Below are 139,018 nucleotides of genomic sequence, written 5' to 3'. Positions count from 1 at the left end.
AAAAAAAAAAAAGTTTGTTGGTGATGTTGATCGGTGCGGTGGTTCATGGTACTAGTGGGGATAAGGGGCAGGGAAAAAGAATGTGGTGGACTTGATACATAAGCAAAGCTAAATGTTTTTTTTTCTTAAAATAGCATTTATCGGTTGCATTTTACAGTTTCAGTCCAGACAGAGGGGTACTCTTGTCCGAGAAAATTTATGGGAGATTAATTTTTATATGATTCTTGAACTCACTCCATGAACCAGAAAGTATACACTGCCCATCATTGCTCACAAACGGATGAGTAGATGCGAGCACGCCACTAACATATGATTGGAAACTCCATAGCCACACAGGCTAATAATTCGCATCTATGTGGCAGTTTTGTCTTTTAAGCAACCGATCAAAACACAAATGATGGGGCAACACTCGCAGACAGACAATATGGCAATACACACGCATATATGCTTGACCTTCTGCAAAGGGTGACTAATATTACTGCTGTATTGAGAAGCCCAGTGAGGAGCTGAGTCATTATTAGAGACTGTATATCCGTATCTTATATTGCCGACTGGTGGCCAAGGTCAACGCTTCCGAATAAGCACCATGCTCACTGAAGAACTGTGCCAAAAAAAATTTAAATTATATTTTAATTATGTTATCCTTTTAGACGATATAATATCATTTCCAGTGGTGCCTCGGTTCTCAACCACAATCCGTTCCGGAAGGCGGTTCAAAAACCGATTTGTTCGAAAACCGAATCGACCGGTGCGCGAGTTCTGTTATTTCCGGGTTTTTTTTCGTCGGGGTGCGAATTCACACCAGACCGCGTCGTGGGTCATCTGGTCTGGTCACGCGTGTTTTGTTATTTCTGTTTTTTTTTTCCAGGGGTTCGTTCGGATTGACAATAACGAAGCGCGTTGTGGGTGCGTTAGCTGGTCAGGCCGCATGCGTTCTCTTATTTCCGTTTTTTTTTTTTTTGGCGGGTGGGAATTTACAACAAAACGCATCGTGGGTGGGTCAGCTGGTCTGGCCGCGCCTATCCTGTTATTTCCGGGTTTTGTTAGTGGCGTTCGAGTACTGATTTTCATTCGAAAACCGAAGCAAAAAAAAAAAAAATCTCCAAATTTTTGTTTGAAAACCGAGGTACCACTCACTGTAGTCCTATTTTTGTCATTAAAAACATTTTTTTTTTAATGGCCGGAACAAATTAATGACATTTCCACTGATTTCAAAGGCGAGCAATGATTTTAGATATGCATGCTCAAGCATGGCCACGGAACAAATTAGGCAGTGATGTATAACATTGCAATTTAAAAATGCTTAATCGCATCATCATACTATGAACCAGGAAGACACCTGCTCTCATATAGAATTATTATTTTTTTTTAAAGAGCTGTTTATTTCCTTTGTGACGAAACCGCCTCCTACAACCGCAACCCTTAACCCGACCAGTCGTCTTCCTGTCATCATCCAGGAAATCCGGTATCCGAGCGACCAACTTGCGCGTTCGCCAAAACAGACGACACACAAACACTGAATTCCACTCCCGAACCGAAAACGGTTCAAGCCGGTCTTACGTCGCGCGACATAAACCGGGAAGTTGGGCAAACGACTTTCTTCCCTCGCTTTTGTTGACAGCTCAACCTTGGAGAAGGGGTCTGCGCTTGACCAAGTGTTATTCTACTTCTTTGTCTCGCAAAAAAAAAAAAAAAAAAAAAAGAGCATGCCAGGCTGTCCGCTAATGATCCCACTTGAGCTCTTGCCTTTTTAATTACTCAACCAGGCCTGACTGAGACTCGCAAAGCTGGGACGGAGAGGTGCACACGGTAGGACAACAACAAAAAAAAAGGGGCAAATTCCTTGGGAAAAAAAAAAAAAAAAATCTCTAAAAGTGGAGCCCACCGAGTCCATTGAAGAGGTGCACCCTCAGCACATGTTAGCAAACATTTCAGCTCGGATGAACTAAACAAGACATTAATGGCCGCCTTCCTCGACGTGGATTGCACTGCGGGGCTGGCGTCGCCTTTCAGTGTAGACCCCCCCCCCCCCCCCGAGCCACCTTCAACACGGCCCCCCGGGGCCCCCCCGTCACTCAAGTTGCCCATCAGTCACCGTCATCTGCGCAATCTGACTTGATCTTAACGAGCTGCTGTTATGACGGTCAACGAATGGAGATGGCCTCCATTCACGGGGACAGGAAAGTCCAGCATTATTACGTTAACGAAGCCCCCCCCCCCCCAAAAAAAAAAGTCTCGCCCAAAAAGCTTATGCAGAGTCCAGTGACTTGATCCCATTCAGAACTCCGGACAAGACGATTGTCTTTGCTCTTCATTGCGTTTCCCATTGTTGCATTCTATTCCGGTGCGAGGAATGTGTACGTGTTAAAACTTCGAAGGGGTGGGAGTCAGTTTGGGGGGGGGGGGGGGGGGTTACTACGGTCCTTTATCCTCGACATCCTGTTCTTATTGTTGAGCGAGTGAGGTTGGTCGCAACCCGACATGTCAGACTGAAAGGGAACAAAATGGGCCCGTGCTCGCGTGACACAAACAGACCGAGGACTGCTTCAAGGAGGAAAATCAATTCATTCGCACATTTACAGTTAAACAACCCGTTAGGACGGGGGTGTCAAACTCATTTTTGTCACGGGCCACGTTGCACTTGCGGTTTACCTCGAGGGGCCGTTATGGCTGTGAAACGATTAAAAAAAATTTAACCGCCTTGTCATATTTACACATGGAATATATGAACTGGTTTTGGAATGGGAAATCGAGGGTAATGGGTTTTTCCAACTCAACACAAAAATGCTTGTAATTCATCAACGTTATCATTTATGATAGGAGAATTTGAAATTTTGGTACAGATTTGGACAGAAAAATCAGGGAAGTTGATACCCCTGATTTGCCTCTGCGGGCCACATAAAATGACGCGGCAGGCCAGATCTGGCCCCCGGGCCTTGAGTTTGACACCTGCGCGCAAGATCAAACATAACTGTCATATTTTGTCAATCACTGAAGGTGTAAAACATCTTTTGTTAACTTTACAGCAACTTCAGAATCCAAAATGAATGTACTGTATATATCATGTAAATATGAAACCGATGTCACTGGATACTCAATCCTTAAAAGATTAAAAGCAAAATGAATGTCAACTTTTAATTTATCAACATCATTTATGATAGAATTTGGAATTTTGGTACAGATATGAACAAAAATAAATAAAGTTGATACACATGATTTGCCTCCACGGGCCACATAAATTCACGCAGCGGGCCAGGTCTGGCCCTCGGGGCCTCGAGTTTGACACCGGTGCATTAGTATTGTACTTAGACTTCTCAATTTCTTCCAACAGGAAAATAAAGTGACATTACATGACAAAACTAGGCAAAACAGATGACCGGACGCTATAATACGTAGAAATATGGATTTTGAAGACTATATGAATGCTACATTTCTGCCTTTGTCTGATGGTCTAGTTGAAGGGCTCTCAAAGTTTTCACGTGTGTGTGTGTGTGTGTATAATAACCGCTTATTTTGCATTATTCACATAATAATGTGTGAGAGGTGCAGGTATCATTTTTGTTCATTTGAGCTCACCATCATCATGTTTTACTGTAGTATCTGTGAGTATCTTTGATGGTCTAGTTCATGGGTTCTAAAAATTTTCACAACAGTACCACATTTAAAAAAAAATAAAAATATATATATATAATAAGTGCTTATTTTGAATTATTCACATAATGTGTGTGTTTGTGTGTGGGAGGTGGAAGTATTATTTTTGTTCATTTGAGCTCACCATCCTCATCTTTCAATGTAGTACCTGTGACTTTAAGTGTGTATGGCTTTAAAGCCAGAATGGCGGGCTCAGCTGGTAAAGCGTTGGCCTCACAGTTCTGAGGACCCGGGTTTGATCCCGGTCCCGCCCGTGTGGAGTTTGCATGTTCTCCCCGTGGCCGCGTGGATTTTCTCCGAGTGGGCACTCCAGTTTCCTCCCACATCCCAAAAACATGCAACAATAATTGGACACACTAAATTGCCCGAAGGTGTGATTGTGAGTGCAACTGTTTGCCTCAATGTGTCCTGCAATTGGCTGGCAACCAGTTCAGGGACTACCCTGCCTCCTGCCTGTTGACAGCTGGGATGGGGTCCAGCACTCCCTTGTGAGGATAAGCGGCAAAGAAAATGGATGGATGGATAAAATAATACTTGGCTCTCCGAGTACCAACATACTAGGCAGTTTAAGTGTCCTCAACTCATCAAAACCAGACGGTTGTTTAATTCCTGAGAAGTCTATTTAATATTAATGCAAGTCACCGTAACATGCACGGTTTGAACATTAACAGCGCGCCTTTTACTTTTCGCAGGAGACGCCGACCGGGCCAGACGGCGAATAGCGGAAAGCCGTGGGTAAGTGATGCCAAAAACATATTTCTTGATTTCACATCCAAACATTTAAACATTAAGCAGGAATAAACCAGCTATACGCATCTACGAAAAAAAAATTATTTTTTTTTTATTGTGGGGGGGGGGGGGGACTTTAGTCTGTATGCAAAGCTCTAAGCCTCATTCTAAAACGATCAATTGTATTTCATCTTTTAAATTATTGTAAATAGCGTTTACATTGAGCGCGTCATGTACCACATTGAGAATCGCTCCTCTACGATGGGAGTGGAAACATGTACAACCCGTCTGACCTGGTGTATCCCGTCAAAGTCGACAAAGGGAGGCAAGCCGGGCGCTTATCCTCACAAGACAGAGCTCACAGTGTCTCATCCTGAAAAAAAAAGACGGAAAAATACAAGTTACACAGATGTTTGTAGCGTTCATACAAGTCAGAAATACACTCACCGGAAAACGGATTAGGTACGCCTGCAAATTTCCAAGCTCCCAAGTACGGTGCAAAGCAGTATCCAAATTTTGACCACACCTGAAAAGCAAATTTCTCATTGCGAACAATAACCTTTAAATATGTTTCACCTTGTTTGAATGACGAGCAAGTGTACACAGGAAAGAAAAAAAAAAAAAAAGATGTCCTGTTTTGAAGGTATAACATAAACATTTTAATTGGTGAAAAAATCATTGGTAGGGAAAAAGAAAATCAGTCCTTCATTGCATTTTTTTGACACTTTCAGTGAGTCTTTTTTGGCAGATATTTTTACACAAAAAAATTACAAAAATTATGTCTGATAGCAAAATGAATAGTTCAATGTATTTAAAAAAAGAACAAAATCTCCAGCACTGGACACATTGATAACATTACAGATGAACTCTTCATATGAACAAAGCTATGACAAAAATGACACTATGACTATTACACAGAAAAAAAATAGAGAACACATTATGAACAAAAAGTGCATTCATAACCACCTTCCGAACGTCTGCCTTAACTACAGCACCACCAAGTGGTCACAAACCAGTTAGGCCCATTTGAATTATTTCCACACAGCGTTTTAAGTCGATCAATCAGGTCCATGCATTTTTTGGTCGCTGAACAAACGAATACGGTTCTTTGAGTTTGGGAATCCCTGAGGTAAATTTTTGTCAAAGTGCACAAGATTTAAAAAAAAAAAAAAAAAAAAAAAATGGATACGAGTGGTCGGGTTTCAGTTTGTACCGGGAACAAACAATCGTCACGAGGCTTTCCGTCTTTCTGTCACGCGTCCTTATTCAAGCGAGGCGCGGTTCTCCGGTAAGTCCATCTTTCGGAGACGTTGCGTTTGATTTTGAGAGTGGACTGCGGCCCCATATCCAAGTCCAGGGAGGGGCTGGAGTGGGACTTTGTCAGGCGGCCTTCGTCCGCGTCTTCCTCTCCGTCCTCGGCCACCGGCGACGCGCACATGGCTTTGTCGAACAAGCCGAGGACGGCGGCGATCAGAGTGCCGTCGCCGGTCTTCTCCACGCTTTTCCAGGCCTCCAGGACTCGCGTGTAGCTCTCGTAGCGACATATCTGTGGGCGACAGATGAAATTTCGCTTAGAGTCCAAAGTCAGAACCGCCACTCACTTCTTAGTCGTGGCCTCCTGGTGGCGCTACCTCGTGCTGCAGGTACTCAGCCCTGGTGCGGTGCTCCTCCATCTCCTTCCCTCGGGCCTTTTTGCCCTCTGGTGGGTTCTGCTGAAGGTGCGATAGGTCCATCTTGAAGGACTCCAGCATTCCGGCGTGAGACTGTAGCTGGCGCTCCTGCACAGGAAGTCCAATGAGTGCTGGTGCCAGGTATGGTCATATATCATATGGCCGAAACGTTTTGTCACAAAAATCTGCTCTGCTTAGAAACAAACGGCAGTGCCATTAGTCCATATGAGTTCTTTTTTTCTCTGGGTTATACTTATAATTTCTCCCATTTCCAGCGAATTTCTTTTTTACAGCATTAACCCCAATCAACTTCCACAGGATTTTCAGAAATTAAATTGTTTTCATTGCGATATTGTGGAAAAACAAATTTTCCTTTTGGATTTTTTGCCCCTTTTGTCAAAAAAATGTAAAGTTGTGCTAATAGGTTTACATAACCTGGCAGAATTTGTGTGTTTACAATTCTTAAAAGAATAAATGATCAGTCAAAACAATAAAAAAAAAATTTTGACTCAAAGCCACAGGTGTCAAACTCAAGCCCCGGGGGGGCCAGATCCGGCCCGCTGCATCATTTTATGTGGACCGCGAAGGAAAATCATGTATATCAACTTCCATGATTTTTGTGATAATCTGTAACAGAATTTCAAATTGTCATATTATATATGATAAAGTTGAGCTATTGCAAGCATTTTTATGTTACTAAACACAAACGAAGCTTGGTTTCTGATTCCAAAACTAGTTCATAAATTTCATGCGTAAATATGACGAGGCGAAAGATTTTCATGGATTCGCAGTCATAACGGCCCTCTGAAAAAAAACGTAACTACAATGTGGTCCGCGACAAAAATGAGTTTGACACCCCTGCTCTAAAGTTTCTAACACATCAATAAATAGCTGCTTTTGGGTTACGAACACATGACTAAATATATGATTTTGCAACATTTAAAGGGCCACAATGTCTTTGTTTGCCTTGTATGTCTATTAAAGGTTATTTTTTTAAAACAAAATTGTTTTTTTTTTTTTTGGATATAGTTGCAAAATGATCATGGGATATGTGACCAATCAGTGGAGATGCGCTTTGAACTATGGAACCCAATGAAAATAAAAACATCCTGACAAAAAAACTTGAATTAATCAAAATGTATTAATCGACCAATCGTAGTTGATGTATGAAAACACTTTGATTGAGGTTTACAATAGCAAAACGAACCAGAGTGTGAGCGGACTGCGAGGCGGGCAGGATGGGTCGACAGAACCTCCGCTGGGAGCCGACGGCGGCGGGGAACGGAGGAGACGAATGGAGAGCCGACACCAAGTTAATGCGGCTGATCCACGAGGTCATCTCCATTTTGGATCTGCGGCAAAAAGGAAACAGCGCTGATGGCGTTCACAGAACTGAGGTGCGCCACGCTGAATTCCTGCCTGACTTACGACGCTTGGAACAGGAAAACTCTCCAGTCGGCGGTCTGCAAACGGAAGACGTGCGGCTTCTTGGTGTAGTCGGCCGCCGGCTCGGCCAGCGAGTGGTGGACGCTCACCACCTCCTCGTTGGTCTGCTGCTCCCTCCTGCTGTTATCCTGACAGACACAAACGTATGCGCAGGTGGTCCGATAAAAGCAGATAATACAGGTTGGACATTTTCTTCCATTCTGATGAAAGACAACAGGTCTGACTGTTGGATAACTGAAAAGATTATTTTGATGAATATGAAATATTTTTCCTGACTGATCGGTTTGAAAAGCTGTCGGGTTAAATATTGTACATGTTAAACATACCGTGTTCAATAGTTATGATGCCAAATGTTAGCTGTTAGCTCTCAGAAGAATGCAGTGACCATTCATCTATTATCTGTACGGCTTATCCTCACTAGGATCGCAGGTGCTGTAGCCTATCCCAGCGATCTTCGTACACCGTGAACTGGTCGCTAGCCAATTGCAGGGCATAAATATTTTTATCTTAATTCTACTCATGACCCACAATGGGCGGTTTAGGTTCTGGTATGATGATTGCCTACTTGGGGCTGCCATCATCAAATTCTACAAAATCAAATTTGAGTGTGTGTGGCTTTAAAAGGTGGGGCCTGGCCTGGTGAGTGACGTGGGAGTCGCCACTCGCACACCAACTTTTTTGTCCATAGAATGCTGCGTGGGTCAGCAGTACCATTATTAATCCATGTGGAAAAGTGATCCTTGCGAAGCTGTGAGGGAGAGACTTTCTTGATTTTTTGTTTTTGTAATCAAATTATTTGCGTTTGTAGGCTTTGTAGACCGAGAGAGAGCCTATGACAGAGTATCAAGAGAGGAACTGTGGTACTGCAATGGCAAGTCTGGTGTGGCGGAGAAATATGTTAGGATAGAACAGGACATGTATGATGGCGTGCCAGAAGAATTTAAGGTAGAGGTGGGAGTGCATCAGGGATCCGCGCTGAGCCCCTTCCTGTTTGCGGTATTAATTAATGGATAACCTGACAGATGAGGTTAGACTGGAATCCCCGAGGACTATGATATTCACAGATGATATTGTGTTATGCAGTGAAAGCATGGAACAGGCGGAGGAAAAATTAGAAAGATGGAGGCACGAACTGGAAAGGAGAAGAAGAGTGAAGCTCCAGGGAGAAGAGATAGCGAGGGTGGACGACTTCAAATACTTGGGGTCAACAATACAGAGAAACGGTGAGTGTGGTAAGGAAGTGAAGAAACGGGTCCAAGCGACAACATTACTAACCTTTTGTAGGTAAAAGACCATTCCCTTCAGCACACCAAAGAAGGTTTTCCAGCGCCTTTTCCCCCAAGGAGCTGACAAAGACATTCGCAACGAGTCACTAATAAAGCCACGCGAAAAGACGTATTCGTATTCAAATGGCGTTAAAGCGGCTCCTCAAAGTGGTTTAGTAGGCCATTTTGCGTCTCACATACTGCGCTTCCCGTCGATGTCGGCGTAGAGCTTCCTCTGGATGAAGCCCTGCTTGACCACGGGGGCCGCCTTGTCGTGGGGGACGTCCTGGAAGGGGTTGCTCTTGGAGCGCAGCGGCGCGTCCACCTCTTCCATCAGCGCCGAGGTCAGCTCCTCCTCGGCACTGTTTCATAAGCGTTAAGAGAGTCGCCGGTTGAAAATGTGACGCGGTGTTCATTTCGGTGAGGAAGCATTTTTGTAAAAGTTTTCAGCAATTTATCTTCCCAGACGCAAACAAGACAAAAACTCATAAAACAAAATGGAAACTTGAAGGGGGGGACGAGTTACAAATGTATCCCATCACAAGTGCTTTTGCCATGTGTGAAGGTGTGACGACTTCTGAGGCGATCCCGTCTGTTTATTGCTGTTTTATATGCAAAGTAAGCACATTTGTGTTATTTATTAATGTGCTTTCGAGTGTTTTTCAGGATTTCAGTTCAAATCATTAAAATTTGTAATTCACTTTTTAATGAAGGGCTACTTTTAAATTTTGTTGTTAATGTTGTGCTCTGTCACCAGATAACCAAAATTAATGTGATTGCATTCCAAACTATGCCAATTTTTCATAAATTGTCCGTAGATATATTATTATTGTATCTCATTATATGCAAGTGTAAAAAAATATACATATATACATCTGACGAGCAGTTTAATCCAGGCCTCAAAACATTTTTCTTAACGAGTCCTGTCATATTGTTAATTTAGCGATCCAGCCGTTTTCTAAACCACGTTTTTTCCCTAAAATTAGTATTTAAAATGTATTTACTGATTATTCATTCATTTATTATAATGTATTTAATTTAATTTATTTATTTATGTATTAGTCACATTAAATGTGTTCATTGATTGATTTTAAATGAGATAAAAATGTTAGTCGAATGAACAACTTCAATTCCAAACAATGTACTATATGTTATATAAATTAAATACAGTAGTAGCACTTGAAAAAAATAGAACTCCATCCGAAATGACCAACATTAAAATAGGTTAGGTTGTGTTAATAAATTTTTTAAAAATATTTTACGACTAAAAAGTATATTTACACAATTGTAAGTCACTGTAACACCATGCAGTGTAAACATTACTGCGCTTAAAAATAGGAAAATAAAAATAAAAACATGTACGGGGATATTGAGTCGTTTCAAATGTGTGGCGCCTTATAGTTAAATTTTAAGAAATGTACATAAATGCTTCAAAGTTCAATAAAATTAAATGCATACGTACTAAAATACAACTCATCTGTTGTTAAAAAAAAAATTAGGAGTAAAACAAAACATACGGCAAATAACTATGACAAAAACCAAATTAATATGTGCTGTCAAAATGAACACTGATATGATGGGAAGAATGATGGCAAGTACTCACACAGCCCATTGCAGTGGCTCACTCTTAATGGCGTTGTAAAGACACTATAAAGGTACATTTTAAAAACATTAACAATTTCCTATTTTTCAGTTCTAAAAGGGTTTAGAGAGAAGCTTCTTACTTTCAGCAGATCTTTGCTAAAATTGTCTCCGTCGTTCATGCCGTCCAGGTTGGACACAAACTTGGACGAGGACATGGCTTTCCCTACGTTCTGTGAAAACACGAGTACGGTTGATCGATATGCGAGGACAGTTCAGGAGCCGCTCAGCTCAAGCGTGCTGCCCACCTGTCCGTGCAGGTCCGTGTTGAGGAGCATCAGCGCGCACGTGATGGCCAGCACGGCCCCTGGACGAGGGTCAAAATTGTAACATTCGCCTTAGTCTCGCGAGTGGACGGAAACAAGATGGACGCACACCTGGTGAGGAGAAAAAATCCGGGTTGCACTGATGGAAGCGGCCGGCGAAATGCTGCAGCACCCGCTCGCGCTCCTGCGTCTCTCCCAGCAGGATGACCACTTTGAGAAAAGACCTGAGCGATGCAAACGGGGAAATATAATCATATTCAGCAGACCTTTGTGACACTTGCCGTGCCTTCCGAATGCTCACCTCAGGGCTTGATCCAGAGTCTGGCCGGTGAAGTCAAAGAACCTGAGGTACTCCTCCCCAACAGCACGGCTGAAGGCGTTGCTACAGAGATACACGAGCAATGACTTTGTTTGTGTTGTCAATAGAAAAAAAGGCTGGTATGCGGTGGGAATAGTTATCGATAAGGAAAAATGTCGTTGAGCAGACGACAGGGGGTCCTCGGTTACGGACTGTGCCAATCCAGCAGTGGAGACCTCCCCAAAATTTGTACACTAGACAGAATCCAACAAAAACTATCACAAAACTACACTAACGGAGCAGAAAGGTCATACAGACAATATACATCCCTATAATTTCGATACTGCTTATCCTCAAAAACACTTCTCATCCATAAAGCTAAGAAAACAATTATTCTTCCCGAGCTGGTCCATCAGTATTACAAACTGCCGAGTCTGCTAATCCAGGATCATCAAGACAGTAACAAAAATACTGTGCTTATTAAGAGCCAGTGTATTAATGAAAATACTACTCTACAAAATCACTGACCTGGACAAAAAAACATACAGAATTTAAATGTGGTTTTATAGCTTATTACGTATATTTATGCTACAGCAATGACAACGCAAATATTATATATATATGGAATTGAAATGTGATAAACATTCAATATGTACATAAAAAAATGACGTAAAAATAAGGAGTCTTAATTGTCTTAAGAGAAGAAGGATGGTGTCAACTTGAGAACTAACTATGGCGATGAACTTACATAACACAGCAATTTTCAATACTCGTGTAGTGTGTCTTCAAATATGCTTTGTTTACGTTTACCTATCGTTATTTCTGGCCTATAAGCAGCGACTTTTTTCACACATTTTCAACCCTGCGGCTTATACAGTGATGCGGCTAATTTGTGCATTTTTTTTAAACGTACGCAAGGGGGCACTCGAATGGAAAAGGTAAGCGTGAGACAAGTGGAATATATCTGCCAAAGAATTTACTTTTACCGGTGTTTTTTTTTTTTAACCGGCCGTTAGTGCTGTGCTACCGTGCTGCTACCGTGTTAAGCTAACCTAAGATATTAAAACTTTGAATTTTTTTTCTGTGTACTGTCCTTCTTTGTAAATATCTCATGTTTCAATGTGGGCACTTGCGGCTTTTTACACAGGTGCAGCTTATGTATGCACCAAATGGTATTTCCTTTACAAATGTACTGGGTGAGCCTTATAACCAGGTGCGCGCTGTAGGCCGGAATTATGGTATGTCACAGATTTTCACTTTTTCGAGGTGAAACTTCCTGCAATAAAACAGGTTCATTGTACTACATAATGCTAAGTTGATAATACCGTGGAACCCCTAAAGTGAGAATGTTCCAAAAATCTTCTTACTCTTTGTCGAGGTGCTTGACCACATCCACTCGCTGGATCCCATCCAACATGAAGAGCCGCTCAGCGAGTCGACACACCTTCTCCCGGTCCATATCGCCTCCGTTCATGTGAGTCGCCGCCGACTCTGCGTCTCTGCTCGCCTCTCCGTTTGCCACGAGTACCGGTCCAGATCCGTTGAGGGTGTTTGCAACTTCATGAACTTTGTTTGACGTTCGAGCCCGATTGGAAACTTCGAGTACCAAGGAAGTGCTGCGCTGGGACGTTTGGTTCTGGCGCGATGGCTCGGTTTCGACCTTCCGCTCTTCGACAGCAGAGTCCGCGTGCCGGATTGAAACGTGTGATCCTTCTGAACGTTGAGGCTGTCCCGACTGGACCGAGTCTTCACCGTGTTTCGAGGGCAGCCCATTGTCCTGGGAGAACTTTTGGGGTTCTCTTTCTGCATCATCAGCTGCTGCAACCTTTTGACTTGGGGTTGCTGCAGCAAGTACCATTAATGTTGGTCCATTACGGTCAGTTTGTTTTTGTGCAAGTGCCTTCCTAAAAAGTACAGATCACATGTAATCATAATCCAATTCATTGTGGTGTGACAAAAATATAAATTAAATCAATCAATAAATTAGGGCAAGGCAATTATTCAGTTTTATCGATCAAAATGGAAATTCAAATTTATTGGGTGGCTTCCAAAATTCAAAGCGCGAAGTCTCTGCCTCCACCCACAATGGCTGCGGATATCGAGAAAATATTTTGTTGCCAAGTTTGTAATTCAGTGGGGAGATGTTACGATTCTGTGACCCTTCGATTTTTGTTTTTCTAAAAGGGACTTTGATTTCCAATAAGAAAGAGAAAACATGAAGCCTTGTCTTAACATTGACAAAAGCATGATGTGCATTTGTACGGTACAAAAGCAATTATTTACAGTGAAGAAAATAAGTATTTGAACACCCTGCTATATTGTCCCATGTGCAGAAAAACAGCCCCAAAGCACGATGCTACCACCCCCATGCTTCACAGTAGGGATGGTGTTCTTGGGATGGAACTCATCATTCGCCTTCCTCCAAACACCGTTAGTGGAATTATGACCAAAAAGTTCCATTTTGGTCTCATCTGACCAGAAAACCTTCTCCCATGACTCCTCTGTATCATCCAAATGGTCATTGGCAAACTCAAGATGGGGCTTATGTGCTGTTTGCAGCTGTATCACACAAATAAAAAAAAAAAAAAGTCATACATTGTGATTTCTGGATTTTTCTTTTTTGATAAGCTCTCTCTCACAGTGGACATGCACCTACGATGAAAATTTCAGACCCCTCCATGTCTAAATGGGAGAACTTGGAATATAGCACGGTGTTCAAATACTTATTTTCTTCACTGCGAAACAATTTCAATGGGGGGTGGGGACTGCTTCAAAGCCTGTTTGCTATCAGGAGAACTAAAGAAAATCCAAGAAAGAAGGAACGCAAAACTTGTCTTAAATATTATCCTTGTCATTGTCGGGGTGGGAAAAAAAAAAAAAAAATTTCTTCCAAGGGAATACCACCCAGCACTACTACAAATACAGACAAAACTGAAGATAACGATCAAATACTCACGCAGGCTTAGAGACACATTCATTAAGATATGACATTGCTTTTCTACTCCCCACTTACCTCCCGTCCGCCATGTTTGGATTTTGAAATGAAGTTTGGGCTCCCGCCGACAAGCCGCGTCCCGTCACCGGCACGAGCTTCTCCCCCCGTGGTTCTTCTGGGCGTAAATCCACGCTGGCATTAACCGCATTGGACTTGACGTGGTCCTCTTCCTCTGAGTCTGACTCGAACGCGATTGCTGTGTCAAAGAGGAATGCAAATCACTCGTGTCCCACCCGACAGGTAATAGAGACGCACGATTCATACTTTCGCGAGTAAATGAGCCTTTGCATGATGCGTACCGTCTAAGAGCTGATGCGTTGAATGTTCCCTTTGTTGTGTCGTCAGCCCTTGTCCCTCGGCAGCGTCACATGGCTAAAAATTGCAACACGGGTCATCGATTATGCACAACGTGACTGCGGATGCAATATGAGACGTGGCGAAATGGGGCTCTTTCCGCTACGTTTGGCTCATCCGCAAAACCGCTACAATATCTGCATAGTGAATGGGGAAGAACCGAGGCGGTGATGCAAATAATCTCGCTCACGTTGCCGGACTTAATTTACACTCACGGTACATCTCCAGAGCTCGGTAATAATGCCGTTTTGACAGAGAGGAACTGAATACTGATTTAACAATATGAAGTGTAATGCGCTTATTGTAATTTTTTTTTTTTTTTTTTTTACACATTTTTGACTGATATTCCACCTATTACCATAGTAAATAAACGTAAAAAATTTGAGATTTCTTTGCAAGTGAGCAAACCTACAATTTTGGGCACAACTAATTCTCTCCAACAGGTTCTAAAACAGGGGTGCCCAGACTTTTTTACCCCAAGATCTACTTTCCAAGCAGCCAGCCTCTCGCGATTTACTGAGGTGGGGAGGAATGACCAATGATGAACTACAATGACCAAGTCACAAAGATCTATCCATTACTTGATTGCAAAACATTTATTTTAAAGTATTTTGAGGATTCTTTATGTGTAAATGGTATGTTTGTGTGCCTTGCATCACTGCATGAGCCAATATTGCACAACATGCTTAACTATGAACATTTTTTGTAACTGAGTTGGGAAACACAATTTCCGAAGTCCTTCCACATTTGCTGGGTTCAGTTCTCAGCCATGGCTTCACAGCGTCTTTACAGCTGCAGTGATTTTATTGAAGATAATATTCCCGCCTTATTTAGAAAAGATTGGAACAACGAGTTAGCTATGCCTCTTTTGCCATCTCTCCGTCTTGGAAGAATTTCTTGTTATTAACGACGATGTGACGAACCTGGAAACGACGCTTTGGTGGCGGCTTTCGCTGTCGAACTAGATTGTGTGAAAAGCGATTACTGTGCGGCCAATTGGGATTTTTATTGCGTTCACGTTTCTCATTCTCAGCTTGCTCTTCGGCGGAATGTCGGTGTATTTTCCATGAACAGTTCGACAGCGCTGCTACACATTTCACTACGCTGGCAGATGAGGTAAACGCATTTTGAAAATGACATCGTGAAAGTGATACGTTTTTGTCTTCTTCATTGCTCCAGCATTCATACTCATGTTTGATAAGATTTCTTTACTGTAAGAAAAAAGCGAGAGTTTAAAATAGGGGGGAACTCCCTGACTAGCGTAAATACGGCTGACATCTTTTTTTTTTTTCGGCAGGCTGTCGCGATCGACACATTGACCACCCCTGTTCTAACAAAAATGCTCCCCTCAAATAAGTCTTCAAATGTCTTTCAAATTAACCGTAGAGTTCGAGTTGCTCCCTGAGCAAATTTGTACCTCGATTTGGTCATATTTCAAATCAATTCTCCCCATTTAAAGCCTGCCTTGCAGCTCCCCCAAAATGAAATGAAAAATAGTACTCCGTTGTATCTAAACGTAATAAAAGGGAATGTCGTGAGATAAAGTGGCGTTCCCCAATTACCAGGCAGCGGCCCACGCATGTCGCTTTTAGCAGAACGGGAAATGGGCCGCAGCCACCCACCCCACCCTTATGTTTTGCTTCCAATCGGAACACTACGTTCCTGTGACCGCCAAAACGGAGCATTATCATCAACAAAAATCAAACCTTCCCTCCGACCTGTTTTTTTTTTTTTTTTTACATACAGCTCTCAGATTAAATTGTATGTATTACATTATACGGATTGAGTGAGCGTTAAACAACTACCTTAAAGTCATTTCCCGTCGAGTTCACTGATGAGTCAAAGCCATCTTGTTCCTCTCTGTGCCCCACTTCACCATGGAAAGGTTCGCGCACTGATGAAATGTCAACCACGCGGTCGCGGTTGGTTGTAAAGGACGGCCCTTCTGCGGCTGCGTCAGGAATGTCCCACTGCGCTGTGGCAAAGGAGAGCGCAGCGGCGACCGTGCTGCAGCCCGCCGGTCGCCTCACCCATATTGTCTCCTTCTCGCCCTCCGCCTCTCCGTTTAAGTGCTGATGATCGTGAGTCCGCCAAGAGCCCGGATCGGTCAAATCCAAGTGAGGAGATCCCAGATAGTCCTCCTCCATCGGCGTCTCTTCCTCTGCCCCCCCCCAGTTCACTTCTTCTTAGGCAGTAGAGAAATGCCCCTCACAGATCTGCCAAAAAGAACATGTGACACACGCTAAATGTTGCGTTCACCAATGATTACGTGAAAAAGGTTCATCGTGATAAAAATAGTCGTGACAATCTCCACTCGGGACATTTATACCGGACATAAAAAGTATTTTCACAATGTCGTTGATGAGGAAATAAACAGTGGTTTTGTATTGTTGCTATTCATGTGACCGGCGGGGGGGGTTGCATAAGTGAAGGAAGCGCACGTGAAGCAAAACTAACACTAAGTCACTTAACGCACACACAACTTTGTGGAACTCGGTTTTGGCATCATACGCCACTGTGGAATAAAACAAATCAAGATGCGATTGAACTCCATTTTCAGGGCTTCAAAAGCAACAAGTCTTGTAAATGTCTTCCGTACATGCACAGTGTAGTTAACTTGCATTTCCTGTTTGCGGGTGAATCTCGGTCGTTTTGGAGCAGGCTTGTTTAGTTAACGTTTATGAAATAAACACGTAAATTAATGTCAAGACTACACAAAATAAGCGACGTCTTTCAATATCTACTTTTTTTTTACTCGGGACAAATTTTACATGCGTGATTTTTCGTGCTCGACTGTGCAGATTTGCAGGCGCGGTCGTGCGCGTCAAATGTGAGCAACTGCTAAATGTCGTCATATTTTTAATATGGTGACTCCCAGACAGTGGTGGGAACTCACAAAGTACAAATGTTTTTTTTGTAGTTTTCAGCCATCTTTACCCATAAAGTTGCAATGAATGCTTATGTGATGTAATGCGATTAGCGACCAATTGATGTCACCCTCTAAATTTCAAATGTGTAGTAGTGAGGTCGACTACACTGTACGACTCTCAATACACAAAATATAGTGTACGAACTTCTGACACCACAAATTAAAATGTCTTTGTTACCTGATAAAAACACTTCACTTGTATCCACAAAATTAAATGTCTAATGTCTGGTTGAGCTGTTTTTGTTTCAAATCAGTTAGTTTTTAAAATTGCGGTGGATTTCGTAGCGCTGTCTGACCTCAGAGTGAGCAACGGAGATAAAAGTCGACGCGGTGGCACGCGTTGTGGATTTGGACCCGAACCGTCCTATCGCCACTGAGTGCGCTCACACGATAGCTCGCACGCGTCTCATCAACACAGAAGCGAGGGCATCTCACCAAGGTCGTCCGCAAACCGACAGCCGACGTTCAATTTCATTCCTTCTTCAGCTTCTCCTTATTACAAGCCTGAGAGCGTCACGCAACCGACATCCGGGATGAAACCTCGACCGTGTTTCCTGTGTGCGCTTACTTCTCACTTCCTGTCAGGGTGCGCTTAGTGATTTTGGTACATCAGGGTAATAACAGAAAAGAAATGTACTTTTACTCCATGTTTGTCTTTCTTAAGGTTATTTTACTGTAATTTTCCTCCTGGATATTTTTTGCTCCTATCGGAACACAGAGTGCACAGCACTTTGCCGGGAATGTCCACTTTTTGTACGTGTTCGGTTAGACATGTTGATACCGTTTTTCGGTCCTATCTGCACGGTTACACTTTTTTCAAGCCGTGCCCGTCTGAAACAGTTTTTGATTTCAGCATCCCTGTCAACTGCCCACGCTCGATCTTTGCCCTTTTTTTCTAACACTTTCGCCATCGTAAAACTTTGAACAGACCGTCGCTCAGTTCGCGCTATCTACATCCCACGTGCCATTACTTGGCTAACTAACAAGTTACGCTGCGATTTCTGAGAAACGAGAACACATGTACATGGCAACGGTGAAACTCGATGAACCACTAACACGATTGGATCGTTATACTGTATAACTCTGTTGTCCAATCGAGTAATCTGCCGCAAACAAGTTTTAATGTTTATGTCGCAAAATGCAAATATTCACACTACCGAGCAAACGGGATATGATAGTCGTGCTTGTGCTAGCACTAAGCTGAACTTGCAGCTCGGAGCCGACCCCCGAAATTTTCTCAACGTATTTGCGCTTATCTTGAAAATGGTCATTTTGGTCTGAAAAAGTCGGAAATCCGCCGGTCATCCCTGATAAGTACAGTTGATGTACTTCTACAGTACAGTAGCATAGTTCGTATTGTGATGTTTCTCCATGAGAACAAGTTTGGAAAGCTGCGGAAGTTACTACCACCCAAAAGAAGCGCGAGATGGCCGTTAACATAAATATTAATGAAGAAGTCTGACTAGTTTAACATATTGAATGAAACCAAATCGGAAACAAAAGAGGAAAAACGGCGAAAACGAAAGTGGTGTGCAACGTCTAATTTCTATTATTGCCTAAACTATGATTGCCTGTGTAGTAATCATATGAACAAAAGCCAAAAAACATCTCATTAGGATATAGATTTTTTTAAAGTAGATAAAGTGTGACTTACCACCCTGCGGGTGCGTAAAAGGAGCATCATATGATCAGCCGGCTTGTGAGCTTTTCGTCTGGTGGGAGGAGGGAAGACAAACAAGACGATGGCCTCTTAGACGCTTTGACAGAGCAAGAACACAAAATCACCATACAGTTTTTTTTTTTTGTTTTCGTTAAGTCTCGGTTACCTGCTGGGCGCCACAAACTAGCTGCACGGCCTCTCTCGTTGCGCCCGGCCGCATGTCAGCCGGTGTCGTCGCTCGCACGTGGATCCTGTGTGGGGTTTTCCTTTGCGGGTAGATTCAGAGCTGTGTGCGCGTGCGGTCGTTTCAATTCTGCAAATATGGCTGCGAGAGGGGCAGGCGCGTGGAAAAAAAAAATGAGGAAGGTGAAAGATGCAAAGAGAAAGAAAAGCGCTCATTGTGATTGGCAAATGACTCAGGCGAAAAAAAACACCAGAGGAGTCATGCCGACGCCCACAGGGCCTGAAGGCACGCACAGACACACATTATTTATACAAAACACACACCGGACAGGTAAGGGGAGCGGCTCAGCTTCATTCCTTCCATTAAACAACGCAATCATGATTAGGCAAAACCAGAAGGTGTCAGTCCAGATTCAGTGAACACAAAGAGGGGGGGGGAGGAAGTTGTCTCACTGGTCCTTTAGAACTGGTTCTACAAATTAAGTCTGGGGGGGCCCGTGAGACTTAGCTCCGGCTGTCCAAATAATAATTAAAAATAATTTGTGATGAATTGAATTATGTTTAGGGCTGCAGGGAGTGGATATTTTTGAAACTGAGTAATCTAACGATTATCGCATTGATTATTGGGGTAACTGTTTATTTTGCATTATTCACATAATAATGTGTGGTGAGAGGTGCAGGTATTATTTTTGTTCGTTTGAGCCAACCATCCTGATTTTTCACTGTAGTATATGTGACTTTAAGTGTGCATGGCTTTGAAGGTGGCACGGTGCCTCAGCTGGTAGAGCGTTGGCCTCGTAATTCTGAGGTCCCGCGTTTGATCCCGGACCCGCCTGTGTGGAGTTTGAATGTTCTCCCCGTGCCTGCGTGGGTTTCCTCCCACATCCCAAAAAAACATGCAACATTAATTGGACACTCTAAATTGCCGCTAGGTGTGATCGTGAATGCGACTGGTTGTCTCCATGTGCCCTGCGATTTGCTGGCAACCAGTTCAGGGTGTAACCCCGCTTCCTGCCCGTTGACAGTTGGGATAGGCTCCAGCACTCCTTGCAACCCTTGTGAGGATAAGCAGCAAGGAAAATGTTTGGATGGTCTGGTGAGTGATGCCAGCACCAACGACTGACAGTGTAGAATTGCCTGGCTGTGCTGCGTGAGTTATGGCCATCGGCAGTTCGCGTATAAATGCGGTTTTTACGTTTTTGTTTCCCCAGAGTATGTTCATTAAAGCAATCAAAAGCGCACTGCCAGCAGAGACTATTTTGGACGAATTACGGGTGCAATTCAATACGTTGCGACTAGCTCTGGCAGGCTACGTTAAATTCGCCATCATGGACACGCAACGTTGCGTTTACGTGCTTTTGTGTAACACGTAGCTCTTTATCTCCTCTTTTATGTGCTTGCCGCCTTCACGCCAATTTATTTTACACAATGAGCGGTCCGTGAGACTTCAGTAACGTTACTCTGTGTGGAATAATGATCCCGAAAAAATATAACGGATTGATTGTTGCAGCCTCAATATGCATCTCTACATATGGCAACCAGCATGACAATAAAACAGACATAATAAAGCTTTTTTTTTTTTTTCTTTTCTTCAATATTGTAGCATTGGGCCAGTTAAAAGCTTTGATATGTGGGTAAAGCATCATCACATACATCTGACATTGTTAGTCATTTTATATAAACTAAAATATTACATGACTACAATCTTTTTTTTTAATAAAGGCATATTTTTGGGTACAATATAGCCTTATCTTCTAAATAGTAAATGCGTCTTTTCTGACCTAATATTAATCAAGAATAACAAATTATCTTTGCTATTAGCTAAAATATGACTTTCTTTTTAAACTTTGACTTCAACAAAACATTTTAACTTCATCTTGGAAAAATACAAGTTTATTCTAAGACTATGACTTTTTATAACGACAAAATACTTTCTTCTTGAATTTGTTATCTCACTTTACAACTTTTTTCCTCAGATAGATATTCTCCGCTTTACATAAGCAATATTTCACTAGCCTAACTGGTCATTTATCGTAGTTAATTAGAATTTTTTTTTTGTTTATGTCAAAGATGACACCACTTTCGACCTTTCAGCTAACGTTTAACACGACGCCACCGTCGATATTTCACTTTCACTTTGACGTCATTACGATCATTTTCATGGACATTAGACAATTGACGCGACTGCTATACCAATAACGATGCAGTTGACAACACAGACACGTTCCAAAAGTGACTTTACTTCATCACTTAGCCTCACCATCATTAGCATGATTAGCATTGACATTAAAAAATATTAGCATTACCTAGCATTTATGTGGACGTCCTTGCTTAGCCGTCGACTTCCGTGGCTACGTTGTACTTTGCAGCCGGGCGACGTACAGGAGTGATACGATGAGGCGTAATTTTTGCTATTTTAACAACACCTACTTTTGAGCGTGTTTTTTCAATTTTGTCGTACGCACCATAAACATGTTAGCCTGTGCGACGTGGCTACGGTCGCGACGTTTGCCGCCGAGACCTGCAGGGGGCGCGCTAGAGCTTCGCACTGGATGTCGGCGAACGGGTTGAACCAACGTCGCGTGTTTGTGACGTCACTTTAACGCGACTGTAACTGAAATTTTCGCCATTTAAATTTGAACGATTAAAGCGAAAAGGACTGACTTTTTTTTTAAACAAAAAAAAAATTGTCAAGATGTTTTGAAGACGTGAATTTATTAAGACGTGAATTCATTATACAGTACAGTGGTTGGGATGAATTCAATCAATTGTTGCAATTTTGTTGAAGTTTCATCTCGTAAATCCAATACAGTGTGGACTTTCAAGTAAAGGTTGGGGTTTTTACACTCTCTTTGTGTTTCAAATTTGGGTTTCAAGGCCAAATGTGCTGACAGGCGGTGACCCTAAAAGTGACAGTTAACCCCATCCTTCCTATCTTGTTTGTCACTTCTATCATTTTACCTTCCTTTCAAACGTCCTTGTTGCCTTCCTTCCTCCTGTCCTTCATTTTATACAATCGTTTCCTTCCATCATTTATCCCTCCTTCCAAACACCCTCCCCTCAATCACCCATTTCTCTCCTTCCCATCATTCATAGATCCTTGTTTCTATCGTTTCCGTCCATCCTTCCTCCCCTATCACCCTTTCATACCGGCCTTGTATCCTTCCCTCCTCCTTTCAATCCTTTGATACAGCTTTGTTTACTTCCGTCCATCCCTGAAATAAATTTTAAGTTCACAGTGTGGCTAGATATGGCCCTCGCTTATAGGAAGTTACACTAGTATGTTATCACTTTTGTAGCTTTGACTTCTCAGCAAGATTGGAAAAAAACATTTCAATCATTCAATAGCTCCAACTATGCACAATACACTCAGCAACTGCAATATTTTGTGCATCATCTAATAAGGTCCAGAAATCCTATGACAGAGTACCAAGAGAGGAACTGTGGTACTGAATGCGCAAGTCCGACGTGGCGGAGAAATATGTCAGAATAGTACAGGACATGTAAGAGGGCAGCAGAACAGGTGTGTCAGTGTAGATGTGTCAGAAGAATTTAAGTTACAGGTGGGAGTGCATCAGGGATCCGCCCTGAGCCCCTTCCTGTTTGCCGTAGTAACGGATAGGCTGATAGATGAGGTTAGACTGGATTCCCCTTGACCTACGATGTTCGCAGATGATATTTTGATCTGAGTGAAAGCAGGGAGGAGGTGGAGGAACAATTAGAAAGATGGAGGGAGGCTTGCACTGGAAAGGAGAGGAATGTGAGGGGCGGATTTGCGATGTAGAAGCTACCGGAGATGCGTGGCTTTGGCCTGGCAGCAGCCTGCACATGCCACCTTCTCCTTAGACAAATAGAGCATGGGCTGGATGCTACTGCTGAAGTCCATCAGACCGAAGGCGACGTAGTGGATGTAACAACGGAAGACGTCGGGCGAGAAGTAGTCCTGGAAGGGGAAGAGCGCCACCGGCGGGAAGTAGTTGAAGACGATGATGGCGAGGATGATCAGCACCATCTTGAAGGCTCGCTTCTTCACAGGGTGCATTTCGTCTCGCCCGGGGCCGGACTGGCGCAGCACCCACAGGATGGCGATGTTGCAGAACACCATGAAGGCGAAGGCGGCCAGGATCATGGCGGTGAAGACCTTCTCGAAGTTGACGATGCGGCCCACGGACTTGGCGGCGGCGTAGCCCAGCGTGACGAGCCAGACCAGCGCGGCCAGGCCGGCCCGGTGTCGGCGGTCCTTGAGCTCGGTGAAGGCGATGGGGTGCACCACGGCCACGTAGCGGTCCAGGCAGATGCACGAGAGGAACAGCGGCGACGAGTCCTTCATGCCGTAGAAGAAGCGCAAAATGTACCAGGTGGTGCTGGTGGTGAGGAACACGATGTTAGCCAGCTCCAACGGTGGGATGAGGCAGAAGAGCACGTCCAGAACAGCCAAGTGCAGGATGAAGATGTCCGACGTGGACGAGTCCCCCTTGTTCTTGCGGATGAGCCACAGGACCAGGATGTTGGCCGGGATGCCCAGGAACATGTTGATGAACTGCAGGCCCAGGTACCAGATGAGCACGGCCGGCATGTCGCGGCAGCCCTCGTAGACCGTGCGCTCCCGCGCCGTGGCGTTGGCGGGCCGCTGAGAGATGATCAGCGCCGACGAGTTGAGGAAGAGGAAATCCATGGCGAACGGCGGCCACGGGAACTGCGTGATCGGTCACAGGGTTGAAGTTTCAGTCGTTTGTACAAATACAAAAGCATAGTCTCGTTTTAAAAATATGTACAGGTGGTGTGTCTAATGTGTACCAGAGACCTTTTCGAGATTTAAAACCCAAGACCAGAGCCCAATTCATTATGCTGCTCCTGGTGTGGCCAGCAGGAGGCAGTATACTGCACGACATTCATGCAGACACAAAAGAGGAAGAAGCGACTTCAGCGTCTACTGTAAAGGACGCAATGCAAAGTTTTATTAACAATTCAAGGCAATAAGCCTCCCGGTGTGCTCGGCAACACTCCGACAAGTTGGGGGCAATGTCGATGTGACATCCTGTCAATAGACAGGCCTTCAAAATAAAAGCGTCCCAGTGGATTCCATCAATCTTAGCCGCTTATCCTCACAAGGGCCGCGGGCAGCGCTGGAGCATATCTCAGCTGTCAGCGGGCAGGAGGCGGGGCACACTCTGAACTGGTCGCCAACCAATCGCAGGGCACTTAGAGACCAACAGTCGCACTCACAATCACACCTACGCGCAATTTAGAGTGTCCAATTAATGTTGTGGCGGCAAGGTGGAGCAGCTGGTAAAGCGTTGGCCTCACAGTTCTGAAGTCCCGAGTTGGATCCCGGACCCGCCTGTGTGGAGTTTGCGTGTTCTCCCCGTGCCTGCGTGGGTTTCCTCCGGGCACTCTGGTTTCCTCCCACATCCCCAAAACGTGCAACATTAATTGGATACCCTAAAATTGCCCCAAGGTGTGATCGTGACTGCGACTGTTGTCTGTCTCTATGTGCCCTGCCATTGGCTGGCAACCAGTTCAGGGTGTACCCCGCCTCCCGCGACCCCTTGTGAGGATAAGCGGCAAAGAAAATGGATGGATGTTTGCATGTAATATTTTTCTGACAAAACGCATGAAGTTGTCAAAAAATGTTATTAAATCATTTTACAGTCACTAATGGTGTCCTCGATGTGCCCTGCGATTGACTGGCAACCAGTTCAGGGTGTACCCCGCCTCCTGCCCGTTGACAGCTGGGATAGGCTCCAGCATGCCCCGCGACCCTCGTGAGGATAAGCGGCAAAGAAAAGTGGATAATTAATGTTGCATGTTTTTGGGATGTGGGAGGAAACAGGAGTACCCACCCGGAGAAAACCCACGCAGGCACGGGGAGAACACGCAAACTCCACACAGGCGGGTCCGGGATCGAACCCAGGACCTCGGAAGTGCGAGGCCAACACAGCTGCCCCAACGTGCCGCCCCCTTTTTAATTTATTATTTTTTCATTCTTGGAAAAAGCAATAGAACTAAGTTATAAGTCATTCTTCATTTTTTGAATATTTATGTACAATTTATAATTATTACAAAATGAAACTACAAGCAGTAATAATAATAGTGCCTTGCAAGTGACTCAAGGTTGCATTTTATTAATTATCCAATAAAAGCCACTTACCTATTCAATAAATCGGCCAATCAAGGTCAGATTTGCGGATCTTGAACCTTAAGAAAAATGATGAAAAGTCCTTCTCGGCAGTAACACCAACACTTGAGGGATTCTATTCCCGTCCCGTCGTCCAATCAGAGCGTCAGGAACCAGGGACCACGTCTCTTTGGGGCCCTTGTGCGCGCACCCTCGCAAAGAAGTAATAATTGAAAAAAAATAAAAAATAATACACGAGTTGATAACAATGACACTTGAGTGAACGTGTCAGAGGGAGTCTGGTGGGAACAAAGACTAACGCGAAGAAGAGCGCGCCGGTGGTCGGCGAGGCGCGAGTCCGCACGGCTGACGTGTCGTGGCAAGCCGTCGTCGGTTCAACGCCGATTGGCAATGATGCAACCGAGCAATTTGCGGGGCCTGACGGAAAATCGACGGCAGTAAACAACTGATGCAAGCGAATCGCTCATGATTCAATTCGCCGTAACACTTCGGCGAGGGTTACGCCAGGGCTGACGCGTTTCTTTTTACCCTCGCCGTTTACAACCTGGTGCTCGTGGAATGACCGCAATCTGGTAATTACCGGTGGTGGGTTCCAGGTTCTAAAAAAAAAAAATATCACAAAATATGTTAAATATCAGAAAACAGAGTAACAATTAATCACTAACTTTCAAAATTATGCAGCTTTTGACATTTCATTGCCTCCATTCAGTGGACATTGTGCAGCTCCTGGTAGCAGTATGTTACCATTCATCCATTTTCCAAGCCGCTTATCCTCACAAGGGTCACAAGAGTGCTGGAGCTCATCCCAGCTAGCTACGGACGAAAGGCGGACTACAGCCTGTACTTGTCACAAAGCACATATCAACAACATCACTGAGCGGGAACCGATTCCACGCTGCCCACACCAAAGTCAGGCGTGTGTACCACTACATCATCATCCATTTTCTTTGCCGCTGATCCTCACGACGGTCATGGGAGTGCTGGAGCCTATCCCAGCTGTCAACGGGCAGGAGGCGGGGCACACCCTGGAGTGTTTGCCAGCCAATTGCAGGGCACATGGAGGCAGACAACAGCCGCACTCACAATCACACCTAGGGTCAATTGAGAGCGTCCAATTAATGTTGCACGTTTTGGGGATGTAGGAGGAAACCGGAGTGCCTGGAGGAAAGCCAGGTCCTCAGAACTGTGAGGCCGACGCTTTAACAGCTGAACCAACGTGCCGCCACTCCCGGTATAATATCGTTATGTAGATATGCATGGAGGTGGAAACAAGCATTTATCAACCTGTATTTTTAAATGTTTACATGTATTGCACCACCGTTTGTGTTCAAAAATCCATCCCGAGTCCTCATCTTAAGTCACACGAATACAGCAGGTCAGCACATTTACGGGTGAAATATGAGCCGGGCTTGTTTACCTTTGGTGTCCGTCTTCAGTCATTGTTGTACATCCCCCTTGCGGTAGTTGCGCTGCCGACGGGTGTGGGTCCCAAATGCGCATTAGTTAAACGGTTAAAAGGGGACTGAAACAGAAATTTTCCTTCATATACGTTGTCCATTTCATTCAAGCGAATTTGCACTGGTGTCAAACACACAGCCCGGGGGCCAGGTCCGGCCCGCCAGATGATTTTATGTGGCCCGCAGAGGCGAATCATATGTGTCAACCTCCATGATTCTTAATCAAATCTGGACCAAAATTTCAAATTGCCATCTTATTAATGATAACAATGAGGTATTGTAAGCATTTTTTTTTGAGTCCCCCAACAACAATAGTTGAAAAACCCATTCCCTTTGATTTTGGATTCCAAAACCAGTTCATAAATTCCATGTGGAAATACGATGAGGCGGTCATAGATTTTTACGTTTTCACAGTCACAAAACCTGAACTCCAATGTGGCCCGCGATAAGAACGAGTGTGACATCCCCGGCATAGAGTTTGACGCCAAAACCAAGAACTCCAGTGATATTTATGGATAACCAGCACAGTACCGTATACTTTATAACTATATCCATATTTGCTTTCAACGTTGATTCTGATAAATATCCCAAGAGAGTGGATGCAAAAATCAGTCCTTCTTTCCAAACTTCCAAAGAGTGTTTTTCCCGACAAAAATCCTGGGAATCGACAACATTATTAATATTACAGTCAAGATATCAATATACAGCCCATTCCTCTTGAAGTACTGTACAGCAGCTGAGTTCCATAATCATACTAGTATGAATACTACATTTGTCTGCGTCTTTTTCCCGGGTGAAACACCTCCACACATTTTCTACATCTTGAAGGTTTACCAATAAAAAGCGATTATTATTGTTATTATTTCAAGCTGTTGCGTGTCACGATTTAGTAATAAACACCAAGAATAAAAGGACACCTTGTCACCCTGTTTGGTCGTATTTATTACTTTACATTTCATTTATAATTGAAGTACTTGTAATAGAAAGCAGGGGGGGGGAGTGTTTCGCTCACATTATGTACTTTTGAGCAGCAAAAAAAATAAAATAAAATAAAAATCTAAACATTCAACATTACATGTAGTAATTATGTTCTACGAAGACATCCCAGAAGTACCGTACAATTCCTCTACACACTTACAGCTTATTATTATCGTTTTACTGCCAGAAATAAAGTAAATAGCTACATAGTTTCTGTGTAAAAGTATTGGAGGGCTACATATTTAGCTAAACATCTTCAGAGGATCAATATTGTGACATGTGCAGTCACAAAGAGGACAAAACGGTAAATTTTGCATTTTTTTTTTTTAAAGGAGCCAAAAGGCGTTTTTGAACATCTTCCAAACGAGTGAATACTTTTTCCCACTTTCCTCCACGTGCAAACTTTCAAAATTCTCTCCTCCGCGTCTGGATCGACATCACGTTGGCTTGAGGGTGGATCTCCCCCTTCCCCCCCCCCCCCCCGCCCCACACCTCCAACCCCACCATCATCTCACAAACACAACATATTGAACATAGTACTTGAATATAAAAACCTTCGCGTTTGGATTTTTAAAAAAAAACAACAACACGCCAACCAGAGAGTCAGTGTAGGATTTTCTTAATAATGAGGGACTACTGTAAGGGAAAAGGGGTCAACTTTATGGTTTAGATTAAGAATCAAACTTTAAAAAAATAATAATAAAGTAAACAGAAGGTTTAGGTATTGAAAAATTTACCTATACCAGATATTTTGGGGTGGAAAATACCCCTAGCTAGTCGCTTAAAAAAAAAAAAACTCACCTATTCAAAATCACGGTTTTGTGCTCTACCTGAAACACACTAAATGCCACAAAATTGCACCAAAGCCCATCTAAATAGGACATAGTACGGTAATTGGTACAAAGGAAGTGCAGCGGTAAATTGAAGATAACGAGTTCATGCCGTGACTGCGCTTGTAACGCGACACTTCTGAAATTATTGAAATTGACGGAAATGCCATCGCTCCGTTCCGGCTACCACCCAGAAAAACACCAATTATTTTGTTTTTGTTTAGAAGACATCAAGCATTTAAAAAGTTATGATTATTATTCCTTCTGGTGTGCCTCCCTTGGCCACCGGGAGGCAGTATTGCATAATATAGCCGAGCAGACACATACGAAGAACAGCCCTCTTCTATCTACTACTAGTAGTACGACTTGAGTTGTTAAGTCATTTTTTGCAGAGGATAAAGAATATATGCCTCTGAGTTTTGTTATATTATCCCTTCCTGTGCCGTTCCATGGTTATTGTTCAAAAAATGTGTTTCTTAAAGAGTTGTAAAACCACAATTACTCATGCTAACCGTTAGCATGTCGGTAGTATTTTCCATTTATGTTAGCATCAAGCAAGTGGGGGCATTCTTTCGGCAACATAGCTCGCTTGTTTGAAATACAAACCGTGTTTTCCTCTTTTAGTTCAACTGGGCGTGAGTGGCGTTAAACGGCTTGAAGCCTCTTTTTCGACGGCATTTTTCACGATTTGCTTATTGTGAAGTGACTTCAATTGAGTTTACCTCTACGATAAAACGCTCGTATCGCACGTTTGCGCTCGCAAGTCAAATGACGGCTTGTGCCGTGCAAAACTCTGAAGGGTATCTCAAGGCACCACCGATGCATCTCACTTTGTACCGGCCGGCTTTGTATGTCGAGGACGAGCTAAGTTTAACCTGGGTTGTTAGTGAAAGTTACAGCGAGTCTTCTTTGCATGTACATGCGCACATCCGGTGCATTTCTCAAAATCTATAAATCTATTAACTATTTATTTTTCACGGTAGTGTCAGATAAGTGCGAAATGATACAGGATTTTAAGATCATAGTTTTATGGTACAGTTATAGTGTTAACTATAGATACGGGTTTCTATGAAGAGCGGGGATTATTGTAAACAAAATTCAAGCGGTTGGAGTCCAGCGACTCGGAAGTGTTTCTGCCTCTTGCGGCGCGCAATTAGCTCGCGGAGAGTCGAGGGGTGTTGAAAAAGGTGCGTCGACGCCAACAGAGGGTCAGTCGGGTAAACGGGTCGCGACAGTGTCAGTCTCAGAAATCCGACCTGCTGCGGAGAGGTCAGATGAAGGTGGAGTCCATGGTGCTGGTGTCTTGGACACTGCGGGAACGCGCCTCGAACAGCTGCTTTATCAGCGCGGACTTCTCCTGCTCCAGCTGGGCGATGCGCTCGCTCTTCTCCGTCACTTCCTGTTGCGAGGGGATGGAGGAGGACAAGGGTTGAAGCACAGGAAGCGCAAGACGGTCCAAAACGGCAATGTGGTATTAAAGAAAGGAACCTGTGTGAGGAGTCTGTTCTGGTCCTTCAGTCTCATGATGGCTTGTGGTGGAGCTGGAACTGGAGGCTGCGAGCTCGCGGAGAGCACCGCCGTCTGACCGCCGTTGGAAGGGAAGGATGACTGGCAAAACAAAACAAAAAGGAGTTCGGTCCGGTACATGGTGGAGGGCGGTGTGTTTACAAGTTCCGGAATTCCCGGGCTACGGAGCACGCCTGCTTACAAGCCTCACAGAGTACATTTGTAAAGCAAATACCATTTGGTACATGCATATGATGCAGCTGTGTAAAAGCCGCAAGTGCCCGCATTGAAACACGAGATATTTACAAAGACGGTACATAGAAAGAGTTTGACGCGAGCGCTAAAACTAGCGCTTACGCTGACAGGGCCAGTTAAAATAAAACTTACCGGTAAATATCACCGAGACACGCCAGTAACACAGCAGCAACACGCGAGCGCAGTGCTAACACTAGTGCAGCACTAACAGGGGTTGGTAAGTCACTTCCTCGGCACATATATTCCACCGCTCTCACTCTTACCTTTTCCGCTCGAGTGCCCCTTGCGGCCGTTAGAAAAAAATGCACAAATTAGCTGCATCACCACATAAACCCCAGGGTTGAAAGTGCGTGGAAAAAAGTCGCGGCTTGCAGGCCGGAAATTACGGTAAATGATAGATGTATTTAACTTTAAAGAAAACAAAATGTTTGCATGTTTGGCTTCAATCAATCATCTCACAATTCGTACCTGTGCTTGTTAGCATAGCATAAACCGGAAGTTAGCGAACTTGTTTTCAACATTGGTCACGTGATGTTCTGTAAATATTGGATTGAAGGAGAGATTGTGGGAAAAAATTGTTTCAAACTATTCTCAATGTTTTGGGTTCAATTTAAGCATGCTTTTATGGTGTCATTTTATAAAGTACAATATTAAAGAGTATTATTTTTTTCCATTTAAAAAAAAAAAAAGATTAAAAAAATGTCTTCTTCTTTTGGCGGGATGAACAGATTATCGGCATTTCCATTCATTTCAATGGGGAAAGATGATTTGGGATTCAAGCGTTTTGAGTTACAAGTATTCTAACTCAAGAATGAACCACAGGAATGAACTGTAATCATATCTCATGGTATGAAAGTATTAGTATTTCACAGGCTAGTATGAATATAATGCGTATGGTATTTGGACAGGAAACTACAGGTATGAAATACTGTATTATAAGAATGGCAGGTTGATTCTCACCATTCCAGTACAGCAAATGAGGTCATTGAGGCAGCGGTTGACTTCTTGTAATTTGGGGATGAGAATGTTGATACGACTCTGGTTGGCTTCTGTGAAAAAGTCCTAAAAATATGTATCGGGGGGGGTGGAACAAACATTTATACTCCCCGGGAGATGTGCAGTAGCAGTCTTGGATGAGCTTGGGTCTTTACTCACCGTGCATTGGGAGTTCTGCCCGACCTGCCGCTGTCTCTCGGTGACATTGTGGATCTGGCCCTGGTACCAGTCTCTGGCACGCTCCACCACCTCCAGGCCCGCCAGCAGGGAGTCCTTCTCCTGCTCCAGCTCCTTCATTTGCTTCAACTGGAAAAGAGGGGGAGGGAAAAGACCTTTTAGGGAACTCGCAATGTGCACAAACTCCACGTCGTCGACAACTTGAGAGCAATCTGACGAACGGTCCGACCGAAGCCCGAACAATGTCGAGAGGAGCCGTCCGGCCGGCGTCATGGCAACCGCGCAACAACCTAAGAATGGAGTAAATAGCCAGCCCCTCAATTATGACCAACCCTCTGTGACTATGAGAGTTGTGCTGACCTGGCTGTCCAGGCTGCACAGTCCGAGCCTCATCGCTGGCATTCAGCCACCCCCACGCCCCCCTTGCATGGTTCCATCCCATGTTTAAACAACTACATCATAGCAGGTTGGACTCATTGTTGGCCTGTGCCTAAATATGGCAGATAAGCGGGAGTCTGTTCGTGGTGAGATGAGTGAGATACTGTCAGTGCATCGAAAAGAGTGAGCGGCAGGAGGTTGGAAGAGACGTGTGTGCTCCAGCTGGCGGATAAATACACACACCCACACACAATAATAGCACAACAGTTGCTCGGGCTGACGGCCACAAAGGATGAAAGAGCGGCTATCCAACTGCGGGTCAAAGGCGATAAACAATTCCCAAATGCAACGGTGTGGGAAAATATCTTAAAACGTGCTTCAAGGTAAAAACTTTTTTTTTTTTTTTTGTTCCACTCAGCAGGACGCCCGAAATCCGCAACAAACTTCTCAGACTCATACCAAAAACCACTAAAAAGCTGGCACTCAACTCTTCTACCTTCACTGACTCAACCACAGACTCTGGGGGATGAACACTACTAGGATACTATAGATCAAATATATATATATATATATAGATTTTGTATTTCTTAAAAGTATATTCCATACTGGGAAAAAAATTGGCAATAACTGGCATGCCATGTAAGTAACACTGTGAAGTTTAAATAATAACACTGTGCCTAAATTAAGGAACATACCATCCAGCCATCCATTTTCTTTGCCGCTTATCCTCACTTATGTCGCGGGGGAGTGCTGGAGCCTATCCCAGCTGTCAACGGGCAGGAGGCGGGGTACACCCTGAACTGTCATGTCATGTCATTATCCAAGCCGCTTATCCTCACAAGGGTTGCGGGAAAGCTGGAGCCTATCCCAGCTAGCTTCGGGCGAAAGGCAGACTACCCCCTGAACTGGTCGCCGGTCAGTCGGTTGCCAGCCAATCGCAGGGCACGTAGAGACAAACAGCCACACTCACAATCACACCTTGGAGCAATTTAGGAGTGTCCGATTCATGTTGCATGTTTTTGGGATGTGGGAGGAAACCGGAGTGCCCGGAGAAAACCTCACGCAGGCACGGGGAGAAGATGTAAACACCACACAGACGGGGCAGAGATCGAACCCGGGTCCTCAGAACTGTGAGGCCAACACTTAACCAGCTAAACCGCCGTGCTGCCAGGAACAAACCATATCATAATAAAATAATGATTCCATTCAAATTTATTGCACACTAGTTCAATTAAAAAATTGTATCTCAATAAAATGTTTCCTGCAAATGTAATGCACTACAAAGTTAAATACAACTGAACTGTACAGACAGTGATTAGTTCACCTATAGAAGGAACTCGCATACCACTTAGTGGTACTAGTGCCACACTTTAAGAATAGTATTGGTATGACTAATTAATAATTAAGTATTACTTACTAAGTATTAGTATTAATAGTATTAGTCGTAAGTCTTGTCTCGTGCTGGTTAAAACTTTCATTCCATAAATTGTAGTATAGTATCAAGCTGTATAGCAGGGGTGTCAAACTCATTTTTCTCGCGGGCCGCACTGTAGTGGATTTTCTCCCGGCACTGCGGTTTCCTCCCACATCCCAAAAACATGCAACATTAATTGGACACTCTAAATTGCCCCTAGGTGTGATTGCGACTGCATCTGTTTGTCTCTATGTGCCCTGCGATTGGCTGGCGACCAGTTCAGGGTGTACCCCACCACCTGTCTCGCTGACAGCTGGGATAGGCACTCCCCCGTGACCCTCGTGAGGATAAGCGGCAAAAAGAAAATGGATGGATTGATGCATGTCATGTATGTATAAAACATCTGACAATAAAGTTACTTGAATAAGGATATTACAGTGTAACAGAGTACAGTACAGAGAAGGTTAAAAGAAAACTAGTAGCATAGTAATAATGTAGCATGATATTAACGCAGTATTCATATTACCATACTCTTCAAAGTCTTTTGTAGTGCGATCCACTACGTCTTTTCTGTCCAAAATTCCCTCGACTAAGCCCCTCACACACACACACACACATGCGCGCTGATCCCAAACACAGCCAAGAAGCTGCCGCTGGACTCTTTGGCCTCCGTCTACTCACCCACAGGAAAAAGTGCAGGGCCTTGCGGCTGTACAGGCCGCTGCTGAGGGGGACGAACACGGTGGTGTACGCGGCCCACACCGCCGTCCAGGCCCGGCCGGCTTCCCCCACGTCCGCCGGGCCGCTGGGCCCGACCCGGATCGCTACCATCGGGGCGGCGGAGTCGGCGCCGGTGGGAGGGACGCGGGAAAGTGGGGGCGGGGGAAGGGGGCGGAGGAGGGGAGGTGGGGGGTGGGTGGGAAGAGTCCGCCGGCCTCCTCTGACGCAGACGGACGAGACGCCGGCGAGGGGAAAGGAGGAGATCAGGCATGCGAGGGAAGGTGAAAAAATGGTGGCAGCGAGGGGGGAGACAGTTGTGAGTTCCAAAGGGGAGGGTGGGAGTTTCACCATGCAGGGGGGGGGGGGACGCATGGGGACAAGGGTGGGAGGGGAACGGGGTAGCCAATAGGAGGTCAAATGAGACTTTTTTTTTTTCTATCGCTTTTCTATTCTCCCCACTAGTGACACTTTGTGACTGACCAAAATGTACAATCCGCTCCATCCATTTTCTTTGCCGCTTATCCTCACGAGGGTGGCGGGGAGCGCCGGAGCCCATCTCAGCTGTCAACGGGCAGGAGGCGGGGTACACCCTGAGCCGGCCGGTTGTGTACAATCCATTCATCCGTCCGTTTTCCATACGTTGGAATAAACTCAGACGACTTTTGGCGAGAGAAGCGGGGGTACGTCCCGGGACTGGTCACCGGCGAATCGCAGACAAACAAGGATTTGGACTTCTACGTTCTCGAAAAGTGGCTCTTCAAAACTACCAAGTACAGTTTGTGGAGGTCACGCCGAGTGTACGAACGCGCCCGACACTTTTGAATCCCGTTGTGGACCCGCACACCCACCATTTCGTAGTCCACGCCGCTGGTGATGGTGTGGCGCCGCTGCTCCTCGCGACTGCGGCTGGGCCGCCTGGAGCCCCCCGCGAAGCCCGTCGCGGACTCGCTTTGGGATCTGGGCAGATTGGATTTGGCGACACCTGGACACAGGCAGAGACGTGGTGATTGGAGCGACAGCGGCGGTATCAAAGTGGCGGCCCGGGGGCCCATTTGCGGCCCACGGGATAATATGTTGTGGCCCCACACCTTAACGCGAAAGTTTAATGTTAGTGCACCTCTTGAGTTGTACTGTATATTTTTACACTTTTACAGTGTTGTTTACGGCGCTGATGAGCCTACCGATCAGGGTATTTGGCTCTCGGGCACGTGACGTCAACCGGTGTGATGGTCTGAGCGCTCCCGGTGCTGAAAAGTCTTCTTGTGATTAATGTACATGCCCGTATATTTTGTAAACCTCCGGCCAGTCTGAAACATCCCCATCCGTGCTTCAACATGGGACCGTGGGATTTCCCAGTAGGCCTCCGCTACGTACCCAGAATTCCCCTGTTAGTAACGGACGCGCATTCATCACAAGGAGACTTTTCAGCACGGGGGGGAGCGCTCAGACCGTCACACCGGGCTTTATACTGTATAGAGAAACATTTTTCATTGAGTGAAATTTACAGCAGCGTTGCCATGGTGGGTTTTATTAGTGGTTTTGCACACGACTTGTGTATACAACAAGGCTCTTGCTTATCTTATTTTGTGTTTTAAAAAAAAATTGGGAATATTGGATTTATTTATTTTTTATTTCTAATTGCATCTGCGGCCCAGCCTCAGCCAGATTTTGCCTCCAGCGGCCCCAACGTAAATTGAGTTTGAGACCCCTGCAGATTCTACAGTATATCCAATAACTAGCAAGGAGAGTGGAAAACAATACCAGGAGTCACCACTTGAGGGAGACATTCGAAATTAACCCATGAAAGAGTACTGAAGCAACAGCGTGAAAATTTTTAAAATCATACCAAGTGTGTATTTTCAAGAAAATTCATACACGCATTGTGTGCTGGCATTATTTTAAATGCACTTGTTGTTTTGTTTTTTTTTACTTTCTGAAATGTCTATATATATATAAAAAAAAAAACTTTTTACCCCAAAAATATACAATTTCTGTAACCCTAGTGAGAATAAGTGAAAGAGAAGATGAATAAATATGCAGCTTTTTTTTTTCATTTGAAAGTATGTAATCTTAAAACAATGTCAAAATTGAAGACTGCCACAAATATGGAGCTTTAATATTTGAATATTACAGAGGCCCAGACATCACAAAAAAAATTATTTGTTCATACAAACTACTACATGCGTATGAACTATTACTTTCTGTGAACACGCTACCCCTTTGAGTGCATGAAATAGTTATTTATTTTACTACAAAGTAGTTTATGTTAAAGAAATAGTAACAGCGGCTTCATACTGGACAGGACGGTAGATAAATCTAACGCACCGTCTTTCCGACGAAGTTCGAGGGGAGGCTAAGTCTCAAACTACGCATTGGACAGGGATATAGATTTGAGAACATGATAAATAAATAAACTTCCCGTGAAGTCGTCGTATGTGTCTTGCAGTTTCGGGTGTGTCATTTGTAGAAAATCCATAAAAGTGCGCTCGATTTGGTTAGCCTCCAATCTGGTACAGACCCGCGGCTTCTTCGTCCGCACGAAGTACCGTAATTTCCGGCCGACAAGCCGCGACTTTTTTCCACACGCTGTCAACCCTGCGATTTATGCGGCTCATTTGTGCATTTTTTTCTAACGGCCGCAAGGGGGCACTCGAGCGCAAAAGGTAAGAATGAGACCGGTGGAATATATGTGCCGAGGAAATGACTTTTACCGGCCCTGTTAGGGCTGTGCTAACGTATTGCTGCTGTGTTACTGTCGTGTCTCAGTGATATTTACCGGTAAGTTTTATTTTAACCGGCCCTGTTAGCGTTAGTGTTAGCTTTAGCGCGGCGCTACAGTTAGCACTAGCGTTAACGCAGCCAGCGCTAGCATTAGACTCTTTCTGTGTACCATCTATCTTTGTAAATATCTCGTGTTTCAATGTGGGCACTTGCGGCTTTTACACAGCTACGGCGCATGTATGTACCAAATAGTATTTCCTTTACAAATGTACTCGGTGCGGCTTGTAACCAGGTGCGCTCTGTCGGCCGGGAATTACGGTAGTAGTTTGTATGCAAATTAGTACACCGTGCATGCAAAGTAGTCAGGTCATTCACACCAACTACTACTTCATCCGCACGAACTACGGTAGTATGTTTTTTTTCCCACGTCATGTCTGCGGCTCCGCAGAATACTACCACTATTCTCAAAGGGAAAAACACATTTCTTATAAATATGCACTGCATTCTCAAATGATTATGACTTTAATCCCTGGGTGTAATTTTTTTTCCCCAAGTGTGGCCTTAATACGTCTTTGTAAAAAATACCTGGCAGAGAAAGAGGCTTAAATAGTTACCATTTCAAAAGTTTTTGAACCAATGCTCGTAGTACCAGTCAAGCAAAAGAGTACTATCAAAAAAAATAATAACAATAATCAAAAAATTTTGAAAACAAGACTAAATTGTATGTGCCATCACAAGAAAAAAATCCAATACAGATTAATATTGTGTTTTTGGAACAAAAATTAAAACAGAATTATGGGGGGAGGGGGGTGACCATGTTGGGCGAAGTCAAAATCAGTTGCGGACGGGAAGCGGCGAGGAAACATCAGTAGAGTTACCGGCTTCCTGTTACTGTATCTACATTTGAATCATTATCAACTGATGATTCAATAATACCCTTTGAATTATGAGCATGCGGCCACTATGTTCCGTGTCTAGATTCCAGGAGAAAGTGAACTTTTGGCAGGCCCCTTCGGTGGGAGATTTCACAGCTAGCACACTTTTGGCAAGGCCTGACCATGCATGCTGTAATCTGGACTAATACTACGAGGTTTGGCTCCACGTGAGAGATTACGGCATGGACAAGTGCCGCTCAGTCCGTCCATGATAATCAGCTACCAGTACGAGGAATAGAGGCCTGAAACGTGGGGATTTGACGACTGCGAACGCCTCAAAACTCAGGTGTCAAACTCAAGGGCCGGGGGCCAGATCTGGCCCACCACATAAATTTATGTGGCCCGCGAACGCAAATCATGTGTGCGAATTTCTGGGATTCTTGCTAAAATCTGCACCAAAATTTCTTGTATAAATATGATGAGGGGATTAAAGATTTTTACGGTTTCACAGTCATAACGAACGGCCCTAAGAGGGAAACCGTAACTACAATGTAGCCAGTGTCAAAAATGAGTTTGACACCCCTGCCTTAAAAAACAAAAATAAATGTGTACAAGTAGAGCGAGTTATGTTATTTCCAGGTTTTTTTCGGGGGGTTGTTCGAATTGTCAATAATAAAGCGCGTCGTGGGTGGGTCAGATGGTCGGGCCGCGCCAGTTCAGTTATTTCCGTGTTTTTCCGGCGGGGTGGTAATTCACAACAAAACGCGTCGTGGGTCAGCTGGTCTCGCCGCACGTTCTGTTAATTTCCGGGTTTTGTTAGGGGCGTTCGAGTCCCGATTTTTGTTCGAAAACAAAAGCAAGAAAAAATAATCTTTGAAAATTTTCGTTCAAAAACCGATTTGTTTGAGAATGGCGGGTTGGCGATTGTAATGTGATGCAAGTTGAATTGAAGTCAATGAATCAATGACATCATTTATGATTATGATTTATTATTTCTTTTTAGGAAAGCGCAATATCAATAGTGTGAAATGTGCAATTTAAAACCCGAATAATGGCTTTATCATACGATATGACTGTGTTTGGTACCCAAAAAATAGAATCTAAAGGTGCAGTCTAGTATGTGTGTTTGTACTGAAAAACTGAAACGTGTGCTGCTAGGTCACAGGTGTGAAACGCAAGGCCCGGGGGCCAAATCTGGCCCGCCGCACAATTTTATGTGGACCGCGAAGGCAAATCATGTGCTCAACTTCCATGATTTATGTTCAAATCTGTACCAACGTTTCAGTCATATCATAAATGATAATGTTGAGATATTCCAGGCATTTTTTCCTCACCAAATATGAACGATAATTGAAAACCCCGTTGCCCTTGATTTCTGACTCCAAAAGCGGTTCATAAAGTTCACGTGTAAATATGATGAGGCGATTTTAATGGTTTCACAGTCAAAACGGCCCTCTGAGGGAAAACGTAACTACAATGTGGCCCGCAACAAAAATGAGCTTGACACCCCTGTGCGAGGTGGAAAAAAATCTCTTGAAACTTTTCAAACGGGTGAAGTAAGTTAGCGGGGAGCGATGGAGTGTCACCCTCCAGGCATGCCGGCTGCGTGGGTGGCGGGGGGTGGGAATCACACTCAACCCAGAGAGACTCATCACAGGGTTGAGCCTGTGTGACAGCGACCCAGCGCGGTCGTGAGAGCGACCCAAAGAGACGTACGAGCGAGATAATGAGGTAGCGCGATTCCGACTTCCCTCACGCCGGGGGAGAATCGACCATCGTCAGTCACGCGGCGCCAAAGGAAGAGAGAGATACGCGTCTGACCAGATCGCTGATTTAGCCTCATTTTAACGGCAGCTAACAAGTTACGACGTGCTGAATGTGAGCTCCTTTAAGAGGATGTGGCACACTTGACAACGTTGTTGTCAAAACAATACACAAAAACTGCAACAATAACACCTAAAAGGACATTCATTTTTAAAAGATGTAAAACTGATTTGTTTGCATCCAAGAGAAAAAGTAACTTAATTCACCATTTTAATTTGTTCTGTGATTGTACTCATTCAGATCACTCGCAGCTCAAATCAACTTTCCGTATTGAAACCAATTGAAATGAACTTTATCTGTTCCGGCATCACCCCCCCCCCCAAAAAAAAAGGAAAAAAATCCCCCAAGCATGCCAATATCTTTGTATTCAATAAAAAAAAAAAACACCAGTCTACAGTTATTGCACTTTATAAAAACATACAGTTATGGCAATATTAAATAGAATGTAAAGAAGTAAACATTATAAGTCATGATTTCGAGCGGCACGGTGGATCAGCTGGTAAAGCGTTGACCTCACAGTTTTGAGGAACTGGATTCGATCCCGGCCCAGCCTGGGCGGAGTTTGCATGTTCTCCCCGTGCCTGCGCGGGTTTCCTCCCACATCCCCAAAACAGGCAACACTAAATTGCCCCGAGGTGTGATTGTGACTGCGACTGTTGTCTGTCTCTATGTGCCCTGCGATTGGCTGGCAACCAGTTTGAGGGAGTAACCCGCCTCCTGCCCGTTGACAGCTGGAATTGGCTCCAGCATTCCCCGCGACCCTTGTAAGGATAAGCGGGTAAGAAGATGGATGTATGAAAATCATGATTTTATGCATCAATTCAATGGCCATGTTTCTGATGCATGATTGCGAAGGCTCCCAAGGGAACGAAACTGGCCAGACGACGCGGTGAACATCATCAACTTGCTTTTGCTCAAAATGGTGCAGGCGCCCTACTTGTGATGTGACGCGCATCATCGACATGTACCGTTTTTGTTGGCCCAATTACACGTTTTGTGTCAATTTTTCATCGCATTGACAAAAGTTGTTTTATATTGCGAGAAGGCAGACGAGCCGGCACATTTTTTCTTTTTTCAAAATACTATATGATACCTTAAGCAGGGGAAATTCTGATATAGAATCACTGCACTAAAAAAAACAATATACTCATTTTCCAACCACTACCTCCCTGACTGTCAATCAAAACAATTCATTTTTGGTTCTTGGGATTGCCAAATTTGATTTCGTCTCCATCCATATCATAGTTGCAGTTGCCATAAGGGAGGTGGTTGTAATAGTGTAAACGGATAAATGTATAAATATTAGGTTTTGAAACAATACCGTAGAAATGTCACGTCGTCCGGGCCCAATCAATTCAAATTGTTTTTCTTCCAATGGACCGAGAAAATCAGTTTGTAGGAATGATGCTCCATTCGCGCTCACATTTTCAATATTTGCAGGTTGTACGGAGAGAAAATGTTAATATTGTCTGTTTTGTATGCAGTACAATACTGATGCAGTTTTTGCTTGAGTCAGTTATGATCAGAACCGGAGCAGCCTCAAGCTGGGTCAGGAAAACCTGTATGATCACCGCATCTTTTGATTAACACATGTATTTTTTTTAATCAACACCATCAAAATGATTGATCTTGCAAAATTGTAGGAAAGACCCCCATGCCCCCATTTTTTTTAAACTCATCAATTCATAATAGATGTAAACAGAAAGATCTTTGGGTTACACATACTTGATCCTTGGAGCTGTGGTAACTCCAGGGCCAGCGATTCGATGGACCTGACCCGGGTCTGCGGCTGGGGTGTTTTTGAGACGTGACCCGACTCCACCCGGTAAGACCCGGCGGCCTCCTGGGCGCCCGGGATCCGCTCCAAACTCCGACCTGGTCTCTCGTAGCCCGCACCGTACCGCGCCGGAGCGCACGCAGGGTGGCCACCTCCATCCTCGGGTCTGGACCGGCTCATGAGGGAGGACGCGCGGTGCGGCTGGATGTTGGTCACGTTGCTCGGCCCCAGCGGACGGACCTTGTTCTCCGCCCGGGTGCCCGCGGACCTCGGGGCGGGCTGCGGGGGCACGGCCGCCTGCGCCTTCAACTGGCATCGGTTCTCCGGGTTAAGCATGGAGTAGCGCAGCCCCGCCACGAAGCGCTCAAAAGTCAGGCAGCCGTGCGGTGGGGTGACCCGTCGGAGGCAACTCAACACCCCGCCGGGTAGTTCCCGAGTGTCGGCGCCCTGCCAGCGGCTCTCGATCTCCGATATGTGGACGTAGCCGCGACCGGCGTCGTCCAGGATGTCAAACAAGGTCCGCAGGCTGTGAAGAAACGCTTTGGGCAGTCCGTCCGTGGAATAGTCCGCCTCTTTCGGTTGGCCTTTCCCGTGAGCGGCGTCTTTCCTGGGCCCAACCCGGCCATAAACCGCCGACGTTCCGTTCATTTTGTTGCCCTGCTCCGTGGCTATCAAAGCCATGGCGACTTTCGAGCACTTCCAGTTAGCATAAAACTACCAAGCGCGGGAAAGACTAAATAAAAAACCCAAAACAAAAATTCGACTTAATTTAAACTCCCGCACACATTTCGCGATGTGTTTGTCAGGCTTCTCCGTCACATTTAATCCCGCGTTGGACGGTGAAACTTCACTTTTTAATCGCCGCGTGTGCGAACACTGAGCACGCTCCTCCTGTTTTGGCGTTCAGCACCGCCCTTCAAACGTATGTGCGCCAGCGCTCCGGGCCTGCCGATTGGTCGAGGCGCGCCGGGGTCGTGCGCTGATTGGCGGAGCGGAGAGGTTCAACTCCAGTTTGAGTTGTTGAGCTGCTTTGTGTTGAAATACTCGTAGTGGAACGTTTTTATTCATATCGAGTTTTTTTTTTTTCCTATATGATTTGGAAAATGCTGCTCGTACTAGAGACGAGTGAGAGAGGAATAAATATAGCCAAGCCCTATTAATCATTTTACTTTCACTTCAATTAGTAAAAATTACAAATGGTAATAATAATAATTTTGCACATTTACCACACTTAAATCATACTTATTGTGATCGGGAAATACTGTATTTAATAATAAAAAAAACATGCTTGGGGTATACTGTATTAGGAAAAAAAACAAGTACACAGATTGAATACAACCCAAGAAATAATAGACCACTGCATTTTATTCTTCTATGTACTGTATGGATATAGTATCATCATATGAATACCAGCACAGGTCTATTTTGATGATATATCCATCCATTTTCTTTGCCACTTATCCTCACAAGGGTGTGCTGGAGCCTATCCCAGCTGTCAACGGGCAGGAGGCGGGGTACAGCCTGAACCGGTTGCTAGCCAGTGTTTGCATTGTCCCCGTATAATAATAATAATCCAGTATCTGACACATGATGGCGGAATAACCTTCAGGCATGTGCGGTACAAGCTACGAACAAAAGTATTGAATCACACGCACCAAATATCCGATTATTAGTATCCATCCATCCATTTTCTTCACTGCTTATCCTCACAAAGGTGGCGGGGAGTGCTGGAGCCTATCACAGCTGTCGACGGGCAAGAGGTGGGGCACACCCTGAACCGATTGCCAGCCAATCGCAGGGCACATGGAGACAATTAAGAGTGTCCAATTAATGTTGCATGTTTTTTTGCAACGTGGGAGGAAACCGGAGTGCCCACCCGGAGGAAACACACGCAGGCACGGGGAGGACATGCAAACTCCACACGGGCGGGGCCGGGATTGAACCTGCCCAGGCGTGAATACTCACTCTGCTTCCACCTGTTGTGCAAACATCATAGCGACTCATGTTGTAACAACAGTGAATTCGCCATTACACAGCCAACAGTTCCCGACCCGATCGGACAAAATATTATCGGAACTGCCCTGCTGTGTCGATGTGATGCCCCCGGGATAGGATACAGAAGCAACAGTTGCCTTCACATAATCAATCATGCGCTTGTTTATCCCATGTCAACCACTGATCTAAAAAAACAAAAAGACATTAAAATCATGTTTTGCGGTGAAAAAACGCATGGGTCCATGTCGGCTGCCGTTTTTTCATTAATAACATACGAAAAATCATGCATTTCATGACAGTGGCACTTTAAGGTTTTTTGTGGTTTTTTTTGCATGATTAATTTTAAATGTGATTTTCACAGTGACCGTCAGTGTCCTGAAAGGCGCATGTAGATATATTTTATGATTGCTAATAATCAGATATTTGGTGCGTCTGATTCACTGATCTAAAAATAAAGACTGGATGGCTCATTGGGCACCAACACTAAAGTCGCCATCCGCCATCTTGATACTCCCAAAACAGCCATGCCGACCTGTGCGTTCATCGGCAGTTTCGTGGCTGTGAGAAAACATTCCACACGTAAGTTAGAAAGATTTATTTTGTTAAAGATTGTTTGTGAAGTTTTTTTTTAATTTACTGATGCGCTTAATTCACTTGAACAAAGTTTTGTTTACAGTTGTTGCTGTTCACTCTCTGCTTCCCCTTTTATAGGCTGACGGTTTTTCACGAAAAAGCAATGTCAACATTTTCCCAAACCTCATCAGTGGATAACAAGAAAACACATTTTCTGTTAATTTTTTGATGAATTTCATCATACAGAATTCTGCAAATTTCCAAATGCAAGGAAACAAGTTTAAATTTCTTTAAATTCTGAAATAGGACGTCGCAGGGACAACAAATGAACAATGCGTTTAGCATGTATTTTCCCATTGCGAGTCCTTATTTCCAAAAATATATCTAAATGATCGGCTTAAAATGTTATGTTTTTATGGGAAAAAATGCTTAGTTTTTTGCTAAGTTATGATGATAGTGCTTCACAACGTATTTTGGGAAAAGTTAACATGTCACGGAAATCAGGTTCTCGGTAATATGCAAGATTTCTTGCTAGTTACCGTGTTATATATGTCTTTCCTTTCCACTTAGCCTTTTTTTGGCCTACCAAGTCTAATTAAAAATCCTTCATGTTACCAGGACTGAAAAAATGTCAAGCTCACACGGCCAGTTTTAATTGTACATGCCAAACTTTGAGGAAAACCCCGCCATAATCTAACCTGTTAACCGTGTCCTCTACATGTTTTGGGAGTACCAAGATGGTGGCCAACTGGCTTCAATCAATTGACATACCGCTCGATGTGTATGCGCTATCCAGTCAGTGAAGTCAACAAATAAAATGGGTGGGCATTGATTGTAAACAGTCGAGATCAAATAGAGCGAGTGATCAAGTAGTTTCATCGTGTGTTTGGGGTGCATCCCATCTGATTTTAGGCAAAAGGCTCGATGGGAGGAACCCAGAGAAACTCCACACAAGCACAGGGTTTGCTAGCTTCACACAGGAAGGCTGCAGCCGAGCCTGGAACCTCCAAACCGCGAGGCAAACATGCCAACCGCCATTCCGTGCCACTTGTGGTAGTCTTGCAGCGCGAAAACGTCGTCGACAAGAGTTTGCATCGGCCCGGACGAGCGCGTGAGCTGCTGTTATATAACCCGAGAAAGTGAGTGACAGAAAGAGGAGAGGTCACAGCTCCTGCTCGGCGAGATCTCTCGACTCCCGACGCCCAGCCCAGCTCTCGCTCCTCTTCTGCTGTCATGCCCGCGCACACGCAGTCGCGCTCTAATAGTCCGATAGGATCATACGCATTTGAGAAAATGTCAAAGAAATAACAGTGGGTCGTCATTTTTTTTTTTTTTTTTTGCCCACAGCGAGAAGACAAAATCACAGTACACGGACCCATTTAACGTCTTAACTCCTTGGAAAGACAAGCCAGACGTTGTCACGCGTGCTCACTGCTCTTATCGTTAGAGGCGTACTCTGGATCGTCAACAGAGCACACCAAACATGTAACGGGGTTTGTTAAGAGGCCCGCGGGGCATCCGGACCGCCGGAAAATACAGAGAAAAACAATCGGAATTTGAAGAAGAAGCTATACTTGAAAAACTTGTAATTTGGTCACGTTAATCCTAAAGAGAGGCATTTGCTGTCTGATCGTAAGGTTTGAAAAATGCTCAAATTTGGCCAGATTATCAGTATGCGAGTACGTCACTAATCGGCTATCATTCCCTTTCACAGTACAATCACAGAGTACGCGTCTTGGCCGAACTCGATGTTGACCACATCCAAAAGGATCTTTGATCGTGGATATTGAACAGGTTTAACATTTACATTTGGCAACGCACCCAGTTTCCTTATGAGATTGAGGAAGGAAAAAAAAAAATCTTTCCTTCAACACAACATAATTATCACGAACCAACAGTGTGGGGTCGGACCAAAATGCAGGACTCCAAGACGAGGTCATGACGTTAGACATGGTTTTATTCCGGGAGCGGGTCGATACCAAAAAAAAAGTCCAAAACAAGGCAGAGGCACAAAAAAGCTAGGATAAAAGACAATCAGCAAGGTCCAATGATTATGGGGAAAATTAAAAATCTTAACAAGACGGGACTGACACAAGGCAACGAACTGGCAACGCCCGTGACAAAACTCCAAACTTAAATACATGGTCTAATTCAAGCAGCTGTGGCCGGTGACAGGTGTCAGAGGTGACACCGCCCAGAGACCCTGACCATTGCTCATGACAATAATCAGTCTTGTTAATCGGGGTTTTCCTTACTTTGATCAAACACTAGGGGGGGGAATAAAAATCTAAATTTCGGCCCGATTATTGATACGTATGAAGTTGCGACCCTCGCTTAATTGGCTATCATAATTCATTTGCTGTCACAATCACAAGAGTTTGTGCCCTAACCGAATTTGGTGTTGTCCACACACAAAAAGATTTTCTATCATAAGTTTAACGATTGTAATTGTTGACCAAGACCATTTTTCAGAGAGGATTGAGTATGGGGGGGGGGGGGATCAAGACAATCGGACCTTTGCTGACTTAAATCATAAGGAAGGGAAAATACTCGAACGTGGACGCCGCTTTAGTCCTGCCAGATTTTGCCAAGTGTTCTCCAGCTGCTTATATGAGTCATATTTCCACTCGTGTTAACAACACTCTTTGGTTCCCTCATTACTTCCGATTTGTCCCGTTTCTCTTTTCACGGCATCTCTGTGCATGCGACAAAGGATTTGTCGTTCAACTCTTGCAACCGAAAGACAGAGAGCCAACGCGAGAGATCGCGTTCAAAAAGCTTCCCGTCTTGGAGATGTTTAATCAGATTTGAGCGAGTGCAACGCGAGGATGAGCACGTGCAGAGCAGAACGTGAGAAGCCACGGCAAAACATTGCGTTTTTCCGATTTGCGCTCGGGAAGCGCGTGTTTGTCACGCTGCTGATTTTAAGCTTGCTTGCGGTGGTGGCCCTTGGCACCTCACTGAGTTAGCGACTTAGCATGGTTTCAAAAAGCAAGTGTGGCCAAAACAGATGAACACTTACACAATCTAAAAAAATCCAGTATTTCCCCTCCCAAAAAAAAAAAAAAAAACATTCCAAAGATGATAAAGTCCATGAATATTATCAAATATTTGCACCCAAACCCAGAAATAGTATTTGACCGTTAATCCCAGCAGTCTCATTGTTTAGCATCCATTGAGTGGTATTCCAGTATAAAATGTAGCCAACTATGGAAACGTATTGCTGCCACATCCCAACAACATATGTTTCACGTTATAATGTGGTTCATTTCACATTATAACATGAATCATTTCACGTGTAATTAACTACATTATAACGTGAATCATTTCACGTTATAACATAATTCATTTCACATGAAACGTTTCATGTTATAACGTGAAATGAACCACGTTGTAACATGTAATTCATAACATTATAACATGAAACACTTCACGGTAAAACCTAATAAGTGGAACATATCATGTTATAACATGAAACATCCACATTATAACATATCAATGTTATGTTAGCGATTTTTTGTCTTAATTTGACCAATTGACTTCTTGGTTAATTACACTTTATAACATGAATCATTTCATGTTATAACATAATTAATTTCACGTTATGACGTGAAACGTTTCATGTTATAATATGAAATGAACCACGCTGTAACATGTAATTTATCACATGATAACATGGAATATATCATGGTAAAACCTAATAAGTTCTAATAATAAGTTAATAATCTCTAAAGCTCTAATAAATTCAGTCACATCTCCCCAAGGTGACATACAGGAAGTGGTCTCTCATTGAGTGTTGCACCAAACATGGATTTGGTTAGCTTTTGAAGGAGTCATGGTGTACCCGAAGATTGCCACTTACGCATGGAACAAGAACATGTAGTAGAACATGCAGTGACTGCCTTTTGGAGGGCGGGGTGAAAAGGGGTGAAATGTATTTATTATTTTCTACGTTGTAATGAGAAACGAATCACGTTATAACATAGAATATATATTATAACGTGAAAGTTTCACATTGTAACATAAAATGAATTACGTTATAACGTGAAACTTTTCGCATTATAACATGAAATGATTCACATTATAACGTGTAATTAACTACATTATAACGTGAAACATATCACATTATAACGTGAGTTTTTTTCCCCCTTTTTTTTGGTGTGGCAGCAATACACTTCCGTAGCCAACAAACACATCCTGCAAAAAAAAAGAAAAAATAATCCCAGATCATAAGCTTAGCATCTGATCACAACAAAAAGCCATTGCGAACTCTGACCTTCAGTATATCTGTTTATCCTCATGTTAATTCTGCTATGGAGACTGAAAGCACATTTTGTTGAATAAAGCAGTTTCTATGTCACACTAAGTTCCTGGTTTTGTGGTTTTCCTCTGTACCACGTTAGGTACTTTGGTACTTCTATGCTAATTGATCAATTGCTTAAATGCTAACATTCTAACCGCAGGTATGCTAACAGATAGCAAAGTGGCAGTCCAAGTACTGATAGGTAAATGTCTTGAATGAGTTGAACAATTTGGCCTTCCAAATGGTATCAATCTGTTGAGGTGTGAAAGAATAAGGTCAATTTTTCACAGATCGGCGTCCATCTGGGAATTTTGGAAATGTGGGAATTTATGCAATGTAAAAAAAAAAAATTAAAAATCCCACCACCTTGTGAAAGAACTCAACGTGTCTTAGAAATGTGTAAAAATTGGGACCATTTGAAAAATGTCTGTATTAATTAGGGAAATTCGGAAAACTGTGGATGTAATTGTGATTTTTATTTTTACGTGAATATTTTGTTATATAAAAAGTAGTTTTGAAGATTTCATGTGTCAGCTCACACGATGGTTTTAATCAGAAGGCAAATTTGAAAAATATCTATTTGGGTTTTTTCATGCAAATGTGGAACACTGAAAAATATGTGAGTTCAGGGAACATGAACAGGAGTAGTTTGCATTATTTTATGAATGAAGAAAATATATTTCAGTTGGAATGTTTTCAGTCGGGAAAACGGGGGAAGGAAGAATTATTGGGAAAATATCGAAATTGTATAAAAAGGGAAAGACGCTTCCACACTGAGCCAAAACTTTTGTTTGACATTACAGAAATATATCTAAAAAAAAATGTTGGTTGTCCTGAAAATCAAATGAAATTTGTGAGCACCTTTACAAATTCCACTCGGATTTTATTGTCCATATTTTACATTACACACTTGCATTAAGATTAAGAATGTTTAAATGTGGCTTTAAACATTGGATGTACATTTAAGAAAGAGTTTCTGTGTCTGCAGTTTGTCTACGGGACATCTTATTTGTTTATGTATGATATATTCTATTGAAAAAAAAAATGTATTTGGAGGTAGTCCAGCAACAGACGTGTTCCACTGTCCTTTTTAAAAGCTTTCAATCCATCACGTCGCCATATTTTGTCTTGCCGGGCCCGGACGGTTCCTCCGTTCTGGGCACTAGAAGACGAGCGTAAACGGTCATCATTTTAAAAGTAATTTTATAAAGATTTTATTGATCTCGCTCATATTGTACACCCCCATACAGAAACTCACCCGGTGGCGGCGACCTGTCTGGGATTTTGCCGGTTTCGAGTAGCAACCACAAGTCAGAGCATTTCTGCGTTTCCCACCGCGTCACCGCATAGCTGCCCACCGATGACATCACTGACAGGCACATAAAATGGCAGACTTATAATATCGAGAAGGAGCAGGGGGAGAATCACGCTTTCATTCCTCACCGATGGAAACGAGCAAGTTCCACTGCAGAGGATAAGCGAGTCGCTTCTGGAGAACCTTCTGGAGCGCGAAAAGGCCGGCGGCACCTGTGAAGGAAGGTTGACCATCTAACAAGATTTAGAAACGTGTTTGTGGGAATTTTTTAGTCCAGAACCAACAGTGTGGCCAAGGGTTCAACAGCCCCCTCCATACTTTATTCATCCATCAATGAATTTTCTTAGCTGCTCATCCTCATTAGGGTCGCGGGGAGCGCGGGAGCCGATCCCAGCTGTCAACGGGCAGGAGGCGGGTTACACCCTGGACTGGTCGCCAGCCCATCACAGGGCACATAAAGACATTCACAGTCACACCTACGGGAGGTTTAGAGCGTCCAATTAATGTTGCATGTTTTTGGGATGCGGGAGGTGCCCGGAGAAAACCCACGCAGGCGCGGGGAAAACGTGCAAACTCCACACAGGTGGGGTCGGGATTGAACCCGGGTCCTCAGAACTGTGAGGCCAACGCTTTACCAGCTGAGGCACCGTGCCACACTTCATATTTTTCCCAATTATTTGACATTTTAATTCACGTTTTAAGTTGCTTTTTTTTTTTTTTTTTTTTTGCTTGATTCATATTAAATGTGATTTTCACGGTGACCTTGAGTGCCCTGAAAGGCGCACATAAATATAATGTATTATTAGTAATAATCAGAGCGGCAGGGTGGGATCAGCTGGTAAAGCATTGGCCTCACAGTTCTGAGGTCCCAGATTCAATCCCGGACCCGCCTGTGTGGAGTTTGCATGTTCACCCCGTGCCTGTCTGGGTCTCCTCCCACATCCCAAAAACATGCGACATTAATTGGACACGCTAAATTGCCCCTAGGTGTGATTGTGAGTGCGGCGGTTTGTCTTGATGTGCCCTGCGATTGGCTGGCGACCAGTTCAGGGTGTACCCCGCCTCCTACTTGTTGACAGCTGGGATAGGCTCCGGCACTCCCCGTGACCCTTGTGAGGATTAGCGTCAAAAGAAAATGTATGGATGGATACTAATAATTGGATATTTGGTGCGTGTGATTCAATACTTTTGTTCGTGAATTGTACCGCACATCCTTGAAGGTTATTCCGCCATCATGTGGCAGATACTGGATTATTATTATTATTATCATACATACATACATACAATGCAAATTAGAATTTTTTTTTTTTTTTTTGGGGGGGGGGTGGTGCAAGTTAGTAAAATAAGTGGTTAAAAATAAAAGAAAAACATTTTACGTACCAAGCACAAAGCTTCCAGTCCCCTTCATGAAGGCGTGAGACTGACAAGCGGCATAATTTTCTAAACCCTGACAAACAAAACTTCATTGAAAAAAAAAGCACATTTTCATTTATATTTTGAATCATACTTAAGTGTCGTCAGTGTACACCTGATCATAAGGGAAGCACGACGAAATTGTAAAAACTCACCGGATGTTTTGCTAACAGCTCGTCGTCCACACGAGTGAGACCGAGGTTGACCATTTTCGTTAGTCAAAACCTTAAGTTGAAAGTTATTTCTTAGATATTATTGATAGTATTTTGCTAACATGATTGTTCAGCGCCAGTTCGCCCCAACCGAACGCTTACAAAACAAACGCTTGGCATGATAAACAACTAGGGTGACGCCAACAGACGGGCGGTGGTAACTGCATCTCGGAACAATTCTAAACAGTTATCCATTTTATGAGCCGCTTATTCTCACAAGGGTCACGGAAGTGTGCTGGAGCCTCGTTTGGATAAAATTAACATCTTACATGGCACATCTATTTTTCAAATTTACATGACATTTGATGAAATCTAGTCAGGACCTGGCAGGACAGCCCTGGTGACCTATGACACCGCAAATAAAAGGCAGATGGGGCGAATTCGGTAACAGTAAAGGTCAAGTGGTTATATTTTTTTACAATTTAAAATGTTTTCCAGGTGTCTTAATAACACGTCTGTGGTGTTTATGCCAAAACACTAAGAAGATTAAAATTTTTTATAGATGTCTTCAAGCATATTTTTGTCACTTGTAGTTCCGTTAGATTGGTGAAACAAAGTCATGTGACAGACACTTCGGAAGCCCAACTTTCTGGCTCCAAACATTCAAATTAAACTTTCCACGAAATCCAAAGAGAGAAACAGATTTAAGTTATTTTTTTAATTTTTAACCATCATTTTACATAGGAAAAGCAACTGTGTCATCGCCCGACTCTATTCACATATTGTAGCTCTTAGTTTCTAAGTGATTCGTTTTCATATTCTAAAAAAAACAAACAAAAAAAAAAAAAACAAAGACAAGGGGGTCGAGGAGACCCCATCTAGGAGAAACATGGGAGCAGTTTTAGTGCAGTGGTGAAATCCTGTTCACACACATACAAAATACACAATCAATAAGTCGCATGTCAACATAGAGCACACATGCGTCCAAAAAAAAAATGTCTGGACTCCCTCAGTGAAGACACACTAAGCAGGTGCATTGTGGGTAAAATGGAGGAAGGCAAAAAAGTTGATATACAACAAACAAGTTGCTTTGCTAATAAAAAAAAAAAAAAAACTATCAAAAGGGTGGGAGATTCAAGTTTTTAAATGTTATGGAAGATTTCAGTGAACAGTGTTTTCGTACGGAGAACCTGGAAGGCGTGTGGAAAAAAAAATGTAGTGGCCCGCCTAACACCCAGAAATATTAGAAAACGAAAAGTTAAAATATGTCTTGATACTGTCTCGTCCGCTTCAGTGTGCCTTCAAATATGTCTACAACTAAATAGGTTTTCACAAATATTTTAAATAAATAGAGCTCCATTGATAGAATTTCTTCAACAACAAAAAATAAAAAATAAAAAAAGTAACCCCAAGACACATACGCACGCGATACCGCTGGAGGGACTGAAATCATCATTTCATCATTTGTGAATCATTTCAAACAGAGCGTTGGTGCTTGTCATTAATTAGCAAAGCCCAAAGTACCAAATGGTCGCTTCCCGGTGAAAAGCGCGAATCTCCACAAAGCCAGTTTCGGATAAACAGAAAAAAAAAAAAATAATTGGACAGAAATAAAAAATGCAGGGTGTTCCCAAAAAAAAAAAAAAAAAAAAAAATCTGATTTCATTGCAAGCTCGAATAATAACCAATCTCGTGATCTCAAAATTCAGTAAGATGTCTGAAAAATTTTGCTTTACTGGAAGAATAACATTCGCTAGCGATCGAAAGGCATTTTGTGAACTGAAATGTGGTCGAATGCGGTCAAACTGGAGTGTGTGGCGAGCGTTTCGTACGATATTCAATATAAAAAAAAAAAAATGCACCAACAGGAAAGCGGATTTGGACAATAAACTCTGGAAGGCAAAAAAGGAAGACGTCATGTCACATTTGGCGTTCATATCGAACATATTATTCATATCGTTAACCTACTAATGTACGTCCCAAAGTTATTTTTTAATTTACTGAAAATATTTAAAGAGGAAGATCTACTGTGTTGCTAAAAAAAAAAAAATATCATCCAATTTATGATAATTTACAAAGGTTGAATCAAGACAGAAATATGATTTTAAATGTTTTCGGTCGTTAGCAGTACGCTACTAGGCAAACATTGTGACAAAAGATAAAAAAAAAATTTTTTTTGGAACACCCTGCTTTATCGACATTTTTTAAAAATATTAACCAGAGACGCTCGCAAAGAGTGGAGCTACAAAGGTGACTTAAATGATTGACACTTTGTACCGTCGGCTGCAAACAAAAAAAAAAAAGCCACAATTCCGCAGCTACTTTATTAAAGAACAGTGAAAATGTCTTCTAAGTGGATTCAATATAAACTGGAATATGGCCCCTTTTAAGATAGGCGTGCACACATACCCACAGTCCTTGGCAGTACGCGCGCGCACAAACACACAAAATACTGTTAGTGTAATCCGTTCCCAACGGAAGATGGCGTCCGTGTCCGAGCGTGGTCCAGTTGGTGGGCGAGACCGGTCGTTACCTCTCACGTGTTGGAAAAGATTAGCAGCAGCAGCAGGTCGGGCTCGGGGGGTGGAGGGGGGGGGTTGTCGCCGAACCCCGAAAGACAAAAAAACCCCGAAAACTTTCCCCGTGGTCCACGTGAGAAGCAAGGAGAGAGAACCAGTTCTGGAAGTGCACGCGGATGTCCGTTCATCACCAACTTCCGATCCGCCAGTGGAGGCGAGCGCCATTGTCCGTGTAGTTCCGAGTCCCTCGCCTTCCCCGTGCCCTCGACCCGCATAACAAAACTCCTTTTTCTTCCTTCCCTTTTTTTCTTCCCCCCCAATCACCGCTCCGGTTCGGACTCCAGCGCCAGGGCCCGCTTGCGCTCCCGACACTGCTTCTTGTGGGCGGGCCAGTCCCTCTGCTGGCACTGCGAGCCGCAGTAGCGCGCCACCTGGCAACGGCCGCAGATGTTGAACTCGCGGAGCTGTGGGAGACAGGCAAAAATCACTAAAATATATATTTAAAAAAAAAAAAAGTTTCATCAAAAACTCTCAGGGCGCTGGGGAGGCCCACGGCGACCAATTCAGGCCCCGTGGGTCTGGATTTGCTGGGACAGACCCGTGTGAACAACAAGGCGCTTCCATCTTGCCCAGGCGTAACTTTTTCCACTTACCTATAACATGAACCCCAGATTTAAAATCAGTCACTCACATTTGGGAAAAAAAATGTACGGGTGTGGTCAGTCATGCCCGCAGATATATAGTTGCGGGTGTGTGTTCTGTTTGTAATTATGAGTGTACCCCTTTAAAAGCCGAGGGGGGCGGTGTCAGTTAAACTAGGAAGTAGCTCGTTCTGTGTTTATAAAAAAAAAAAAAAAAAGACGCAGGCTGTGTTTCACTTCGACCACAGGTGTCAAACTCAAGGCCCGTAGGCCAGATCCGACCCGCCAGATGATTTTATGAGGCCCTCCAAGGCAAATCATCTGTATCAACTTCCATGATTTTAGTTAAAATCCGAATCAAAATCCCAACTTGTCATTTCATATAAATGATAACATTAAGATATTTTTACGTGTGTGATTTTTCGTCCTCGACTGTGCAGATTTGCAAGTGCGATGGCGCGTACGTGCCCGACTAATCACAGTGACTGTATAATGAAAAGTTTTACAAAAACTGCACATCATACATACGGCTATGGGCAGTCATGCCCGCAGATATATAATTGCGGGTGTGTGTTCTGTTTGTAATTATGAGTGTACCCCTTTAAGAGCTGAGGGGGGCGGTGTCAGGGAAACTAGGAAGTAGAAGTAGGGTGAGCAGCAGCTCGTACCGTTTAAAAAAAAAAATAATAATAATAATAATATGTCAGGCTGTGGTTCATTTAGAGGACAGGTGTCAAACTCAAGGCCCGGGGGCCAGATCCGGCCCGCCGTATGATTTTACAAGGCCCTCGAAGGCAAATTATCTGTATCAACTTTCATGATTTAAGTTAAAATCCGTATCGAAATCCCAAATTGTCATGTCATATAAATGATAACATTAAGATATTTTGCAAGTACGCGACTGTCTAATCACAATGTCTGTATAATGAATTTTTTTTTACAAAAACTGCACATTATACATGAGAAATTACGGGAATAATTTGGAACACAACTTAACATTTTATTTACAGTGGAGACTTACCCGCCTCTCGATGAGCGAACAAGGCGGGTAGTGGCACTCGTAGTACGTGCACGAGCACTCTTCTTCCTCCACCAGCTCGCCGTTGGCGTTGTAGTAGCGTGTACGGCTCAGCTCCAGGTACTGCTCCTCCACCGGGTCGGCCGGAACCTGCTGGATGGCCAGCCAGTACAGTGACTGCTCCCTGGGGAGTCGGGAGGAAGAGCAAAATAAAATGAATCCTAAATTGCAGTCACTCACATTTGTAAAATGTACGGGTGAGGTCAGTCTTGTCCGCAGATATGAAGTTGCGGATGTGTTTTCCGTTTGTGATTATGAGTGTACCTCTTTAAGAGCAGAGGGGGACGGTGTCAAGTAAACTCGCAAGTAAATGTAGGCTGAGCAGCAGCTCCCGTGTGCGAGACTAGACAAAATAAGCGGCGTCTTACAATATCGATGTATTTCTACATGTAACGAATTTTACAGGCGTGATTTTTTGTGGGGCGGCACGGTGGACGCAGCTGGTAAAGCGTTGGCCTCACAGTTCTGAGGACCCGGGTTCGATCCCGGCCCCGCCTGTGTGGAGTTTGCATGTTCTCCCCGTGCCTGCGTGGGTTTTCTGCGGGAACTCCGGTTTCCTCCCACATGCCAAAAATATGCAACATTAATTGGACACTCTAAATTGCTCCTAGGTGTGATTGTGAGTGCGTCTGCTTGTCTCCATATGCCCTGCGATTGGCTGGCAACCAGTTCACGGTGTACCCCGCCTCCTGCCCTTTAACAGCCGGGATAAGTTCCCCGCGACCCTTGTGGGGATAAGCGACAAAAGAAAATGGATGGATGGATTTTTTTAGTCCTCGACTACGCAGATTTGCGAGTGCGATGGCGCGCGGGGGCATATGTGCCTGTCAAATCACACTGACTGCAATTATCAAATTGTCTTGACCTCTATGGTCAAGCAATTTAAATCCTCACAAAAAAAATGCCTTAAATATCATTCAAATTTCCATAATGCGAGTTTGAAACCTCGCTTTTTTACAGTATACGCGGCCAGCAAACGGCCTTGAGACCAATCCGGCGTGCGCCCCGCCTAAATAACGAACGCTACACCACAACGATGACGCCGTAACGTTCAAGTGTCACTTTGAAGCTGGTGCCTTGCCTTTGCTTGCTGGACAGCTCTTCCGGTTTGGGACTCCAGCCGACGGGGACCAGTCGCAGGTTGTCTAGCCTGTTGTCGACTGTCACAGAGTTGATGTGGATGACTTGGAAACTCGGGGCAATTCCTCCTCGGTGCTTCTCCCTGATCAAATCAGACAAGGAGTGACGGTCAAAAAAAAGGAGGAAAAAGCAATCAATCAAACGTCCAGGGATGTCATCCAAAAGGTGGTTTGTGATGTCATTATTTGGACATCGGGGGGCATCCGGTTGCTTGTTGACTCAAGGGCCGAGTCCCAGACGTGCGAAAGACTCACCACAGCAGCTCGTGCAGCGGCCGTCCCGCCCAGCGGCCTTTGCCGATATCGAAAGCGTAGGCGAAGATCTTTGCGCCGTTCCCGTCGGCGTCGACCTCCATGCGCGCCTTGGGAGGACGTCGCGCACTTTTAACACCGGATTCAAAATCATAATTTAAAAAAAAAGCTACATTTCCAGTGCTTACCTCAAAGGCGTAATTTTCCACCAGAGGGATGTCCTGCTCGTCAATCAGTGTGTATTTTGTCTGGGGAGCAAAAACACACGAGTGTGATTGCCTTTCAGATGGCCAAAAATAGACACGCGAGACACTTCATTAGATACACGCGAGGCCTGCACTCGCCATCGACTTTTAACCCTGATCCGAATTTTGCCTGCAACGATTAAATGAGAACGCATTTTTTTTAACATTTAAAATGCATGCACTGCTCCCCATCTTTCAAAAGGACGGACGCGTATGAACAGTGGCTAATTCAACGATATACACTCTGCTACCAATAAATGCGAGGAAAAGGCAAAAGAAATTTTAATTGGTGTGAATGTACAAAAGTATACATTCCAGTAATGCATCAAAACATGTCAAATTAATGGGACACTCTAAATTGCCCTGAGGTGTGATTAAGAGTGCGACTGATTGTCTCAATGTGCCCTGCGATTGGCTGGCAACCAGTTCAGGGTGTACCCCGCCTCCTGCCCGATGACCGCTGGGATTGGCTCCAGCGCTCCCCGCGACCCTCGTGGGGATAAGCGGCTCAAAAAAAAAAAAAAATGAACGGACGGATATTGAATTGGGGAGCAATGCATTGATCAATCAATATTTCTGACCAAATCTATTCGCTGTAGTTTGTCAAATTTAGAAGACATTTATTTTCACTTTCCATGAATTTTAAAGATTATATATATTCAAAATTATACTTCATTGATTTCTTTATGAATATATAGTTATATTGTACATAATATATACCGTAATTTTCTCAAAAATAACACGCACATTTTTTTTTTTTTTTTTTCCAAAAAGAGTGGCACACTGGCTCAGCTAGTAAAGCGTTGGCCTCGCAGTTCTGAGGTCCCGGGTTCAATCCCGGACCTGCCTGTGCGGAGTTTGCATGTCCTCCCCCGTGCCTACGTGGGTTTCCTCCGGGCACTCCGGTTTCCTCCCACATTCCAAAAAAACATGCAACATTAATTGGACACTTTAAAGCACAAGTGTCAAACTCAAGGCCCGAGGGCCGGATCCGGCCCGTCACATAAATTTTATGTGGCCCATGAAGGCAAAACATCGGTGTCAAAATCTGTGACTCTTTTGAAAATATGTCCCAATACTTCAAATTGTCATCTATCATAAATTATAATGTTGAGATATTTTTAACAAACATGAACAATGGTTGAAAAACCCATTACACTTGATTCTCGATTCCAAAAGTAAAGTGAAGAAATTTCACGTGTAAATATGATGAGGCAATTCAGGATTTCCATGGTTTCACCGTAACGGCCCTCTGAGGGAAATCGTCACTACAATGCCCCGCGACAAAAATGAGTTTGACTCCCCCGCTCTAAATTGCCTCGAGGTGTGATTGTGACTGTGTCTGTTTGTCTGTATGTGCCCTGCGATTGGCTGGCGACCAGTTCAGGGTGTACCCTGCTTCCTGCCTGTTGACAGCTGGGATAGGCTCCCTGCAACCCTTGTGAGGATAAGCAACAAAAGAAGATGGATGGATGTAAGATTTTCCCTAGAATGCTCTTGAAGTTGAATTGAGTATAAAAATAATTACATTAGGGTCCAAACCACATCCATGTATTTCCATTGCCCTCCTGTGTTTTGAACACTATTCTCAGAGATAGTTACATTTTTATCCAACGGTGGCTTTCAAAACACTTCGCCGTTAACTTTCTCGGCAACACAAACACGTCAACGCCACATTCCATCTCCTCACCGGGATCCGTCAGGTGGTAATGGGGGGCGGACCGCATGTGATATCTTCCCGAGAGACACCCGCCCTCCCCGGGCATGCCGAGCGTCGGAAGCACGGCGTCATCCGTATGACACACGGGTGGAAACACGCGACGTGACAGCCCAAAGAGCGCACGATGATGCCCGCTCGCCGGCTCTTAAAAAACAACGGTTTCCCCCAAAAGTATCCCATGACCAGCAACAATGTATCTACTCGAAAAAATATTACATTTTGGGGAAGGGTGTAATTTGCTCTTTTCGCCCGGCTTTTTTTTTTTTGTCGAGTGGGAGCCAAGATTCGAGACGGCGTCTGGGCAATGGCTTCCTCATCTTGTAATCCAAATCATGTCGGCGTCGCTAGCGTGGCCACGCTCGCTAAAATGCTCGCCGTCGTAACAGTCAAACGACTCTACACATGGAAATTAAAAAAAACGTTTAACTCCGCTTAACGCAGCGCCGCAAACTCGCGGCGAACGAAAAACGCCATTTTAGCAACAATATTTAAACAATGACCGAAAATGCCCCCCCCCCATTTTTTTTTTTTTTGCTAATGCTATTTAGCATTAGCATCTTACCGCGAGACTGGCGGCGGCGGCGCTAGCAAAGACGACCCACCGCCGCCTTCTTTAAATCCGTTCAAATGAGGTTAAATTGTTAGCCAATAAAGAAAATGATGAGGATAATTATATTAAAGCTCGACTTAAGTCACAAACGGCTAATTCCTCCTCCCTTCGCGCTTCCGCGGACCCTCCCCCGGCCGCACATGGCAACCCCAGGATGGCTGCTCACCTTCCCGGCCACACGGCCGAGCCGTACGATCCCCAGCTTGAAGTCCGACATCGGGGATAAGCGGGGCGAGGGACCCAAACAGCTGTGAACCGTCTACGGCGGGGGAGGCAGCCCCCTAAAGCCGCGGTTTGGATGGCGTTCGGCTTAAGCGGCTCGACGTCAGGAGCGACTCGGGGTCTCTCCGGCGGGAGCCCGGCCTCGGTGACACCGCTGTTGGCGCAGGAAAGGAGGGCGAGCACCGGGCGGGGCGGGGCGAGAGCAAACGCTGGACCCACTGCCCAATCAAAACGATCGTTACGTTTTGCAATCCGCAAGCTTCCTGCTTTTCCTCCAATGAGCGCCGAGCACGGCTCAGGACCGCCCATTTATTGCATTACGCCATCACTCTCGTGACCGATCCCATCTATTTTCGCGGGGAATGGGCGACAAACTGGGTGGGATTTGTCAGTCGCGCCACTGCTTTTATTTTTGCTGGTACACGTAAACGCTACAGCTCAGCCATTGACGTCACGATAAATGACGTGTGGGGTTTAAAAAAAAAAAAAAAGCATCCCTGACGCAGGTTTTCGGTGGCGTGCACACAGAGTTGCCTTTCAACCCATTGCAGAGGTTGCAAAAAAAGGCTTGAATGTAACTATTGTGCAGTCTTTGCCACTTCCTGGCCCCAAAAGACCATGAATATTTTTTAAATTAAATCCACGTGCCTGCGTGGGTTTTCTCCGGGCACTCCGGTTTCCTCCCACATCCCAAAAACATGCAACATTAATTGGACACTCTAAAATCACGAGTGTCAAACTCAAGGCCCGGGGGCCAGATCCAGCACGTCACATAATGTTATGTGGCCCGCGAAGGCAAAACATCGGTGTCAAAATCTGTGACTCTTTTGAAAACGTGTCCCGACATTTCAATTAGTCAAATATCATAAATTACAAATGTTGAGATATTTTGTTCCCAAACATGAACAATGGTTGGAAAAACCCATGACACTTGATTCCCGATTCCAAAAGTAGTTCATAAATTTCATATGTAAATATGATGAGGCGATTCAGGATTTCTATGGTTTCACCATAACGGCCCCCAGAGGGAAATCATAACTACAATGTGGCCCGTGACAAAAAATGAGTTTGACCCCTCTGCTCTAAATTGCCCCTAGCTGTGATTGTGAGTGTGTCTGTTTGCCTCTATGTGCCCTGCGATTGGCTGGCGACCAGTTCATGGTGTGCATCGCCTCCTGCCCGAAGATGGCCTGGAGAGCCTCCAGCACTCCCGCGACCCGAGTGAGGATAAGTGGCTCCCAAAAAAATGGATATTATAGAGAGACAGATAACAGTCCCACTCACAGTGAGTCTCACAATCACACATAAGGGCAATTTAGAGTCTCCAATTAATACAAAACAACCAAAAAGCTGAGCCGTAAACGTGCTTTAACAGCATAATCACCAATCTGGTGCCAGGTAGCTCCTAACGACCCTACAAATAGAGCTTGTGCACCTACGTCACAAAAAAAAATCATGTGATTTTTGTTTACTCGCCATATTGCCGGTCAAGCTAAGCATTGCTCAATGCTAAATCGGTTGGAGACGACACGGAAATATCTCTTGTAGCACGACGCCCAGAGTCTTGTCTGAAACCATCAGACATTTAGAATATGAAAATAAACGACGGTACGTGGAAAAATTAGATAAACCGGCATAGAGGACTTGTATTTAATGCCGAAGTCGACGTTTTCGCCGATAAGAAATTGGACTGTTAATTCCCTTCCGCTTGTTTTAGACAACTGGATCTACACACGGATCTGTTGAGTAAGTCGTCGAGATTTACATGGAAAAGTTTGAAAAGGTATAAAAGTCTGGACGCATACGAATACTTTGTTGCTGGATCTGTTCTCATCAGGAATAAATCCCAAATAGTGAAGGTTTTGAGGGCTTGTGAACGCGGAAGCGTGTTCGGCCACACGTTAACCTTTGCCAGAATCCATCGATCTTTTCAGATAGTATTCAATATAAATACAGATATGTAAATAAATGACCCCTGGTTTTATACAAACTCGTATTCATTAACTATGATTGAAAAAAAAGAGAGGAGGGAGTCATCTCTATTGAATATACATGGAAGCGATGGCAACAAAACTTAACCTCCGTAAACCTCTGCGACAGACAACTTTTTTTTTTAACTTGCATTGTTCTCAAATGAGCCAACTTGGCATCATAAATACATACTTTTTGGTAATTTGAGATTGAGAAGAATAATTCCTACTTGAAATGAAGCAATTGCCACACAGATGTGTGTATCTTGGTCGGGCACCATCCATCATGTTTAATTGCCAAAATCCATCGATATTTTCTTGTCTTTTCTTCTGGTATTCCATAGAATGATCTCTGAATATCTGTCTCGGGTATTGTGAATATTCTGCTCCGGTTCAATGTCCCCCCCAACACTGTCGAGCGCCTCCTCTTGACCGGCATTATGGCGCCGTGAAAATGGTGACGTCACGTGCACGAGCTCTATACCCCGCAGGGCTGCTCACCAGTGATGGGACATTGTGATTTTCTGGGAACGTTGTAGAAGTGATCATTTGAAAAGGAAAAGAATGTGCTCCCTTTTGTTTACATTTTCAAGTCGAGCATATTATTTCTTCCGCTCATTGTGAGAAATCGTTACCATGATCAGTCTGGTCACATAAATTCATATCATTAGTTATTTATAATAACTTATGATAATAATATATCATTAAAAGTCCTTCAAAACTATCTCTTTGCATTAATTAACTGTTTCAAAAAAGATTGAACAAGAGCAGCGCTGATAATGTGTTGTGCGTGTGTCACTACTTCCGGGTTCCGCTCACCTGTAACACCTGTGTAACAGCGCATACTCAGTTCCGCCCCTCCGGTGCACCTGCTTCCATGATGTCCGAGGAGCTGAACGATTTAACCGCTCCGAAGGGCGGCGCGGAGACTTCCTCGGGGGTTAAAAGCGACAAAATGAGCACCGCGGAGCAGCCAATCTTCGCCGCACTGGCGGGGGTCACCACCGCAGAGAAGCCCGGCGGCGGCGGCGGTGGTGGTGGCGGGGGGAAGGCACCCGCCGTGACCGGCGTCGCGTCCACCACCTCCGACACCGAGTCCGGAATCTTCTCCGGGGAGAGCGAGACGTGCGCGGAGCACGAGTCCGAGCTGGACTGGTTCTGCGGGACCGAGTTGAAGCTGATTTGCTCCCACTGCGCCATTGTAGGCCCCTGCCACGGGCACACCGTGACCCCCCTGGCCGGAAGAGTCACCGCAGTCCGGGTGAGTTTTCTTCGTCGTGTGTTCCTCGGATCCTCCTCCACCTGCTGCGACTTGCGACTCTCCAACATTTATTTCATAAAGACAAGGATTATGAGAGATTCGTATGGAAATCGGAATGTATCCTTTACCTTATTGAAGTACTTTTAACCTCAAATTACAGTAAAGAAAAGCCATTAATAACAAACAAATGAAATATATGTGTTGTGCCAACAAATCCATTATATGCACCGTTTGTAACCTCAAATTATTAGAATTTAAGTACATATTTGCATGACATTTCTTGTCCAAGAATTTCAAACAATAAAAAAGAAAAAAACACGAATTATGGAGGTAACTGAGCGCGTGCCATCCAAAGTTTACGGAGCACTATCATAATGGTTAGTAAAGTCATCATTACAGTAAATATTGGTATATGAGGGGCACGTGGATCAGCTGGTAAAGTGTGGGCCTCGCAGTTCTGAGGTCCCAGGTTCGATCCCGGACTCACCTGTGTGGAGTTTGGATGTTTTCTCTGGTTTCCTCCCACATCCCAAAAACATGCAACATTAATCGGACACCCTAAATTGCCCGTAGGTGTGATTGTGAGTGCGGCTGTTTGTCTCGATGTGTCCTGCGATTGGCCGGCGACCAGTTCAGGGTGTACCCCGCCTCCTGCCCGTTGACAGCTGGGATAGACACCTGGCACTCCTCGCGACCCTTGTCAGGATAAGCGGCTAAGAAAATGGATGGATTGGTATCTGAAAAAAACAGCCCAAAATGTAAAACAATCAAATGACTAAACAATAAGTACTACATAACTGAGCACGGCTCCTTTTGTCAAATTACCAATTATACTCAAATCTATCGATAACCTACGCTAATATTGGGCCGATCGATTCTGATAAGCGATTAATCGTCCGATTAATTTAAAAAAAATATACAATGAATAAAATAACTTTTGTTTTGTTACCCTTTGAAAGCATAAATATATCAATTAGAGACATGACTTTTTTTTTATTTTTTACAATACAACAGAGAGAAAAATTGGGTAATATTGACCGACTTATTTTGAAAATGGGATAATATCAGAAATTGAGTTGACTGCAATCGGTCGGGCCCTGCTAACAATGAAGTGAAGCCATAATTACAGATAAAAATACACTATGTATGAAATTTACTTCTGTGCCATGAATGTCAATGAATCAAATGAAAAACAGTTCAATAACTTCTTTCGTGGCGCGGGCGATTTTCCTCGAAGACGTGCAATCTTAAACGTGCAGTATACGCAGCACACGAAAAAAATGACACTAAAAAAGCGTTTGCTCCCAACAATACTCGCGCACATTTCCGTGAAGGGCGTGGCTTTGCGTCGCTCCCCGCCATGCTTTTGTTCGCCGAATCTCAAAAGATGTGGACATTTAATGTGAGCACATACCGAGGCAGCTTAGAGACCGGCGAGGGATTTGTGCGGTATTTGTTTACACATGCGACAGCACAATAACTCAACACCCAAATCGCAGTAAGGGTGTGTGATGTGTCGCAATATTATTTTTTTTTTATAATTGCTTTTTTTTTTTGTCCTCCTCATTTCCCTCCCAAGACAGGACTTTCTTGTTGGATTTCTCGCATACAAGTCATTCCTTTTTTTTTTTTTTTTTTTCCCCTCCCCCTCCCTTCCCTCCACACCAGAATCAACTAGTGGACGCGTGTGAGAAAATACAGCTGCAGGCGCTGAGGATGGAGCGCTTCATCAAGCACACGCTCACAGTTAAGGAGCAAAAGCTTCAGGTGGGAGATGAGTCAGAGCCTTCGAAATGCCACCAAAATAAATGTATTATATTTCGGAATACTCTATTGTATCTACCACTATGAAAATAGATTTTTGTGACCGTAACGTATGAGTTCTCCGGAGGTTTTTTTGGTTGAGTCGCAAGCTGTCGCCTGCTCAAATTTTTGTCATTTGAGACAAAATTGGATATACGGGCGAGCTCACGTGAAAAAAGTCGCCGATGAACATTCAGTCGTTTATTGAGCAGAAACAGTCAACCGCAAAAATATGAACGGAAAATATTTCAAGCAGGCGGCACGGTGGCTCAGCTGGAATAGCTTTGGCCCCACAGTTCTGAGGACCTGGGTTCAATCCCAGCCCCGCCTGTGTGGAGTTTGCATGTTCTCCCCGTGCCTGCGTGGGTTTTCTCCGGGTGGGTACTCCGGTTTCTTTCCACATCCCAAAAACATTCAACATTAATTGGACACTCTAAATTGCCCCTAGGTGGGATTGTGAGTGCGGCTGTTTGTCTCTATGTGCCTTGGGATTGGCTGGCGACCAGTTCAGGGTGTCCCCCTCGCCTCCTGCCCGTTAACAGCTGGGATAAGCTCCAGCACTCGCCGCGACCCTTGTGAGGATAAGCGGCAAAGAAAATAGATGGATGGATGAACATTTCGAGCTGAACTAACCGAGTGGTAAATGCAAAACCAGACTGATTCTTGTCCAAATACTTTTGTACATGCAGTAAAGCCTTGGTTCTCGAACTTCCCCGTTTTCGAACGAAAATTTAGAGATTTTTTTTTTTTGCGTCTGTTTTCGAACGAAAATCAGTACTCGAACGCCCCCCGGCAAAACCCGGAAATAACATAATGTGTGCAGCGCAAACAGTTGACCCACCCACAACGCGTTTTGCTATTGTCGGAAGCCCCCCGAAAAAAAAACCCGGAAATGACAAATCATGCCCGGCGCAATCAGCGCACTTTTGTTATTCTGTAAAACGCAGCCTCTGTGCACGGACATGTCCCGGTAGCAACTGTTGTTTTTCTTCTTATTGAGGTCCACCGTATTAACCCCCAATCATGGCTTCAAAGAAGGCAAGTTGCTTCTTTAAAGTTATTCTGCAAAAAGTTTACAAGACTGGGGGCCGAGTTGCTACAGATACGTTATTAAACTATATATGTATTTCTACTATGCAGTTTATTATCAAGAAAAGCTAAAAAAAAATGCTTTAAAAAGACTCATTTTATAGGCTTGGAACAAATTATTTCTTTTTCCATTCATTGTAATGGGAAACATCGATTCGGTTTTCGAACAAATCACTCCTCGAACCGTTTTCCGGAACGGATTGTGGCAGAGAAACCGAGGCATCACTGTACGCGGTGCTGGTATAGGCGGCGGCGAGCACGGCTCGGGAGCGGGTGGTGGCCCGGGTCAGTGCCGCCCGTGAGGCCCTGGAGGAGGAGGAGCAGCGCCTCCTGGAGGAGGTCCAGCGGGAGGAGGAGCGCGTGGAGCAGTGCCTCCTTACCCAAAGGGCTCACTGGGACCAGGCCATGACCACCTTGACACGAACGCGCTCCCACCTGGTGCACACCCTAACCCATTATCCGGATGCACAGCTGGTGGTGAGGGTCATTATCCAATTTTTTTTTTTTTTTTTTGGGGGGGGGGGTGATAGTATGACAAAAATAATTGAGTAATTTATGTATCTCTGTCTCCAATTATAGACAAGCATTCAAGAGATTGCTGAAAGGTAAGGCAGGGTTATTGTGTTATTTTTCAGTCTAAAATAAAAATATTGCTTTGGTGCGAACTGGTGATATCTAAGTTGAAGTTAGTTAAGGTGCTTCATGTACAAATTTGCTCTTTGCCACCATCGTGTGGATAGAAAGTGTCTACGCGGCGCTGTTCCAATGCCAGGTTTTTGTTACAAAAACTGAGACATAGAGATGTCAGTTGAGGAGCTTCATCTGGTGCTTTGCCGCCATCTTTGTGCATCCTTATGTAATTATGAACCTTTTTTCCAGTTCCTATCCCGCGCTAACTGAATTATTATTATAATGTATATTTTTATTAAGTAAGAAAATGATCCACCTGTGCCAGCAGACAGAGCTATGATCACTGATCAAAAAAAAAACTGGATAAAGCATACACATCTGTGTCGATTGGTTGAAGCCAGTTGCCCGCCATCTTGGTACTCCCAAAACCGGTGGAGGACATAGGTTGGATTAAGGTGGGATTTTTCTCAAAGTTTGGCATGTAGAATTAAAACTGGTCGTGTGAGCTTGACATTTTTTCACTTCCCATAACATGAAGAATTTTTAATTTGTCTTGGTAAGCCAAAAAAGGATAAGTGCAAATGAACGATATATATATTACCGTGACTAGCAAGAAACCTTGCATATTACCTAGGCCCCGATTTCCATGACATGATAACTTTTCCCAAAATACGCTGTGAAGTACTATCATCATAACATAGCAAAAAACTATGCATTTTTTTTGTCATAAAAACATTAATTTTAAGTTGATTGGTTAGCTGTATTTGTGGAAATAAAGACTCACAATGGGAAAATAAATGCTAAATAAACGCAATGTTCATTTGTTGTCTCTGCGAAATCAACGTGCCTTCTTCTCCGCCTGTTCCGTTTTAGAGTGGAGGAGGCCGAAGGCGTGGGCGAGCCGTGCGATACGGAACAGCTCAACATGAAGCCGGGGTGCAGTGACAGCCAGCTGCTGAAGGGAATGTGGGCCTCCGCCATGATGCACAGACCAAACGGTCAGTCCAGTACTTTATACGTACAGTGGGTACTCGGTTTGACACACTTTGTGACTGCCGTGCTTCGCGCTTGTCCATTCGATTGCACAGCGGTACCTCGGTTTTCGAGCGTCTCTGTTTTCGTACAAATCGGTTTTCGAACGAAAATTTCTAGATTTTTTTTTGCGTTGGTTTTTCAAACGAAAATCGGTATTTGAACGCCCCGACCAGCTGACCCACACGACGATTTGTTATCGCGCTTTCCAACGCACCCCCGAAAAAAAACAGAAACGACGCAACCAGTTGACCCACACACTCCTCTGCACGCGAATGTGTATTTTTTTAGGATTGGAACGCATTATTTCATTTTCCATTCATTGTCATGGGAAAACGCGCTTCGGTTTTCGAACGTTTCCGTATTCAACCGGTCTTCTGGAATGGATCGTGTTCGAGAACCGAGGCGCCGCTGTGTTCATAATTGTCATTCAAACAACTATTCCATTGTGCTTTCCAAGCCACTTATCCTCACAAGGGTCACGGGAGTGCTGAAGCCCATCTCCACTATTTACAGTTTTTCATATAGTGCCTTAAGGTACAATTAACTCGACGTTTGAGGTTTTCGCGATACGCACTATTCTTGCTTTGTCTTGTGCGCTAACTTGAGGTTACAAGTAAATAATAGTGGCAATAAACTCAAATTCAACTCACTACACAACAAGCAATAAGGGATATTCCGTTCTTACAAACTCACGGAATTATAGATTTATAGATCTATTGTGACATCTCACCTTTGTGTTTGCAGCTTACAGTTTGTCCTCTTTAAAGTTTGACGAACGCACCACAAATCCCCTCCTGTCGCTCTCCGAGGACCGCCGTACGGTGACCTTCCTCCACAAGAAGCCCCGCCAGCCGCCGCCGTACGACCCGGCGCGTTTCGACTGCTGGCCCAACGCGCTGGGCTCCGTCTCCGTGTCCTCTGGCACCCACAGGTGGGCGGTGGACGTGGGCCAGAGCGGCGCCTTCAAGGTGGGCGTCTGCTACGCCGGCCTGCAGCGGAAAGGCTCCGGGGACGAGGCCCGGCTGGGACACAACGACCAGTCGTGGGTGCTGTCCCACTACGACGCCGACTACTCTTTCTGGCACGGGGGTAAGAAGGTGCCCCTGCGGGTGGCGATGAGACCCCAGAGGGTGGGCGTCCTTCTGGACTGGCCTAGTCAGACTCTGCTCTTTTATGAGCCTGAGTCCGCCGCCGTCTTGCACTGTGTAACGCATCGTTTTTGCGCCCCCTTGCTGCCGGCGTTCGCTGTGTCTGACCAAAGTATAACAATATTACACTGACATTCCATAAGCACTCTTTAGCACAACATATGGAAACGACATGACATAATCCCGTGCTATTCAGATAACAAGAAAACACAAGTAATTAATGGCCACACCCCCAAAAAATGTTTGTGTTATGTATGTATAGAATGGGAGGAGCTTTTTGTTGACAGAAACAAAGCCCTGTCTAATCGAAAAATAGCTGTTTGGCGCCATCTGGTGGCATTTACAGACAATTTTTGATAAACATTTTCTGGACATGGGGGGTCATTTAATCCTTGTTTTTTTGCTACTTGTGACTGGGTTGAGTCTTCACAGTGAATAGTGGACAGCAAATATGTGGGCAATTTTTCCATTATCATAGATTCATATTGAAGAGTTGATTTTGGTTCATTATCGGTGACACTTTATTTACACATATATGATGGATTTTTATAATCTACTGAATGCCAAGGCCTTGTGTACAAAAATGTCAAAAATGTGTTGTGAGTAAATGAGAGGTTACTGTATCGGTCTGCAGAAGTCATTCATGCATTTCAATCAAGGATAATATCAGCAACCCAAAACCATCCGTCCATTTTCTGCACCGCTTATCCTCACTGGGGTCACAGGCACGCATATCAAGCATATCCCAGCTGTGTCACGAACCTCTGGTGCGGGGATGGACCCGAATGCAGGACTCCGAGACGAGGACATGACGTTAGGCGTAGTTTTTTTTTTCCCAAAGCTGGTCATACACGGTGTGAGCAGTCCAAGAAGGCAGAGGTAAAGTCCCTTTTAATAACTACAATAATAAATAAGGATTGCCGAAGTGTAAAATTTAATAATACTAATACTCACCATTGACCGAGCACTTTATGAGGCAGGGTGACCAGCGGCTCGTTTGGGTGAGACAGGGCGGCCGCCTCTAACAGACAAATATCAGCCAGAAAGAAAGAGTATGCAATTTGACCACAAAATTGGACAGACGTGGTATTGAGACACATGGGAAATGTAAAATTGTGAAAAATTCATATAATCCATCCATTTTCTAAACCGCTTATCATCACAAGTGTCGCAGGAGCGCTGGAACCTTTCCCAGCTGTCATCGGGGAGGAGGTGGAGTACACCCTGAACTGGTTGCCAGCCAATCACAGGGTACATGGAGACAAGACAACAGTCGCACTCACAATAACATCTAAAGTAAATTTAGCGTTTCTAATTAATGCATCTTTTTGGGATGTGGGAGGAACCCGGAGAAAACCCACACGGGCAGAGCTGGGATTTGAAACCCAGTCCTCAAAGTTGTGAGGCCAACGCTCAAACCATTTGCTACGCCGTGCCCCCCAAATTCACATTTTATTCATATAACCTGCCACAAGGGGTCAGCGTTTTATCATATTAACGACAAAAATAAGGCTTATTTACTTCTCATAAAACAGGGAATTTTTTCATTTATTCAATTAATATAAAATATATATATACATTGAACTCTTGGCCACACGCACACACAATAATATCACATGATTCCATCATTACGAATGCTATGTGGGGATCTACGGGGGCGGCTGGATGTTGAGTTCCCGCCTGAGGTCCTCCAGGCTCTGCTCCCATCGCCTCTCGTAAAAGACGCTGAGGACGCAACGGGCCTGCCGGCCGTTTCGCAGCGCCCACGGGCCCAAAGATGTGACCAGCGACTGCAGACGGCTGTGGGAAAGATTGTCAAGGAAACAACTTGACAAACTCGCCAGACTTCTCGACAGAAGTTAATCAGTAAACAATTGAGAAAAGAACGACCAAGCCTTACCTGGCGTTGAGCCGAAGGGGCCCCAACAGAGCTCCAAGGGCGCACATGGGGAGGCCGGTCTGGGTGGCTTCGAACCATTTCACCGCCACCTCACCTGAAGATACGGTGCCGTTTCACATTATTTTCTGGAAGTTTCTGTTTGCTCACGTGAGATGAAAAAAAAAGATTCCGAATCAAATATTCCATCGAGTACCGTAATTCCCGGCCTACAGAGCGCACCTGGTTATAAGCTTCACCCGGTACATTTGTAAAGGAAATACCATTTGGTACATACATAAGCCGCAGCTGTGTAAAAGCCACAAGTGCCCACATTGAAATCTGAGATATTTACAAAGATGGTACACAGAGAGTTTAACGCTAGCGCTGCGCTAAAGCTAGCGCTAACTCTAACAGGGCGGTTATAATAAAACTTACCGGTAAATATCACTGAGAGACGCCAGTAACACAGCAGCAACACGCTAGCGCAGCGCTAACAGGGCCGGTTAAAAAAAAAAAAAAAAAACATACCGATAAAAGCCACTACCTTGGCACATATATTCCACCCGCGTCACTCTTACCTTTTCCACTTGAGTGCCCCCTGCCGGTCGTTAGAAAAATGCACCAATCAGCCACATCACTGCATAAACCGCCGCCTTAAAAGCATGTGAAAAAAGTCGCGCCTCATAGGCCGGAAATTACGGTATTTGGATAATAATGCATTTTGCATTCAAGTTTATTGCAAAAACATTTTATTTCCCATTACTTTTTAACCAAATGGTTATTTTGTACTGTTGAATAGTCATTAAAAAAAAGAAACATTTAAGCTATCTGACACCAGAGGGAGCTATAGTACGTTGTAAACACCAAGCTTTTTAGGGCTACTTCTTGGACTACAGATTCATTGGCTTGGCTACTAATTTACACTTCTGAGGCTTAAAGTTCATTTACATGCCAATCACAGGTTATTCATACCAAGGCTGCAAATGATTAATTTCCTAATAGATTTCCCCTCATGATTCATTTACTGGTGTGGTTCGTGAATGTGTTCATTGTGTTGAGCTGGTCAATAAATTGCTGAAATTGCACTAACGACGGTGGCTTTTCTTTCACACGTTGAAGGTCATGACAGTAAGTACCGTAATTTCTCGAGTATAATGCGTCCCGAAGTATAATATGCACCCCGAAAGTTGACCCCAAAAATAAAAATAAATATCAGGAAAACTCTTCTACCAATGTACAATGCGCACCACCAATTTGCTGCTACCCACATGCTCAAAATATTGGGAATTATCGGTATTTATATTTTGCTAGGTTTGTACTTGTATTGTTTTTCAAAAAAACTCTCCGTACAACAATCATTAAGTTAAAACAAACTCACAGGCAGTCGTTTCTGCTCTTTAGTGCAGTAGCAACAAACATGCTACGCTAACAATCGTAAAATGCAAGCTCTCCGAGGAGGTCATAGAGTTCACGTGGGGGGCGCACATTACCGTAAAAAATAAATCAATAAATAAATTTAAAAAAAAAAAAAAAAATCACCCAAAAATAATAACGCGGCGCTCGTGCTCACCGAGCATGTTTGTGGGCATTCCCAGCAATGTGTGCAGCAGGTCATGGACCTCTCGGTATCTCTGCATGACGAAGGCCAGCTCCTCGTCGTCCACGAACTTCACGTCGGCCCTTGAGTCGGGCGTCACGTGCTGAGGAACCAAGAAAAATGCGACATTTCTGATTACAATAATCCCCAGTAAGGAATTTGCCTTTCGAAAAATATTTCCCTAAGTGCTCAATGAAACTGAAGTGAGCATCACTCACATTGTCTTCCAAGAACCTGAGGTATTCCCGACCAAAGGATCCCTCGGGTAACGAAGCCATCTTTTGCAAATCGAGCGTGGACAGGCGGATCCTGGGCCTCTCCCTGCGGTTTGGCGACGACAAAACCCCAAAAGATTTTCTGCGGCTGCAAGGCGACGTTTGGGATAGAGTCCCGCCGACTCACGTGAGAATCACGTATCCCTCTGGGTCGTTCCTCATGCGCTCTCTGAGGTTCACCAAAGCCAGGTGGCCCGTCGCCTCTCCGAGTACTGCGACCATGTCTGTGGGGGACAGTCCGCCTTTAAAAGTCCACCTTCACTCCATGCATTATCCTGAATCAGATACAACTGTGTGAGGTTTTTAGCTGCAAAAAGACCCCTGTCCACCCCACACAATCGGTAAGACTCAAACTTGTGACATCACCAAAACCAAAGAGCTGTCCAAAGACACAAGAGACAAAATTGTACGACCCCACACGGCTGAAAAGGGCTACGGAGAAATTGCCGAGCAGCTTGGTGAGAAAAAGTCCACTTTTGGAGCTATCATTAGAAAATAGAAGAAGCTAAACATGACGGTCAATCTCAATCGGAGTGGAGCCCCGTGCAAGATATCACCTCGTGGGGTCTCAATGATCCTGAGAAAGGTGAGGAATCAGCACAGGACGACACGACAGGACTTGGTCAATGACCTGAAAAGAGCTGGGAGCACCGTTTCCAAGGTGACTGTTGGTAACACACTAAGACGTCATGGTTTGAAATCATGCATGGCACGGAAGGTTCCCCTGCTTAAACCAGCACGTGTCAAGGCCCGTCGAGTCAGGGGAGAAGGTTTTGTGGTCAGATGACACCAAAAATTGAACTTTTTGGTCATAATATCACTAAGCATGTTTGGAGGAAGACGAATGATGAGTTCCATCCCAAGCACACCATCCCTACTGTGAAGCATGGGGGTGGTATCATCATGCTTTGGAGAAGTTTTTCTGCGCATGGGACAGGACGACTGCACTGTATTAAGGAGAGGATGACCGCGGACATGTGTTGTGAAATTTTGGGGAACAACCGCTTTCCCTCAGTCAGAGCATTGAAGATGGGTCATGGCTGGGTCTTTCAACATGACAATGACCAGGAACCACACAGCCAGGAAAACCAAGGAGTGGCTCCGTCAAAACCATAAGCAAGGTTGTGGCTTGACCTAGCCAGTCTCCAGACCTAAACCCAATAGAAAATCTTTGGAGGGAGCTGAAACTCTATGTTTCTCGGTGACAGTCCAAAAACCTGTCTGATCTAGAGAAGATTTGTGTGGAGGACTGGGCCAAAATCCCTCCTGCAGCGTGTGCAAACCTGGTGAACAACTACAGGAAACGTTTGACCTCTGTAATTGCAAACAAAGGCTGTTGTACCAAATCTTAACATTGGTTTTATGACGTGTTCAAATACTTATTTGCAACTGTATCACAAATAAATCATACATTGTGATGTCTGAATTTGTCTTTTTAGATCATCTCTCTCACAGTGGACACTTTTGGAATCCCATTTTAAAATATTTTCCGTTTATGGCTCTCTCAGCCTAAAAGGTTCCCGACCCCTGTAGTACGGCGTCTTTTACAGTCGAGCGGAAGCCTATTCATCCTTCTCATTTTCCATAGCGCTAGACAACGTTAGCCCTATCCCGGCTGACTTTGAGCGGAAAGCCGTGGACTGGTCGACATTGTTGCAAGGTGGACGTGGATATAAAAATTCTACGCACCATTGTCCAAATGTCGGTTAAGTAAAAAGAACAGATGTTATCATAACTTGCATGTTTTTGTGAGGAGGAAGCCAAAGTACCTGGCAAAAAGTCACGCAAGCATGCAGGGGGACATAAAAGACCCTGAAAAGGAAGACGGAAAATCCAACCCCAAACGTCAGAAGAATAAGGCAGGCCAACTAACCACTGGCAGAAGGCGTTTATTGGTAATGAAAGCATGTGACGAACAAAACTAAATATGGTGGGCTCACGATTGCTGAGATTTGGGTGACAGTCATTTGTATTCTTTCCACTCATGAAAAAAAACGCACTACATCAGACACCTGTCGATACCAATAATAATACCAAAGACGTTCCTCTTTGAAACGTTCAGGGTGACTGATGTATGTGGGCCTCATCTACTCATCTCGAAAGACGAGGAAAGCGGACAGAGTAGAGCCAGGCCCGGATCTCGGTTCTTCTCACCGTGCCTGTAGGGGTCCCGCAGTGCGGCGACGCCCGAGCCCGCCGCCAGCAAGGCCTTCTGAATCGGAGAGGTGGGGATGTGACCGGGGTAGAGTTCTTCATGGTAACGGCTGTCCGTCAAATTGCTCCTGCGATTGACATACGCTGCAGACAAAAAAATAATCATAACAAAAAGGGGAGCGTCGTGAGAAAAGCTGACACAAATAACACAAAAAGTTCTGATTTGTAAATTGACAGTATTCCGTTACGTCTGGGTTCACCTGCTGCATCCTAGAATTTTGTGGCGTGACTCTCCTTGTCCATTTAAAAAGGGGGAAATCCCTGCTCCATTGGTGAAATTAGCATTTTATCACAGTTATGACTTTACAGTAAACTTAGTTACACCAATGTCTCAGCACGTGTGGAAAGGAAAGCCACAGTCTCAGATGTACTTTTCACACTCACAGCCCACACTCTTCAATATAGATCAAGCACTGAACTTAATTTTTGCACTTGCATTTTTTATCGTGTTCAAATATGTAAACAATACCTTGAAACGTGTGTTTGAATAAGCTGAAATGGTGTTTAAAGCATGCGGGTTAATGTTAAAAGGGGTTATTTGGTCTCACTATCATATTCACCGATTGCAATTAGTTCTGCAACGCAAACACGCAATAAAGAGTTCTATGTAAAAAAAACAATTTCATATTTAACGCAAACAAATGTGAGTTGTACGAAATCAACGTGCCTTAATCATGAAACTGCATTATTTACAATACACCTGCACATATTTAAATGGAGCAGTGACTACTGAGAAAATTTGGGGATCTATATCCAATCTCCCGTCATTGGTGCGAAATGTATGAATCATATACTTTCATTAAAAAATAAACAAATTTTAAAAAACAGTCATGTGGAGGTGTGACTTCGACGGTGTGAATTCAAGTTGTTACGTTCTGCTTGTGCTACGCTTGCTGGAAATTGGAAGGACACTACGACGACTTGGTCGGTTCTCATACAGTTAGGTGACATTAAAACAAATTAATTTATACATAATTACGAATAACGAGTATAAACACGCGCTGAATGTAGCGGTACACGGTCCTCTCTCCCTGTTGTTAGCAAACCTTCGACCTCTACCGTTGTCATTTCCACTCGAGCGGTCGATTTTCGTTTTTTAAATCGTCTTTTAAAACGCTAAACGTCACAGTTGTTCCCATAAGACTGAACACGTCAGTAGTAAAGGACTTATACCGTAAATTGAAGATGCGGCGTGAGGTTTATGTAGCCGTTGAAGCGGTTTAGCGATTCCCGGCAACATGACTGAGGCCAACGCGCATGCGTCGTCCGTCAACACTCCTCCGCAATGTCGTGGTGGGCGGGACACGCTGTAGCACTTCTAAAATATCATTGTTTAAGCCTAGACTGGCCACCGAATTATATTATTATTATTATTATATTTGTTGCGGTGGGAAAAACCAAACTAAAAGTCGTCGTTTTCCCAATCTTAATACCATCTCTGGAGTGCACTTTGCCACATCCAAAATGGCGCTCCCATGAACGTACTTGGGACACTGCACTAACTTCGCACTTTCGTCTTGCCTGTTGTCGGTTAAGATGTTAAATGTTATGTTAACCCCAAATGTCACCCTCGCAATGTCAACAGTCAAAACAGAAAAAAATGAAATATTTAAACACCGACTTCCTGCCAGCAATGTATAACGTAACGAAAATAAGCATGTGACGTCAGGCTGGAAAGTCTACTTTATTTTTTTTCCCCTCAACGACAAGACCCTTACACGTTAGCAAAACGAAATGTAACCATATAAATAATGATAATTGTCGATTCGAAATATACACCCTTCGCGGAGACCCTCGGGTGACAAACATTACACGAGTACAGGGCGAGGGAACAACCCAAACTACAAATTATTGCTGATGTGCGCGACGCTGCGTGCGTGCGGGCTGTACTTTCGTCAGTCGCGACTGCGTGTACAAATACTGAGTGTGACGGTTTTAAAAGTGATCCAACGCGACAACTCGGTGAGTAGCCCCCTTTTTTTTTATTCACTTGAACGCTTTCCGCATTGTGGCCGAGGAGGGGCATCATCGCACAAATATTTACAAAGAGATAAAGAGCCTTCCTTGCTCTCTTTTTTGGATTCAACTGCCCCTCGAGTTAGTTTTTTTTTTTCTTCTTTCTTTCTCGGAGGTCTTTGGACCAAAGTACACATTGCAGTAGATTTTGGTCAGACTTTTGGACTAGAGAACATTTGGATCCCGGTGTCATGTTTTGTGGATCGGATCACATGCTATGACTGTACTCGTTTTTGTTTTGTTTTTGTCGGTTTTTTTTCGCGTTTGCCAGCAGCAGTGTGAGTTTTGTCACTTACATTTTCTTATCTGTTTTTGTCATCATTTTGTGAAATTGTCCTTCATCCAGTGTAGGATTTCATGCAAGTCATTTTTCTTATTGTAAAAAAACATATTCCTTGGAGTTTGTTGTCATGAAGTCTGTGCACAGCAAATGGCAATGTTGTGGGAATACATGCTTAGTTTTTAATAAGTCCTGGATGAGTATTTTGGTCTCTTTATCATAAAATAAGGTTTAGTCAATGAATGTATCCACACACAAGTAACAAAGACTGTTAGGACTTTATTATGATCACACACACAAATCAATGTAATAAATATTGCTTTGTAGGTGGGACAAAATATAAGAAAACATTTAACAACATTTTATTTTCAAATGTGAACAATGCTTATTTAATCTTTAAAGAAATGTTCATACATTTAACATACAAGTCACCAAATTGATGCTTTTTATCAGCATACATCTCGTGTGATCATAAACTTTTATTGAGGACGTTTGTACAGTAGGATGTACTTCATACGCCCTATGTGACACCTGCTATGATGATACATTTTATTGTTCTTTTGTATTCAAAGTCAACTTCCCTTCCTTTGAATGACCAACAGAAACCCATTGAGCCAGGCTGCATATTTCCCACATGATGAAACTAACATTAATAACAAAAAAACCGAGAAATTCTGTAGCTTGTTTGCGGACTTTTCTGTGACTGTCCTGACATTTCAGCACAAAAATAGTGATTGCAAAATATTTGCAGTATGTGTGCAACCCTGCATCAGTGGATCTTGGTCCACAAGATGTCTGGGTCATAAAGGGTCCAAAAGAAGTTTCCCTGCTGGGAGGGTAATCCAGTATTTTGGAGCCAGACTAGGGTTGTGGCTAGATTACAGTTACACCTCTACTTAAGAAGTTTTGTGTGGAAATACTAATAAGCACCCCACCAAATTACACATTTCTTTCTGCACGTGGTTATTATTTATATCCCGTCTCAACTACGTGGCCGACATAGGCATACCTGCAACTTTTTCACCCCTCAAGGTGATGCTACAAACTAACAGATGCGAAACGATTGCGCAAAAAGATTGGGTGTTGCACTAATTCCTCTTTGCTAACCATGATGAGTAAGTTTCTTTCGGCGTCACCACGGCGTGTCATCTGAGCACATATATGTTTGGCACAATTTTTACGCCGGATGCCCTTCCTGACGCAACCCTTCTCAGGGAGTGGAGGCCCCAGTGGGATACGAACCCACAACCCCTGGTTTACCAAAACAGTGCTCTAACCACTGACCCATGGGGCCATGATGCAATGCATTTTTGATTTCCCCATAAAGGGAGGGTGTTGAGACGTCGTCATCATCTCTGCAGGGAGGACAAAATGTGATCTAACCGCCTTGGAATTGCACAAGGCTGTTATTGACGACAGCACTGTACTTTGCCATCGTGTGACTTTGCGATGCTAACAGTCCTGAAGTCCTTTGACTGGCTTCCAGTCAGCTTTAGAATAGATTTTAGAGTTCTGCTTCCTGGTCTATAAACGACTTAGGTCCTGAATTCTTCTTTCAGGTTTTCCCGTTAGGGATCGCCACAGCGTGTCATCTCAGAGGAGCGCGCATTTGTTTTGACATAGTTTTACGCCGGATGCCTTTCCTGACGCACCCCCTCGGCATTTAGCCGGGGGAGGAAATCTTACAGCACCTGGTATTCCCAGGCGGTCTCCCGTCCAAGTACTAACCGGGGACAATCCCGCTTAGCTTCCGAGATCTGACGAGATTTGGCAATCTCGGGGTAGCCCATTTTAGGTCCTGAATACATGAAAGAAATGCTTCCGGAATACAAACCCAGTCGGGCTCTGAGATCGACGGACTCAGGTCAAATAGCGGAGCGCAGAGTCCAAAGCAAACATGGCGAAGCGGGATTTAGCTATTATGGTGCACACAAATGGAATCAGTTGCCAACAGAGGTGAGGTCAGCCCCAAATGGGAATGTTTAGGTCGAAAACTCCACTTTTTGATCATATTACTTGCACTGTATGTGGATTTAATGATTTTTTTAAAAAAAATATTTTCTCATTTTTATCGCTTTTATCTTCTATCTTTATCTTGTAAAGCAAATTGAGTTTACCTCGTGTATGAAATGCGCTATACAAATACATTTGCTTGCGTGCTTACCTTTAGCACATGCAGAATAGATGCCGTGACCTCTTGCAACAAACCACACAGACGTTATTGTTCTCTTGATGACTATCGCGCAAGTGGTATGAGCAATTTTCTCGCTTTTGATGAGTGATAACTTAACATTCACATCTTAGGTAAGACTTCAGATATGAATAGTTTCACGTCACCCCCGCTGCACACTCATCCAGTCAAAAAAAACTCATGTATAATATGAAAGAGTCAAATGGAAAACACAAAGTACAGTAACTAACACGGCGAGCCTCCTCGGGTGCGTGTTCGCGTATCTTTACGCCACATTTGATGTGGAGGTCGGAACATCAAAACATATGTTCGGAGCGTCTTAATCCGAGGACCCCCTGTAGTCGGCAGACCTGCGAGACTACGGTCAGCTGAGCTGCAGTGATGCGGACTTTGTATCGGTCCGTTGTGGTAAAAAGGGAGCTAAGTTGACACGTGAATTTACTGATCTATGTTCCTACCCTCACTTATGGGCATGAGCTGTAGGTCGTGACCAAAAGAACAAGATCCGGGATACAAACGGCCGAAATGAGTTTCCTCCGCAGGCTGTCCGGGCTCTCCCTTAGAGAACGGGTGAGAAGCTCGGTCATCAGGGAGGGGCTCAGCGTCGAGCCGCTGCTCCTCCGCATTGAGAGGAGCCAGATGAGGTGCCTGGGGAATCTGATCCGGATGCCTCCCCGACGCCTCCCTGGTGAAGTGTTCCGGGCACGTCCCACCGGAAAGAGATCCTGAGGACGACCCAGGACACGCCGGAGAGACTACGTCTCTCGGCTGGCTTGGGAACGCCTCGGGATCCCTCCGGAAGAGCTGGAAGAAGTGCCTTGGGAAAGGGAAGTCTGGGTATCCCTGCTAAAGCTACTTCCCCCGCGACCCAATCCGGAAAAGTGGTAGATAATGGATGGATGGATGTATTTTGTAAATGTGCCAGACTACGACCTCACAATATGTCAAAATTCTTAACTCGCTTGTGGATGAATTTTTCAAAATGGGCAACTCACGAAAACGGTTCCAGAGACCCAAATATTTGTATGAAAGCAATTAAAGAAGTAACCTTTCCCTAATATGTCCCCATTGTCGTTTTGATTCAGAGTCCCTGGCGCGCAGCAGTTTGATGGGGGAGAATGGCACGAGTGTGGTTGGAGAGCGTCAACTCTTTACCAGGGATTCCCCACAGCGTGCTGTCAGTGCCCATGGAGAATAAGTACAAATGTCAGCAGTGTCTCCAGGTCCTCAGGAAGCCCGTCCAGGCTCAGTGCGGCCACCGCTTCTGCGTACACTGCTTCAAACAGCTCACCAGGTAGACCCGCAGGTTCTCCAACCGTCCCACAATGCATCTTTCTAACGAAATACACCAGCCTCTCTCTCTTTGGACAATTTTTTTCTGACATTTATGACACCAACTCTTATGCAGACTAATCTGTCACATGATATTTCCTTGACACTCGCAAGGAGTGACAGTCATGCTAAGTCACATTTAAAGTACCCGGTAGTTCTGTTTTTTTGGATTTTTTTTTAACCCCCATCTCAAGCAAGTCTGTCTGGAAAGTCTTGAATCCATTGCACAACTTGTAGATAGTGTCAAAAGTAGCTCGGGTGTGACCAGTTCTTTTATTTCTTTAGTTTTTTTTTTACTTGTAAATGTCAGGCGACATACCGTTAACTCAATTGGTCTGCTCTCGAACATAATCGGTTTTTCTCATGAAAATTTTGACATTTTTTTTTTTTTTTTTAAATTCTGTTTTCGAACAAAAATCGGTACTTGAACTCCCCCAACAAAACCCGGAAATAACATAACGCACGCGGCCAGACCAGCTGACCCACGACGCGCTTTGTTGTGTGTAGCGGTACCTACATTTACTGACTGTTTTTTCTTCCTATAGAGGACTATTAATCCCCAATCGTGGCTCCAAAGAAGTGACACTAGATAAGTTCTTTGGTGGGAAAAAAACTAAAGAACTTGCAGGGGGGCGAGTCACCCCCACCGGAGAGATTTTATACTGTAGTTGATAGTTTGGCATTGCTTTTTTCTTGTGAACTTTAATAATTCCATTAGCATTTTTGCTTTGTTTCAAGGAATTCGTTAACTCGAGTTAATGTTTTTGTATGTTACTTTTTTTGTAAAAAAAATTTTTTTTTGCTTTTTTTCCCCCCGTTCATTATTGTTGTTTAAAGTTATTCTGTACTTTTGTTAATGAAAAAAAAAAAAAAAGTTTACAAGGCCAAGTCGCTACAGATACGGCAATGCACTCCCAGCCTGGCCTACTCTACTACTAAAGCATACATTTTGAGCAAAAAATAAATATTTCTTAAATTATTTTATCATATAAAGTATGTAAACTATACATGTATTTCTACTTTGCAGTTTATTATCAGGAAAACATCAAAAAATTGCTTTAAAAAGCCCAATTTTTTTAGGCTTCGAACGCATTATTTCTTTTTCCATTCATTGTAATGGGAAACATCGTTTTGGTTTTCGAACAAATCATTTCTCGAAACGCCTTCTGGAACGGATTCTGGTCGAGAACCGGGGTTGCACTGTAATATGTAATATCCTATGACAGCTGGGATAGGCTCCGGCAATCCCCGCGACCCTTGCGAGGATAAGCAGCTAAGAAAATGGATGGATGGATGTGTTCAACTTTCTAATTGTAAAATTTTTGGTGGGGGGGTTTCATTTTTTTCAGTTCGGGTCCGAAGCCATGCGAGGCCTGCCGCCAGGAGAAGATTTATGAGGAGCCCACGTCCATCCTCAACATCAGTGAGGTAAGCGCTAAAGCATGCCGACAGTTTTCGTGCAGTGAGTCACCTTCCTCTCGTCCTTGTAATGACGGGATGTTTTTCAGCTTGTTTTGTTTACCGGTAGCGTGCCAAACTCAAGGCCAGGGGGCCAGATCCGGCCCACCACCGGATTTTACGTGGCCCCCAAAAGATAATCACGTGTGTCACCTTTCACGATTGTTGTTCAAATCTGGACAAAAATTCCAAATTGTCATGTCATGAATAAAAACATTAAGCTATTGCAAGGATTTTTGTGTTACCAAGCATCGACAATAGTTAAATAGCCCATCAGCCTTGATTTATGATTCCAAAACTAGTTCATAAATTTGATGTGTAAATATGATGACGGGATTAGATTTTTATGGTTTCATGGCTGAGGAAAAGTGTACCGTAATTTACTGCCTATATGCCGCGACTTTTTTCGCACGCTTTCAACCCTGCAGCAATGCGGCTAATTTGTGCGTTTTTTCTAACGCCCGCAAAGGGCACTCGAGCGGAAAAGGTAAGAGTGAGACCGGTGGAATATATGTGCCGAGGAAGTGACTATTACAGATATGTTTTTTTTTTTAACCGGCCGTGTTAGCTCGGCACTAGCGTGTTGCTGCTGTGTTACTGTCGTGTCTCAATGATTTTTACCGAAATGTTTTCTTTTTAATCTGGCCCTGTTAGTGCTGCGCTGGCGTGTTGCTAGTTGTGTTACTGCCGTGTCTGAGTGATTTTTACCGGTATGTTATTTTATTTTTTTTTTAACCGGCCCTGTTAGTGCTGCGCTGGCGTGTTGCTAGCTGTGTTACTGCCGTGTGTCAGTGATTTTTACCGGTATGTTTTTTTTTTTTTTTTTTTTTTTTTTTTAACTGGCCCTGTTAGCACTTTGCTAGCGCGTTGCTGCTGTGTTACTTCTGGATCTCAGTGATTTAGGTATCTTTTTTTTTTTTTTTTAAACCAGCCCTGTTAGAGCTGTCGTGCCGTGTTGCTACTGTGTAGCTGCTTTTTTTTTTTTTTTAACATGCCCAGTTCGTGCTAGCGTGTTGTTGCTATGTTAAGCTAAACTCTTTGTGTACCGTCTTTATTTGTAAATATCTTGTGTTTCAATGTGGGCACTTGCAGCTTTTGCACAGGTGCTGCTTATGTATGTACCAAATGGTATTTCCTTTACAAATGTACTGGGTGAGGCTTATAATTCGGTGCGCTCTGCAGAAATTACGGTAATAACAACATGCCCTTTTTGACACCCTTGGTTTTACCGTCCGCCAGGCCTTCCCGGACAATGCGGCCGGTCGAGAAATAGCCAGCCTTCCTGCGCAGTGTTTGAACGAGGGTTGCAGCTGGAAAGGATCCATCAAAGAATACGAGGTGAGGATTGATTTTAAAAAAAGAAATGTATTGTCTCGGAGCACAGCGATGTTATATTTCAAGCTGCTCAAATAACCCACAGCATTCTTGAACGCCTTGATGGCTGAGAAACAAGAAGCGAAACTTAACTTGTTGGCCTGGAAAGTCCCGCTTCTAACCGGCAAAACAACTCGGCAGGGAAAGTACCAGCACTGAGAGGGCAAAAAAAAAAAAAAAAAACAAACAATTGGAGCTCACATTGCGTGCTGATAGAAGGTCACTGCACTTTTATGTTGTATGATAAAGTAAACCTTTATTGATGCGGGAGAGTCGGGGTTTTGTTCATTTCTCATTTGTGTTGTGCAAATTCTTGCCACCTTTGTACTTTGTGGGAGGAAGTGGCGTGCGCGAGGGCTGGGGGTGGGGTGGGCTTAACAAGAAATACCACGAAGTGATACGAGGAAATTGTCCGACTTTTGGACTCTTTGCAATTGTAGGTTTCGACTACGGTGGGAAAAAAAAAAAAAAAGTTGTTGTTGTCACTCCAAAAATTACGCAATTCGAATATATCTGAGTAACTACATGTTCAAAGCAAAATAAATGAAATTGACCTAATTTTGTAAAATTAAAAGCAGATTACTTTACCGGTGTTCGATACGTTTTCCTTTTCGACTTTGAATCTTTGCGCCGTTGTCCGTATTTTCTTTTCAGTTGGTTTATTTTGATTGAATTTCCTCGAAAATACACACGCGCGTTTCCGTTATTATCAATCACTCGATCCACGTTTCAAAAATAGAACCTCAAACCAACAAACTTGAATTGAACGTAATGTTTTGTTGGGTTTTTGAAGAAACCTATATATTTTTTTTTCCATTTCATGTTTCTCTATCATTTTTTTCCAGACACCATGAGAACTTTGTCGTCAACTGTTATTCGGGTGGACTTTTGACTTCCCCCCCTGCGCATTCACTTCCATTTTCTCAAAAATTGATAAGTCAAAAGCGAGAAAGAACGAGCCTACCTCCGAAAGCGGGACTGCTGCTTCCTCCACACTGTCGTCCGATAAGCCCCACCTCCACCCTCGGTCGCACCCCTTTATTAATATTGACATTTCCGTCCCAGGTTACAGCTCACATTTGAAAAATGTACGGGTGTGGTCCACTAGTAATGCCAGCAGATAAAAGTTGCGGGTGTGGGTTCTCTTTGTAATTATGAGTGTACCCGTTTAAGAAAAAGGAAAAAGTTGTTTTAAGATGCACTGACTTTTCGGGCAAGTGAATAATCGAAGAAAAAGTGGATGAGGTTTTTCTTTTTTCCGAGCGGGAAAGGTCTGGTCTCAAGCCAAAGGAGGAAGTGCAGGATGAGATGGTGTGTTATTTTTAAAATTCCACCCTTGGCACAGCCTGATCCAGGATGAAAGCACAGACAACACAGTGCACAATAAGCTAATACTGTCTTTTAAACAATAACGTCGTCGGTAGCTCGCGGGCGGCTTGCTGCTTGAAAAGTAGATCTTGGGGTAAAAAAAAAGAAAAAGTCTGCGCACCCCCCTGATGTAGAGCACGCATTATAACCTGTCAAAGGGGAAATCGAACAGTGTAGGTTTGCTTAACAGACTGAAGAGAGTGCTGTGAAAATCTGGAAGAGCGTCACAAAACCTTTTATTGGACGCTGATGTAAGCTAGCTAGCATGCGACTGCAATTATATTTTTGTACCTTTGCACCTGAATTGATTTAGATAATAGACACTTGGGCGTGTGCTTCATTCTTCCTTGCCAGTTTGGCCACACCCTGAGTTCCAAACTAGTAAACCAAACAATCACCGAGCACGTACATGTCAAAACACGGATGGATGGAATGTTGATGTCAAGACTCGGCTTTCTACGTCCCTCTCAACGAAAACAAAATTTTCAAGAATTTTTCCGCACCGACGAATGTTGCGCTATTCGCACGCTCGGACTAAGTTGATGCGAACGCGGCGAGCCGGGAGGAAAGCGGCCGTAAAAGAGGGAGAATGTCCAAAGTTAAGGATCATTTTACACTCAACGAGGGAGATCAAGTTCCAAGTGTAGCGAGATTGACGGTTAGCCAACCTGTCACAGCCTGCCAAATCGAAACGTTCATTTGCCAACACCCACGTCGCTCACCGGCTACGAAAAGTCACAGATGTTACACTGCTGGTGACCCCCGAATGTAAAGCAAACTCAATTTTAATCCCATCACAACAGTTATTCAGTAGAATACTTGATTCTAAAAATATTCAATGGCTGCAGCCCCGGATTTGTGTCGACATTGGTTCCGAACAAAATTTTTGTAACGATCCAGACGCAGCATGAAGGCTCCTGCGAGCTGGAGCGCGTGCAGTGCGAGGCCTGCCAGGGCTTCTTGCTGCGCTCGGAGATGGAGCGCCACAACGAGAGGGAGTGCGAGGCCCGAACGCTCAACTGTAAATACTGCAAAGTGCCGTGCAACTTTAAAGACATCAAGGTAAGCGAGCCTCGGTTGGGTCCCGCAGGGGGCGCGTGGATTTTTGGGTGCCGAACGAGCGTTTGTGACTTTGTTGTTTTCCAGGCGCATGACGAAGTGTGCCTCAAGTTTCCCTTGCAGTGCAAAGACTGCGGCAAAAAGAAGATCCCCAGAGAAAAGGTGAACGCAGCATGTTGAAAATTAAAAGAAAAACTGATCAAACCTGAAGCATGTCGACCGACTTGGTTTCATCTTATCTTTTAACGCCTGTCTGATCTCGCCCAATGACGCTGTGACCCTTCTCCGTTCCGCCTCCAGTTCAACGATCACGTTCGATCCTGTGCCAAGTCCAAGAGCGCCTGCCCCTTTAGCGAAGTCGGCTGCAAGTTTGTGGTGAGTCCCTCAAAGGCCGCCGCATGAAGTACGCAACATGAGGAAAAAAAGATGCAGTTGGCACCAACGTTCTAATTTTTGACGCATCTGAGCAAACGCGCTAAGCCCGTGAGCGCCCCCCTTTGACCACTGTAAGCAACATCGGGCGTATGGACTGTGGTCAGATCGGTGTTATCCATTGACGTCAAATGCCTCATTAAAAGATTCAGATATACAGCATTTACATAACCATCAGATAATTTTAAGGACAATTTTATTTGTGTTTTTGCAAACTAGCATTGCTAGCCAAACCAAGCCAACTATGAACTGTAAATTTGAAACGGCGCCTCCGACTTTGTTTCATTTATTTATTTTTAACCCACAATGATATCCGCGTCTGTTTTCCTTGGTGTAAAACTGAATTATTGCTTACGGAATATCTTTTGCAATGCACGTTGAAAGCTGAATGACGCGACCAAACAGTTTTAAGGTTAATGTTATGAGCCCTCCTAATTTTTTTTAAAATACAGAATTAGCTTTTCGGGCACTGTATTGTCTGTTCTTTCATCCTCCATCAGGTTGCGCCAAGGTGGAATTTTAACATTATACACCATCTCATTCTGTACTTTCTACTTTGGCTTCAGACAAGACCTTTGTGACTCAAAAAAAAAGAGAAAATCTCATCCAGTTTCACCACTTTTTCTTCATTAGTTATTATTATTTAATTTATATTATTTAATTATTATTCACATACTCTGGCATTCATTAAACCAACAGCATTTTTTTTTTTTTTTTTGCCATTATTGCTAGACTGGGTTTCTAGCTAAAGCACCGGTGGTTGGCAGTGTTTATAATTATGGGTGTACCCCTTTAAGATGGGGAGGTAGGCGATGTCAGGTAAACAAGGAAGTAGAGCGTGTGGCACGGTGTGGCCGAGCAGCAGCTTGTTAGAGACCACGTGCTGCCGTGTTTAAAAAAAAAAAAAGTATACAGGCTGTGGTTCACTGCGCTGGATCGGTTTTCGTGTGCGCTTCAAGTGCGCAATTGCGCAGATGCGCAGCTTAGAGGGAACATTGGTTGGCACCAAAGTGAAATTGTTATTTACTTTCTGGGAGTTGGCCCACTTCTCACACTGACGGGTCAGGAAAAAGTGAATACAAAAAAAAAAATGGATTGGCCCAATATGTGAATATTGAAACCGAAGGCGCTGTCGAGTCAGAAGCTGGTCAGTCCGCTACAAGTGCGCAGCTTGGAGGGAACAATGGTTGTCACCCAACCAAAACTGTTAGCGGTTAGCTTCGTGTCCTATCTTACCACAAATTTACGACGGTCATTTTTGTTCAACTTTCAGCTGGACAACGGCAAGTTGAGCGACCACGAGCACAGCAGCGTCATGGAGCACCTGCGCATGCTGCTGCCCCTGGTGCTGTCGGTGGCCCGGCCCGCCACAGAGGCCCCGGTCCACACCGAGTGGCAGGAAGACTCCGGTCTGGGCCTGTACAGGGCTCCTGAGGAGGGAGCCTCGTCCCCCGTGCTGACTTCAGACATGGACAAGAAGGTGAGCCCGCCGATGTCGCTTGGGAACATGCCCGACGGGTCGGGTCTTCTTTACAGAAAAAATTAGAACAGCGCTTTTTTTTTTTTTTAGGTTTAGGTTTAGGGTTTCAAGACTGGGTCAAAGGCTCAATTATGGTTTCAAAATAAAAATCAGGGTTTCAAAATTCACCGCACCGTTCCGGTTCTCTCCAGGTGAGCGCCTTGGAAAACATCGTGTGCGTCCTGAACCGCGAGGTGGAGCGCAGCTCTGTGACGGTGGAGGCCTTCTCGCACCAGCACCGCCTGGACCAGGACCAGCTGGAGAGCCTGAACACCAAGGTTCAGCAGCTGGAGCGGGCCTTGGCCATGCGCGACCTGCAGCTGTCCGAGACGGAGCAGCTGCTGCGAGAGCTGCAGTTCTGCACCTACGACGGCGTCTTTGTCTGGAAGATCTCGGACTTTGCGCGCCGCAGGGTCGACGCCGTGGCGGGTCGGACGCCTGCCATGTTCTCACCCGGTGAGTCCAGGCGTTTTTTGCACCGGTTGCACGTGGTCGCAATATCTTCCCCCCCAAAAAATATGTAACTCAATGCATACACACACAAATCTTACAAGAGTTGAGCGATACCACTTCAATATACTTTCTTGATCCAACTAAGTTTTCTTTGGCGCCCCCTTTGGCCATCTTAGGCTATGACAAATAGTGCACGAAAACGAATAGGTGAGTTTTAGCAAATGGCAAGCGAGGCGCCCCAGGATTTAAAAAAAAAAAAAAAAAAAAATACTAAAATGTGTATTTGTGAAAAGGGAAGTAAGACTAGGCTGGGTCGACTGCCTGACATTTAGTTTTGTTTTTGGAATCTCATGTTGCTACGGTTATCATCTGTCAAATACCAAAGCGGTTTCCTGCTTATACTCGACGGTTGCCACGTCACCGTCTCCAGCGACATCCGTTGCTTATATGCGTTGGCCGGCGGACGTGGGGAATTTCCACCAGCTCTCCCACCCCCTTTATGTCCTTTAGGGAGCGTTCGGGAGGCTCCCTATCGTTGTTTAAATGTTCTTATCTTTTCCGTCCCCAGCGTTCTACTCCAGCAAATACGGCTACAAAATGTGCCTGCGCTTGTACCTGAACGGCGACGGCACGGGGCGGGGTACGCACCTGTCGCTCTTCTTTGTGGTCATGCGGGGCCGCTGCGACGCGCTGCTCAAGTGGCCCTTCAGCCAGAAGGTAGGCTGGACCGCAGACTCACGAGTCTTGACCTTCAAGTCGAACGTTACTGTGGCAAAAATCAAGCGAGGGAGGTTGAGTCGACCCAAAAAGCTTGAGTCAAGTCGTCACATGGGTTAAGCTAGTCAGGAGTCAAGTCGGTACAGAGCGCACCTCGATATAAGCCTCACCCAGTACATTTGGAAAGGAAATACCAATTGGTACATGCGTAGGCTGCAGCCGTGGAAAAGCCGCAAGTGCCCACATTGAAACACGAGATATTTACAAAGAAAGACGGCACACAGAAAGAGTTTAACGCTAGCACGAGCAGGGCCGGTTAAAATAAAACTTACCGGTAAATATCACTGAGACACAGCAGCAACACGCTAGCACAGGGCCAGTAAAAGTCACTTCCTCGGCACATTTTTTTCCACCGGTCTCATTCTTACCTTTTCCCCTCGAGTGCCCCCTAGCGGCCGTTTAGAACAAATGCACACATTGAAACCCACGTAGAAATATGAGATATTTACAAAGACGGTACACAGAAAGAGTTTAACGTTAGCGCGGCGCTAAAGCGCTAACACGAACAGGGCCGGTAAAAATAAAACTTACCAGTAAATATCACTGAGACACGCCAGTAACATAGCAGCAACACGCTAGCACAGTGCTAACGCTAGCGCAGCACTAACAGGGCCAATAAAAGTCACTTCCCCAGCACATTTATTCCACCAGTGTCATTCTTACCTTTTCCGCTCGAGTGCCCCTTTGTGGTCGTTGGAAAAAATGCACACATTGAAACATGAGATATTTACAAAAAAGACGGGACAGAGAAAGTTTAATGCTAGGCGCTAGCGCTAACTCAAACAGGGACGGTTAAAATAAAACTTACCAGTAAATATCACTCAGACACGCCAGTCACACAACAGCAACATGCTAGCGCAGCGCTAACAGGGCCATTAAAAGTCACTTCCTCTGCACATTTATTCCACCCGTCTCATTCTTACCTTTCCCGCTCGAGTGCCCCCTAGCGGCCGTTCAGAAAAAAATGCACAAATTGGAACCCACATTGAAATGCGAGATATTTACGAAGAAAGACGGTACACAGATCGTTTAACACTAGCGCCGCCATGCTAACAGAGCTCGTTAAAAGAAAACATTCCGAGACACGGCAGTAGCACGCTAGCGCAGCGCTAACGGGGCCGGACCGGTAAAAGTCACTTCCTCGCCACATATGTTCCACCGGTCTCACTCTTACCTTTTTCGCTCGAGTGCCCCCTTGCGGCCGTTAGAAAAAAAAAAAAAAAAATGCACAAATTAGCCGCATCACCGCATAAACCGCCTAAATTTTTCGTTCAGGTGACGCTGATGCTGCTGGACCAGAACAACCGCGAGCACATAATCGACGCCTTCCGCCCGGACGTCACTTCCACGTCCTTCCAGCGGCCCGTGGGCGAGATGAACATCGCCAGCGGCTGCCCGCTCTTCTGCCCGCTGGGGAAGCTGGCCGGGAAGAGTCCGTACCTGCGCGACAACACCATCTTCATCAAGGCCATCGTGGACCTGACGGGCCTGTGAGGTGAAAACTGCGGAAGTTTCCACCCGAAAAGCGCCAATCGCCGTCACGTAGAATAATTTCAATTTATGATATACACGACGCTGAAAAGCCTATGATATTATGATATTATAATAATATATAGTAAGAATACATGATACCTCATAATACCTGGTTAGTATTTCATATAGCATTTGCTTTGCTAAACTAAATATTTCTTGACTGCTAACATCATAGCATATTTAATAAGAGCCAACACATGAGCTACGTGAGAATGTGCGTCACATCTGCACGTCTAAACTTAATTGCATTTTTTTTTAATTATTATTATTAATGAAGCTTTTCACATTTACAGAAAATTCAAGTCAGTTTTTAAACTTTTTATATAATTCAAAATATATGAAGAATATATTGAGAAGGGTTGCGTCAGGAAGGGCGTCCGGCGTAAAAATTGCGCCAAACATATATATGCGTTCATCTGAAATGATACGCTGTGGCGACCCCGAAAGGGACAAGCCGAAAGGAAAACAACAACAACATATTGGTCATTTAAAATTTTTAAATACAAGTTATAGTGTGTGTGTATATATACCCTGTCTACATTGAAAATATTTCAGAAAATATGCAAAGTGTTTTGAAGTTAAAAAAAAAAAAAGACTTGAATTAATGTGTAAAATATTAAAAAAATATTCTATGATAGTTTGTGTAAAAAAAATACACGTACAGTACATACATTGATGATGAACGTGCGGCGCTTGTATTAGCTGTTATTACCGACTACGATACTATGTTACTACTGTTTTGAAGTACTGTAATAGCTTGGTGTCGTGTACTTCCAAAAATATAACAACAGATTTAGTGTTTCATGTATATATACTATATACTGATTTCTGTAGGTCAGTGCTGATTATTTGATCTATTCATCACTTCACTGCGAGTTGAAAACTAACCTTTGTACATGTTGCAATAATAAAAGTGCGAGCATTTGTTTATGCTTTGCTGTCATAAAGCAACATGATTTTTGTGTGAACTGTGTACTCGTAACGTGTGTGTGGCCCTTAATCCGTCAATCAAGTCATCATCATTATGAATAGGGGAACTCCGTCCGTTCCGCAAGCAAAGATCAGGTCGCCTCGTTCCCATCTCGTGTCCAATTATGATGTTTGACATTTTTAGTATTTCTATATCGAGACTCAAGACGTAGCACGTGGGAACTGCTGTGACGCGACGGAAATATTTCTACAGTTCAAAAATAAAATTTGGAAATAGCCTACCGTGCAGACGGCCAACGCGCACAGCAGGAACGGCACAATTTCCATTGAATAGGAGCAGAAAAACTATTTTCAGTTGACTTCATTATGTATCTATTTTTCTTATTAAAAACATGAAAAAGGCTTTTTCAGTAGGGAAAGATGAGGGAAATGTGTGGTAAATTTTGCGCCGCCGTGGTATTGTTTGAAAAAAATATTCCATTAAAATTTGTATTTTAAATTACTTTTGAAATGTAAACATTTTAATATTTTTCAAATATTTATGTAAATATGAAAAATATTTTACACAAAATGTGGTATATTTTGGGCCAATTTAAATGCGAAATTTTGTATTTTTAAAAACGAAATATCCCATCAAAAATTGTGTTTAAATTACTTTGAAAATTTAAAAATATATTTTTATTTTTCAGATACTTATGTAAATATTAAAAAATATTTTACAGTGCCACCATGGGTGAATTTAAATAAAAGTAAAACAGAAAAATAAAAAAAATATTCCATTAAAAAAAAAAATTAAAATGTAAAAATTTAAATATTTTTCAAATATTTATGTAAATATGAAAAATATTTTACACAAAATGTGGTAAATCTTGTGCCACCGTGGGCAAATTTAAAAATGAAATATTTTGCATTGTTTTAAAAAATGTTCCATCAAAATGTGTATTTTAAATTACTTTTAAAATGTAAAAAATTTTTTATTTTTCAAATACTGATGTAAATATGGAAGATATTTTACACAAAATGTTTTACATGTTAAAAAAATAGGATTTCAACTGGTTTTACATATCCAGTATGTACACTGCATCCACACACACAGAGGAATGAACTATAACATTTTTAAAGAGTAAAAATAATTTTGAAATACGGTTGCATTTATGTATACTTTTATTTTTTGAAACATCAACTACTAAAATCAATATTTGACATCCATCCTTTTTTTTAACAATACTATTTATAAGTTTAAATACATTTATAAATATTAAGTATTATAAATGTCATTTATAAATTTCAGGTAAATTTCTTGCCCAAGGGTTGAACATTTTACATGACTAGTGAGAGTACATTTTTGGCAACTTTTACTTTTTTAGACTGACATTCATTATTATTTTTGAGGATCCAATCGTGCATTCTCCAAGCCGCTCATCCTCACAAGGGTCGTGGGAGCGCTGGAGCCCAACCCAGCCAAGTAAACATTTCCCTTTATAGGAAACTATATAAGAAAATTTGTGGTAATTTCCTGTCTTATCATCACGTCGATCACCACCGCGGAAGTTCCGACACGCCCGATTTCAAACTGAAAGCGTCGCAACGGAGATGACGAGAACGAGGAAGCCAACGCTGCCGTTGGCCGTTAACAGATGTGGTAAAACATTACAATCGAGATAACGTGTTGGCAACTGGAGTTGTTTTATTTCAATTCGAACAGTGTTAAGGAATCCAGTGTGCTGTTCAATACATACAAATAAATCTTTTAAATCAATGTATGTAAAAACAAAATTGGCAAAATCCTAAAAAGAAAAACAAAAAGACAAAATTTATATGTCCATCCACTGGACGCGGGTTTAAGTACCCGTGCAGTGTTGACGAACGCGGTCGATCCCGTTTGAACGACTTAGTCCCAATATGAAGAGTTTTCTCTTTTTTTTTTAAAAAAATAGTCCACAAAACCGTGAGATATGATGTTAAAACAACGACAAAAAAATAACTTAGTGTTCGGACTGTGTGGCCCCAAACGTGACACAGAAAAAAAAAAAAAAAATCTTTGAAATGTGCTCACGGTATTTTTTATTTCGGTGCGACAAATTATTATTTCGTGTGCACATTATACCAACTTTGTGGCCATAATTCAATCTTTGAAATGTGCTCACGGTATTTTTTATTTCGGTGCGACAAATTATTATTTCGTGTGCACATTATACCAACTTTGTGGCCATAATTCAATCTTTGAAATGTGCTCACGGTATTTTTTATTTCGGTGCGACAAATTATTATTTCGTGTGCACATTATACCAACTTTGTGGCCATAATTCATATTATGGGTATATAAGGTACCTGCGTATTTTTTAATCTATATTATATCTATAGTGTGACCACAATTTAGTATTTTGTTACCAAAAATGAATACTTTTGTGCACACGTGTCGTACCTAGTTCGTAGCCACCTGCACCAGTATTTTGTGTACGTGATATATGTATACTGTGAGCACAAATTAATATTTGATGCCCTCTACTGAGTATTCTGGGCAAAAAAAAAAAAAAAAAAATTCTAAAATTCTACTTCGAGGACAGAAATTTGTAGTTTGGGGTCCACATATTCTCATTTTGTGTCTCAAGTTATATCTGTATTGCGCCCAGAATAAAATTTAAAAAAATAAAATTAAAAAAGAAGTACCTAGTGTCATGTCTGTCCGTAACAAAGTGATATTAAAAAGAAACAAAGTCTCGTAACAGTTCAGCTGTCAATAATGTGTGCTCGCACATTTAGGAAATGGCGCCCCCTAGTGTCGAGTGTCACAACTTGCCGTTGAGGCCCCTGCCGCGGTAGAGCCAGGAGGCCAAGAGGCCGGGGCGGCGCTGGGTCCGGGCGAGGCGGGCGGCGTCCCGCGCCACGCGCACGGCCCGGCGGGAGCGCCACACCTTGACGGTGGCGTCGTCGCTGGCGGACAGCAGCAGCTCCTGGTCGGCGGGGCTGAAGGCCACCGAGTTGACCACGTCGTCGTGGGCCAGCCGGGCCAGGCAGATGTTGTAGTGGCGGTCCCAGATGTAGCCGTGCTTGTCTTCGGCGCCGCTGGACCAGAGTCGGGGGGATCAGTTTAGCTCGGAAATCCATTTCAAGTCATTCGACCGACGGTACCCACCTGGCAACGAAATCCCTGCTGACGTCCAGAAAGATGAAGAAGCACTCGTCGTTGGGCGTGAAGGCCCGGTGCGCCCGGAGACTGCGCCGCTCCTCCCTGAGACTCTTCAGGTCGATCACGTGAAGGTCGATCTCCTCGGCGATGGGCGGCGGGCACATCGGGTCGGAGATGACGCAGCCCGCGGGCCACGCCCGGCTGTTCACGTACAGGTACCTGATCCGGGTCGCACGCCGACGCTAAATGAACGTTTGGATTCATCGGCGGGGGGGGGGGGGGGGGGGGGAGACGACAAAATGGCGTTTACGGACCGGTTATCCGGAGAGAGGCCCATCCCGATGATGTGCCCGTGGATGTCGATGACGTGGTCCAGCGAGTCGAAGAACTCGTCGGAGCTGCGTTCCTCTCCCAGCACGGGTCCGCAGGTGGTCATCTGGTCCGGCTTGATCCTCTTAATGCCTGGACCCAAAACAAGCGCTTAAGACGGCTGCCCTGCGGCGACGCGGCACTGACGACGGACCCACTCGCCTATCTGGTGAGGAGAGTACGTGAGGCTGCCGGTGGTAAACAACAAGTACGTCTTGTCCTCGCCTTCGGCGGACTCCGAGGTCTCCATTAGGTTTGAGTCTGGGGCTTTGGTGTAGACCCGCCCCATCATCTGAGCCACCTGTCTCTCCAGGGCCACCTGGCTGGGCTCCATGTTCTTACAAGTCTAAGGCGGAGAACATGACACCAGTCCGTTAAGCGGCTTTTGCACATGGAGGAGAAAAAAGTACAGATACTTGCGGGGAGGGGGGAGGACTCGTAAAAGTATTCTGCTGACGGACTCCTTTACAAGGGGTCTGAAGTGGTTGGTTATTCCATATTTTGGGAAAAATTCCACAAAGATGGGGTCCCCCCCCACCCCAAGTCTTGAAACTTGTTGGAGTACGAGTTACTTCTCAGGTTCCTCACCTGCTTCAAGTGCTCCAGGCCGGAAATGGAGGCGGGCGATCCGTGACATCCGCCGTCTCTCGGGTCCGCCGGGGCCTCCTCGTCTTCCTCGTCGCTGCCGGACGTTCCCAGGTCGAAGAGGAGCGGCCGGTGCGGCCGCCGCTGCCGGTGCTGCTGTTGGCCGTCGGGCCCGCGGGCCTGAGACTGAGCGTCGTAGTCCAGCAGCAGGTCCGGGTTGTCGTGACGGCGGCAGTGGGCCACCATGACGGTGCGGATGGTGCTGGCGTTGATGTTCTGGATCTTGAAGAGACGCTTCACCACGTTGACGTTCTCCGACTCGATATCCTGCACGGGATGACGGACGGCTGAATGGTCTGGCGAGTACGGCGGACCCGCGATTCGGGAACGGCGAGAGTCCGCCGGGCCTCACCTGGAAGGCTTTGTTGAGCCAGAGCACGGAGCACGACGTCATGTTGCCGATCCAGTGCAGGTTGCCCGAGATCAGGTGGGTCTCGTTGAGCCAGCAGCCAAACACGTCGTACGGCTTGTTCCTCACCCGCGACAGCAGCGTGTAGTTCTCTGCCGCGTCGCAGAAAGCGCGTTATCGCTGCTGTTGGACCGGACTTGGACTTCACGCCGCGCCATTTAAGTGACACAATTCTGATCTTTTTCTGCTCTCGAGCCGTCAACTTCAATCTGATTAGGTGAACCCGATGCACCACTTCAGCTATGGCGCCATCATGTGGCATTTTAGGGTATTTCAAAAAGAGGCCTAAAACTGCAAATAGGTGAGTTTTACAGTGAATAGTTGCTCAATGGTAAACACTCAACAAATCTAAACTACAGCACACCCTGGCGGATTAAGAGTTATAGAGAACACTTATTTTATTGTAAATATGCCACATTGTGTAGGGGGGGGGGGACAGAACTTTATACTAATTGGGGTGTGAATATACGGTACTGCATTATATGCGTGCCCATCATTAAAAAAGAAAAACTACTACGAGTTCCGTGAATGTCAACCGTCTTACACGTTGCTTGGAAAAATAATTTTACACAAAAATCAGACGTAGTCCAAATCGGGACACGAATCCAGCTCGGCCCCCGTTTGCTGGGGGGGTTACGTACCCAGACTGAGGACGGCGATCTCCCCCGAGGACGAGTGATGCGGCCCCAGGTAGACGCCCGACACCAGCAGCAGGCTGTCGTCGGCGTTGAACTGCGAGAACTGCGTGTAGCCCCAGTTGAACTGACGCATGCTGGAACTGTGCACCAGCGAGATGTTGCCGTCGGGCCGCTCCGTGTCCCAAAGCTCCAAACGGGGGGTCAAAAAGAGGACTATGAGGTCGCATGCGCGCAGCTGCTAACGCGCAACTGAGCGCGATGTTGGCTAAAGTAGCTTCTTGCCTAGCTATCTACCTGCTGCTTTTTTTTTTTTTTTTTTAACTTAGCATCATATTTGGAATTCGTTGGCCTCACAGTTCTGAGGATCCGGGTTCGATCCCGCCCCCGCCTGTGTGGAGTTTGCATGTTCTCCCCCGTGCCTGCGTGGGTTTTTTTCCGGGCACTCAGGTTTCCTCCCACATCCCAAAAACATGCAACATTAATTGGACACTTTAAATTGCCCCAAGGTGTGATTGCGAGTGCGGCTGTTTGTCTCCATGTGCCCTGCGATTGGCTGGCGACCAGTTCAGGGTGTACCCCGCCTCCCGCCTGATGACAGCTGGGAAAGGCTGCACCACTACTCGCGACGCTTGTGAGGATAAGCGGCAAAGAATATGGATGGATGGATTACTTGCTACATTACCCCTAAAATTATTAAGTTTTTATGATGGTCAGTTTCTACCTTAATCATGTTTTCTAATATTTCCATACTTCCTCTGATGGGCGGCGTTATTGAATTTTTATTTGTATTTCTTTGTATAAACAGCGGTTGGCTTGGAGAACAAAAAAAAAAAAAAAGTCCCCGTCAAAAATAAAAAAAAAAAAAGTTCGACAGGCTCCAGGAGGGGAGGGTGTATCTCTCCCCACCTTGTGTCCGAAATTAAGTGCTCATCCTCGGACACACCATTGAGCGTAACCCGGCCTCCGCCTCCGGAGTAACCAGTCAAAGAAAGACGGAAAAAAACCCCAAGTTCGACAAGCTCCAAGAGGGGGGCTGTCTCCCCCCCCACCTCATGTCCGAAATTAGGTGCTCATCCTCGGACACACCGGTGACCATCACTCGGCCTCATCCTCCAGAGAAACCAGATACATTTGCATTGGACAAGAATTGCCCACACAAAATGATTTCAGCCACAGTGTGATGAGTGATTGTTAAGTGTGCTGTAGCTTTTTCTCCTCCGTGCACACCCAATGGCAAATTCACTTATCTGCATTTTTTTTTTGGGGGGGGGGGCACATCCTCTCTAATTTGCTGAAAACCCTACCAAGAAAGTTTTTGTGCTCAGGCCTAATATGAATAAATACCTTTAACGCCATCTTGGAAATATGTTGAAGATGTTTCGTTTTTTAGCCAGGCAATAGACTTGATTGGAAAAGTAGTGCTTTGCCGCTATCTTGTGACATTTACCGGCAATCATAAATCTTTTGAAAGGGGTGTCAATTCCTCACGTATATCCTTTTTCATCACCCATCCATTTTCTTCGCCGCTTATCCTCACTGGGGTCGCACAGAGCGCCGGAGCCTATCCCAGCTGTCAACGGCCCCTTTTTAATCGCAAGACTCGCTGTTAAACGTGCGAAAGTGAGAAGCCGGGTTGCGGCGCGGGTTACCTTGACGGTGCAGTCTTTGGAGCACGAGGAGAAGCGGTGGCCCCGGTGGGAGAAGGCCAAATGGAGCACCTGGTCGCTGTGCTCCCTCAGCGTTTGGACCTCCACGCACGGGATGCAGTCAAACAGACGCTTGAACTCCTTGTACCACGACGCGGCAGCTGCGCGCACACAATCACACGCACACGGTTGAGTCCCGACGTGAAGGGGGAAGGAAAAGACCCTGCGAGAGGCCCCACCTGGGTGTCGGGGTACGGCGCGGGGGATGCGGTAGTACGAGTAGAACAGCTCCCGCCATAGGAACTCGTCCCTGGAGACGGCCAGCCACTGGCGACAGGTGAGGCCCGCCCTCAGCACGGCGTCGTGGGGCAGACGCAGGAAGATCTCCAACACCAGGACGTCTGGCAAAAATGGCCGCCAGTCCATCCTGACATCCTGGATCATCGAGTTCACTTCACTTGTGTTCAACCGCCCACGTCGTGCTCATTCTGTACGGGAAGGGACCAAAGTAGGCACACAGCCAAAACATTTTGCGTATTGGGATATTCATTTATTGTTGCGACTGTGTTTCTTCGTTATTTATATGTAAATAAATGACGGTTTGCTAACAGGAATTAGTTAGTAGTCTCATCATGTTTACATCATCAATTTATGAACTAGTTTTGGAATCAGAAATCAACGGTAATGTGTTTTTCCAACTATTCACATTTGGTAACGCAAAAAAATGCCGGTAATGTCTCAACTTTATCATTTATGAAATATAACAATTTGAAATTTGGGTACAGATTTGTACAGTAATCATGGAAATTGACACTGTAGATTTGGCTTCGCGGGCCGCATAAAATCATGTGGCAGGGCAGATGTGGACCCCGGCCCTTGAGTTTGACACCTGCGCCCTATATCTTTTCACTTCCCTCATTCCATCCTTGTTTCTTTCCATCCTTATTTTCTTGCTTTTGCGCTGGCTCCCTCCATTCCCTCCTACCATCCAATTTTGCCTCCTTACATCCATCCTAGCTTCCTTTTTCTTTGTTTCCCTCCCTCATATATTCATCCATCTTTGCAACTATTCCTTCCTCAGATAAGACTTCAAAATCTACCCATTTTTGGCCATTTTAAAACAATTTTTAAACGTTTGTAAGTTCCTACATGCAAAAATTGTGCTGAGGAGCACGTAAAAATGGAGTGAGCTCTTCCTCAGTAAAGGAGGCCATCCACGGGGGATGCCCTAACATGGTAAAGGTTCACATCTGAGTGTTCGGAAACTCCTGACAAGCGGCTGTGTTTGCCTCCTCGGCCTGTCGACGGTCGTGCGATATCACCCGAAATAAATTTAAAGCGCCAATTTGACTCAGTCAAGGTGTCAAATCGTAAAAGATTTTTTTTCCAAGCCATCCACGTAACGCTGACGCTACGCTCGCGAACTTGTTGCTAACCCCGCTGGCTAACTAGTTAGGTTAGCCGCTAGCGGACGTTTGGTGTTCGACTCCGAGTCGAAGACGTTTCCTTTTTGACAACAATGCAAAACGTTCGGGGAGCGCCCGGCGAACTCACGCCGGCGATAACGTCGTGTTCACACCCACCTGCTAGATCGCAATTTCGCCTGCTGGCGAGCGGCTAGCGGCTAACGGCTAGCCGCCTGGGAAAAGTAACAACAGAGAGCCGAGGAGCGGCGAGGCCCGACTAGCCGACAGCAGAACACATCGTCGCTCTTAAGTGGAAGGCCCGACTAATGTGCTTGAGATAGATAGATAGATAGATAGATAGATAGATAGATAGATAGATAGATAGATAGATAGATAGATCGATAGATAGATAGATAGATAGATAGAGATAGATAGATAGATAGATAGATAGATAGATAGATAGATAGATAGATAGATAGATAGATAGATAGATAGATAGATAGATAGATAGATAGATAGATAGATAGATAGATAGTGGGTCAGTGGGTAGAGGGCTATGTGGCTGGTGTTACTTGTGAAAAGGTTTGAAAACCACAGAAATGGTCGATGAGACCCCATTCATCTATCCATTTTCTGAGCTGCTTATCCTCACGAGGGTCGCGGGGAGCGCTGGAGCCTATCCCAGCTGTCATTGGACAGGACGCAGGGTACAACCCGAGACAACAGTCACACTCACAATCACACCTAGAGGCAATTTAGAGTGTCCAATGAATGTTGCATGTTTTTGGGATGTGGGAGGAAACCGGAGTGCCCACCCGGAGGAAACCCACGCAGGCACGGGGGAGAACATGCAAACTCCACACAGGCGGGTCCAGGATTGAACGCGGGTCCTCAGAACTGCGAACAGTTTCCACACGCAATGGAAAAGTTGAGGGCCGTCACCATAGTGATACCACGCGGTGGCTCTCGGGTTACCGACAACACACGTCGAGCGCCGGAACAGCCGAGCTCGCACTTCAGCTAACTCGGGAGGGGGGGAGGCAACTTTTCGAGGCGCCATGTTATGACTCATTTTCTCAGGTGAGTGTTTTTCATATTTGCGTCCACCTGAGGTCAAAGTGTCAAAATTCCAAAAGGTGACCATCGGTTTTCTTTCAGCGTTGGGCTACGTGGCTGACTTGATCACTTCCTGTTGCTGCGCAAAGCGGGAGAAGAAGACGACGGCAGCAGGATGACTCAACCACTGTAAAAGTGATTTATAAAAGTGTGTGTGGGGGGAGGGGCATTTTTTAAATTTAATTTCATCGCAATTTATGTACTCAGGACAACAGCGACTGTGGACCGTCTGCCAGGACAAAACCAGGTCCAGTCCGTACGTCTTCTGATTCTTTCTCCTCGCGGGTGATGCGGCGTTCGTCCCGATGACGACTTTTCCGGAAACTTCCCGCGGGGGAGTCGGATCACGTCCCACTTTGACATCATTTATTTGACATGTTAAAACAATCCATCGATATGGCTACAACTCCTTGGTGCAATATTTTCTGTACAAAAAAAATTATTAATATTATTAAAAATAAAATCAGCTAGATCGTTTTTCAGTTTTTAAGGGACTAAACGTACCCTTTCAGCAAAATCGCACCTTCACATTTAGAACCAAAAGCGGCTCATTTCTGTACAACGCGGACCTTGCCGTCGCGCACAGAATGACGTGTGATTGGGTGAAAATATGGAAGTGAAGGCTAAAGAAATTGGAGAAAGTGTTCGAGTACCATGCAAACTGGCAGTGTCAAATATTCATTTTAAATTATGCCGCGGGCCGCTACAAAATGGTTGGCGGGTCAAAAACGGCCCCCGCCCCGTACCTCGGACACCCCATGTCATGATCATCTGATTTGATTCCAAATAAATTATTAATTTGTCTGTTTCATAAAAACCTCAGATGTTAATTTCTCCTGCTTGAAACAATTTAAGATTTAAAAAAAAATACACCACAAATTTCTAGAAACAGAATTGTACACAATTTTATTGTTCCAGTTGGTTCTTTATTGTATACATTATTTGTCCTAAAAACATTTTTATACATGCAACACATAATATAGAACATCGCGGAGTGAGTCTTCATTTGTAACCCCGCAAAAACAAAACCAAAAAAAATGTATTTTACAAGGACCATAGATCAAAAGTAGTACAGTACAATTCTCTATTACATTGAATGGACATTCATAATGAACAAGTATACATCCAAGTAAATTCATATGATTTATTTAAGAATACAAGAAGCGCAAATGGATTTACACTCACATATGCAGTAGCATACATTTATTATTATTATTTTTTTAATATTACACAATTTTTTTCTTGCTGTCTGTACAAGTTTAAAGTGACTTATTAAGTATTCGAAAAGCGTGGACGGTCCCTGCGACGCTGGGCTTGAGGGCTCACATGACGCGTCGGCCAGAGAGGATTGGCCGGACGCTCTGATCAGGTGACAGGCAGGTCGTTATTTCGGGGGGGCATTTTCAAATATTTCGATTCTCTATTTTTGTAGTCTATGTATGACAATATTTTAACTATGCGACGCACTTTGCGAGTCCGCCCTGTGAAAAGTGCGACATAAATGAAATTTTGTTTTATGGGAGAGAATTCTTGACCGTTTCAGTCATGTGACGCCGGGGTCACCAACATGCCGCCCGTGGGCATCAGGTGGCCCCCAAAGAGCACGTCGTAGCCCGCGAACCTGTTCTAAAAAATAACTTAAGTGATGGCACATTGTGATTTCCTAGGCTCTTTTCAAACCGTAAATACTTTCAAGATTTATGAGAATAAAGTTTTGCTTAATATTTCTCTGCTTCCGACCTTGTTAAATCATTGATTATTGTGAGAGTGCATCAATATGATCATTTTCTTCACCTAGATGAATATTAATGATAACATAATTGGGGGCGGCACGGTGGGCTTAGCTGGTAAAGCATTTGCCTCACAGTTCTGAGGACCCGGGTTCGATCCCAGCCCTTCCTGTGTGGGGTTTGCATGTTCTCCCCTTGCCTGCGTAGGGTTTTGCGGGCACTCCGGTTTCCTCCCACATCCCCAACAACATGTGACATTAATAGGACAGTCTAAATTGCCTCTAGGTGTGATTGCGAGTGCAACTGTTTGTCTCTCTGTGCCTTGCGATTGGCTGGCGACCAATTCAGGGTGTAACCCCGCCTCCTGCCCGTTGACAGCAGGGATAGGCTCCAGCACACCCTGCGACCATAGTGAGGATAAAGAAAATGGATGGATGATTGAAGGTAATTTGGGCAAATTTCAGAGGTGTTGTATCTAAGTCCCAGATATCAAACCTGAGGCCCGGGGGCCAGATCCGGCCCGCCACATGATTCTATGTGGCCCTCGAAGGCAAATGTATCAACTTCCATGATTTTTGTAAAATCCGTATCAAAATCTCGAATTGTTATGTCATATAAATGATAACATTGAGACATTACAAGCGTTTTTGTGTTACAAAACAACAATAGTTGAAAAACCCATTACTCTGGAGGTGTGATTCCAAAACTAGTTCACAACTTTCATTTGAAAATATGACAAGGCGGTCAAAAGATTGTTCTGGTTTCACGGTCATTACGGCCCTCCGAGGGAAAACCGTAGGTAAAATGTGGCCAGCGACAAAAATTAGTTTGTCACCCCTGCTCTAAGCGTTAGCGCTTTCCATTAATCGGTAGCAAAGAAGTAGCTGTGTTTCAAAAAGGTCGGCGACCCCTGGCGGGGGCCGATCTCGCGACTGTTTCCGGATGTTCCCATCACATGATTATTTTTTTTTCCTCCAAGTCTTTGGCCGCATGCCAGGCGAGTTCTCTCGGGACCCCCCCCCCCCACGTTGACACAAATGGAACGTTCCTCAGCCTGCTCTCTGCCTAATTGCGTCTTTGTCGTGGTCTCACTCGTCAGAGGACCAAGGCGGGAATGTGGTGCACCATCGGAATGTGATGGTGGTGGTGGCGGACCGCGGGCGCCATTTGCTGGGCGACGGCGGGGGGAGGGGGAGGGAGCGGCGGCGACGCCTGCGCCCCGGCATCGGCGGCCGGGGCGGCGGCGGGCTTGTGACGGGCGCTCTTCTGATGCGCCCGGAGCCCCGCCAGCTGCGAGTAGGCGCTCTGGCACACGTGACACTTGTAGGGCCGCTCGCCGGTGTGCAGGCGGACGTGGTTGCGCAGCGTGGACGACTGGCTGAAGCGGCGGTTGCAGAAGCGGCACACGAACGGCTTGTCCAGCGTGTGGATGCGCATGTGCGAGCGCAGGTTGCTGCGCGAGTTGAAGCCGCGGTGGCAGATGACGCAGCGCATGCGCCCCGACGTGTGGACGCCGCCGGCCGCGCAGGAGGACGACGACGACAATGACGACGAGGACGGCGGCGAGCACGACGAATCGCAAGACTGTGAGTCGTCTGGAAAAGGAGAGATAGATCATATCATTGTCACAAAAAGTACAGTTTGAACATTAATTATTCAAGTGCACATAAATTTAAAAAAAAAAATATTCAATGCAAATATATTGACCTTAAAAGTTGAATACAACTGAACCGTACCGAGGCGGTAATTCTTTTGCATACCACTAGGAGGAGCCCATGTGCCGACAGTACCGCAAGATTTTATTTTGTCGCATGAACGGCAACAAGTGGATACACAATTTAATTACGTCCCTAAAATAATTGATAAATCTCTTCAGTACTGGGAAGATGTGCAAATATCGAAGCCAATACAGCGAGAAAATATTGTTTCTTATAAATTCATTTGTAATTTTTTAAAAAAAACCTTAATAAACACACTAACGATTTCATGTTTTGTAATTACCGAAGCAGTTTTGTTTATTTTGTACCATATTAATAACCAAAAACTAATTATGAATTATACTAATTCATGACATGAACGAACCCTGCTAGATTTAATGATCATGTTTTTATTTCAGTGATTATTCCCCTGTGGAGACAGTTACAAGACTGCAAAAAATATATCAACAAATAAAACAAATTAAATATACATTTTTAACCAGCAGCGAGAACTTGTGTATCAAAAAATTTACTTTTTTTTTTTTGGGTCAACCGAGTGAACGGAAATCTTCCAGTCTTTGTATGATTTAAATCTGATGAATGATTTGGCAGCAAACTTTACCCCAATCCGTGTCAGCTTTGGACAAAAATGTGGGATTTTGATTCATATTGATAATCATTCCTAAGCCGAAAAAAGGGCTGAATTGTCACAGTGTCGTATTCCTCAATTTAAGGGAATGATGAGTCACTAAATGTCTAATATTTGTATGGAATTGCAACACATCTACTTGTGGTCAATGACTTCAGCAAAATATTGCATAATGACCACCCCGCACCTCAAAAAAAAAAAATAATATGTTGATGGGAAACTGCATTCAATTAAATTTGGAGCACTTTTCAGTCTTGGGCAACAATAAGGACAAAGCGCTCGTTTTTCCGGAGCTTTCTCACCATTTCTGTTCTTCTTCTGCTGCTGCTGCTGCTGCTGCTGCTGCTCTTCGTCGGTTCCCGGCACTCCGGGGATGCCCAGGAACGTGTTGTGAGTGTTTCCATACCACACCAGCAGCTCCTGGTCTGGGGGGATAGTCTGGAACAGGGGGGAAAAAAAAAAAAAAAAAAGAGTGGAAAATTCCATTAAAAAAATGGGAATTCTCTAAAAGGTGGTACGTGGGCTCCCTCTAGTGGTAACTCACCGCGTGCTACGTGGCCTAAAAGTAAGGGTTTTTCAACTATTGTTGTTTTCAACACAAAAAAATGCTTATAATATCTCAATGTTATCATTTACATGATGTGACAATTTGAGATTTTTTTTATTTTAACTTAAATCATGGAAGTTGATACATTTGCCTTCGAGGGCCACAAAGAATCATGTGGCCGGCCGGATCTGGCCCCCAGGCCTTGAGTTTGACAACTTTTATGTGCAATATATTTTAAATTAATCAGAATTTAAGAAGTTTTTTTTTAATTTGTACTACATTTCAAGGCAGTGTAAATGTACAAACTGTGAGTAATGCTTTCAACTTTATTTTAGAATACAGGACAGTACTTTTTTTTTTAATTCTTATGCAGTTTTTTTTTTTTACTTCAAGTAGTACATTTTTTTTTTGTCCATGTTTTATTTACAACAGATACTTTTCATGTAGTGCAGTACATAAAAATCCATAGTTAATTTTGTTCTTTTTTCATTGTAATATATTTGCATTATTTGTGTTTTAATCTTTAACAACTGTTTGTTTCAGGACATTATTCTGGTAGGATTTTTATTAATTTATGTTCAGTACATCCTAACTGCATCAATAATTGCGTACATATATTCCAGTACAGTAGTAAGCTTCAAACTATGCAACATAAAACAGTGAGATACAATAATATTCAATATATATTTAAGAATAAATTAAAATAGACAAAGAGGTGACATTCTAAGTTGATGAGAACGGTTAGGAAAACCTCGCACGCGGTTTTGGGTTTTTCTTTTACCTCCACGGCCTTGTAGTAGATGCTGCTGCCGATCTGGACCACTTCCAGGTTCTGTTCCTGCTCGTTGCGGGCGCACTTGATGTAAGTCATCCAGCTGCGTTGGTCCTCCTGGCTGGCGTCGATGAAGTACCTGACGGTGCCGTCCTCGTTAAACACCTTCATTAATAATAATAATGAAAAAAAAATGGATATGAGGTTGAGTAATGACGTGTAGAACCCGGAGGGGGTTGAGGGGGTGTCGTGATCAAAGAGACTCACCTCCCACATCAGGTTGTTGTTCTTGAGCAGGTCCACGTGCTCCGGGGACAGGACTTTGCCCGTGAAGGGGCCCATCTCGGTACCGGCCTTGATCCAGGTCTTGGAGAAGATTCCCAGACCTTCTCCCGGGATGGAGCTCTGGGCGATGATGACCTCGCTGGGGAGGACCAGGCTGGACAACTTCTGCACCTCTGGGCGGGGGGGAATAAAATAAAATAAGCAATTTGATGTCAACAAACTGCTTCAAATGAAAAAAAAAAAATTTTAATTAATGAATCAATATTCACCTATGATGCCAAACCGGGCCACAAAAATATGATAAAAAAAAAAAAAGAATGGGAGAGGCTCTAGCGCTCCCGTGACCCTTGTGAGGATAAGCGGCTCAGAAAATGGATGAATTTCACTTTTTTTTTAAAATATTGATTGTATTTGCAATTTCTACTCCAAATAGCTTAATTATGATGCCAAATATGAAGATAAGAAAGAGTTCTTATTTATTTTTAGTCTAGTAATTCTTCATAACTATTGGGCAGCAATTTTAGCATTAATTTTGTCCTTTTTTCTCTCTCAAACAATTCCATTCTTGATTTTTAATGTCGCTTCTGCATATTTTATAATGGTAGAGCAAAGTTTTGAAAAGATTAGCACAAATAATTCTTATTTGCAGATTCAGAATTTTTTTTTTTTTTTTTAATGTAGTATTCACACTCCTGACACCAAATCACACAGTGATAAATTAATACTGGTTTCCGTGCTTTTTAAAATGAATTTATCCGTGTACTTATTTGCTAAAACAATTCTGGTATCGAATCAAGCAAATATTATCAGTTAAAAAAATAATCCACTTTTTTAAATTCTTAATTCTATTTTTTGAATAAAAATGATAAAAGGCTTTTTAAAATATTGAATGATGCCACTAAAATGGCATCACAAAGAAATGTCCACGATTTTTCAAATAATTACATTTATTCACAAAATGAATTTCTCCGTGTGCTTATTTTATAAAACAATTATTGCACCAAATCGAGCAAATATTATCAGTTAAAAAAATCTACTTTTTTATATATATGCTATTTTGTAAATAAAATTATAAAAGGCTTTTTAAAATCTCATTGAATGATACCACTAAAATTGTATTTTAATAAAACGTCCATGGTTTTTCAAATGATTATATTTATTCATCAATTTTATTCACAAGTCCAATTGAAAGAAAAATACAATTTCATTTATTACATGATTACAAATTATTACGACACACTGAGCCGTATTTTTTCCACGATTTTTTTTTTTTTTTGTAATATTTGTGGAATAAATATTTAGGTCCCGTGCTGCATGGATCCCATCCAGGCTCTCATGTACCCCACCGGGCGCAGGTTCCACTCCCCCTGCCCCTCCTCAATTGCACAAAACGGCCCGGCTCCAAATATTTAGCGACGCTTTATCCTCCGTTTAATTCGATTATGTGCTTGAATTGAACGTTTTGGAAAGCAGTTTTATCCCCACCTAAATAGTCGACTGGGGTGGGGGCGGGTGGAGAAGGGAAAACGTTTCTTTCATGTCAAAATCAAAGTTTTTTTTTTCCTCCCTCCCGCTTCTTGTATTTAAAAAAGCTGCAAAAACAACACACACACACACACACACAAAATGATAATAAAAGCTTTGTCCAGTAGGGGTTAAATGGTCCTCCATTGCACGGGCTCCAGCAATTGGTCACGCTTCAGATGTGATATTCATTAAATGGTCAGCGCAAAAAAGAAAAGAAAGAAAAAGAGAGAGCCGGCTAATTCCAAATTCATTATCCTTTTAAGAAGTTTGTAGCAATAAATTTACGCTGAATGGAGCGGCGTCTTGTTAAAAGGGGACCCTTGGAATCCGCGCGACAATAAAAAAAAAAAAGTGGAAAAATAATCATAATGGAAAGGCGATTAGATGGCTGACATGCAATGAATAGCATTAGATTTAGCCTTCACGCCGCATTGTGCGGACCAACAGCAAATCTGTGAAAAGAAAGCGAGACGGCAAGAGAGGAGAGAAGACGACGGAGCTCCACTTGGCTGCCAAGCGCACGGGAGGGGAGGACACAAAAAAGTTAAAAAAAAAAAAAAAAAAAGACGACTGCAGTCCGCACAGGGATCAATGCCGGCCGGCGAGGAAGTTGCGAGAAAGAAAAAGTGGACACTTTCCCAGGTTGCCTCCGCACAAGTTGACCGAGTGAATTTCAAGGCCGACACATTTACTTCTCTCAGGGGTTCAATGACTCGAAAATGAGCAGAAAAAAAGAAGAATGTCGAGAAAGTAAAGCAACAAGTTGGAGGTCATTAAACATCTTTTACAACAACAACAACAAACGTCTTCTTCTACTATTCCTTCACGGCGGGAAAGAAACACTTCTTCTTCTACGACTGACATTTCTTCTTCGTTATCTTAATATACCTTTCAGGGAGGAAATAATGTGATATCATGTCACGGGGAACTAAAACACCAATTACGACCAATTATAAACGCGTAATTTTCTCAAATTCGTGATAATATACTCATTCTTCTCCGTGTTATTAAATCCCCCGGAATGGGTTTTTCCCCCTTCTTTTACTGTACTTTTCCTTTCTTCTTCGTGAGCTAATGTAACATTATTTTTCCGGCGAATGGAAATTTTACTAAATGAAATAAATCACTACAACTCATTTTTCTCATTTTTTTTCCCTCCCAATTACTTCTCGCTTGATTATTCAGGAAATAATACTCCACCTCCAAATGAAATACATAAAATAGGTTAATGCAATTTCTCCTCTTATTTATTTATTCTCAAGCAAATATGAAATAAACGTCGATAAACAAGGTTCTTGCTCGTGTCCATCATAAATTGACAAAGCCACGTGATCAAAAAGTTGGGAGTCAATTAAAACGGCATTAATTGGTTATCAATGCGTTCAGTCATTTGGTTGTCTTCAACATGCAACAAATCATGTCAAACTTTTGCCGAAACGCCGGAAAACAAAAAATACATAAGAGGTAGCGATTACCTCCGGCGAAGGACTGGGCCAGCACCTCGGCGGTGAAGGCGGTCCTGGTGCAGCCGTCGGAGGCCTGCAGGTGCTCGCCCCCCTGCAGGACGTTCCTCCAGCGGCCGTACAGGAAGCTGTGCAGGACGTCCGACGTGATCACGTCCGACAGCGCCGCTCGGGCCGGGCACTTAAATCCAGACTTGAGGGCCAAAGCTTCGGCGGGCAGCACGGAGCCCATTTTGTCACTTTCTGGACCTGAGAAGTGAACTCGGGGAAAAAAATAAAATAAAAAAAATAGCAATAATAATAATAATAATAAGAAGAAGAACAAGGATGGGAGGAGGAGGAGAAAGTGCTGCTATGTGCTCCCGAGAGCGTGTGAGCGAGATCTGGCTCCGCTCGGCTCTCGGGGGGCCATTTATACTAGTGGGGGGGCTGCCCCCAAGACCCTAATTACTTATTAATGACACACCCCTTGCGGCGTGGTGCTGCCCACGATAAAAAAAAAAAAAAAAAAAAAAGGGGGGGGGACAAAAATCCCTAAACTTTTACTCTCGTGAATGCGCTTTTTTGACACAATTAAAAATAACTGAGTGAACGCAAATGGAGCCCTTGAAAAAGAAATTAAAAAGCACTTTTACAAAATAAAAATACACTTCAAATGCATTTAATTAAAAAAATATGTAAAAAAAAAAAATCCTCATCAATGTACACAACAGCGCATACTTTCTGCCATCACAAAAAGAAAAAAAAAACAGTAAAACATTACAAATGAAACACTCAAAAAAAAGCAAACGTTGCACAAGGGAAAATATTAAAGAATGCAGGTTTATCACTAAATTTATTTCCAAAAACAAATTAATAAACACGTTTCAAAATGGGGTGGGGTGCTTGTTTTTTCCCCTCACAGTTAATTAAAATATTTTTTAAAATATTTTAAAATGATGGAAATGTAGAAAAACATAAAACAGAGGATTTTTTTTTTTTTACCACTTGAATGTAAAGCACGTAGTAATGACCCCCTCCAAAAAAAGATACAAAAAGTTCACTCCAATCAAAATGTACTCAAAGTGAAAAAAAATTAAATGTGTTAAATGTATTTTAAATGATGATACACTTACATTTCTATGTTGAATTATTGTTAGAAATTAAAAGGTTGGAGTTTCTTTCATAAACGCATGCATGCTTTTTTTTTTTTTACAAAAAATATATGTAAATATAACAAAAATTAAAAACAAAACAATGCAAGTAAGGAAAAAAATTAAAAGCTGAAGATTTTTTTATTTTTTACGCTCGTGAACGCACAAAATTATTTTTATTAAAAAATAGCTCAAAAGCAAATAGAAAATTTGATCTGAATGACTTGTCCTCTCAAGAATGGCAATTTGAAAAAATAATGCAGATGTAGAAAAATGTTACATTTCAGTAGAAGAGAAACTATTAAAGACAAACACATTTTAAAATTTATGAAAATTTAAGTAGTGGGCGTCTTCCTTTAGAAATTCAGACCATTAAAAAAAAGTAAAGTAAATAACAACAACCATTTTTGTTTAAATATTTTTTTTAAAAACTGAAGTGTTTGAAGTTTCTTTTTTGTACAAAATTGGCATTAAAAAACCCTCACAAAATCAAGAAAAGTGGCACACGTAAAGTTTTTGTTGTCCTAGACTATTCTTTGCCAAAGCAGCGGCTGTTACATTGTTATTACATTGTTATTACATTATCATCCCCCTTGAGTGCATTTGCTATTCATGTGCCTGTAATGTTATTTATGCGCGGGAATAACAAGAATAGAAACACGCTCGTTTCTTTTTCTTTTTTATACATTTCTTGGATTGGGGATGAGGAGAGAGGGTGGGGTGGCGGGGGGGGGGCTCATGAAAAGGTGTGTGTGTATGGGGGGGTCTGTTTTCAGCATTGTTCCCATGCAAAGCTGCTTTGACAGGCTGCACTTGTTGAGGTAAAACGGTTTAATATTCATGGGTGTTGTTGTGTGCGCCCCCCCCCAACCCGTTCCCCCCAACCACGTTTCGACGAGTATATACGAGCCCCCTATTTTTCAGGCTTGACGGAGTGCAGCTAAACGGGCAGTTTTCTTTCTTTTTATTTCGGACATCTTTATTCCATTCGCTGCTTCTTGATTTCAGAAGCCGGACCCCCACCTTTTCTCTCGCCCCCCCCCCCGAAAGTGATGTCAGCACCCCTGAAAAGTGTCGCAAATCAATCTTTCATGGGGGCTTTTGAGGCCAATTTGACATCCATGCACGCCTCTTTTCACTGCAACGGGTACAAGGGGGATTGGGAGAAAAATGGGAATTCTTTTTTTCTTTTTTTTTTTTAAAAAAAAAGAAGGGAGAGACCAGTGAGGGTGGCGGGGGTGTTAAATATGGAGGTATAGATGGCAAGTAGATCCCAAAAGAGGCAAGGTGAGTGACAGGGCACGTAAAAAGATTACTGCGCAAACAGCTGCTTTTTTATGAGCCTCCCCTTTTTTTCCCAGATGAAATTCCCCCCCTCCCTCCCTTCATCATCCTCCTCTATTCCTTTTCTCATCTAGATTGATTTACATTGATGGCATTCATCAGCACCCCCACTCGAAAAAAAAAAAAAATCAGGGTGGGGCCGGGCTCTTTATTAAAGAGGAATTAAAGGCCTTGAATTGGGCTCAGGCATGGATTTGATTTGCTTATTTATGCATTAACCTCGGCTGCTGGTCATGTCACCCCCCCCCACTCCCCCCCGCTCAGGCTGCCCCATTGTCAGGGGGGCCTTTCGCCCGGCCATTTAAAGCCTATCAATTTCGTGTGGATGATTGACAATTATTGCACAAAGACGCGCGCTAATTGTCGCGTTTCAAAGAGCTGCTGGGAAAGCTATCAAAGAGAACGGAGAGAAGAAGATGGGGGGTGGAGAGGAGTGGGGGGGGGCAGGATAAATGCAGATTTGCTCCCCTTTAAGAACAACAAAACATGTTGGAATACATTAGAACGTTCAACGAATAATCGTTTGTACACGTCGGGCACGCTTGCGCACACCTAATGGGGTCAAATTTCGCCCGTAACGATGAGTTTTGATTGACGGGATCGGTCGCCAACAAAATGCAGTATGAGTACTCAGAATGATGCTGATGTAGAAGACAATTTGAGTCTTGCTCAGTCATCTTGTTCGTTATAATTTTTCTGGGGAACGAATCAGATTTTGGGGGTCTCGAACATATGGAGAACCTCACCAATTTTGGCGAGTCCGGTTATCCTGGGGAGATTGGACGCATCCTCGGGGTACCGAAGACAAAAAAAAACGCTGAAAATGACACACGGTAGGTATGAAGAAAAAACGAACTCAGACCTAGACACCAGGAACGGAGGAAGACAAGTGCGGGTCTGAGGCGCGACGGCAGACGTTTGAGAGAAAGTTGGATGTTTTCATTGCCGACACTTTTTAAATCAAGTGCGACTTGTCGTTTCATCGTCTCGGTCACAGGTGTCAAAACTCAAGGGCCGGGGGCCGGATCCAGCCCGCCATGTGATTTTATGAGGCCTGCGAGGGCAAATCAAGTATGTCAACTTCCGTGATTCTTGCACAAATCTGTACTAAAATTGCAAATTGTCGTCTCATGGATCATAACGTCGAGGTATTGCAAGCGTTTTTACATTAACCAAACGTCAACAGTAGTCGAAAAATGCATTACCCTTGATTTCTGATTCCGAAAGTAACTCATAAATTTCACATGTCAATATGATGAGGCGATAAAGGATTTCTACGGTTTCGCGGCCCGCGACAAAAATGAGTTTGACACCCCTGGTCTAGGTACGTGCTAGAGGAAGCTAAATTGCTAAATTAAATTATTAATTTTAATGAAGCAATAAAAACATGCAGCAGGTCACACTGACCCCAACATATTTATTGTTGCAAAGAAACTAATATAATGGAAGGAGTAAACAAACACCCCCCCCCCCCCCGACCCCCGGAGGAAGTACTCTGATGAACGTTCGAACCTGCGACAGACAAAACACACCAGGACACGAACGCGCACAGACACACACTTGACAAGAGAGGAGTCATTAAAATGAGATTAAGTCATAGAGTCAGCGTCTCGGTCGGTGTTCGCACCGCAGCGGAGATCAGCTAAATCTGACGCAAAGGTGAGCAAAGAGGTGCGCCCCCCCCCCCCCCGTGCCCTCTTGTCAAAGCGCACCTGCCCGCCTTCATACGAGGGCGGAGAGAGGGGGCACATATCAAATCGCTCATAAAAACTGTTTAATAAAGTTTTCTTCAATTTTTAGCAATTATTTGTCTCCACCACAACAACAAAATATTAACTGACCATTAATTGAGTCGAGTGGCGGTCCCCGCCTTCTCACGCAATGGACTATTCCATTTTACTCCCGATGTGGCCCCCTTGATGTGCCCCGCGATTGATACTTTTCATCGACGTCACGCCGAGCACGTGTTTTTTTTTTGTTTACAAGGCTATTTTGGACGGCAAGGTCGCGTCTACATTTCACGGCTAGGAAGCGATAAGTGTCTACTGTAATGTTTTAGCTACGGTTATCGTTTGATCTTTTATCTTGAAAGTCCTTTGACAAACCAAGACTGTAACCAGGAGTGATTGAGGCGCAAGGAATAAAGAAAGAAAGAAGAAACAAAGAAGCCACATGTGAAACGCGAGAGCATTGTGCAACTCAGCGAGTGTGCGTGAAAAGTTAACTCGGCACGTTTGAAAAAGCAGCAATCGGCATAGCCCGCTCCCGCGAGTTAGCAAAAGTCCAGCTAAAAGCTATGGCTAGCGACAGCCACGAGGTTCACGTTATCCACCGCAAACCTGGAAAGCAAGATTTCACTGCAAGTGCTAGCAAAGCCACCCAAAGGTAAACAACGCCTGAAGTGTCGGACCCACTTTTTCTGTCCCTTCTTACAACCGTAAGCCACACAATAAAATACCACGATGAAAAGGTTGTAACACGCTTATAAGCAAGCCGACATTCACAAAAAGATCACTAAAAAAATGCGAGTTGGATTGTAGTTTTGCCATCCAGTATGGCGTCGTAAACAAAAGTCATGTGACTCATGACGTCACGTGAAAAAGTATCTACCGGCCGGCGACCTGTGCAGGGTGCGCCCCGCCCCCTGACCCCGAGATAGCGGGGATAGGCTCCATCACCCCCAAGTGACCTGAGTGAGGATAAGCAGTACAGAAAATGGGCAAACTGAGTTTAATCATAGTCTTCTTTTCCTTTCGGCTTGTCCCGTTAGCGTGTCATCTTAGATGAACGCGTATTTGTCTGGCACAGTTTTACGCCAGGTGCCCTTCCTGACGCAACCCGTCTGCAAGTAGTAATAATATACATATATATTAACAATGTAGTAATATTTTGCAAATCAAAAATTCCCCAACACCTTTAATATCGCTGAATTTTGAATTTTAAAAGATTTCATAATGGAGCTTTTAGGCATAAAGGACTGCAGCCAGAAAAATAAGGCTCTTTTTTTTTTTTTTTTTTAATCCTCCTAACTTGTCAATTTCTTTCTTTTTAACACTATTAGTCCTATTAGCCACGAGACGATGTCGCAGATAAGCAAACAATGAATTAATTATATCGAGCAACAAAAGAGGCCGCACTCATTGAGGCTCTGGGAATGAGCCTGGAACAAGAACGTTATTGGCCGGCCACAATGAGCCACCGGGTCATTAGCGTCCGTGGGGAAAAGAGGAAGAGGATCAAAATCAAGGCTCGGATTTGGAAACAGCTGCAGCGCATCAATGCAGGGGCCACGGCGGGGCCCAGTGTGGCAGGAGCGACCCCCCCCCCCCCCCCCACCACCGCCGCCCGCCGGGCCCCAAACGTGCGCTGGCAGACGGGAGGAACACGTCGCGCATTATTCGAGCCCCGAGGAAGGAGGGACGGAGGTGCCGTTTAAGATGATTCTTCCGTTTTTTTTTTCTGGGCTTCAGCAATGTTTTGGTCTGAAATAGTCATTTTTTGGAACAAGTAGAAGAAAAAGGTGCTTTGAAATTGAGGGGGGGGGGGGGCAGGCCAACACCAGTTGCACCCATCAACATGAAATTTGGTGGGGATTTTTTTTCCCGTCATTTTCATTAGTTGTGCATTGATTGAATGAAAACTGGCTCCAATGATGTTACAGAAACTTTTTTTAACCTCAATTTGCAGGTGATGTGCACAGGGGGCTGGATGCAAATTGGGGCCGGGGGGGGGGTAATAAGTGGATAACGACGCTGCCGGGACGATCCGGCTCAGTGTTGGTTGAGACATTGCCATATTTCCCCAACTCAAGACTATTAAAACTTGAAAAAAAAAACATACTTTGGGCGGGAAAATGTGTGCATATGTGGGCATGATAAGTGAAGCCCCAGGGCTTTTTCTTTCATTTTATTTTATTAAAACATAAAATCTGATTAAGGATTGGGGGGGTGGGGTGTTAACAGTGAAGCTTTACCTTAACAGTCTGAGGCGGGCATCAACTTAGGATCAAACTGAAGACAGACCATGAAAAAGGAGGTGCGAGGGCCCCGATCAACTGTGAACATGAAAAATTGACAACCATTCTGGAATATTCTTAAGCGGGGAGAACCCAGCAATAAATATTTCCGACACCCCCACCCGAAAAAAGGCACAAAAAAAAGTGACAACCGTCAAGTATGCAGTCTACTCAGTTTTGCATAATTTGAACACAGACGTAACGCGGGGAACCAAAATGGAGGTCGACCACAAGAGAGGCTTGCGGAAAATTTATTCTGACTTTAGAGAATTGTCAAGAGGCTATATAGAAAATAGATTTTCTGCTAATAAAACATACACAGTTTGGCCTATCATGGTTGTATTTACACAATAGAACTCTCAGGCATCAAAAAACAAATACAACCAACAAAAAAAACCAGCTTGTATAACAGTACACAATGAAGGTAGTCTGGATGTTTTTTTTTTTTAATACACTGTTAACTGTACACCAAAAAGTAAACCCACCATAATTACTTTTTTCCAAATTATATCCCTTTTCATTAAGAAATGACGTTAATACAAGAATCAGATATGGTGACGCGTCGGCACCAAAGTGTTTTTTTTTTTTTTTATATTAGATCACACAACAAAAATAAAAAAATAATTAAAAAGTTATTAGCATTGGACAAAAAGCGGGAGGTACCGAAGGAGAGTGTATCTTTTGATCATAACACTTCTTAAAACATAACGAAAAAAAAAAAAAAAAAAAATCGATTGCAAAAAAAAAAAAAAGGTACAAGGAAACGGGCTTAGCAGTCTTGAACACGCGCGCAAAACGTACAACCTCCCCTCCCCCAAAAAATGCAACATTTTCTTCATAACAAGATGCAACATCCAATTTCAATCACATTCACAATCTTGGAGCACTATAAGAAAATAAGAACAGGAAGGGGGGAGAAAAAAAAGAAAAAAAAAGAGGGACACTTTTCCTACAATACTGGTGGCAGGAAAAATCATTTCTATATGAAACATTGTTTTTTTTTTTAAATTAACAGTCAGATACATGAGCATATATATACAATATATATATACACACTTTTACAAGGTAGCAAAGGCAAACATCCCTCTAAGCCTTATATAATCAGATCATGTAATAAATTATCCTCAAGCGAGCGAGAGAAAAACAAAACAAAACTACAAGTTAAAAGTCAGACAAAATATTAGAGAAGCCATCTTTGTATTTCAAACATGAAATAAGATATTGCACCTTTTTTCCCCCCTGTGTGTGTGTGAGTACAATAAAATGACAATGAATGAAAGAACAGCATTCGACGCACAATTAAATTAGAACTATTGCTTTTTTTTTTCTTCGCTTTAAACCGTGTAACAAAAAAAAAAATAAATCTGCTGTAACAAATCATCACAGTTTCATTTGCATTGAATTAGACGCTCTATAATGAAATTAAAAAAAAAAAAAAGGTATTCAAGACTGCTAAGCGGATTCAAAACGGTGCCGCGAGAAACAGGACACACGGTTCGTATATACGTATTGCCTCTGAAATGTCGCGCGCGCGTGCTTCTCATTTTGGCAAAAAAAAAAAAAAAACCCAAAAACCGGATCCCAGATAACACGCTCGATTCAAAAATAACAGTGTACACAAGCGTTTAGTAACAAATAAAGGTTCTGCTGATTACAAATATAATTCATCATCATGTCATTCTACAGCTAGTGTTTCCCACTAAGAAAAAAATCTTCAAGGCTCTGCGAGTCTAAAAAAAAAAAAATTATAAAGGAGGGGAGAAGGAAAAAAAAAAAAAAAAAAGATGTCTTCATCCTCTGCGATGAGACTTTCTCTAGTGATCCTGAGGGACACAACAGACGCACACAATGTAGTAGTTGACACACAGCAACGAGAAGGTGAGCCAGTTTGGGGTGTACCCAACCTCACGCCCAAATATAGAACTCGTGCACGTGACGTCGCCATTTTGCCGGTCAAAGAGCGCTGCTCCACAGTGTGGGGAGAGATTGAACCGCAGCAGAATATGCACAATGCCCGAGACTTGTTGTGCTGTTGGTTGTCACAACAGACGAGACAGATATTTAAAGAGGTCATTCTGTGGAATACCGGCTGAAAAGACGAGAGAGGATCGATGGAATTCGGCAATTGAACGTGATGGATGGTGCCCAACCAAATATGCACCACTGTGTAGCGATCGCTTCACTTCATGTCGGAATTGTTTTTAATCTCAAATTTGTAAGAAGTATTGATAATGCCAAGTTGGCTCATTTGAGAACAATGAGCGTTTAAAAAAAAAAAAAAAAAAATGACTGTCATCTCCAACGTACATGGAAGCGTGTTGCAGCCACACGTTAAACTTCGGTAAACTTCTCTCCGTGACAGCCAATTTTTTTTTTTCCTAATATGCATTGTTCTCAAAAGAGTCCAATGCGTTTTTAAAAAAACAAAATAAACCGTCGGTCACACAAAGGTTTACCGACGTTCAACGTGTGGCCACAACAAGCTTCCGCGTACGGGGGCTGAAGCCTATCCCAGCGGTTTATTTACTTTTTTTTTTTTTTTTTTTTTAAATACACACTGGACTCATTTGAGAACAATACATTCAAAAAAAAAAAAAAAAATCTGTCACAGAGAGGTTTACCGAAGTCTAACTTGTGGCCGCAACACGCTTCCGTGTACGGAGGAGCCGACTCGCTGTCTCCCCCTCCCCCAATCATAGTTAATGAATGAGAGTTTGTGTAAAACCAGGGGTCATCTATTTAAATATTGCTATTTGTATTGAAAACATCTGAGCGGCTCCATCGCTATGTGGGTTTTATTCTTGAGAACAGATCCAGCAACAAAGTATTTGTATGCGTCCGGACTTTTCTACGCTTACAAACTCTTTTCGTGTAAATCTCGACGACTTGAGGGTTGTCGATTCCAGTTGTCCGAGACAAGCAGAAGCGGGTTAACAGTCCAATTTCTTATTGGCAAAAACATCGACTTCGGCATTAAATACGGGTCCTCTATGCACATACCTTTGTTTATTATCACCTTCTAAATGTTTGACGGCATCGGACAAAACTCTGGGCGTCGTGCTATAAGACGTATTTTCGCGTCGTCTCCAACCGACTTAGCATTGAACAACGCTTTATTTGACCGACACTTCCGGCCAGTGACGTGATTTGGTGACATAGATGCACGAGCTCTTATAGGCTTCAGCACACCCGCATGCTTGTGTGTGTGTGTGTATATATATACATACATATACATACACATATATACATACATATACATACACATATATATATACATATACATACACAAATATATATACACATACATACACAAATATATATACACATATACGCACACACGTGTGTGTGTACACTGGAGACACACACACGCACACACGTGTGTGTGTACACTGGAGACACACACACGCACACACGTGTGTGTGTACACTGGAGACACACACACGCACACACGTGTGTGTACACTGGAGACACACACACGCACACAACGTGTGTGTGTACACTGGAGACACACACACGCACACACGTGTGTGTGTACACTGGAGACACACACACGCACACACGTGTGTGTGTACACTGGAGACACACACACGCACACACGTGTGTGTGTACACTGGAGACACACACACGCACACACGTGTGTGTGTACACTGGAGACACAACACACGCACACACGTGTGTGTGTACACTGGAGACACACACACGCACACACGTGTGTGTGTACACTGGAGACACACACACGCACACACGTGTGTGTGTACACTGGAGACACACACACGCACACACGTGTGTGTGTACACTGGAGACACACACACGCACACACGTGTGTGTGTACACTGGAGACACACACACGCACACACTCTCTCTCTCACCTGAAGGCCCGGAGCTTGAGTCTGCTGGGCGCCCTGGTTGAAGTAGGCCATGGGCTGCCTGTAGAAGTCCACCCAAGCGTTGAAGTCTGGATTTGAAGTCTGCTGAGAACCAGGAGGAGAAGTTTGCCCTAAAATAAATAAATAAATTACATACATTTAAAATAATGCAGAAAATGACAGACAAGCAGCTGGCATGTACAGTATGTGATCTACACTAACTTACTCACCCCACACTTTGTTGTATTCTGGAGCGGCGCTCTGGGCTTGTTGCGATTGTTGACCTGCAACAGACGACGACCACTTTTAAGCACCGCGCTTTGAGCATCCCCCCCCCCCTCCGTTACGATTAACGCCGCCAAAGGCCAGATCATCGGATCTCTGGGAAAGATTATCCTGTGGTGTCGAGTGGGTTAAAAGTGAGTTTTTTGGGAATACTGCATAGACTGACAATCACAAATGTTTTTAATTTGGAGCATGGCTGCAGGAAGAAGAGCAGGAAGATGGCATCTACAAACATAGTGCACTATTATATTTGACACAGTTAAAGAAGGTGACGACAGACAAATTAAAAATGATGAAAAAAAATGGAAAAATGAATAACTACTGTGAATTTGATTAGAATGTGGACTCAATCAGGGTGCTTGTCATATCAATTAAGGGACCGTTTTGCTCAGTGTCAGCCAAAAGCTAATTAAGCGCTGTGAGAAATATGGAAAGCGGACTGCCATCTGATCCAGAAGTATTTTGAGTAAAAATGGGTCATGTACCCAAACAAAATGAGATATTTGCGTTTCCTCTCGGGGGGGAGGGGAGGGGTCCCTTTTCATTTAGTCTGGTCTAAAATCAAACACACAGCCGTGATTGTACGGTATTGTCACATGCTAAAAAGCTAGCTGCTCAAGTGAGGTTGCGCAACAAAGGCTTTTTATGCTTTTTGTAATTAATGCCTAATTTTTTTTGGTAAAGCTAACACATTTCAAAATTGATTTGTTTAGAAATTGCCTCACCCAAAATGTTTATCGACAAGAAGTCAACAGTTTGCTGCTCAATGTGCATTTAAAGAAAAAAACAGTTGTCATTCATTATTGTGTGAAACGTCTTATTTCCTCATGCATTCATAATTGCTCTTCAATCAAGTAAAATTATAGCTTATCTGGTTCCTGGACGGTTGGGCCGCCAATTGTAAATGTCGTTCACCACAATAGACAAGTGGAACATTTAGCCTGGCTTTTTATAAGTTGTACTTTAAGAGAGAGTCTGGATGCTCTGTTTAAACCCACTTGCAGAACATTTAAAAGTTTCTCCACTTTACAGCGCGTTTGTGTACAGTTATAAGTTCTTACAATCATTTTGAACTCTGTAATTAATAAGTACAATTGCTCTCAATTGAACTTCGACCACCGTCGCGGAACGGAACGCTTTTGAGCTTCGATTATGTAGCGGGCAGAAAGTGTGTGCAGGGAAAAGAGCAGTGAGCGTGCTTGCCTAGCTTTTTGTAATACTGCTCCCAGTCCATCTGGCCTGTCTGGGATCCATTGTGACCTGAAAACGGACAGATAACACAGTCAGCGCCTCATGCGCAATTGTCTTCATTCAAAATGCGTCTACACAGGAAAGCGGTGGTTACCATCATCATCATCATCATGTCTCAACCCTCGCCCCCCACCCCCCACTTTATTTGAGAAATACTTTTTCCATTTCCCGTCATTTTCAGATCGGCCAATTTTGTTCTAAGCCTGTGACTTCAATGTGGTCACATGATCGAAGCCTGGTGGTCTAACTGTGCATCCCGGCTTTTTTTTTTTTTTTAAAGAGCCAAGGCATATATATTTCCTTACATTCACACGGTTTCAAGCCTGCGGTTTAAGCTGTGATGCAGCTAATTTGTGCATTTTTTTCTAACAGCTGCAAGGGGGAACTCGAGCCGAAAAGAGCGACTATATGTGCCGAGGAAGTGACTTTTACCGGTCCGACCCGGTTAGCACGGACTGGGCTAGCGTGTTACTGCAGTGTCTCAGTGATTTTTACCAGTATGTTTTTTTTTTAACCATCACTGTTAGCATGGCGCTAGCGCTAGCGTGGCGGTGCTGGCATTAAACTCTCTGTGTACCATCTTTCTTTGTAAATATCTCATGTTTCAGTGTGGGCACTTGCAGCTTTTACACAGCTGCGACCTACGTATGTACCAAATGGTATTTCCTTTACAAATGTACTGGGTGAGCCTAATAACCAGATGTGCTCTGTAGGACGGGAATTACGGTAATTCTTATTCTTGCACTGTGCAGTACATAGGATGGGGGGTGGGGAGGGGATAACATTTTTTTTGATCCCCTGGTGAATTTGGAAGTTTGCTCTAAAAATATTTTTCGTGATCACTATAAGAGTCAGAATATCAATCAGTAATGCATAAAAAACAAAATAAGTTAAAACGTTGTCCTCGTGCGCTGTAGGGCAAGAATTACGGTATTTAAAAATGATCCATAGCCTGCTGGTCACATTCTAGTTGCAGTTTTTCAGAGTCATAGATTTTGTTTTTAAGTTTAAAATTGTTTACTTGGACCAGGAGACATTCCCTGTTTTATCAACTATGATTCCTTCACTTTTACTGATATTTGGGTTTTTTTTATTGGTATCATTTCAGAATCGCTATTGCGGAAATTTATACAGGTGTAGTACCAAAGTCATATTGTTGTTAATATTACAATGCCAAACATCTCCGTCTAACTCACTGTGGTCCTGTTGGCCTGGAGGCTGCCAAATCTGGAAGGTTGCTCCCCATCCTCCGGTCATGAATGTTTGATGGCCGCTGTGAAAAGATGAAGAAGTGAGTTTAGTGCGACTTTAATACGCTTTAAATATTCAATTAAAATAAAGATGAAAAAGTTCATTTTACTGCTGAGGAGGAGTGGCTGCTCCTTGGTTGTAGGGATTGATGCCAAAGCTGCTGTTTCCTCCCATCCCGGGAGCCTGCAGCGGACAGAGCGAGAGACCACACTTGTGTTGAAAAAGGAAGCCAACAGACAAGGTCAAAGGGCGCTGGTGCACTCCATTAAGTCCATTTGATGGATTCTTGGCGTGTAACCTTTGGTGTCATCCCTGTGACCACGCAACAGCACCCCCACACCCTCACAGCGGTGACGTGCGCTCATGAATAAATGCGGGGTGGGACTAAAGCCAGACCACCTACCCCAATTCTCTCGTCGATCAACTGGCGAGCCTTGTCCAGCTGCTGCGGTGTGCCCCGAATGGAGAAGATGCGCACGTTGGGGTCAGTGTTGGGCGGCGGGTTTCTCTGCAGCTCCACGTGGGCGCGAGACTGCTCTTTGATGTTCTTGATGGTCTCGCCGCCTGCAAACGCAACGGAGACCTCAACGTTTACAACTGCATGTATGGACCGCTCAGCTTTAAAAACCAACGATTTATAAAATTTCTTCTGGAAGATTTCAATGACAAAAATGATTCCTTCAGATGTGTAAAGAAATAGCTCCTGGTTATTTTTCCTGGTGTTCATTGAGTTTGTAATATTCGGACTTCCGCTATGCAAAAGTTCTTTGTAATTATTTTGCGCAGGTGGAATTACACTCAATCCTTCAAAGGCTTATGCGTCTATCGTTTTTTTTTTTTTTTTTTTTGTTCTTAAGCAGCAAAATCCAATGTGGAACATCATGTGACCCAAACAAAGAACAAGAAATAGCTTAGTTCCTGTGTATGCTTTGCTAATGATCATAACTCGGACTGATGCCTAACTTGCTATACATATATATTTTTTCATGAGTGGCGTCTTTAAACAAACTTATAAGTGTCTATCATTTACTGACAGAAATAATATCACACGTGTAACCATGAACGGAGTCCAAACACCGTCTGTTGTAATCTTTGGTGGATCTGTGGTGACAGAAGTTTTTTTTTTTTTTTTTTTTTTTAAAACTGCAGCAGTATAAAGTTTCTGCAGGTACTTTGAAATGGGCCTTTCCGATCTGGCAATCACTCGTACAATAAGAGCCAATCAGATAGCCGCATTGTCTTAACCCCTGGCTTGACACGCCCTCTCGCCGTATTGTCCCACAAGCATTGCTGGTTGTCAGTAGCGTGCGCTTGGAAAAGTTCATGTTACGAAGATGTTGGGGGAACATGCAATTCTGATGAAAGATATCCTGCTAGGTTACAAGCGGCCTGCTTGATTCATTTTCCAAAGCCCGAAACACAGTTGACGAAGTGTCTACGATGGATTAAGGCTCGCGGAGAAGCGAATGTACAACTAAATGTGGACAATATCAACAAACAAGGTTGTATGTTCGAAGGTAAGTGAGGTAGAAGTATCTTCTCTTGAGTTTGATTGAATTATTATCAGTGCTTTATACAATGCAGGAGAACAACTTTCACTTTGTTAGTGTATCACTGACCTGCTGAATAAAGTGTGTACTATTTTATACTGATGAGTCGGGTTCGTAATATGTAAATTCGCAATATCATGCAAGAGAAATGTCTATTTGCCTATATGGGTCACATCAGACTTTGAAGACAGAGCACTGGGGTCCATTACGAGCCAAGTCAAATGAATACACCCACTCAAAGACCACAACGATATTACTCGTGATCTTTCCAAGTAAAAAGTAATGACCTTGCTTTACATGCGCAGTACGATTCAACTATTTTATCCTGTTGGATTTCAATATGAAGTTTGTGAGGCGTCAAACTTTTTTTTTTTTGCGTCGATCGCCAAAGGTTTCGCTGTAACTGTGACATTGCGTCCTGCTCTGTCCAAAATCTTAATTCCGTGTACGTATCTCTGTGTGAAATAGTTGAGACCTCTCTGTAGAACTCTCTTGGACAAGTCTGACGCATTTGGCAAAAAACATACCCCAATATTATCTGGAATACGCGGTTGAGAATCGACTTCAAACACGTCCTGTTCAATCACCATTTTGGAAGCTTGTGGGACATGGCTAAGGGGGCGGTCCTTAAAGTCGCCATCGGAAAGGTCCATTGTCCCCCTCCCAAATCTCCTGAAAGAGCCGGAAGTCTTTTTGCCTAATTTTCTAAATGTGGACGTTTGAAATGGCAGAACTGCAACACTAGTGCTACCAAACATTGATTGAAGATAAATTTGTTCCGCAAGCCTCTGTCATTTCACTACTTTGGGGGCAAGAGTCAATCCAACTAAATGCTATGAATCATATATTTGTACTGTGTGCCACAATTTTATACCATGTTTTTATATATTTAAGTGTAATTTGGGTGTGGCCTCCTGCATGTAGTTGATTCAAGTATTGCAATGACTGTAAACAGCCATATGGAATGTGTGTTACTTGAAATGTACACGGATATGTGAAGGAAGGGGGTCGGGGGGGGGGAATTCGGATATAGGCATTAAATAGGAATTGGCAGGTCGAGCGGCAGCGTAAATCCAGCTTTTGTAAAAAGCCACGCGAGAAGAAACGTTCCGCGGCGTCTCTGGCATCATGTCGAGTCACATGACAGAAGGATGCGCGCCGCGACGCTACCTTACGACGACTGCCAGGCGTCTCACCATTTTCTGGTAACATCCGTGCAAATCGGGAAACAAAAGGGGGACATCTCTTGCACCCTCTACTCCCCTCCTCGGCATCAGATGCCAGCTTCCCGACGTGTGGGGAGAGCAATTACACCAGCGGGGAGAAATGAAACATGGCTGGCAGGAGAAAGGGGCCGAAATTGAAGCGTATCCTCCTCCTGGCATATCGTTTGTCTCTTTTAGCCTTTTCTTTCTTGACTTGGTGTTGTCCTCTGTGATGAGCGCAGGGAGTGAATGAAGTGGGGGGGCCAAACAACTGCCACCACCCCTCTCTGCGCACCCCCTCCACGTTTGAACCGAGTGCAAGGAAAAGGGCTGAGGGTGCTTTCCGGGAGGGGGGGGGGGACACCGGGGCCATCCCGACATCAATTACACATTTGTTCACTTGTGGCCGACACAACGATGACCCCGGCTGACCCCCGCGTGAAAAAGCTCATCAAAAAGCTCGCCCCCTCCCGGAGCCCCCCCCCCCCCCCCCCCACCGCACCGCCGACAGACTGCGCACGGCCCATTAAGGCATTGTCAAGCAAATGAAACTTCTGCCTTAATGAAGCCATTATGAGCTCTCGGAGTCAGGCGGCAGAGAGCGATGAAGAGGCCGACTATTCATTTCATGGACTGGCCCGGAGTCAGCGCAGATAATACAGGTCTTATTAATGAGACTGGTTTAGTGCACCGCAAGAAAGGGAGGCACACAAAAGTGCAACTGGTGACTGTATTCAGAGGGTCTGGTTAGCGGCTGGTGCAGAAGGGGGGAGACCCCCCCCACACCCCCGTTACGCCCATATTTAGGAAGCCCCTACTAAATTGTTCTTAAAAAAAAAAAAACCTTGTAAAGTGACTTTGGAGATTTGTTTTGAAATACATTAATTACACAGATTTGAAAGTAATTGCTGACGCTTTCAAAGACTACGAATTATGTAATTCTCGATTGTGGAGATCTGGGGTTTGACATTGAACCGGAAGAGAATATTTACAATACCCGAGACCTGTTGTGCTGTGGGCTGTCACAACAGACCAGATTGATATTCAAAGAGATCATTCTATGGAATACCATCTGAAAAGACCAGAAAATATTGATGGATTTCGGCAATTAAACATGATGGATGGTGCATAACCAAACTATATACACGCCCGGGTAGTGATTGCTTTATTTCAGGTAGCAATTATTCTTCTCAATCTCAAATTACCAAAAAGTATTTATAATGCCAAGTTGGCTCATCATAGTTAATGAATGAGAGTTTGTGTAAAACCAGGGGTCATTTATTTAAATATTAGTATTTGTATTGAATACTAGCTGAAAAGGTCGATGGTTTCCGCGTTCACTATGTGGGATTTATTCCTGATGAGAACAGATCCAGCAACAAACTATTTGTATGCGTCCAGACGATTTCGAACTTTTCCATGTAAATCTCGACAAATTACTCACCAGATCCATGTGTAGATCCAGTTGTCCAAGACTGGCGGAAGAGAATTAACAGTCTGATTTCTTAATCGGCAAAAACATTGACTTCGACATTAAATACGGGTCCTCTGTGCCAAGTGCCTCTCATTTTTCCACGTGCAGTTTATTTTCACCTTTTAAATGTCTGACGATATCGGACAAGACTCTGGGCAACGTGCTACAAGACTTATTACCACGTCGTCTCCAACCGACTTAGCATTGAGCAATGCTTAGCTTGACCGGCAATATGGCGACGTAAACAAAAATCACGTGATTTTATAACGTAGGTGCACGAGCTCTATAAGGATGACTACAGCCAAAAAAAATGCATATATCCGTTGGTGGTGTCGACCTGGCTTGCACTTTCCGGACAATAGCGCGTTGGACTTGGGGGAGACTATTGTGTCCACTCCTGGACAGAGACATGTTTAGTTGAGTCATTTATCTTTTTAATCAAAACCCAAGTCTTATATACACACAAACATCACACAAAAAGTGCACATTTTCTGGTGAGACACTATTTTTTTTTTTTTAATTAAAATTGTAATTTGCATAATTCCTTCTCAAGGGGGGCTCAGGACGCTTAACAACAAAAAGCGGGGCCAAAAGTGGATTTATATGGTTGTGAAGCCTTGTGAAGCTCACTATATTTTTATTAGCTGTTACAAGAATGACTGGTTGGACTATAAAGACTTGTGTCATTTGGTCACTTTATTACCTTAGCATTCATATTACCAATATGTTATGTTTCTCTATGATTGTGAGTCATAAACAGCTATTGTCAGACTGGTCTTTGTTGATTGCTTTTTTAGAGGAAATAAAACCAAAGAGAACATTTAGTTAGGATATTTTGGGTGGAAAACGGCAATGAATTTAAGCCTCTTTTAATGGGGGAGCAGGTTGGTGGGTGGCTTGATCCATCAAGCGGTGTTGAGCTACTGTGTGTGAGTGTGTGTGTGTGTGGAGGGGGTCAAAAGCAGAGGGCAGCGGGCTACATATGGCGTCGTAAAGATATTAATCACCGGACCCTTTAAGAGTTGGCTGACAGCGGCCAGACCCACCGCCATCACGACCATATTGACCCACTTCATATGCTAATGCAAAAAAAAAGGGGGGGGGGGCGCGACGCCCAGGTTTATTTGTTTCCCTTTGCCCGCTACACCCACAAAAGCCACTTGACATTTCTATTGCCATGTTTTTTTATTTAAAGGTAACGAGCCCACCCCTACGGCACGCACACACAGAAAGAGAAACGCACGCGCACCCCCTCGCGCGCACACACGCCTCCTTCCAATGCAATGGTCAATGACTTTTAAATAGCTGGCAATAGAGTGGGCATGAATAGCCAATAAGCTAATTCCTTCTATTCATTCCTCCGCTGCACTCTATCGAGCTGAAAGAGGCTCATTAGATGCCAGGCGGCCTTCCACAAGATTGAGGGCTGTTATTATGCACCTTTAACAATTAATGTCACATTACACGCATTATCCCCATCATTAAGCCCTTAGTGAGGCCTATGAATGCCACTTGCGCTGTATACATGAGGCCTGCGGGGTGGGGGGGGGGGGGGTCGGTCGGAGGGAATAGGGGGTTGGTCACTAGCCTTGCGTCGGTTTCATTCAAGGGCAGAACGGCACTCACTAATTCAAAGGCTGGTGGTGGGTTGGGGGCGAGGCAATCTGTTGAGTTGCATGTACAGTTCTTGCTCAATAGTAAGAACACTTGTAACACGCACACGGCCACCAAAGCGTGAGGTTTAAGATTTTTACCTTTCCCGATCACTAGGCCGCACTTGTCTGCAGGTACAGCGTACGTCACTTCCTGTAGCCCCCCGAGACCGCTGCCCATGTTACAGTCATTTCGGCTGCGGCGACCCATCACGCCACCGTAGCCATCTCGCTCCTGCAGAAGAAGAAAAAAAATTACAAATAAATAATGGACTTGTCAAAAGCTGAAAAACAAGCCAGAAGATCCTCTTTTTCCTTTCTTAAAGGAGTTTGGACCCCAAATTGGTAAGTTTGTCTAAACACGATTTAGTTTATGACTGAACTATGCCAACTCAGTAGCAGTCAAATTGAATCTGGATAAAAACAACTAGAGCAAATATTTAAAAAGAGCAAATGAAAAACTAAACCCAAGTAGAGAGTTGTAAAACCGAGGACCTCCGGTATTTGTTTTTGTGTGCCTATGTATTTCCCTCTTTCAAATGCAATTTTATGTCAAATATTAGTTTCATTGATTGTATTTGTGTATTTTTACTCCATATAGTATTTAATTTTTTTTTTTTTTACCTTTGCTACTGTTGTAGACGAGGGACCCATGCTTTTTTCCCCCCTTTTTTTCGTCATATTGTGAACTTTTCCCCCTATTATTTAGCCATTACATGTAATTTTTTTTTTCCATGACCATGCTTATCATTCAGTTATTTTAAAAAACAAACAAAAAAAATTGGATTAATTGAAATGGCATTAATCCATTCTAGCTTCATGCCAGAATGCCAACATTAAGCCTTTTTTAGTGGTGGTATGGTCAGAACAGTTATTTGCCATGATAATTTTATATTTAGCAGCTTTAAAGTGAATTATTTAACACCCTTTAAGAAATTACTTCTAATATTACAATAATGGCTATTCCTGTTTATGAACCTCAATAAAATCAAGGCACTGCAATTGCACAATAACGGTTCAAATAATACAGAATTTAAAAAACTATGAAATTTTACTGACCACTGATATTCCAACAAGGTAAGTTTCATTTGAAGGGGCGTGGCCTAGGGCGTTACATCAGGAACCTCCCCGTTTTACGTGTAAGGGTTTGGATAAGAGTTTTAGCTTACCATAGCCTCTTGAGATTGTTTTATTTATTTATTTTATGCATTTATGCGTTTCACTTCATGTCTCATTGAATAAAAGGCTGAAAGTGGATCTACTTTATAGTTCATATTTACTCAAGAGGCCATGCGTCTAAAGCCCGCTCGACCACGTCAAACTTGGGATCAAGGTAGCAGTATCGAATTTTAAACACCCCCAAATGAAAACTATAAATACAATCAACTCAACATGCCTTTTTTTTTTCTTGCAGTGTGACTAAGTATTGGTCCATTGCATAGTAAAATTGAAACATTTTATTTCTTTACTGTCCTGAAAAGATTACCCCTGTGCTGAATGAAGCAACAAAAGACGTGGGTAGGACTTTTCCCCAAGAAGGTGGAGCAAATACCTGTGCGGTTTGAACTAGCTCGTTGATGAGGTGCACGGCGTGGTGGCAGTGGTCAGGCTGACCCATCACCTGGGCAACACGGTCTGGGCTGACACCATCATCTAGGAGGTCAAGGGACGCACAAGGTCAGAGACCGTGGCTATTCACTGAGATGCCACGAAAGGAGCAGACACCTCCTCAAAGACTAAAGTACTGCAGCATCCTATTTTATCGGGCTAAAATTGTCCAATGTGGTCAGACCTTGTTTGAACTGGATCCTGACCCCAGCATCATTCTGAATCTTCTTGATCATCTCTCCATTCCTGCCAATGATGATGCCGACTGCAAATCTGGGAACCACCACCTGATGAAATGGAGTGGAAAAAAAATAAAATGCAGCTAAAGTTTTCTGTTGCAGAGCTGCACGAGTCTTTTCTTTCATGTACTCGACACTTTTACAGAGGTGTATCCCGATAAATTAGAATATGGTAGAAAAGGTGGTATCAGCAGTTCAGTCAAAAAGTGGAAGTTACAGCGATTAAGGTAATGCATTAAAAAAAAAAAAAAAAAAAAACACAGAAGGCCAACTGTTACCTAGATTCTAATCATTTTGCCTGTAACGTTTTAATTATCTTGAGCTTATGGATTTTGTTTCCTGTAAGATATAAAAGGCAAAAATTAAAAACTTTAATCACAAAATATTTCATTGTATCTATTCACACAAGCTTTACTTTAATCAAACTACGTTGACTTTCATCATATTCTAATTTATTGAAATACACCTCTTTGTACCATTGCAAAAACAAATGCAGCCACTAATAATTGGACACTTGTTAACAAACGTAAACATCTTACGTCCAGACTGCTTCCGCCCATTTTGGATCCAAAGTCGGCCCTCCCCACCCTAAAATCTCCTTGGTCCTTATCCCTGATTAGCTTGACCACAAGTTCACGTGCTTGCTGAAAGGGGGCGAGAGGAAAAGAAGAAAATAAATACATTAAAAACTAATTTCACAAATTAATCCAATACAGGGTGTCCACACTTGGGTCATGAACATAAAAATGAAGGCAGTAAGGCACAATCTGAACATGTGTTTGACACAGTCATGCTGCCGGCCAATCATAACCTCCAGATGTCAAACTCTATGTCAGGACTGTCACAAACTGATGACACCCTGCATTCCAATTGAAAATATGTAACATTGGAGAGGAAACCGGCCAACCTGCACTTTGTGGGGGTCTCCAGTTATTCTCAGGGGTTTGTCTGCACCAGTGGGCATTGGGTCATCCTGGATCATGATCATCTGCACTCCTGTTCTCTCCTACGTGGGAGGAAAACCACAGACATAACATGAAGACCAATTCCCATTTATTCCAATTTGGGTTGTGACGCGTCTGCACCTGCAGCTGCTTGATGGTCTCTCCCCCCTTGCCGATCACCAGGCCCACTTTATTGGCGGGAATTAGCATCTGCTGGATGGCGCCATTTCCGTCCAGCTCACAGTGAAAGCCCGGACCGTAGCGACACTGCTCCACAATTTCATTCAGCAGCCTCTTGGCCTGCCTGTGTGGTGCCAGTCGTGGATTAATCACGTGAGTTTTTATTCAAGCAATAAAAAAATCGAGAGAGGACTTACTCAATGTTCTCAGGACTGCCGGTCAGCGTGCAGGGTCGATCCAACATGCCTCCACTGTCTGCAGGAATACCCAAAGACAAACGTCACCACCCACACGGAGCTACATTGATTTTAAAGTGGCCAGATAATGGAAAATTTACTTTTTAATTGCATGTATACAAACCGTTGGACATCAGGAGTACCTGCCCACCCATCAGCTGAGAAATGATTCAAGTAAATCTTTTATTGATTTCTGAAAGTGTGGATGGATGGATGGATAGCATGTTAAAAAAAAGTACAAGTTTATATAAATCTTTTAAATCATTACAAAGGAGAAAACACTATTTTACAGGGGGAAAATTGTAAAAACTTCCCAATTAACCCCAAAAACCTAACATTGCAAGACTTCCTAATTTTACATAAAGTTATTAGTTTGAAGGAAAAAAAAGTTAACTTTACAGTCAAAATATCACCAGGTACAGAATACTTTTACATGATAAAAGCTCTATATTTATATATAAAAGTTAATGTTCAAAGCAAAATTTAATCCTGATTTTACACCATGAAATACACACTTGTGAGCTGTTGAAAATGTGTGAATGAGTCTAATTTTGGTGGATTGTGATGTCAAAATTTCTTTTCTGATATGAATACAACATGCGCAGATCTGCATACTAGTTGCGTGTAATTCAGCAGCTTGGTGATGAAGCGCTGCCGCCTTTAGAGAGAATCCAAAATAGTTTTTTTTTTACTGCCTGTAGTGAGGCTCGGTTGAGCCACGGGGCTCAACAAGTTGCTAGTTGGCGTGGCAATAAAAACCACACAACCTGAGGTGCAAGAGTGAGCAGTGGCTAATTTGCATGAGACAAGACCACAACCCCCCCCCCCCAAAACAGAGTAACTTCAGTCCAGCTAGAACATGAGGGTAAAAAAACGATATTTGGAGGATTTTGACAAAAATAAGTCACGGACATTACCACACCTTGACTGTTTAAAATTTTAAGCTTAGCTACAAATAAACAAATAAATAAATAAATAAATGAATAAATTTATTTCTTAATTTTTCTCCAAGTGTAAATGGGACAACCACATATGACGGTAATGAATGGTGTGAACTCACCTGACGCTATCTGAATCTTACAGCCAGACTCGAGTTGGATTCTTGAAATCTGCTCTCCTCCTTTTCCAATGACTGATTGGAAATGAGAATTTTTTTTTTTTAATTTAATTTAGACGCAGCGACCCGAGAGCTGAGTACAACGTCAATAGTGATTGATTACACGTGAAACAAATGCAGCAACTGTAATGAAGTCAAAGCCCACTTACTGAATCCCACCATCTTATCAGGCACTTTGAAGTCTTCTGTCGTGAGAGCCCTGTGAGAAGACGACACGATCAATACGGTCCTTGAGTGAGGTAAATACCAAAAAAAAAAATCAAAAATGATCTTTGAAGCAACGGGGATATATGCTGCTCACCTTTGTTGTACCATTGCACCAAGATGGTTGCCTACTGAGAGAAAGCACAAGACAGAAAGGCGGTTAGCATGCAAGTCATAATGAAAAAAAAAAAAAAAAAAGTATAATTGTTACAGAGTGGAAACACCATTTGTGCTGAAAGAGCGGATGCTTCTGCAAAACTACGACGTCAACGCCTGACACAGCAGGACGGAAATAATGTCCAACGGACAGAATTTCAATCAAAAAGACGCGTTTTCCAGCCGGGTCGGTCATATTGAAGGTTGAGAGGTAGCGCTGAGCAAGAGGGTCAGCAGAGGATGTGCCGCCATGGTTGTGAACACCCACATTCTAGCCAGTGTAGATGATTTTTATGCCGATTTGCACTCATTCCACATCCCCAGGAAATCCATTGCACTTCACGCTTGACGTAGAAATGGCCATGAATATAAATACGGGGAGGTGTGTGTCAAATTCAGACAAGAAGGCAATTGAAAAATGTAAACGCCTTGGAGAGGCCAAGTGCCGCAGTTATTTTACTTTGACTGGAATTCTAGAAAAGGTTCGATAGCCAATATTTCATATCAAATAATGAGTATCAGATTATGTCGGACTGTATTTAAAATCTCCGACATACACATTCTCATAGAAGCAGTGTAGTCAAGGCTTCGCGCTCATGTGATCACAATAACAGCGCATGCTAAGCTGCTAACCAAGTAGGAAGGGGTAACTGTGACGTTGGCCCTATGGTAGTATTTTTCAGTCAGGTACAAAAAAGACCAAAAAAAAAAAAAAAAATTGACATGCGCTAGTTTTCCATGGTGGCAGAGAACCTGGGAATTTTAATACGACCAACTTCATTGCGTGCTCGAAGCAATGTCACAACAAACAGCATGAGAATTTTCACAAGATCCGGAGGAGCAAACCTCAAATCACAATAAACCGACGCTGTCCAAAACTTTTGCAAAGCACGGCACACTCCCACAGAATGGCACAAAGGTCGGGAGTAAAGTGGAGTTTAGTTTAAACACTTAATTGTGTACCTTGAGCCTCACTACATGATTCCTGTCCACCACTACATTGCCACACAGAAGAAAAACACACTTGCAACCATATACAGACAGTAAAAGTGTGTTTGTGTTGATGGTCTTGGTGGGGTCCTACAAACACTTTTTGGGTTTGTTTGGTTTGTTCATGAACGTGGCTGTCAAATGGACCTCCTGAGGTTGGTTGGGACAGTCGATTGCTTTTACGATTAATCGTCTGACCATGTGATAAAAGGGCTCTTGATTATTTGATCAAGATTGACTATCCTGATAAATTTCCTATCAATTTCTGTTATCAGATGTGTGCGTATTCCCTCGATCTACCACAGGGGAAATGTGCTTGAAAATGGCCAATCATAGTCAGACTCTTACTTCTTCACTTCCGATTGCCAGTTGGAATAAACAGAAATGGTTGACCATTCGTACTCACAACGTACAAAGCAATCGGAAGATCAATCTTGAACTACGTGTAGACTCCCAACCTGAAGCCAACTCACTGGGACTCCCTCCAGGCAGCCCAAAACACTGCCCTTCGAACCGCCACAAAATGGCTTCCATTGATCACCTACACGCCCAGTCGAAACTCCTTCCGAGCACAATGTGATGCTCACGAAAAACAATACGAGCTTCAGCCTTACCCTACCGGACATCCTAATCACGAGATGACAAGGCAGGAAGCGTGCCCCAAAGCGTTGCGCAAAACCGTCAGAGATAGAGCAGTACGTTCATCGGCCATCTGTCGATGCGGAGGACTACAGGCGCGGCCTCTCGGCGATCCATTGAACCGCCGCAGCCGACGGGATCGCCGGGTACAAACCCAACATCGTGTTGGGCGGCTACCCGCCTCCAGTAGCCGAATCCCAAAGACAACTCCCGCGGCCCGTGAGTTCGACGCTATAAGAATTCCGTTCGGGCTGGTGTCACAAGCTCAACAACTATCAGCATCGACTTGACGACAACATCGTCGATAAATGCCCATTGTGTGATGTCGCCCCCCACGATACGCATCATCTCTGCAACTGTGTAACGTCTACTTAACTACAACAACAATAAACAGAAACTGTGCCTTCTGAAGCTGGCTTGGCCCGTAGCAAATTAAAAACTCTCTGTCTGGCTTAGCAATCATCACACGAAGTGCACCACGTAATCGGAAATCAGTCTTTCCTCCGGCTCCGGCTCGGGATCGGTGACAGAGGTTCGACCGCTCCGCCAGTTTGCATCATTTGTTGTGTGGGGGTCTCTCGCAAGTGACGTGAAGCAATGCTATTAACTACCTGATATGCAAGGTATGTCAGCGCCCTCAAAACACAGGCAACGCTGTTTATTGATTTGAAGTACCACAACATAAGTGATTATGTGGGAAAGAGAATATAAAAAAAATAAAAAATACGAGTGCAGACCATCTTCCCAGTTACCCACTGCTGCCTGCACAAGTAGCATTAGCATTTAGCCACTGCTGCTTTTAAGGCAATCACGCCAAGGCAACAATCAATAGTGTCATATAATCATCAAGTGGTGTGTAAAATGGTGAAACCAGTTAAGGTGTACCGTTATTAAAAATGATGTATATTTGAAAGTAGCAATAATGTTAACAGGTTATGCGCCCCCTGCAAAACTTCCAACAACTCTTAACTGGAGAATCATAATAAAAACTAGCATATGTACACAAAATGAGACTTGCCTCCATTGTCCAGCGTGCGTTTCTGGGTTCCGAAGCCGTAGAGGGAGGGGTCGATGACGGGTGAGGAACAGTGAAGGTTTGGAATCTGCTCTCCTCCCATCTTGGCGGCCATCTGGAGAGAAATCACAGGAAAGCACATTTGAGTGGTGACAGTTTCTTTGACCTTATAAACTGGTGACAAACTTAAAAAACACCGGGCAACCAATTGGTATCTTGGAGGGGTGTTTGGTCGTCATGAGAGTATGACACTTTGGAGTAGATGCTAAGGTGCTAATAAAGTAATATTTTCATCTGGACAACCCAAAATTGCACAATTTTCCTATCTCAGGGGTGAAAACAACACTGTCCAAGTTGCACAGAAGTTCAGACTGGATTTATGAAGCATGCATAAGTACAATTTATTAGTTTTCCTTTCAATTAAAAAATGATAGAATACTCGTAAAAATATCACCTTGTAAAAAAAAAAAAAAAAAAAAGTCAAATATGCAGTACTTAAAGTACAAGGACCTGCATTCAAATCAGATATAGCGCTCGTGCACGCGACGTCACCATTTTTACGCTGCCATATTTCCGGTCAAACAGAGCAGCTCCACAATGTGGGAGACATTGAACCGGAGGAGAATATTTACAATATCCGAGACCTGTTGTGCTGTTGGTTGTCACAACAGACCAGATAGATATTCAAAGAGATCATTCTATGGAATACCAGCTGAAAAGACCAGAAAATATCGATGGATTTCGGCAATTAAATGTGATGAATGGCGCCCAACCAAAATACACACACGCCTGTGTAGTGATTGCTTCATTTCAGGTAGGAATTATTCTTCTCAATCTCAAATTACCCAAAAGTATTTATAATGCCAAATTGGCTCATTTGAGAACAATGCGGATTAAAAACAATAATAATAATCTTTCGCAGAGGTTTACGGAGGTTGAGTGTGCCCACAATCGCTTCCATGGAGACGCCAAAGTTAATGAATGCGAATTTGTGTAAAACCCTGGGTCACTTATTTCAATATTGGTATTTGTATTGAATACTAGCTGAAAAGATCGATGGATTCCGGCAAAGGTTAACGTGTGACCAAACACGCTTCCGCGTTCACGAGCAGTCAACCCGTCACTATGTGGGACTTATTCCTGATGAGGAGAGATCCAGCAACGAAGTATTCGTATGCGTCAAGACTTTTATACGCTTTCAAACTTTTCTGTGTAAATCTCGACGACGTACTCGCCAGATCCATGTGTAGATCCAGTTGTCCTAGACAAGCGGAAACGAATTAACAGTCCAATTTCTTATTGCCGAAAACATTGACTTAGGCATTAAATATGGGTCCTCTATGGCGAGTTTATCAAATTTTTCTACCTACCGTCATTTATTTTCACCTTCTAAATGTCTAACGTTTCGGAGAAGACTCTGGGCGTCGTGCTATAAGACATTATCGTGTCATCTTCAACAGACTTAGCATTGACCAATTCTTTGCTAGACTGGCAATATGGAGAGGTAAAGAAAAGTCACGTGACTTTATGACGTAGGTCCACAACCGCTATAGGAATTTAAATTGGAACTGGGCACTTTAAGTCGCAGTAGGTAAAGCCTGCTTTGTAGCAATATCTACTCCAAAAGCTGCAGAAATTTGAACAATTGGTGTTAAAAGAGATGAGCAAATAGTTGCCTAAAATAAGCATCAAAGTCAGAACAACTGTATAGCAGTTACCACTTGGTACCTTATTGTCACCTTTTTATACTGTGATCCCTTGACTGAAGAGATGAAGTTGTTTATGACCAAGTGCATAACTTAAGTGTATACCGACTACATCAGTCAGGCGGCCCTGTTAATCAAGTTAAAGTCAGTTTGACTAAAGTGGCTGTGCATTCTTCCATTACTTCAAATGAGGGAAATTGATTTGAAATGCAAACATTGCTTAAAAAAAAAACAAAAAAACAAACACATTCCAACCAGAGTTAGCATTTTGAAAGACGTCATTTTTTGAGAAATCTTGTCACTTTGTTACAGAAAGAAACTGCATAACTGAGTATTACTAGAGTCTCAGGCTTTAGCCAAGATCAAGGAAATATCTTCAAACGTAAATACATCTCTGAATGACTAGAATAAGACTTTAGCCCCATGTAACCAAGTTCAAGTGAGCTTAAAGTACGGCGGCCATGTCTACTGTAGACACTAGCTGACATCTTGCCAATGCAAAGGGGAAACAGGAATGTAGGGTGCTAATATTTCACTGGCATTTGCCGTGGAAAGAAACTCGTGGAGTGGGGCTTATTTGGGCAGGTGACGTGACATGTCATGGCCTAACTCTCGCAAGAGATACCTCCAAACACGCCGAGCTAGCAGAGCCCCCCCCCCCCCCCACCGTGCTAGTTCCCTCATAACCGCGAGCAAAGTACGACAAGAGTCCGACAAATAAACGCCGCGTTCGGCTTGAAAGGCGACGGGTTGTCGGGTAGCAGGGTTTGAAAAGCCTGAAGCGACGGAAGACGGCGTGTTTAGTCCGCGGCGTTTAACCTAATTGGGGCAGCGTCGGCTTTGTAAGCTTCCCTGACAGCGTGTCAAGACGTTCCGGCTAAAGTTGAGCCCCACTTGGAGGCTGTCAGCCGCCGGCACGACCGGGCGGGTGAGCTCGGTGTCGTAGGGAGAAAAGGGAAGCTAACGTGCTAAGGCTAACACCCAACTTCTTGGGGTAGGGTGGGGTAGGGAAAGCGGGGGTGGCGGGGGGGGGGGGTCTTGACAACAGGTTGTCGACGTAACTTGGCCAAAAGTTGCGCTAGCTAAAACTTCGAGAGGCGTCAGGGTACAGCATGGGGGGGACGGTTTTGGGACGCCGACGGCCCGTTCTGTCCGACGCGGGGCAGCCGGCTCTCGGTTCTACATTCCAACTCTTAATCTCCTCGGCTCAGCTACGCTAACTCGGCTAGTTGCTGTTAGCTTACGAGCTAACGAGCTAGCTGGGTGCATGAGGAATGGTTTGTGGTTGACGGAGGAGGAGTGGGTAGAGGGGTGGGGGTGAGGGTCCCACACAAGCCAAACTGTTGCCATCTTCCCCCCTCGCATGCGGTCCCTTTGCGGGCCATTCCCAACCCGACCAGTCTTGTGTCTTTTTTTTTTATTATTATTATTATTTTTACCTGTCGCACCCGGCGTATCGTGTCTGCGAAGTCATCTTTCGTTCCGGGCTGAGCCACCGAGGCCTGTCCCTGAACCAGCTCCGCCATCATCATCGCTCGCCTCGGCAGCTGAGAGGCTCACTTGAGGAGGAGGGGACGGGAGGGGAGGGGGTGAGAGGCGGCTGGGGGGGAGAAGAGCACATGTGCCGAGCCCAAGCTCCGAGTGCAGCGAAATCTCGCGAGATGATACAAAAATCACCCGGGGAACGAGTAACGCAAACCGGCGATGCGCGTGGGAAGCCACAAGTGCAGAAATACACAAGTGTACATGTCAATGGCGTCATTGGTACAGGTACTGGGAAGATCCATCCATTTTTCTGAGCCGCTTATCCTCACGAGGGTCGTGGGAGTGCCGGAGCCAATCCCTGCTGCCATCGGGAAGGAGGCAGGATGGAAATATTGACGAGCTATGGAAAATTAGTACTGAACTGAACTTATAGCGCTCAAAATAATAAATACTCTCACCAGCGTTGTACAAACTCATACAAACAATCAACATAATACTTTCTGGCATATG

The 139,018-nt window shown here is 43.8% G+C and overlaps 11 protein-coding genes across 22 annotated transcripts; 2 read left to right on the top strand and 9 right to left on the bottom strand.

The window, feature by feature from the left end:
* Positions 1-5,015: 5,015 nt before the first annotated feature.
* Positions 5,016-21,637, bottom strand: LOC133491020 (PH and SEC7 domain-containing protein 1). 2 transcript variants are annotated; one of them, XM_061801850.1, is made up of 18 exons: positions 21,394-21,637; positions 19,071-19,229; positions 18,899-19,001; positions 16,121-16,531; positions 14,261-14,333; positions 13,980-14,157; positions 12,334-12,870; positions 10,970-11,050; positions 10,780-10,892; positions 10,651-10,709; positions 10,486-10,575; positions 10,365-10,408; positions 8,963-9,123; positions 8,772-8,842; positions 7,479-7,624; positions 7,258-7,402; positions 6,012-6,158; positions 5,016-5,926 (listed from the first exon to the last, which is right to left on the bottom strand). In XM_061801850.1, exons 4-18 carry the CDS (start codon positions 16,460-16,462, stop codon positions 5,633-5,635), a joined length of 2,481 nt encoding a protein of 826 aa, XP_061657834.1. In that variant the 5' UTR covers positions 16,463-16,531; positions 18,899-19,001; positions 19,071-19,229; positions 21,394-21,637; the 3' UTR covers positions 5,016-5,632. The 2 variants fall into 2 exon arrangements, with proteins under 2 accessions (XP_061657834.1, XP_061657832.1); XM_061801848.1 differs by having other exon boundaries at positions 18,899-18,956.
* A 65-nt stretch (positions 21,638-21,702) lies between these two features.
* On the bottom strand, positions 21,703-25,252 carry hcar2 (hydroxycarboxylic acid receptor 2-). 2 transcript variants are annotated; one of them, XM_061801679.1, is made up of 2 exons: positions 25,239-25,252; positions 21,703-23,783 (listed from the first exon to the last, which is right to left on the bottom strand). In XM_061801679.1, the coding sequence occupies exon 2, from the start codon at positions 23,760-23,762 to the stop codon at positions 22,875-22,877; it is 888 nt and encodes a 295-aa protein (XP_061657663.1). In that variant the 5' UTR covers positions 23,763-23,783; positions 25,239-25,252; the 3' UTR covers positions 21,703-22,874. The 2 variants fall into 2 exon arrangements, with proteins under 2 accessions (XP_061657663.1, XP_061657662.1); XM_061801678.1 differs by lacking the exon at positions 25,239-25,252 and adding an exon at positions 23,892-24,439.
* A 2,359-nt stretch (positions 25,253-27,611) lies between these two features.
* sapcd2 (suppressor APC domain containing 2) lies at positions 27,612-42,049 on the bottom strand. Its single transcript, XM_061802017.1, has 6 exons — positions 41,083-42,049; positions 34,786-34,919; positions 31,408-31,554; positions 31,213-31,314; positions 29,980-30,099; positions 27,612-29,890 (listed from the first exon to the last, which is right to left on the bottom strand). Exons 1-6 carry the CDS (start codon positions 41,813-41,815, stop codon positions 29,762-29,764), a joined length of 1,365 nt encoding a protein of 454 aa, XP_061658001.1. The 5' UTR covers positions 41,816-42,049; the 3' UTR covers positions 27,612-29,761.
* A 6,575-nt stretch (positions 42,050-48,624) lies between these two features.
* On the bottom strand, positions 48,625-51,101 carry tmem141 (transmembrane protein 141). Of its 2 annotated transcripts, none has more exons than XM_061801452.1 (5): positions 50,889-51,101; positions 50,701-50,767; positions 49,449-49,553; positions 49,264-49,374; positions 48,625-49,167 (listed from the first exon to the last, which is right to left on the bottom strand). In XM_061801452.1, exons 1-5 carry the CDS (start codon positions 50,940-50,942, stop codon positions 49,106-49,108), a joined length of 399 nt encoding a protein of 132 aa, XP_061657436.1. In that variant the 5' UTR covers positions 50,943-51,101; the 3' UTR covers positions 48,625-49,105. The 2 variants fall into 2 exon arrangements, with proteins under 2 accessions (XP_061657436.1, XP_061657437.1); XM_061801453.1 differs by having other exon boundaries at positions 48,645-49,167; positions 49,449-49,532.
* Positions 51,102-52,523: 1,422 nt separating this feature from the next.
* Positions 52,524-59,585, bottom strand: zmynd19 (zinc finger, MYND-type containing 19). Its single transcript, XM_061802120.1, has 6 exons — positions 59,256-59,585; positions 56,703-56,762; positions 56,518-56,624; positions 56,205-56,345; positions 55,067-55,247; positions 52,524-53,868 (listed from the first exon to the last, which is right to left on the bottom strand). The coding sequence occupies exons 1-6, from the start codon at positions 59,304-59,306 to the stop codon at positions 53,725-53,727; spliced, it is 684 nt and encodes a 227-aa protein (XP_061658104.1). The 5' UTR covers positions 59,307-59,585; the 3' UTR covers positions 52,524-53,724.
* A 2,521-nt stretch (positions 59,586-62,106) lies between these two features.
* On the top strand, positions 62,107-68,418 carry bspry (B-box and SPRY domain containing). Its single transcript, XM_061847647.1, has 6 exons — positions 62,107-62,542; positions 64,211-64,309; positions 65,681-65,917; positions 66,014-66,039; positions 66,938-67,062; positions 67,844-68,418. Exons 1-6 carry the CDS (start codon positions 62,159-62,161, stop codon positions 68,377-68,379), a joined length of 1,407 nt encoding a protein of 468 aa, XP_061703631.1. The 5' UTR covers positions 62,107-62,158; the 3' UTR covers positions 68,380-68,418.
* On the bottom strand, positions 68,252-75,649 carry coq4 (coenzyme Q4 homolog (S. cerevisiae)). Of its 2 annotated transcripts, XM_061847650.1 has the most exons (9): positions 75,386-75,649; positions 74,153-74,296; positions 72,126-72,222; positions 71,942-72,044; positions 71,697-71,826; positions 70,148-70,241; positions 69,202-70,047; positions 69,010-69,088; positions 68,252-68,350 (listed from the first exon to the last, which is right to left on the bottom strand). In XM_061847650.1, exons 1-7 carry the CDS (start codon positions 75,450-75,452, stop codon positions 69,897-69,899), a joined length of 786 nt encoding a protein of 261 aa, XP_061703634.1. In that variant the 5' UTR covers positions 75,453-75,649; the 3' UTR covers positions 68,252-68,350; positions 69,010-69,088; positions 69,202-69,896. The 2 variants fall into 2 exon arrangements, with proteins under 2 accessions (XP_061703634.1, XP_061703633.1); XM_061847649.1 differs by lacking the exon at positions 68,252-68,350 and having other exon boundaries at positions 68,966-69,088.
* A 377-nt stretch (positions 75,650-76,026) lies between these two features.
* Positions 76,027-90,955, top strand: traf2b (Tnf receptor-associated factor 2b). Of its 2 annotated transcripts, none has more exons than XM_061847646.1 (11): positions 76,027-76,174; positions 79,785-79,993; positions 81,381-81,459; positions 82,729-82,827; positions 85,132-85,293; positions 85,378-85,452; positions 85,591-85,665; positions 86,996-87,202; positions 87,394-87,697; positions 88,263-88,411; positions 89,747-90,955. In XM_061847646.1, the coding sequence occupies exons 2-11, from the start codon at positions 79,818-79,820 to the stop codon at positions 89,963-89,965; spliced, it is 1,545 nt and encodes a 514-aa protein (XP_061703630.1). In that variant the 5' UTR covers positions 76,027-76,174; positions 79,785-79,817; the 3' UTR covers positions 89,966-90,955. The 2 variants fall into 2 exon arrangements, with proteins under 2 accessions (XP_061703630.1, XP_061703629.1); XM_061847645.1 differs by lacking the exon at positions 76,027-76,174 and adding an exon at positions 76,203-76,506.
* A 1,641-nt stretch (positions 90,956-92,596) lies between these two features.
* Positions 92,597-99,493, bottom strand: fbxw5 (F-box and WD repeat domain containing 5). Its single transcript, XM_061847644.1, has 10 exons — positions 99,355-99,493; positions 98,011-98,259; positions 97,775-97,932; positions 96,129-96,312; positions 95,431-95,579; positions 95,022-95,345; positions 94,596-94,779; positions 94,379-94,526; positions 94,071-94,283; positions 92,597-94,000 (listed from the first exon to the last, which is right to left on the bottom strand). The coding sequence occupies exons 2-10, from the start codon at positions 98,213-98,215 to the stop codon at positions 93,724-93,726; spliced, it is 1,842 nt and encodes a 613-aa protein (XP_061703628.1). The 5' UTR covers positions 98,216-98,259; positions 99,355-99,493; the 3' UTR covers positions 92,597-93,723.
* A 1,974-nt stretch (positions 99,494-101,467) lies between these two features.
* On the bottom strand, positions 101,468-115,428 carry LOC133490810 (PR domain zinc finger protein 12-like). 3 transcript variants are annotated; one of them, XM_061801327.1, is made up of 6 exons: positions 115,414-115,428; positions 108,976-109,212; positions 105,956-106,146; positions 105,698-105,853; positions 104,672-104,807; positions 101,468-103,618 (listed from the first exon to the last, which is right to left on the bottom strand). In XM_061801327.1, the coding sequence occupies exons 2-6, from the start codon at positions 109,193-109,195 to the stop codon at positions 103,119-103,121; spliced, it is 1,203 nt and encodes a 400-aa protein (XP_061657311.1). In that variant the 5' UTR covers positions 109,196-109,212; positions 115,414-115,428; the 3' UTR covers positions 101,468-103,118. The 3 variants fall into 3 exon arrangements, with proteins under 3 accessions (XP_061657311.1, XP_061657310.1, XP_061657312.1); XM_061801326.1 differs by lacking the exon at positions 115,414-115,428 and adding an exon at positions 113,282-115,152 and having other exon boundaries at positions 108,976-109,224; XM_061801328.1 differs by lacking the exon at positions 115,414-115,428 and adding an exon at positions 113,282-115,152.
* On the bottom strand, positions 115,284-138,633 carry fubp3 (far upstream element (FUSE) binding protein 3). 5 transcript variants are annotated; one of them, XM_061801323.1, is made up of 20 exons: positions 137,843-138,066; positions 137,057-137,150; positions 135,321-135,432; positions 132,615-132,648; positions 132,463-132,512; positions 132,257-132,328; positions 131,158-131,215; positions 130,922-131,084; positions 130,744-130,842; positions 130,376-130,480; positions 129,782-129,884; positions 129,542-129,642; positions 128,092-128,224; positions 122,512-122,672; positions 122,218-122,291; positions 122,054-122,130; positions 120,810-120,866; positions 119,552-119,605; positions 119,325-119,452; positions 115,284-115,494 (listed from the first exon to the last, which is right to left on the bottom strand). In XM_061801323.1, exons 2-20 carry the CDS (start codon positions 137,111-137,113, stop codon positions 115,435-115,437), a joined length of 1,698 nt encoding a protein of 565 aa, XP_061657307.1. In that variant the 5' UTR covers positions 137,114-137,150; positions 137,843-138,066; the 3' UTR covers positions 115,284-115,434. The 5 variants fall into 5 exon arrangements, with proteins under 5 accessions (XP_061657307.1, XP_061657306.1, XP_061657309.1 ...); XM_061801325.1 differs by having other exon boundaries at positions 115,288-115,494; positions 137,046-137,150; positions 137,843-138,065; XM_061801322.1 differs by having other exon boundaries at positions 137,057-138,066.
* Positions 138,634-139,018: the final 385 nt, after the last annotated feature.

Source organism: Syngnathoides biaculeatus, chromosome 17 (assembly GCF_019802595.1).
Source record: "Syngnathoides biaculeatus isolate LvHL_M chromosome 17, ASM1980259v1, whole genome shotgun sequence".
NCBI classification, from domain to species: Eukaryota; Metazoa; Chordata; class Actinopteri; order Syngnathiformes; family Syngnathidae; genus Syngnathoides; species Syngnathoides biaculeatus.
Note: the sequence above shows the minus strand (reverse complement) of the source record. Positions and strands in the feature narration are given on the sequence as shown.

What these genes read in the sequence shown, in the direction of transcription:
- LOC133491020 (XM_061801850.1), bottom strand. Translation starts at nt 16,462, where the DNA reads ATGGAGGAGGACTATCTGGGATCTCCTCACTTGGATTTGACCGATCCG. An exon ending in AACGCATCAGCTCTTAGACG is followed by an intron (nt 14,158 to 14,260) that starts GTACGCATCATG and finishes TCTTTGACACAG; the next exon opens with CAATCGCGTTCGAGTCAGAC. An exon ending in ACACGGACCTGCACGGACAG is followed by an intron (nt 10,576 to 10,650) that starts GTGGGCAGCACG and finishes GTGTTTTCACAG; the next exon opens with AACGTAGGGAAAGCCATGTC.
- hcar2 (XM_061801679.1), bottom strand. Translation starts at nt 23,762, where the DNA reads ATGGATTTCCTCTTCCTCAACTCGTCGGCGCTGATCATCTCTCAGCGG.
- sapcd2 (XM_061802017.1), bottom strand. Translation starts at nt 41,815, where the DNA reads ATGGCTTTGATAGCCACGGAGCAGGGCAACAAAATGAACGGAACGTCG. An exon ending in GGCAGAACTCCCAATGCACG is followed by an intron (nt 31,315 to 31,407) that starts GTGAGTAAAGAC and finishes ACATATTTTTAG; the next exon opens with GACTTTTTCACAGAAGCCAA. An exon ending in TCATTTGCTGTACTGGAATG is followed by an intron (nt 30,100 to 31,212) that starts GTGAGAATCAAC and finishes TTGTTTTGCCAG; the next exon opens with TCATCCTTCCCTTCCAACGG.
- tmem141 (XM_061801452.1), bottom strand. Translation starts at nt 50,942, where the DNA reads ATGGTCAACCTCGGTCTCACTCGTGTGGACGACGAGCTGTTAGCAAAA. An exon ending in AGCTGTTAGCAAAACATCCG is followed by an intron (nt 50,768 to 50,888) that starts GTGAGTTTTTAC and finishes TTTGTTTGTCAG; the next exon opens with GGTTTAGAAAATTATGCCGC. An exon ending in AGACAGGTCGCCGCCACCGG is followed by an intron (nt 49,168 to 49,263) that starts GTGAGTTTCTGT and finishes CTCGTCTTCTAG; the next exon opens with TGCCCAGAACGGAGGAACCG.
- zmynd19 (XM_061802120.1), bottom strand. Translation starts at nt 59,306, where the DNA reads ATGTCGGACTTCAAGCTGGGGATCGTACGGCTCGGCCGTGTGGCCGGG. An exon ending in TCGGCCGTGTGGCCGGGAAG is followed by an intron (nt 56,763 to 59,255) that starts GTGAGCAGCCAT and finishes TTTGCTCCCCAG; the next exon opens with ACAAAATACACACTGATTGA. An exon ending in TGGAAAATTACGCCTTTGAG is followed by an intron (nt 56,625 to 56,702) that starts GTAAGCACTGGA and finishes CGTCCTCCCAAG; the next exon opens with GCGCGCATGGAGGTCGACGC.
- bspry (XM_061847647.1), top strand. Translation starts at nt 62,159, where the DNA reads ATGATGTCCGAGGAGCTGAACGATTTAACCGCTCCGAAGGGCGGCGCG. An exon ending in TTAAGGAGCAAAAGCTTCAG is followed by an intron (nt 64,310 to 65,680) that starts GTGGGAGATGAG and finishes GTGCTGGTATAG; the next exon opens with GCGGCGGCGAGCACGGCTCG. An exon ending in ATTCAAGAGATTGCTGAAAG is followed by an intron (nt 66,040 to 66,937) that starts GTAAGGCAGGGT and finishes GTTCCGTTTTAG; the next exon opens with AGTGGAGGAGGCCGAAGGCG.
- coq4 (XM_061847650.1), bottom strand. Translation starts at nt 75,452, where the DNA reads ATGTTGCCGGGAATCGCTAAACCGCTTCAACGGCTACATAAACCTCAC. An exon ending in CGCCGCATCTTCAATTTACG is followed by an intron (nt 74,297 to 75,385) that starts GTATAAGTCCTT and finishes TTTTGTCTGCAG; the next exon opens with CGTATGTCAATCGCAGGAGC. An exon ending in CCCCTTCGGCTCAACGCCAG is followed by an intron (nt 70,048 to 70,147) that starts GTAAGGCTTGGT and finishes TCTTTCCCACAG; the next exon opens with CCGTCTGCAGTCGCTGGTCA.
- traf2b (XM_061847646.1), top strand. Translation starts at nt 79,818, where the DNA reads ATGGCACGAGTGTGGTTGGAGAGCGTCAACTCTTTACCAGGGATTCCC. An exon ending in GCAACTTTAAAGACATCAAG is followed by an intron (nt 85,294 to 85,377) that starts GTAAGCGAGCCT and finishes GTTGTTTTCCAG; the next exon opens with GCGCATGACGAAGTGTGCCT. An exon ending in GCCTGCCATGTTCTCACCCG is followed by an intron (nt 87,698 to 88,262) that starts GTGAGTCCAGGC and finishes TTCCGTCCCCAG; the next exon opens with CGTTCTACTCCAGCAAATAC.
- fbxw5 (XM_061847644.1), bottom strand. Translation starts at nt 98,215, where the DNA reads ATGATCCAGGATGTCAGGATGGACTGGCGGCCATTTTTGCCAGACGTC. An exon ending in CCAAAGACTGCACCGTCAAG is followed by an intron (nt 96,313 to 97,774) that starts GTAACCCGCGCC and finishes CCCCGTTTGGAG; the next exon opens with CTTTGGGACACGGAGCGGCC. An exon ending in GATCGCCGTCCTCAGTCTGG is followed by an intron (nt 95,580 to 96,128) that starts GTACGTAACCCC and finishes GCGACGCGGCAG; the next exon opens with AGAACTACACGCTGCTGTCG.
- LOC133490810 (XM_061801327.1), bottom strand. Translation starts at nt 109,195, where the DNA reads ATGGGCTCCGTGCTGCCCGCCGAAGCTTTGGCCCTCAAGTCTGGATTT. An exon ending in TCTACTACAAGGCCGTGGAG is followed by an intron (nt 104,808 to 105,697) that starts GTAAAAGAAAAA and finishes CCCCTGTTCCAG; the next exon opens with ACTATCCCCCCAGACCAGGA. An exon ending in GCAGAAGAAGAACAGAAATG is followed by an intron (nt 103,619 to 104,671) that starts GTGAGAAAGCTC and finishes CTCCTTTTCCAG; the next exon opens with ACGACTCACAGTCTTGCGAT.
- fubp3 (XM_061801321.1), bottom strand. Translation starts at nt 138,555, where the DNA reads ATGATGATGGCGGAGCTGGTTCAGGGACAGGCCTCGGTGGCTCAGCCC. An exon ending in TGGGCGGAAGCAGTCTGGAC is followed by an intron (nt 129,885 to 130,375) that starts GTAAGATGTTTA and finishes CCATTTCATCAG; the next exon opens with GTGGTGGTTCCCAGATTTGC. An exon ending in AGCTAGTTCAAACCGCACAG is followed by an intron (nt 128,225 to 129,541) that starts GTATTTGCTCCA and finishes CTTCTTCTGCAG; the next exon opens with GAGCGAGATGGCTACGGTGG.